The 133,981-nt window shown below is 36.5% G+C and overlaps 6 protein-coding genes and 1 long non-coding RNA gene across 13 annotated transcripts; 3 read left to right on the top strand and 4 right to left on the bottom strand.

The window, feature by feature from the left end:
• LOC109721067 (myosin-binding protein 2-like) lies at positions 7,220–11,920 on the top strand. Its single transcript, XM_020248485.1, has 3 exons — positions 7,220–8,835; positions 9,657–11,021; positions 11,265–11,920. The coding sequence occupies exons 1-2, from the start codon at positions 7,404–7,406 to the stop codon at positions 10,979–10,981; spliced, it is 2,757 nt and encodes a 918-aa protein (XP_020104074.1). The 5' UTR covers positions 7,220–7,403; the 3' UTR covers positions 10,982–11,021; positions 11,265–11,920.
• Positions 17,260–20,644, top strand: LOC109721611. 4 transcript variants are annotated; one of them, XR_002219241.1, is made up of 5 exons: positions 17,260–17,401; positions 18,283–18,483; positions 18,575–19,089; positions 19,379–19,480; positions 20,558–20,644. It is a non-coding gene; the product is annotated as an uncharacterized LOC109721611 (long non-coding RNA). The 4 variants fall into 4 exon arrangements; XR_002219239.1 differs by having other exon boundaries at positions 19,245–19,480; XR_002219240.1 differs by lacking the exon at positions 17,260–17,401 and adding an exon at positions 18,050–18,186 and having other exon boundaries at positions 19,245–19,480.
• On the bottom strand, positions 30,661–53,493 carry LOC109721180 (MADS-box transcription factor 23-like). The gene is made up of 7 exons (XM_020248630.1): positions 53,282–53,493; positions 51,673–51,751; positions 32,854–32,915; positions 31,298–31,397; positions 31,149–31,190; positions 30,961–31,044; positions 30,661–30,870 (listed from the first exon to the last, which is right to left on the bottom strand). Exons 1-7 carry the CDS (start codon positions 53,461–53,463, stop codon positions 30,733–30,735), a joined length of 687 nt encoding a protein of 228 aa, XP_020104219.1. The 5' UTR covers positions 53,464–53,493; the 3' UTR covers positions 30,661–30,732.
• On the top strand, positions 75,652–85,747 carry LOC109721006 (probable serine/threonine-protein kinase PBL21). Of its 2 annotated transcripts, none has more exons than XM_020248397.1 (6): positions 75,652–76,324; positions 76,415–76,675; positions 76,782–76,924; positions 78,486–78,565; positions 78,652–78,799; positions 85,154–85,747. In XM_020248397.1, exons 1-6 carry the CDS (start codon positions 75,766–75,768, stop codon positions 85,502–85,504), a joined length of 1,542 nt encoding a protein of 513 aa, XP_020103986.1. In that variant the 5' UTR covers positions 75,652–75,765; the 3' UTR covers positions 85,505–85,747. The 2 variants fall into 2 exon arrangements, with proteins under 2 accessions (XP_020103986.1, XP_020103984.1); XM_020248395.1 differs by having other exon boundaries at positions 75,654–76,324; positions 76,776–76,924.
• LOC109721065 (calmodulin-like) lies at positions 88,530–89,149 on the bottom strand. The gene is made up of 3 exons (XM_020248484.1): positions 89,083–89,149; positions 88,792–88,949; positions 88,530–88,691 (listed from the first exon to the last, which is right to left on the bottom strand). The coding sequence occupies exons 1-3, from the start codon at positions 89,147–89,149 to the stop codon at positions 88,530–88,532; spliced, it is 387 nt and encodes a 128-aa protein (XP_020104073.1).
• LOC109721064 lies at positions 89,613–93,303 on the bottom strand. The gene is made up of 7 exons (XM_020248483.1): positions 93,240–93,303; positions 92,620–92,624; positions 92,458–92,524; positions 92,146–92,247; positions 91,175–91,267; positions 90,611–90,721; positions 89,613–89,722 (listed from the first exon to the last, which is right to left on the bottom strand). Exons 1-7 carry the CDS (start codon positions 93,301–93,303, stop codon positions 89,613–89,615), a joined length of 552 nt encoding a protein of 183 aa, XP_020104072.1.
• Positions 110,097–121,316, bottom strand: LOC109721744. 3 transcript variants are annotated; one of them, XM_020249514.1, is made up of 9 exons: positions 121,156–121,316; positions 120,907–120,976; positions 118,633–118,700; positions 117,645–117,706; positions 111,686–111,767; positions 111,343–111,576; positions 110,702–110,830; positions 110,542–110,603; positions 110,097–110,441 (listed from the first exon to the last, which is right to left on the bottom strand). In XM_020249514.1, exons 1-9 carry the CDS (start codon positions 121,204–121,206, stop codon positions 110,321–110,323), a joined length of 879 nt encoding a protein of 292 aa, XP_020105103.1. In that variant the 5' UTR covers positions 121,207–121,316; the 3' UTR covers positions 110,097–110,320. The 3 variants fall into 3 exon arrangements, with proteins under 3 accessions (XP_020105103.1, XP_020105104.1, XP_020105105.1); XM_020249515.1 differs by lacking the exons at positions 117,645–117,706; positions 118,633–118,700; positions 120,907–120,976; positions 121,156–121,316 and adding exons at positions 112,174–112,361; positions 115,524–115,585; XM_020249516.1 differs by lacking the exons at positions 117,645–117,706; positions 118,633–118,700; positions 120,907–120,976; positions 121,156–121,316 and adding an exon at positions 115,524–115,646.

Below are 133,981 nucleotides of genomic sequence, written 5' to 3'. Positions count from 1 at the left end.
CGGCATTTGGAGTTGGAGGAGGAGCGCCTTGAGGCTGTTAAAACTCCAACTGCCAATGCTGCTGAGTCAAACTTTCGCAGGACATCTGGGTTCAAGCGAAAGAGGACTATTGGGCCTCAAAATAGTAGCGGATTCGCGCCTAAGAATGCGAAGAGCACTAAAAGAAAGAGAAGCAAACGAGGTAGCAAGAAGGACAAGTCAAAGATGACTTGTTTCAACTATAATCAGCTGGGACACTTCGCTCGTGATTGCACTGAGCCGAAGAAGGTACATCTCTATCCCGATTCTCGCTCTTTTGTTTCTTCTAACATGTTTGTTGCTGAATCTCTCCCTGTGTGGATTGTAGACTCAGGAGCAACAGACCACGTAGCGAGGGATCAGATGGGATTCGTCGAGTACCGTCGTGTGCCTGCTGGGAGTAGAAGAGTATACATGGGAAACGATTCAAGTGTCGATGTGTTAGGCGTTGGCACATACAAGTTGATCATGCAAGGTGATCGAACTTTGTACCTACATGATGTACTTTATGCTCCAGAAATTTGGCGGAACTTGTTTTCTATTATTGTTTTGCTACAGTTAGGCTTTTCTTTTCGTTTTGAGAGTGATGTACTAAAGATTCATCTTAGAACTATTTATTATGGGAGAGATTTTATGTCAAATGGTTTTATGGTTTTGGACATTGATTATAATATTAATAATAGTGATTCCTTTTCCCTGTTATCTTCTGTTGAGAATGATAACAATGTTTCAATTAAATGGCATGCACGTCTTGGTCATATTGGGCAGGATAGAATGACTAGATTAGTTAGAGACGGGTTTTTGAGCTCGCTCACTAAAGTCGACCTGCCCACATATGAACATTGTTTAGCGGGAAAAGCGACCCGAAAATCATTTAATAAAGCTTCTAGGGTAGAATTTTCTTTACAATTGATCCATTCCGACATTTGTGGCCCAATGAGTGTGAGGGCAAGACATGGTGCTTTTTACTTCATCACATTTATAGATGACCGTACGCGCTTCGGTCATGTTTATCTGATTTTCCATAAGTCTGAAGCATTGGATTGTTTTAGACGTTATATAAATGAGATTGAGAATCAGTTAAATATGAAAATTAAATGCTTAAGAACTGATCGAGGTCGCTAGTATCTATCTGAACAATTCAAGAAATTGTGTGATGAAAAGGGAATAATCAGACAGCTGATAATTTCTAGCACTCCGCAGCAAAATGGTGTAGCGGAGAGAAGAAATCGCACATTGCTTGACATGGTTAGGTCAATGATGGCGCAAGCAAATTTACCTGTCTCCTTTTGGGGAGACGCATTGTTAACTGCTGCCTACATTCTTAATCGTGTACCCTCCAAAACAGTATCTTCCACTCCTTATGAATTATGGACAAGCAGGAAACCAAATTTGGAGCACCTGCGCCCTTGGGGTTTGGCAACTTATGTACACAACACTTCTCACAAGTATGGGAAGTTGGGTCCTAGAGGAAGGAAGTGTATTTTTATAAGATACCCTGATCACTCTAAGGAATATGTGTTCATTGGAAAGCAGCCAGATGGAAGTTTGACTGAGATTGAGTCACGAGATGTTAAATTCCTCGAGGAGGATTTTCCTTATAGAAGTGAGGTTCGAAATGAAATTGAGTTCCATGAGATGGATGACTCTAGTATTGACGCTTCTATTCGCTCAGTTGAGGCAGAGGAGGCAACTCCGATACCTCCTGGGGATAGTGGAAGCGACTTACCTTTAGATGTGGAGCCTCAACTTCGTAGGAGCGCACGTGTGGGCGTTTCCCGTCGTCGTTTTGAGATTGAGGGGAAGGCTTTCATGGTTGCTGCACATGATGATGATGAGCCTAGATCTTTCCAAGAGACTCTCTCATTACCTACTTATAAGGAATGGTTGGATGCAATGATAGAGGAAATAGAATCGATGAAGTCAAATCATGTCTGGGACTTGGTTGACTTGCCACCAGGGCGCAAAACAATCGGGAATAAATTGGTTCTCAAGATTAAGCGCAAGGCAGACGGTTCAATCGATAGGTACAAGGCTCGCCTAGTAGCAAAGGGTTTTACCCAACGAGAAGGCGTTGATTACGAAGAAACTTTTTCTCCTGTTGTAAGGTTTGCTTCGATCCGTCTGATCTTGGCCATTGTCGCATATTTGGATTTGGAACTTTACCAAATGGACGTTAAAACTGCATTTCTCAATGGAGAACTGGATGAGGAGATCTATATGGATTAGCCTGCTGGCTTCTTTGTAAAGGGTGAGGAGCATAAAGTTTGTAAGCTCCGGCGATTCATTTATGGATTGAAGCAGTTCTCCAGACAGTGGTATATTCGATTTCATCGAGCCATCACTGAAGATGGGTTTACGATGATTGAAGAAGATCACTGTGTGTATGTTAAACGGTCCAAAGGATTTTTTCTAATCCTTTCCTTATATGTTAATGACATTCCTATTGCTAAAGGAGAGAGTCTGAACCTTATATAGTGCCCTAAAACTTCTGAAGAGAAAGATAAGATGAATCGGATTCCATATGCTAATACGGTCGGGAGCCTAATGTATGCTATGATGTGTACTCGGCCTGATGTATGCTAAGCTGTGGGGTTGGTTAGCCATTTTCAGTCCAATCTGGGATTGGACCACTCGAAGGCAGTGGCGCAGAAGAAAATAATCCTGGAACACATATCTACGAGTCGCGTGGTTGTAGATTCTCTAACTAAGCCTGTTGTTAGAGAATTTTTTTTGGCTCATGTTAAAGCTCTTGGACTCCGTAGGATTTGATTATGTAAACAGTCAATTATTTTTTTGTAATTTCTTGGTTATTTAATTACAAATTATTATTTTGGCAAAGATNCGGTTGGGTCCGCCAAAGGTAATTATGGAGTTAAAAGCGAGTGAGAGATGTCGCGGCTTTTCTTACTAACGAGCACACTCTCCCGGTTAGACGGACGCTGTATATAGTTTAAGCAAGTTGTTGTTATATCCTTTATATACGTGCACACGATTAGAATGGTTTATAATCAAGATGAGGTCATTAATGAGACCGCATACGAATAGTCGACCCACGATTCGTATGGCCTGTATATTAAGAGCCGGATGTGAGATCACCGTTTGACGCTTGAGATAGTGAGCAAATGGAGAACTCAGGCTAGACACTTCGGGAGTGACTGAGCTAAGATCTGTATGACATTGAGAAAGACATACGCTTATTGGGATTCTCTGTCATAGCATGTATTTCATACTACATGTGCTGGGCGACTAAATAGAGATAATGAGTGAATGGATCCCTACTTCCTCATTGTGTGAGTTCTTACGGACATTATTTTTGAGACGATGTCCTATATATGTTAGATGCCCTTAGTGACTTTTGACTATGTCATTAAGTGAAAGAATTGATGTTGCTACTTTGGCATGTTTCCTACGGCTATGAGTAATGCGACTTTACGGGGTATTGCTGTGAAAGCAATCAGTTCTCAACTTAGTGGCATGAGGGTTCAAGGAAGACTAGTTGAATTACATTCAGATACTTTGACTCATTGTCGACAGATTGTGTCGCTTCAATATAGTGAAACAATCATGAGTATAGTGTCATAATGTGCGCAATTGAGGTTAGCATGGCTCTTTGAGGGATTAGAGATGCTGAACCTGATGTAATTCAATGGTCTAGGGCATCACGAGTCTAATATTTTTTTCTTTTTTTGAGGGTTGATGTCTCTATGCTGGCCGGATGCGGTTTCTAGTATAGAGCTCCCGCAATGCAGGTTGACTCGGCGGTCGCACTATTCATTTTTCTGTATGAATAGAATTAATAGTGGTGTGATGTTGAGGAAGTGGTTACGATGGCATCGATCCCGTCATGTGCGAGTGGGAGATGTTGGCATTCGGTTAAATCGAATCGGGTACGCCCATAAGCGGATTCGATCCGACGGATATTATGTTATCTAATTGGATTAGGATTAATCTCGCTTTCTGTGTCGAACCACAAACACAGTATGTGTTCAACCCCAAGGGCGGCACTAGTACGTACTATCTCGCTACTGCAACACACAAATCCATACTTATAATCATACTCATGCACGTATACCCAGTGAGTAAGGTACAAGACAATGGAGCTATGCTAGTCGTTAGAGGGTCAAGAGAATTTCGATGAATATAATCAAGAACGGATATACCAAATCCAAATTTTAAATTGAGAATTATACGAAAGGCAAAGAATGTCTTTAATTAATTTGCAACAATTTATGATGGAGAAGTGTCAACTAATCATGATTCCCAATATATTTCAGCTGTTCAGGTCACAATCAATTATAATTAAGCATACGAACATCTATATATATATAGTCATATATAGAATCGGGTCATGGTTCTATAAATCATACTCATGCATCTATATATATGTAGTCTACCGGTCAATTAATTAATGAATTAGCAAGGAAACAACATACAACAGATATACTAGAAATAGTATATATGGTGCATTACAACATGCCAATAGGAGGTTGTTTCAAGGTTAACGTACGTACAAGAATTTAACATATTAAATTTAGTGGCGTAATTCCTAGTCACTTGCGATGGTAGGGTCCTCGCCATAGGGGAAGGAAGGGACAGGGACATGTCGATCAATATATATAGACAGTATCTATGAGGAAAACACCCAAAAGAACCCAACTAACTACTCACTGTAACTTCCAAGGGAAGAAAAATCTTACTTACTGTTGCCTTTTGGTCGACCGCATAAGTCATCCGGTTGACCGCCGCTCCATCTACAGTTGATTAATTCTTGGTAAACTGGTCATCCTGCAGTCTATGTTTCTAGGGTTGTTGCTTCAAGTCGACCGTCGCCTATGTATCACGAACACTTTTATAAGTCTTGCATGTAAGTGTCGGACACGTCCGCATTTGTGTCAGACACATATCCGATGTGGACACTTCTTGAACGCACATTCAATGCCGATTCATAGCGCATACAACTAAAAAAAATATATGCATATTTTTATTTTACTTTTTTTATGCATATATAATATAAGATGATAAATATTTTAGTTTTTAATGAATGTCTATAATTTGTTTTGACAATATAAATAAGTTATGTATAGTAGAAAATTTTTTGTTTTAATATATATGAACTATTAATTAAAATTTTACTAATTATATAACAATATTTTAACAAAATTAATATTTTATATATAATGAAAATATATTATTATATTAATAATATTATATTTTATTAGCGGCATTCATGTCGTGTTCGTATTCTAATTTTTTGAAAGCTGTCGAATCACAGTATTTGAGTTGTGTTATGTTTCGTGTCTCATGTCATTGTCCACGATGCCTAGACCGTCGCTAACCTTCGATAGACCATCTAGCACCTAAGACCAAGATTCTAAGCCCAAGATTTGTCGAGATGTGGTCGTTGTTGGTTGAAATAGCTAGGTTCAACATTCTACACTATAGCGAAGGCCAGGTTGCATCGACTTATGGTTGTGTCTGAGTAGGATTAATTACGTACGTACGTATCCCTACGACGAAATAAAACTGCATATTTATTTTCACAAAATTAGTTATCAAATGTTATATATATTCATCAAAAGTATCATAATTTTAAATATATTCTACTCTGTTATTAGACATGTTAAATTTGACTTTTTTCTACGAAATAATCATTTTAACCTTGGATAAATATTTTTAAATTATAGTTATTTATTTATTTTTAAATTCAATCGCCAACTAATGATAATAAAATAAAATGTAGAAATATATTTGCATATTTTGAAGCTTAAGAGGAATATATTTAATAATTAAAACTTTAGAGGGGTAAATTTGTAATTTTAAAATGTTGTAAGAATATATATGAGATTATTCCTAAAATTTAGACATTTACCTGCAAATAACAATCTAATTTCAACTTGGCCCCCAAGATTCATCAGAAAGAATTTAAAATCCTGAGTTTTCTTGATCAAGATTTAATCTGATGAACATTTTATGTTATTTAATTAGGAAGATAAATAACAACTTAGAGAGGCAAAAATGAAATAGTAGTTAGGATTTCTCATTTAATGAAATGTTTAGCCGAAATCTTAAAAAAAAAAAAGGTATACTATATCAAGAGAGATCACTGTGACGTTTACTAATGTAACATGTAGAAACCACAGTTAGCATTATTATTCTTATTTTTTAAATAAAATTTTTCTATGAATAATGCATAAGAGGATGATGAATTAATTGCTTGCAATGTAACAAAACTTTACAAGCATGTTTTTCTTTTTTTGGTTCGAAATGTACTGTAAGCTAATAAATCATGAAGATAATGGTCCATTTGGCTTACGGTTGTAATATTCTGATAGTATTTTATTTGTTATTAAAAAAATAAATTTATTATTATTTAATTTAAATTAAATTGTTACAAAAAGTGTTAGAAAAATAGTAAAACCATTATAAATTTATGAATGGTAGAAATACTACATTATTATGGGTTAGGAGACAATCTCATTTTTAAGTTTGATAAAAATAATTAGCAGTTCATTAATAAAAATATACTAGTTCTAAACAGTCTCAAAACTTAAATGACTTTATAATTTAGTAATAAATTTGAGATTCATAATATAAAATAGGAAAAACTTCAAAAACCCCTATTGTGGTTTCATATTTTTTTATTTTAGTATCATGTATTTTAAAGTGTATCAAGTTAGTACCCTATGGTTTCGCACTTTCTCACTTTTGTACCCTGTGGCTTAAAGTGTATCAAGTTAGGACTCTGTGGTTTTATTTTTGTATCAAGTTAGTACCTGTGGTTTATTTTTGTATTAAGTTAATACCTTATGGTTTTATTTTTCTCTTAATGAAATATTAAACCATATGGTATTAAAGTGAGAAAGTGCGAAACCTCAGGATAGTAACTTGATACACTTTAAGCTACAGGATACTAAAGTGAGAAAGTGCGAAACCACATGATACTAACTTGATACACTTTAAATCACAGGGTACTAAATTAAAATAAAATGAAATCATAAGAGGGGTATTTGAAGTTTTCCCAACTATAAAATATGTAATATTTTTAACATATTACAAATGTTTTGATTCAAATTCAAACGGTCCCTAAATTTTAACACATTACAATTGAGGGCTTTCATTTTCCTTGTTTTTTTTTATTTTTCTTTTATTTATTTTTAAAATAACAACTTTACTTCCGCTCCTACCTAAACCTGGTCCTTGTTGGTGGTGGGGGTGCACCTTCCAGAGTCTCTTTCTTCCTCCCTGTCCCAAAGGGCAAGCCAGAATGGATCGTCTCTCCCCATTCTCCTCTCCCTGACTTTCCCTTTTCCTCCGCTCCCCCCAAATCCCCCATCTCTGCCCCTGTAAATAGTGTAAATTCAAGAAGCAAGAGATCGTCGTCGATGATGGCTGCCAACAAATTCGCGACGATCCTGCACCGGCACACCAACCGGATGGCAGTCATCCTCGTGTACACCTTCCTGGAGTGGGTGCTGATCGCGCTCCTTCTGCTCAACGGATTCTTCGCCTACCTCATCGCCAGATTCGCCGACTTCTTCGGCCTCCCCCCCACCTGCGTCTTCTGCTCCCGCGTCGACCGCCTCTTCTCCTCCTCCTCCTCCTCCTCCTCCTCTTCCTCCTCCTCCTTTCGCGCCGCCATCTGCGACGGCCACGCCGCCGAGCTCTCCCGCCTCGGCTTCTGCGCCCACCACCGCCGCCTCGCCGACGCCGCCGACATGTGCGAGGACTGCTGCGCCGCCGCCGACCGCCTCTCCTGGATGCGCCGCAGCGAGGCCGGCGAGCCCGACCTGCGCTGCTCCTGCTGCGGCGTCCCGCTCGAGAGCGGCTTCTACTCCCCGCCCTACCTCCTCTCCAAGCCCTCCCCCCTCCCTTTGGACTCCCCCCCAGTCGACAACTCTGCTCTCGATCGCGAAAATTCCTCTACAAACGCCCGCTTTTCTGTCGAAGATGAACCCGAACCCGACGCCCAAAATTTTCTTGTTTTCGAATTCTCCGATGAATCATCCCCGTCCCCTTTAGCCGACGATTCGGCGAAAGCAATGACGGCGACGATTCGGTGCGAGGAAAATGCGACCGATGCGGACCGTTTGGTTGCACTAGAGGTGATCGACGAAATGACTGTGATGGAAAAACCCGCCGTCTTTAAAATCAGCGGCGGAGAAGATAGAGATATGGATCGCGACCGAGAAGAGCATGATGCGCTGGCGCTCGATATTGGAGTAGTTCTTGAGGAGAAGATGGTGCTGGACTCTTCTGTGGAGAGAGCTGACGGTTTTGAAGAGAGTACTTTGGTTCCTTCCTTTGGGGAGACTATTGTGCCATTCTCGGCCGATCGCGGATCTGTTATGCCACTGTTGGCACCGATAAGCGTTGAGGATAGTGTCGAGTTTAAGGTGGAAGCATTAGCAGCTGAAGAAGATATTCTCGAGCCACATGATCGTGTTGAACTTAAAGTGGAATCATCGACAGCTGAAGAAGAGATTGTCGAGCCACATGAGCTGATGAGTGTTGAGGATAGTGTCGAGTTTAAGGTGGAAGCATTAGAAGATGATGAAGAGATTGTCGAGCCACATGATTGTGTTGAACTGAAAGTGGAAGCATCGACAGCTGAAGAAGAGATTGTTGAGCTTGAGCTACATGATGGTGTTGACCTTGAAGTGGAATCATCAACAGCCGAACAAGAGATTGTCGAGCCACTAAACAGTGTTGAATTTAAAGAAGTATCGGCAGCTGAAGAAGAGATTGATGAGCCACAATATGTTGTTGAATTTAAAGAAGAAGAGATTGATGAGCCACAATATTATAGTCTACAAAGTAATGACCGAAGATAACTAGCTAGAAGGTGTGGCTTACGACCTCTCTAACCAAGGACTTTGAGTTGGACGAGTTGGAAAAGGAGCAGCGTATAGAGTGATGGTTAGCTATAAAGCGTTAATTGTAGATATAGTAGGTGAAACCGTAGAAGAAGTTTTCGACATGAATTACTTAGTTTTCCTAATAAACTTTATGATGTGTCGATTCGAATTATTCGTAATCTTATGTTATACTTACTGTTAATGGAAGGCCGAGCCGTTAGAGAAGAAGTCAACGACTAAGAAGAAGAAAATTAAGTCGTGATAAAACACCGAGCTGTTAGAGAACAAGCCGACAGTTACGAAGGAGAAATTTAAGTTGTTATATAACACCGAGTAGTTAGAGAAGAAGAAATTTAAGTTGTTGNCACCTAAATTCTGCACTTTTTTTTTTTTTTTTTTTTTTTTTTTTTTTTTTTTTTTTTTACCTCTGTATTGGAATAGTAAAATGTTTAGAGTGCTACTAAACTTTTAGGCCCTGGTTGGATGCATGAATATCTTGTTTGGTGTCTCTCCTTAATTTACTTAAAAAACTTGTACATTTGGTAGATGAAAAGTGTGATCAAATGTCAAGATTTAGATATTATATTCAGTCTTGAAGTCATTTTTTCAGATAAGATAAATCACCTTGTAGGTGAAATATGTTGTCTTATCAAATTATGGATACCAAGGCCTTTTAAGGAGTGAAAATCGAAATCCTTTCGAATAAGTTATCCTTGGATAATACATTCCAACGTCCAAAGAAGGCCTTAGGGTTAGATAGGGTTCTAAATTACGTTCTTTGATTTGAAATAGCAGCAATTGAATCTGAACTGGTATTGCCCAAGTTGGATCTTCCGTCTCCTGAACTTCATGACATCGAAGAGGAGAGAACACCGGAGTCATCCACTTATAATGAAAGCATTCCTGGTTTACACAGTAGGTTTCTCTTCGAGCGAAAAGAATCAGGGGCTGAGTCTTTAGATGGAAGTGTTGCCAGTGACATCGAGGGCACTGAGCCACTGACTATCGATTCCCTTAAATCTGCTCTTAAAGCCGAACGAAAGGCTCTGGGTGTATTATACGCGGAACTCGAGGAGGAGAGGAGTGCTGCAGCCGTGGCTGCCAACCAAACCATGGCGATGATAACTCGGCTCCAAGAGGAGAAGGCGGCAATGCAGATGGAGGCGTCGCACTATCAGAGGATGATGGATGAGCAATCTGAGTATGATCAAGAAGCCTTGCACGTTCTTAATGAGTTGTTGACGAAGAGAGATAAAGAGAAGCAAGGGTTAGAGAGGGAGCTCGAAGTTTATAGGCAGAGGGTTCTTCATTATGAGGCTAAGGAAAAAAAGAAATTGGCCAGACATAAGGCAAATGGGACTAACGGAGCTTCTTCACCTTCCTCAAGTGGTGAAGAGAGTGATGATTTCTCCTTCGATTACTTCGAAAGAAACGAGTCGTCATATAGTGTTAATGAAAAGAACCAGAATACTCCTACTGATGCTGTGCTAAGTTCGCCGAGAGAGATTGAGAGTGCGAAGCTTCTGATCAAACGCAAGGCATCCGTAGCTGATTTCGATGAAGAAAAGCTCTCTATACTGGAAAGACTTAGGGTTTTGGAGGACAGGCTCTTCGAATTGGAAGATGGTGAATCTTGTGAGGTAAACCACCATGAGTCGAATGATGAGGATTACAAGTCCCTATCTGATGTTTTACATGGTAGCTTAAATGGATATTCCGATAGTCTTGGTAACAGCGGGAAGCATCTGCACTCTGAGGGAAGGAATATGAATGCTGCTGGAAAGAGGCTTTTGCCTCTTTTTGATGCTGTTAGCATGGAAAATGAGGTTGCATTAGCGTCGATAAAAGAGGAGGCACAAGAAGCTGGTAATTCACCGAAACTTGCTTCCAATAGTGCAAAAGAGCAAGAGAGGCTTGTATTCGGCGAAGAGGTTGATGATGTGTATGAGAGACTACAAGCACTCGAGGCAGATAGAGAGTTTCTCAAGCATTGTATCAAGTCGTTGAAGAAAGGAGACAAAGGCATGGATCTTCTTAAAGAGATTCTGCATCATCTTCGCGAACTCCGAAGTGTTGAACTTAGGGGGAGGAATGACAGGGATTGAACTCTTTCTTTGCTATAACCCTAGTGTGCGCAGATGGAAGGTAGTTTGCACCCCGACTTTTACCCTTTTACGAATTTATATTTTTCATATTTTTGTCCATATATGTACAGGAGAAACAAAATCTTCTTAACTTGTTAGATTCCATAGTAGCTCTTATTGATGGATACTTCTAATTACTGAGGAACAACAAAATTTTCAACCCTAGTACATGGATAATTTGCAGTAGTAGCTTCGTAAACTTTTATCAGTAATTTTCTGAGTAAGTTTTGTCTGTTGTTGGCAGATAAAGCTTGGTTGATATGGAGTCCATTGGTGGTTTGGAGCCGTTGCGAACGATCCGAAGGTTTTGATCAAACACGGGTCCACATCGAAGAGGGTGTGAATCGATATATTGGCTGATTATGTTTTGTAATTTGGAGGAGTTTTAAATTTGCCAGGAGGGAAGGAGCCCCTGGTGCTCTCGAGTCTCATCTTTGTTGGTTGGTCATATCATATGTCGAGTGGAAGCAGACCATGGAAGGGGTCTGCTTCCAAAATGCCCTAGGTTTTGTGGGCTTTGTTCTTTTCTCTTCTTTTTTTTTTTTCCATTTTTTTCTTCTTTCATGGGTTTCCATTACTTTTCAATGGTTGCAGGATGGATGAACCTAAGAAGGGTTCTGGGTCATCCATTCATGATGTGAGTGTGGTAGAAATCATCATCATTCAGGGCTCATAAAGCTGGACAAAGTCACATATTCTTGTGCCAGCTCTAGAGCCAGGTATATACAGCAGTTTAAAAAGGGAAAGTAGGGCTGAGTGGAGCTTCTTTAGTTCTTTTATTTTTTTCTTCTTTGTTTGTGTTTCCTTCCTTCATAGAGAGGGAAAAGTGCTTGTTGTATGATGTTCTTTTGAATATGGTATTGAGTACATAATACAAAATGTTTGTTGAAGATTTTATCACATTGTTTAGTTCACAGAATCCAAATTATTTATGTAATGATAATGATGATTAGTGGGTAATTAGGGCAGTACTGTGACTTAATTTATGTAGCTGTTTATTCCTCTCAGGATTGGACTTGTTGGCTTTTTTGGCCTGTCCTTTTAGGTGGGGCCACATGTGAATAGAGTATAGAGTAGGGGTGTGGTGGCATCATTTCTCATTGCTTTTATTAAGGTTCACATGGACATCCTTTTCTGGGTTGGTTGGCAGGAGAATAAGCAATCAGAGAGGAGTCTCATGTAAACTCATGGGACACTAGTAATTTCTTTATCTTTAAGCATTACCAAACAAGTTATATGTACTTTATGGAGTGCTTGAATTCGCCCTACTTAAAATTCCTAAGCATCAAAAAACTAAAAAGAATTTTATTTGTAGTAACAAAGTTACTGAAATTTGCATAATTTCTGCATTTGATTTACATAGTAATCTCATAAATGATTATTATTATGAGTCTATATAAAAGATTACATATATTTATTTATTTGTAAAGTTTGGCTACTATATTATTATTATGTATATATAGAATTGAGACAGAATATTTTTAGAAATATTTGGAATTTTTTACTTTTAGATTTGTAACCCTTGGATAAAAAATTATAGAGTTGTAATGATAATACTTTTTCTAGAGTTTTTTTTTTTTTTTTTTTTTTTTTTTTTTTTTTTTTTTTTTTTTTTTGAGATAGGTAGCACGCTACCCGCTTCGTTATTTCATTTAAAAATAAATTTAGCTAGAAAAAATAATGGTAATACTTTTTCTAGAGTTAGTGATGGTTGGGGAACCAGTATTAATCCAAGGTAATGTTGGTAAAGGAGTTGATCCAAACAACTAGAAGTAAAAAACAAAGGCTAATATTTCTAAAAGCGATTCCAACTCACCTTATATATATATATATATTATATATATTATATATTATATATAGAGAGAGAGAGAGGGAGAGGAGAGAGAGAGAGAGAGATGATACGGTGATCAAAAGGTCTCAAAATTGACAATTTTAATATTAGATTGGTTGCTTTGTGCAATTTAACAGTATAAAACAATTTAAAAATATGATGAAATTTTTATAGAAAATTTTTTTTACTGTTGTATAGTTAAGATCAGTATCTCTGATCTTAAATTCAAATTTTTAATCATCATTTTTTATGAGATTTTTATTTTCACGTTCATTTTTAGACTACTCGTTTGATAGGTAAATGATGCCGAAAATTATAATTTAGTTTTCAAATACTTTTAATAGTGTAGATTAGGCTAATGGAGCCATCGTCGATTTGGAAGCCGCATCATTGAAATAATTGGTAGCACGAAGGCTTCCGTACTACGATAGTATACAGCCTAGCTTATATATAATATATATTATATATATATAGAAGAGAGAGAGACAGAGAGAGAGAGAGAGTTGGGCTAGATACTATTAATAGTAAAAGCTTTTTTGCTATTCAAGTTTTTAGCCTTTGGATAATTTTTTCATTATTTTTAACATTGGATTAACTATTATAATCCGAGTGGGACCACTCATCTAGGGGACCACTTAACTTAAGAAGCGACTAATATCATCCTAACCCTACAATTTTCATCAAGGGGTTAAAAACTTGATAGCAAAAAGGACTTTTGCTATCAATAGTATTCGGCCTAGCTCTATATATATATATAGAACTGGCTACTATACTATGTAGCACGGAGCGCTCCGTGCTACCAAGTGTTTCAATGATTGCCGGCTCCAAATCGACGATCGGCTCGTTAGACTTGATCTATACTATTGAAAGTATTTACAAACTAATTATAATTGTTCGATATCATTTGCCTATCAAACAAGAGTCTAAAAGTTGAACGGCTGAAAATAAAAATCTCATGAAAATGATGATAAAGATTTAAATTCAAGATCAGATATACTGATCTTACTCTAAGGCATGTTTGTTAACGTAAATAGACTTGGGGTGGAAGTGGACTTTGGTTGAAGTGAGTTGTGGGTGAAATAGTTCACTTATGCTGTTTGTTTTTAAACTGTGGCAAGTGCAGTTCTGGCAGTTCTGTTGTTTGTTTGGTAGGAAGTAGATGACGTAAAAAGTGTAGCTCTCCCACCCCGGATACTTACCTCAAAGTGATATTATTGTCTATTTTATAACTTATAGTGAATATATAATTATTAATAAATAAAAATTAATATAATTTATATTATATATGTATATATATTATATTATAAATAAATTTTAAAAATTATTTATTTGTTTGCATATAAATTATAATAATGCAACAAATAAAATTCTAAAGTTAAAAATTTTAACATTTAACAAAATTTATTTTTCATCATTTTTAAATATACCAAATTAAACAAAAATATATTAAGCATGACCTAATCAAATTTGATCATATTTTAGACATACAATCAAATAAAAAATTTAATTATTTCACAATGAATATATTTGGATGAAATGAAGAGGTACCCTACACATTAATCCATTCTTGCTTTTTTTCACTTCCCCGAAATGACTTCGCCCATGGAGGGCGAGTCAAGTTCCTTATTTTGGGTGAACTGAACTTTCGGGCGGTAATAAAATTACGGTGAACAAACAGCGGAATGGTTATTTTCACCGAAAATCACTTTCCCGTTCACTTCCACTCCATTCGTCGAAACAAACATGCCCTAAATAGTGAAAAGAATTTTCTATAAATTTTCATCGCATTTGGATTGTTTACACCTGTTAAACTCACAACACACCACATGGCCATTAAAATTGTCAATTTTGAGGATCTTTGATCACTAGTCAATGATGTCGAAAAAATTTGAATTTAGTTTCCAAATACTTTCAATAGTGTAGATCAAGTCTAACGGAGTCCGATCGTTCGATTGGAAGCTGCATCATCGAAACAACTTGGTAGCACGGAGCGCTCCGTGCTACGATAGCATAGTAGCCGCGACTTATAAGAGTTTTTTTTTTTTTTTTTTTTTTTTTTTTTTTTTTTTTTTTTTTTTTTGAGATAGGTAGCACGCTACCCGCTTCGTTTATTTCATTTAAAAATAAATTTAGCTAGACAAAAATAATGGTAATACTTTTTCTAGAGTTAGTGATGGTTGGGAACCAGTATTATCCAAGCGAATGTTGGGTAAAGGAGTTGATCCAAAATCTAGAAGTAAAAAACAAAGGCTAATATTTCTTAAAAGCGATTCCAACTCACCTTTATATATATATATATATATAATTATATATTATATATAGAGAGAGAGAGAGGGAGAGAGAGAGAGAGAGAGAGATGATACGGTGATCAAAAGGTCTCAAAATTGACAATTTTAATATTAGATTGGTTGCTTTGTGAATTTAACAGTATAAAACAATTTAAAAATATGATGAAATTTTTATAGAAATTTTTTTTACTTTGTATAGTTAAGATCAGTATCTCTGATCTTAATATTCAAATTTTTAATCATCATTTTTTATGAGATTTTTATTTTCACGTTCATTTTTAGGACTACTCGTTGATAGGTAAATGATGCCGAAAATTATGAATTTAGTTTTCAAATACTTTTAATAGTGTAGATTTAAGGCTAATGGAGCGCATCGTCGATTTGGAAGCCGCATCATTGAAAAATTGGTAGCACGAAGGCTTCCGTACTACGATAGTATACAGCCTAGCTATATATATAATATATATATATATATATAGAAGAGAGAGAGACAGAGAGAGAGAGAGAGTTGGCTAGATACTATTAATAGGTAAAAGCCTTTTTGCTATTCAAGTTTTTAGGCCTTTGGATTAATTTTTTCATTATTTTTAACCATTGGATTAACTATTATAATCCGAGTGGGACCACTCATCTAGGGGACCACTTAACTTAAGAAGGATAATATCATCCTAACCCTACAATTTTCATCAAGGGTTAAAAACTTGATAGCAAAAAGGATCTTTTGCTATCAATAGTATTCGCGCCTAGCTCTATATATTATATAGACTGGCTACTATACTATGTAGCACGGAGCGCTCCGTGCTACCAAGTTTTCAATGATGCCGGCTCCAAATCGACGATCGGCTCGTTAGACCTTGATCTATACTATTGAAAGTATTACAAACTAATTATAATTGTTCATATCATTTGCCTATCAAACAAAGTCTAAAAGTTGAACGGCTGAAAATAAAATCTCATGAAAATGATGATAAAGATTTAAATTCAAAGATCAGATATACTGATCTTACTCTAAGGCATGTTTGTTAACTAAATAGACTTGGGGTGGAGTGGACTTTGGGTTGAAGTGAGTTGTGGGTGAAATAGTTCACTTATGCTGTTTGTTTTTAAACTGTGGCAAGTGCAGTTCTGGCAGTTCTGTTGTTTGTTTGGTAGGAAGTTAGATTGACGTAAAAAGTGTAGCTCTCCACCCCGGTATACTTACCTCAAAGTGATATTATTGTCTATTTTATAACTTATAGTGAATAATATAATTATTATAAATAAAAATTATATAATTTTATATGTATATAATTATATATATTTATATTATAAATAAATTTTAAAAATTATATTATTTGTTTGCATATAAATTATAATAATGCAACAAATAAAATTCTAAGTTAAAAATTATTAACATTTAACAAATTTATTTTTCATCATTTTCTAAATATACAAATTAAACAAAAATATATTAAGCTATACCTAATCAAATTTGATCATATTTTAGACATACAATCAAATAAAAAATTTAATTATTTTCACAATTGAATATATTGGATGAAATGAAGAGTACCCTAACACATTAATCCATTCTTGCTTTTTTTCACTTCCCCGAAATTGACTTCGCCCATGGAGGGCGAGTCAAGTTCCTTATTTGGGTGAACTGAACTTTCGGGCGTAATAAAAATTACGGTGAACAAACAGCGGAAGTGGTTAGTTTTCACCGAAAATCACTTTCCCCGTCTCACTTCCACTCCATTCCTCGAAACAAACATGCCCTAAATAGTGAAAGAATTTTCTATAAAATTTTCATCGCATTTGGATTGTTTTACACCTGTTAAACTCACAACACACCACATGGCCATTAAAATTGTCAATTTTGAGGATCTTTTGATCACTAGTCAATTGATGTCGAAAAAATTTGAAATTTAGTTTCCAAATACTTTCAATAGTGTAGATCAAGTCTAACGGAGCGATCGTCGATTGGAAGCTCATCATCGAAACACTTGGTAGCACGGAGCGCTCCGTGCTACGATGAGCATAGTAGCCGCGACTTATATATATATATATATATATATATATATATATATATATATATATTCCTTTAAATTTACGAAAATATGATGTCATAATGAGTTCTCTTTGGAAATGTTTGACCACGCGTGCACTAGTGCAACATCGCCTCGGCCATGTCGAGCACCACCACATCGCCGGCGTCGTCCACTTCACTGCTGACGACAACGCCTACGTTCTCCAATTTTTCGAGGGGATCCGCCGCATCAAGTATGCATCCCCCATTTCCCCTCTTCCCTTCCAATTTAATTAATATGCATCCCTCATTTTCCCTCTTCCCCTCCAATTTAATTAATTTTTTTTTATCTAATTAGTGTATTTTCTCAATAGATATGTTTGGATGTATGTTTGGAGATGTTTGTTTGGATAAATTTGATCACCATGATTTAAGGACTTTGATATCATGTTAGTAGATTTTCATTAGTTCTGCATATATCTATCCTCTACAGAACCTGCAACGGTTGAAACCTCTCGTACATCTATATTAATTACAAGATTCGCATAGTTAATATTGTTCGAAACTAAGTTGGTATGTTCTTAAGTGGTGTACGTGAGGTTATTGTGTATAAACAGTTAATCAGTATTTTCCATGACATGCCAACATGGACATAATGCTCTTGTCATAGCATTTTGATTGTGAGCCTCTTGTGATACAATCATCTAGTTGGAACCTAGCAAATGTACATTAATTCTTTCTCTTTTTTTTCTCTCAGTTTGATTCTTGTTGGTTAGTTTTCTACTATTTGGAATAAGTTATTTTCAACTCTTGCTAGTCAAGTGGGTAGCTGTTTGAGTTAATTAAACTGATTCTGTTGAAACTCAAAAAGCTCCACTTGTTTTTTTTGTTTTGTTTTGGTTTGTTTTGTTTTGTTTAGGTCATCAATCAATTGATCAGTTGAGCGGTATTAGGTGACTTGATTGTCCAATTCTAGCAGTTTGGGCAATCAACTATGCGCGCTAGTTAACATAGCCTATCAGATCCTCTCTTTGTTGCAGTGAGATTTCCTTTTATTAGTACATTTTTTTTTTTGTATATACACGAGAAAGTTTATGTTTCTTATAAATCAGCTTTTAATATATACCTTTTGCAGGTTTCTATGGCCAGATTGAAAGAACTTCATAAGATCACAATTCGGCATCAAAATTATAATCAATTGCACTCGGAGATAAGTTCTCAAACTACTCATCATGTGCAACTAAGTTTAAATAGTCACTCACAATCTAATGAGAATCAATTGGGGCATTCTTCAATAGATATAATTGAGAGTTACAAAATGAAGCTGAACAAGCAGGTAAATTTAGTTTTTCATAAGTGATATACTTATATCAATTAGCTACATTTTATTCTAATGTCTCTATAGTTTTGTGTATTAACTGTTTTAGAAGAAAAGAGGGCTGGAGGACCTACTTTGTTAACTGAAATTTGGAATCTTCCCAAAGATGAGTGGATTATAGTAAATTTCAATAATAGATGGCAACCTATTGGAAAAGAAGGGCGTGTACTTGCTAGCTTTTTGGGGATTATGGCAGGAAATGCCAATTTAACACCCCTTCACATCCAAGATTGGCGTGCCTTTCCAAGAAAGGAGAACAAAAGACTATTCAAGTTGGTAGAGGTAAAAAGATTGTAAAATTAAAGCCATGTACATTTGATGCAAAGTTACTAAGTAATATTTGTGTTCTTTTTGTTGCAGTCAAAGTTTTTAATCCCTCCACGTGGTGAAAAATGGGTCCTAAGATCATTAGGGAAGAAATGGAAGGACTATAAATGTGAACTAAAGGGAGAATACTATTTCAAATATAAAAATATTGATGGTGTATTGGAGCATAAACCCGAACGAGTACCAAGAGATCAATAGACTTCTCTCGTCTCTTTTTGGAACTCGGATAAAGTAAAGGTATGAAAAAAATTATGGCTATTAGAATCAGATCTAAGTGTGTAATTGTTCATTTAGAATAAGATTGTTATCTCATAACATTTTCATATAATATTAGAAGCATAGTAAGAAAAATAGAGAAAATCGTTCAAAGCAAAAGATGCCTCACATTGCAGGATCCAAGAGTTTTGCATGCTTGATGGCCGAAAAGGTATTTCATGAACTTAACTTTGGTAAACGAGAATGTCAACTATAAGTTTGTTTTGTGACTATATATAATCATGTTGTACTAAATTAGTAAGTTTGTTAGGCTAAAGATGGAGTTGAACCATCACAGGCTCATATATTTATAGAAACTCATAAGCCACGCAAGGATAGAAGGCCAATTGATGAAGAATCAATTCAGAATATTGTAAGCTTTACATGTTTTTGATGGTTTTGGTCTATTATGAAATACTTTCTATCATAGTGTTGTTAGTTTCTTCCTGATTCATCTGGATATATAACAGATATATGCGCTAGTGCCAAGTAAAAAACTTATCAATTTCTTCATAGAATGATGATTGAGACTGTTACTACATTTATTTTTAGCATGTATTTTGTTTGGCTAGTTGCAAGTGCTTGTGCTTCCCCCAAATTAATCCTCTTCTTTTCCTATGGATGATTTCCAATATCAATGCACTTTCACTGTCAATGTGCTATGTTGCTTATATTAGTAATGCTACTTGTATTTTGGTTGGTTGGTTGCATGTATTCTTGTCATTGTTATAGTTATACGTATTTTGGTTGGTTGGTTGCATGCATTCTCGTCATAGTTGTATTTATATGTATTTTGTTTGGTTAATTGAATGTATTCTTGTCATAGTTATTTTTAATATCACCTACTATTTTATGTTTAATTAATGCTACTTTATTTTATGTTTAGAACTCTATGAAGCAAAAAATGAAAAAGCTATCAAATTCTATAGAGTATGACAACAAACGTGTTGCTTGGGAAGGTGATATATTCTCTCAAGTAATAGGGTTGGAGAGACATGGTCAAGTGCGTGGGCTTGGACTTGGTCCGACTCCTACTAGTTTGTGGGCTCCAAGCACTTCAAATTAAATAGCTTCTAGAGATTGTGAGAGAGTGAAACAATTGGGAAAAAAAATAAAAATGATGGAACGGTATCATGAGAATGAGATGAAGGTTATGACAGAAAATCAAGCTAGACTAGATTCTGAAATTGCACTGATGAGGTCAATCATTAATAGAAGGTTTCCTGAAGAGGTACTATCATCTGCTTCTACATCCCACGAGACGGTGAGAGTATTCATTAGCACATTCAAATTTATCTATATATCATATTCTTTTTTATCTATTTGTTTGAGAAAATTACTTCTTTTTTATGATTTTTAAAATACTTTTTCTCTATTTGTCTATTGTTTATTTTGTCTAAGTATAAAAGATATTGTTGTAAAATGTGTTTCTTATATGGTTGTAAAATAGGTTCTTGATCATTCAAGTACTCATTACGACAAAATTGCACAAAATGCAGGATGCTCTAGTTTTTTTTTTGGTACACCTCAATCTAGTGACATGGCAATCTATAATATCTTATAAATTCTAAATATATTTTCTTAGCATATTTGTTAATAATTTGTTGACCATTTATGTTTATATATTTTTTTTGCAGATTATTCTTCTTAAGCCAATGGATCGCACTTTAAGGATGAGTTTTCTTGATGTGTAGTTTGAACTTCTCTATTGGAGTGCATAGAACTTACCTTCTGCCTATAAAAGCTTTTAATTGCAGCTTAATCTTCTTGTAGTTCGAATTTTTTTTAGCTATATAATATTTGATTGACATTTGTTTTGTAATAAAAATTGATTTTGACATTTATTTGTACTCATAATACTTTTGAGATGTAATAGGCTTCTATATTCAGATTATTTGATTTTTCTTGAATGTCGGGTTCTTAGTTTTTATTGTATATGTATTATTTTTTGAAACTTTTGTAGTGATTAATTAAATATATGATTTTTAATGATGATTTAATGCCTTTTATGTTTAGTGGCAATTTATGTTATCTTTGTTGGCATTTATGATTATTGTTAAATATTTTATAGGCAGATATTTTGTTTTTAATGGCCTTTATAATTGCCGGGCAATTATTTTCCGCCAACATAATTGCCGCTAAGACTTAGCGACCCCTTTTATAATGGCAATTATTATAATTGCCGATAAAGAGAGAAGCGGCGATTATAATCGCCGCTAATTTATAAAATAATTGCCGCGAAAAGGTAATTTTGTTGTAGTGCATGTGCATGCCTACGTCCATCACCTTTTGTAGAAACTGTGTAAATAGCAGCTAATACATATGTAGTATATTTCAAGACAATCTATACACCTTCTTTCTTCCTAATTTAATTCATAGTATTGTCCAAGTACTGCATGCACATGCTCTTTAGAATACAAATATGCTAGTCATTCAATAAGTAGCAGTACTCTTATACATACATACATCACATATATTTTTTTTACTCCGCTATGAAATATATGACATAATATTTGAGACATTATCACACTAGACAACTGAATTATTCTTATTATATTATATATCATGCCTTGTGTTGATAAGTAACCTAATAGTTTTGATAAGTTTAGATTTATTTCTGTCAGGCTTATCTCTTAATATTTTATTGGTTAGACATAAAAGATAAGTTTAAATCTTGTTCAATTATTGCCATTAGGATTTTGATTTATGTCTATATATAGATCACTGTAAATGTGTGAAAAATAATCCACCATCGAAATTTAGTCCAAAAATATTTAATAAAGTTTTTAGTTTAATTCGCTGCAATACTTCTCTTCATCCTACAAGCGGTATCAGAGCCAGGTTGAAGAAGCCTTACAATGAATAACAGATCGTCGGCTTCATGATCGAGGACGTGGAACGTGCCGGCATTGCGCTCTCCATCGACATCGACATACATAATTGATCATGGCCCTATACGGGATGATTCAACCACAGCTTTTGAAGTTTACAGGAAAGAATTTTGATTACTGGAGTATTCAGATACAATACTTATTCTCATCGCAGGAGTTATGGGACATTGTGAAGGATGACTTCAAACATGTCATCGACAGTGAGTTCGAAACGCTCGCTGCTGCAAAGAAGGAAGCGCTCAAAGATTGCCGAAAGAAAGATAGAAAGGCATTATTCTTTCTATATTAGGCGGTGGATGAGTTGTTTTTGAGAGATTATCGAATGCCAACGCAACGAAAGAGACCTGGGACATACTTGAGAGTAGTTACCAAGGAGCAGATAAAGTAAAAAATGTACGAATCCATACTTTTAAAGGTGAATTTGAATCTTTACAGATGAACGAATATGAATCAATCGATGATTATTTTAGTTGGGTAGTATCCATATCAAATCAAATACAAATGAATAGAGAAGACTAGCCCGACAAATTAATTGTTGAAAAAATTATGAAATCAGTAACTAGCAAATATGATCACACCGTTTCTTCGATTGAGGCGGCCAAAGACATAAACAACATAACAGTAGAAGATTTGTTAGGATCATTCCAAATATACGCACATTGTATGAAACTGAGAGCGTAGTGCACAGTTGAACAAGCTCTCAAAACCCAACTGACAATCAGCGATAGAACTCAGGGAGAAAATAGAGGCGGCAGAGGATGCGGCCGTGGTGGCGAACACAGGCAAGGCCGCTGCAGAGGCCGAGGTCAAAATGAAACAGCAGTTGGTGATACAAATGGTTCAAATTCAAATAGAAGAACAAAAGGGAGAGATAATTACCACAATCAGCAAAGATATGACAAATCTCGAATTCAATATTATTATTGTAATAAATATGGGCACTATCAATCTGAATGTAGAAGAAAACAAGCGGATGAGCAGAATAATATTAATACAAATTTTGTTGAAAATAAGAATAAAATTTCAAATTTAAGGCTAAAAATAATGCACCTGTGCTTCTCATTTGCAATATTGTTGAAACATCAAAAAATAATATTTCTTATTTAGATTCAGGTTGTAGCAACCATATGTGTGGTAAAAGGGATATATTTATAAATTTAGATGATAAAGTAAATACAATAGCAAAATCGGGAGATGAAAGAAAAATTGTTGTTCAAGGAAAAGATGACATTTTAATTCGAGCATATAATGGTGATCATATTATAATAGCTGATGTTTATTATGTGCTTGGATTAGAATGTAATCTATTAAGTATTGGCTAATTTTAAGCAAAGGGTCATATTGTGCATACTGAAACGAAAATTTGCGAATGGAAGGATAAAGATAATAGATTAATTGTTAGAGTGTCAATGACTAGAAATTGCATGTTTCCTATGAGAATTGATAATGATACTTTATCTTGTTTCAATACAATTGTGTATGATGAATCTTGGTTCATGGCATTTACGGTTTGGTCAAAATTGACTAGCAAAAATATGGTGAAAGGGTTACCCTATATAAATTATTCAAACCAAATTTGTGAAGGTTGCATTTTCGGAAAGCAACATAGAAATCCGTTTCCCGAAGAAAAATTCGTCAGAGCCGCAAAGACTCTACAGTTGGTTCATACGGATTTATGTCGATGGATAGACGTTCCATTGAAAACAATAAATATTTTTGTTAGAATAATGCTCCAAACTTAATTAAAATGTAATTAGAGATAAGTTTAAGTCTTTTATTTGATTATAATTTGGATTTGTAGTTATCCAAAGTAAAAGTTAGATTAATCATATTTTATGACTTAACAGCTATAAATAGTTAGACATTGGTTAATTAGATGAATAAATTATAATAGACATGGCTGTATGGGTGTTGCCCATGATATAATTAATTACTTTTTATTAATAAAATATTAGTTTAGTTATCTTCTTTTCCTAATGTCTCTTTTCCATATTATTTTATTTTAGAATTTCAGATTCTGAATCATATAATCCATATCAGCACAAATACCAGTTTCAACAATTGATATCAGAAAATCACACTTCTAACAATTGGTATCAAAATAAATCACACTTTCATTAATTGGTATCAGAGCAAATCATGCTTCCAAACACCCTGGCTCATACAACATGTCTCAACCAGTAAGAAGCAGTAAGGGCATGTTTGTTTCACCGAAACTAGACTTTGGGTTGAAGTGGAGTTCGGTGAAAACTACTTCTTCCTCGCTGTTTGTTTTGTAGTTATGAAAGTGAAGTTTCATTAATTCTGCTATTTGTTAGATAGAAAGTGCATGATATAAAACTATAATTTATGTATAAATAGTAAATAATTTAATAAATAAAAATAATATAATTATCTTTTTATATAATTAAAATTGTAGTATCCTTTATATATATATATGGATGCCACATGCCCATGTCTATACATACATATATATATATATATATATATACATAATATATATATATATATATATATATATATATATCTATATATATATATATATATAATATATATGTAGTAGTAGATGGACATGTGGGATGCACGTGCCCATGCATGGTTATGCATCTCAATATTGAGGGAACAGCCTACACTCTCTAATATATTTTTCTTTCTCTTTTGTGTGGAGTGGAAGAGCTGAAGCGGAGGAGCAGCGTAGAGGTAGCGCGAAGTGGATTCGCACGTCGACGTCGCGCTGTGGAGCAGTTTCGAGCTACGGTTTGTTCCGCCGTAATCGCACGGAGTGCCGGGCGAGTGGGTGTGTTATCGCGCGTCCTCGAGAGTCGGCACAGTACGTAGCCGTCGCTGTCGTGGTGGGTGTGCCGTCAAATTGCTTATTATTTCACAAGCTTCTTCAAATTCGAGCTAGGTGTGTCCCTGCAGATTTTCAGCGTCGAACCGTTTGGCGTTTCGGCTATACTCGGTTAGGCAGCGGTCGATTTCGACGTGGTCGTGATCTCGGTTCGTATTGTTCGATTTGTTTCAGGACTTCGAAGACGGAATCCACGAAGCCTATTTTCGATTTGGTGACAGGTGTAGCTGGGTTGAATTAGTTCTCCTCTGGCTGCTGTGTTTCAGAAGCAGAATTTGAAGTTGGAGTTCTTCTGTTGCAGCCATTGTGTGCAGGAGCGATTCGAACTTCGAGCTGGACACCCTATGATTTTTCCCAGTTGGATTTGGAAGAATTTTTTTGGTGACTCACTCCCTGCGTGGTTAGCGATACGAGGTGGGTTTATATGCGGTTTATTCCTATGTACCGTAAATTGTCGACATTAGTAATGATTTTAGTTTCGGTAATCAGTTGTAGCTTTGATATTCATGTGCTATCCTGGATTAATCAGTATTGAGAAGCATTGATAGTAAGTCTTAAATGTACATTTGAGAGCTGGATTTGACTTAGGAAACACGATTGGGATCGTCATATCTTAAACTGGCCTGATTTAGCTCTAGGAGCCCAGTTATTACAATTGTTACTGTCGCCAGTAATTTCGAGAACGAGGTACTCCAGGTAGTTTAGAATATATCTCACTGTTTGGTTCGCGAGGGGATTTTACAAGGGTTCGTTCAGGCGACGTGTTCCGAGCTGTAGGGTGCCGTTGAGGTTGACGGTGGACCCGATCGCCTTTTGGCGTCTGATTGTGCGAGGCACGTTATTTGTTGGGTTGTTAGACACAGCTAGAGTCGATTTCTTGACTTGCTTTCAGAGCCTGTTTGAGCTCGACAGAGATACGCGTCAATACTCGGTTGGTTTAGCGCCCGAGTGCCACCTGCCGGAGTCAGGTTTGTGCTTTTCGTACTGTTGTGATCGCTCATGCCAGTTGGACTTGTCTCCTCACGGACTGCAGTTAGGTGTGATAGAGCCTGATGAGGTCGCAACCGGGGCAGGGACGGTGTATTCCATAGTCCGGGGGACAGGTATGCTTACAGTCCCGAATTGAATTGGGTCATTTGACATTTGCTACAGTTGGTTAGCGTAGAGCATGATAGTGTAGTGATTGATAGCGGTAGAGTGTACTTCCTGCTTTTCCTACTATCCTTGCTCCCTTCTGTAGACTTAGTGGGTGACCGATGTTGTTTTGGGCGGTACCCACTGAGGACTACTTGTTTTGTAGTAGTTCTCACGCCCAGTTGTTACTCTTGTTTTGCAGAGCCACAGGTTTCGGCTGCTGCGTCTTCCGCGGATCAGGATCGAGGCAAGGGCGTTGCGAGTTACAGCCCTACCCGACGAGCAGAGCTAGAGGCACCCGTACTGCAGGTAGATGTTTTGTTTCGAGTTTATGTACATAGTAGACTTAACTCGCCAGTGCGAGTAACTCTGTATTTTGGATTTGGACTATGTATATGAAACTCAGTTTGTTTAACTTCTGTTTTCTCTAGCAGCTCTCTACTACTGTTCGTAGTAGTGTTTGACTTACAGGTACAGCTGTCGCTTCGTATACAGGAAAATTTTTTTTGTATACGGCGGATTTGTCGACGTGCCCGGGGAACGAGACATCCGGGGCGTGACAAAAATTTAATTTAAAATAATTATATTATTTTTTATACATAAATTATAGTAATACGACAATAAAATTATAAAGTTAAAAAAGATTATTAATTAATTAATTAATTTTTATCATATTTTAATTATACAAATTAAATAAAGAACATATTAAAATTTAACTAATCAATTTTTATCATATTTTAAATATGTCAACTGAATAAAAGAGTAATTAGTATCATAATTAAATATATTTAATTAAATATAACTATCTTTTTCTAATATATTATTTTATTATTTTTTCTTCATATCTCTTCATCGTAATTGATTTCAACTCACGATGGGCCGAAGTCAATTACGCCGTTTTAGGTTAACTCGAGTTTCGATCATAACTGTCACACCCTAATAATTCCACATCGGATATGAATGGGGATATGATTGGGTATATAAGAGACTTAAATACTAGTAATAATAACTGTGCTTAATCATTTTGGCCCGGTGGTTGGGCCCAACGAGCTATTGTTACTAGTGGGCTGAGTCGTTACATTTGGTATCAGAGCCAATCACCAGCTGGAAATGTGTGGCGAGTCTTGGTTGAGCCAGGGTCTGAAAGACAAGGTGATAGGCTATGCCGGAGTCTTTATGATAAGATAACCGGCTATGCCAAGGTCTGGATGACAAGGCTAGTGAGACGAGTCTCACATCGCCTGGTGATCTTCGGCTGTGTGTGTGACTGGACTGACGTGACTGACGAGGACGTCAGGGCCTTAACGGGAGGAGTCTGTCACACCCCAATAATCCCACATCAGATATGAACTAGTAATAATAACCGGGTTTAAGAATTTTGGGCCGAAAGTTATCGTTTACGGTGAAAACGACTTTCATTCTCTTCACTTCCACCCCACTTTCATCCAAACAAACATACCCTAAATGTCTCAGCATTTGAGGTGATGCAAAAGCACTTCTCGTGACAAATCCTTTTTGTTTAGTTGCAATTGATGTCTGCAGCAATACTGAAGGTAAGAAAAATTAATTAAACTAGTGGTTAAATATGCAACTGTGTATAATGGACATTTCTATAATTCGTGCATGTCCATGCCGGACACACTACAACAGAATTAGGTTATAGGGACACATGTTTGGGACACTTTTGAGTAAGTGTTCCATTTATGTTAAAACTTAAAAAAATATTTACTAATGCCTAAATATAAAGCTCAATCCAATCAAAAATAAAAGATTACTCTACTCAACCCACCACACCCAGTCCATTTGGCCCGATTACAAACAGAAAAGAAAAAAAAAAAGAAAAATCAATTACCATCTTTTCTTCTCTCTTCACTCAATCCACTGAAATTCTAGACGAAGAGCTTTTCCTGTCGTCCTCCTCCGCCACCGCAGCGAACGAGATAGAGTTTCGGCGGTTGCTAAATGCTTAAATAAGTGTTGGTAAATTAACAGCACTTTTTTAGGTTATAGCGACACTCTTTAACTGTCACTATATACCTAGCAACCCCACATATAGCAATACTTTTTAAAAGTGTCGGTAATTTTAGCTAGCGGTACTTTTTTGACATGTATCTACATTTAAAAGTGTCGCTATAGACCGTTTTTGTTGTAGTGACGTGCGTGTTCTGTTGGGAATCCGGTACTCGCCTCGATATCGGATTTTGAGAATTCGCAACCCACTCCGATACCGACTGTTGTGGATCCGGTACCGATTGTTGGGATTCCGCAACGGAAGCGTCGAATTGGATTTTACCATAAACCCGTTTTCTCAGCAAATTAAAAGCTGATACGATCACAAAAGAGAGAAAAACCAAAATAGAAAATTTGCGGGTAAAATAAGATTCATTAAATAAGAGAAGATTACACCTGACTCCTTTTCTGCATAGAGTAGTTACAACCCGAGCCCTCTTTTTGAATCTCTCTTACCCTTTTCTTGTCTTCTATAAACCCACAAAGAAGACAAACTCTCCTTTTTCTCTCTCACATGCACTTGTGCACTAGGTGCATGCAACTCATGACGAAGTTTCTATTTGGTAGGGTCCACTAATGGCTTCAAGACACCTCATCGTACCCTCCTCAAGAATCTCAACTTGGCCATACTCTCTACTCCAAAAGCATCGCAAAGGGTGCTTTTACAATGCATCCTGTAAAACGTACGCGAATCCTAGTCTAATTAGGATTCCTACTCCAATAAATATTTAAATCTATATATCATTTATCTCTAATAGATTTAAATATTTATCATACTCTAATTAATATTTAAATATTAATTTATCTCCAACAGATTTAAATATTAATTCTTATCCAACTAGAATTAATCTACAAATCTAACCAAATCCTAACATGTTCGACACAGACACTGAGACACGTCATGAACACGCGTTAGAAATAGGTTCATAACGCATCCCATTAAAAAAATATTTCTATTTTTATTTTTTTATGCATATATGAAGTTTTTTTTTTTTAGAGATAGGTAGCATGCTACCCGCTTCGTTTATTTCATTTAGAAATAAACTTGGCTGGAAATGTAAATCAACTAGGATTCAAATTTAGGTCTCGGGTACCAACTACTAAGCCTTTTTGCCACTTGCGCTAGGGACGGTCGGTTATGCATATATGAAGTTAGATGAGATATATTTTTGGTTTTTTGATGAATACATATAAGTTTTTTTTTGACAAAATAAATAAATTATACATAGTTGAGAATTTTTTTACTTAAAATATATAAATTATCAATGAAAATTTTATTAATTACTTTTATTCGTATGAAAATATAAAAATATTTTAACAAAACTAATATTTTATATATAATAAAAATATATTATTATATTATTAGCAGTATCCAAATCGTGCTCGTGTCCTAATTTTTGAAAAGTTGCCAAGTCGCTATGTCCGAATTGTATCGTGTCTCGTGTTTTGTATTCGTATCCGTGACGTCTAGATATATATAGTATACATGTCGTGTTCATGTATCCATATCGTGTTCGTGTCCTAGTTTTTTAAAAGTTGTCGAGTCGCCATGTTCGAATCGTGTTGTCTCATGTTCTGTATTCGTGTCTGTTATATTATTAGCATTATCCATGTCGTGTTCATGTCCTAATTTTTTAAAAGTTGCCGAGTCACTATGTCCAAATCGTGTCGTGTCTCGTGTTCTGTATTCATATTCGTGACGTCCAGATATATAGTAGTTAAGCTGAAGCTTGATACGTATTTCAGTTAGAGCTTGAACTGAACCATTTTAATTTATGGGGTTTTGGATTCACATAATTGTAGTTCCATTGAATAATCAAGTTTAATAAAAATAAAAAATGATGATGGACTCGCCATAAATTAGCGTAATGCCGAGGAGATTCATTGTCCTAGTCTATGGCTAGAATTTCGTTTTTTTTCACAAAAAGATGACTTGGAATCATTTCAGAAGGTATTTATTTTAAGAATTTAAGCGCATGAATATCTACCGCATTTTTTTGGTACCTTCATAATGGATAGTAAAACTGTTAATTTTTTCTCCATAAACTTTATTTACAATCAAATCATCGGTTCAACAATCCAAACGACCCCTAATTAGTTCCCATACTTTGACTCCTATTTCCATTTTTATATTCAAAAGTTCGATTCTATCAATTCAGTCTCCGAAGGTTCACACCTATTTTTTTACCGACCGTCCCTAGAGCAAGCGGCAAAGGGCTAGGTGTTTGGTACCCGAGGTCTCAAGTTAATTCGAATCCTAATTGCTTCACATATCCAGCTAAGTTTATTTCTAAATGAAATAAACGAAGCGGGTAGAGTGCTACCTCTCTCTCTCAAAAAAAAAAAAAAATCTATTTTCAATAAGCACAACTTATAATGAAGTTGCTTACATGGCACCATTTTTAGATAGTACATACATACACGATTGCAATGCAATTTCTTATGATTGAAACCATAAAAATGAAATTGAAATGTGGGACAAGTTAGGAAAAAGATCTTTAATATAAGACACTTGCAACACATATAATATACCTCAAACCAATCTTATTATGCCATGTAGGATGATAAAAAAAAAAAAAAAAAAATCTAATAAGAGGTATTAATGTGGAAGCTTATTACTGGATGAGGTATTAATGTGGAAGCTTATTACTGGATGTCGCAAATCTTATGTGAAATAACTGTGATAGAGAAGACCTTTTTCAAACTATTAGGAAATCGCTCCAGCCGTAGAGTTCTTGATTATGTCCTATCTCCTTGCTGTTGGGGATGGCATAACTGAAGATGAACGAGTTCTTCTTCATCTTCTGCTACAGTAAAAACAAACGGAATAATCGAAGCTTTGGTGGTTCCACCACTTGATCCGCTTGCCTCCTGAACCTGCTAATTAATAAACTTCTCTGCTTAGGTATGGAAACTTAACTATTACATTGAAAATTTGGGTTTTTTTTTTTTTTATTTCCCCATTACCTTGTTGTTTAATTCAATATTTTCCTGATATACGAGGTTCGCCTTCTTGTGGAGTTCAATGTTCTCATTATGTACTAGATAACCCTGCAATGTAAATTGAAATTGTGTTACGCCCGCGAATATATTACATTGCATGCATTAATATTCCACGTAAATATGATAGAATGAACATTTATTTGTTGACGAACCTTTCGGTTGAGCTCTGCGATTTCATCTCGTAAAATTTTCTCCTAAAAGTAACCATAAAAGGATGAATTTTGTGGATGAAGGAATGCAAAAGAATTAGAAAAAATAAAATAAAACATATTTATACTAGAATGACCATTGTTTTGAGAACCTTCGTCTTTCTGATAGAGCACAAACTCATTTCAACTCGCTTCTCTAAACCTTGAAGATCTTTGACACTTAAGTCAGATAGCTCTTCTCCGATCAGTCGCCTGCAATGAAAAGTTAATGTTTCCAAAAACTATTTTGGATATAGAGTGACTCATTTATTTGTGGACTATGGTGTTTTTTTTGTGTTTGGTAATATATTTTTACATCATTTTTCTACAATATCTAGGAAACCATTTGCCTACTGTACTTAGGAATGGTAATGCGACGGGACAGTGACCAGGAGCCCCTCCAAGTATTTTGAGCCAGCCCCGTGGCGCGGGTCTATTTTGCTTACCTAAGGGAATAAAATCCTTTCCATTTCCTGGCTCATCGTGTTATCTTTTCTCATGGGAAAGATCATGAACACATAAATTCTATAAAATTTTAAATTATTTATATCCAAGAATTTAATTTAAAAAAGCAAATTTCAATTTGGATCATTTTTAATTTTACATGCCACCATATATACATGAAGATAGGTCTGGAATGAGAACTCTTATGATTTTTTTGAGAGATAGATAGCACACTATCCGTTTCGTTTATTTCATTTAGAAATAAACCCAGCTGAAAATGTGAATCAACTAGGATTCGAACTTGGGACCTCGGGTACCGACCACCAAGCCTTTTGCCGCTTACTCTAGGGACGGTCGGTAGAACTCTCATGATTAGGAGAGAAATTTCTGTTGTCATGTTGTATCCATTAGCAGGGAAAAAATTTCGGGTTCGCTGGTTCATGAGTGCGCGAGGAAATTGCTAGCTAACCAACAATAACGAGATAGGGAAGTATATATGTCTGCATACTCATAGAATCGCATAGAATATGCAATAATGAAAATTAGAAGTAATATCGAATTAACGAGATCATAGATTTTGTTCAGAATTGCAACTAAAATTGAAAACTACATAAAATACCAATTTTGACAGCCAGAGAAAAGCATGTTAATTAAATTAGTATAGTAGAGATATGAACTAGGTAAATGATTTGATGCTTGGAGCAAAAAGATGATAAATGAAGCTTCCTCTAAGGTGGAAATAACCTGAAAACAGATAAAATCATGGTGCACTATTTGAGATATTGTTGCCGATTTTAATGCAGAGATGCGAATGGAAAGATCAATAGTAATTCACCTGAATAGTATGACTAGATGAGATTTAGCAGCAACTGATTTAGGAGAGGAATTTCACTACAAGAAAAGGCGCTGGTAGAGGTAGTTGTGTAGAGGCGGGTTTATAGAACTACGTACCCCTGCCCTACTACGTTAGAGGCTCAAAGAAAGGATTATATGGTTCCAAGCAATTGAATCGCAAAACATGTGATGGCATTTTTCGCATAGCCTTTGAATATTAGAGCTGTTGGGAACATTGGATAGACATCTATGCCTTTCAAATGGTTGTAATTAACTCCAGATTATAAGATTTTTCAGATTGCGACACCTTTTTATATGAAAGTTGACTTTGATTATGATTCAATTGGATCAAAAGCGTGTATTTAAGGAATACAAGGTACAGAAATGGTACCTATTACTCTTGTGCAAGTCTTGTAATTGCTGCCTCAAGCTTGCTGCCTCCCTTTGCCAGAACTGTTGAAAGAAGAACAAAGAGTTCAGTTTACAGGGCAAGATTTTCATTAGTATCAGAAATTAATACAAATGTGTTGAATGTTTTACTCTACAAAAAACAAATTAATTGATAGAAATTAGTTATGAAATTTTATAGTTGCGCCACAGGACTTTGAAAAGAGCTTGCATTGACATTTAATTATCTGTACCAAAACCTATATGGAGCCAACTAAATGTGATCATGTAACAAGAGACAGTATAAGAAGGATTCATATGTGGTTTAGTTCTCTGTTATGTTTGATATGGTGGTTGGATGATTAATCAATGAGTTTGACTGTCCAGCCAGCGCGAACGAACCGGTTCCCCCGCCCGTAGTTGTAACCTACTAAGACGAGTGTAATTCATGGTAAGATAAATTGTTTATTTTTAACTTGAATACAGATTATAGGTTCATGCTATACAACAGCTCAAGAATCTGCTTTATTACCCACACTATTCGGTGTTAAGGAGAACCCTCAGATTAGAGAACAAATATAAAATGCTGATAAATAAAAGAGACACAAACAGAGCAAATAAAATTTAATTGATATGATTGCCAAGTTAAACATGGCTAAGCAGGGGCATACCCCCATCTGTTAGCATAAATTGAATCCTAAGTATATTAGTATTAGAAAAAGTCGGATTTGAAATTGACTCGGGTGTGAGGTCTATAGTAGATGTGTTAGAAAACCTAGTCAACTATGTAGACTCTATGTACTCGATCAATTGGCTCTAAGTATAATTTCCTTAGAGTCTGATATGCTCCAACCTTGGTATATGTTCCAGTGAGAAGTAGACCAGACTCAAGTAATATTATTGATGGCTCCGAACTAGATCCTAAGTATCTTTTAGACTAGTCGATATTAAATCTCTATTATTGAGAGTCAATTGGCTCTAAGTATCCTGTCTTAGAGTCCGATTATATCACCTTGGTTAGTTCCAAGGTGAGGATGTGACCACACCTCCAATCACTATGTATTGGTGGTCGAATTATCCCGAAGTGAGAGTGGCTAATTCCCCGAGAGTATATGTACCGAAGATTACGACGTTTCACTCTAGTTATATGTGCTAGAATGAAGGTCACTAAGTGCCTAAGATCATGTATTTAAGGGTATGATTTGAACACTAAGTATAACTGATTTAACTCGAATTCGGTGTAAGGATTTTCACTCTAAGTAATGTGCTAGAGCAAAAGGCTAACTAGACCCTAAGTATATGGGTTAGGACTAGTCGAGCACGGTTTGACTTCCACTCTAGGTATATGTGCTAGAGTAAAAGACTGACTAGACCCTAAGCATATGTGTTAGGGTTAGTCAGGCATGGTTTGACTTCCATTCTAGGTATATATGCTAGAGCAAAAGGCTGACTAGACCATAAGTATATGTGTTAGGGTTAGTCGGATGAACTCTAAGTATATATATTAGAGTCAGAATATCATTTGACTGAATTCTAAGTATATAACTTAGAACTCTGTTGATTTGGAGATATTTTGCCTTAGTTATATGTGCTAAGGTGATTGACTTAGCCCTAAGTATATGTATTAGGGGTAGTCGATATTTAATTTTTACTCTAGGTATATGTGCCAGAGTAAAAAAAGGTTCACGATGAGATTTGGGTATTGGTTCATGAGATTTGAGTATTGGCTCATGAGATTTGGTTCATGAATTTGGATATGGTTCATGAATTTGGTGTATGAACTTGGTTCATGAACTTGGATATGGTTCATGGATTTGGTATATGGATTTGGTTCATGAACTTGGATATGGTTCATGAATTCGGTGTATGGATTTGGTTCATGAACTTGGATATGGTTCATGGATTTGGCATATGGATTTGGTTCATGAACTTGGATATGGATCATGGGTTTGGTGTATGGATTTGGTTTATGAACTTGGATATGGTTCATGGGTTTGGTGTATGGATTTGATTCATGAACTTGGATATAGTTCATGGGCTCGGTGTATGGATTTGGTTCATGAACTTGGATATGGTTCATGAACTTGGTGTATGGATTTGGTTTATAGTTTAAAGAATTTGGGTTTAGTTTAACGACTTTTCGGTCATTCAGGTTTGGGTTTAGTTTAACGACTTTTCGGTCGTTTGAATATGGGTTTAGTTTAGCGACATTTCGGTCGTTTGAATTTGGGTTTAGTTTAACGACTTTTCGGTCGATTGAAATCGAGGTATTCATGAAACTGATTCATGAAATTAAATAATGCTAGGAGCCCATTTGTAAAGTCCACCAAGTTATTTGATGAAATTAATTCATGGTATGGACCATTTGTAAAGTCCACCAAGTTATTTGATGAAATTAATTCATGGTAGGGACCATTTGTAAAGTCCACCAAGTTATTTGATGAAATTAATTCATGATAGGGGCCATTTGGAGAGCCCATTGGTTCATAATATTAATTTATGGCAAAGAGAACCCATGAAACTAATTTATAGAATTAATTCGTGATAGGGAATACATTTGGAAAGCCCAAAAAACTAATTTATAGAATTAATTCATAATGAGGGGCCCATTTGGGAAACCCATGAATTTGGTTTGGATTGGAGGTATTTGGGTGACATAGGTTTGATAAATTTGGTTGGGTTTTATTTGTAGACTTTGGATTTTGGATTTTTATTTGTGAACTTTCGGTTTTGGATCTTTATTCGTGGACTTTGTGGACTTTGGGTTTTGGATCTTTATTTGTGGACTTTGTGGATTTTGGATTTTTGGGTTTTTATTTGTGGACTTTGTGGGTTTGGGTTTTTATTCATATGTTTTTATTGGCTTTGGGTTCAAATCTGAATGTGGGCTGAAATGGATTTCAGACTTTGCCTATTTTGGGCCTTGGACCCGAATCTATATGTAGGTTGAAGTATGCTGCGGGCTTTACATGTTCTGGGCCCGAACCTGTATATGGGCTGGACTTTTATTGATTTATATCTGCACATGGGCTGGATTTCGGGCTCCACATGTTTTGGGCCTTGGACCCGAATTTGTATGTAGACTGAGATTAGTCTTGGGCTTCACATGCTTTGGACCTTGAATCCGAATTTGCATATGGGCTCTGTATTATTTTTGATTGCTTATGAAATTGGGCCCGTAATGGATTAACCCATTGAATTAAATAACTCCGATTTAATTCCTTTATTCCTTTCTTTTTTTTTTTCTTTTTTTTTCTTTTTTTTTTTGCTCTCTTTTTTTTTACTAAGAGTGAGGGAATAATAATTTTTTTTTTTTTTTTGTTGACTGTCAGAGAGAGAGTCCAACTCTTCTCTTTTTTTCAATTTGTTTTTTTTTCTATATTTTTTTTTTCTTTTTTTTTTCGTTTCCTTTTTTTCCTTTTTTTTTTTTTGATCGTCAGAGGGAGAGGGAGGTCAACTCCTCTCTTCTTTTTTGATTTTTTTTTCTTTTCTGATTTTCTTCTCTTTTTTTGTTCTTCTTTCTTTTTTTTTTTTTCACTGACAGAGAGGGAGTGAAAAGAGTTGCAACCCAACTCTCTTTCTTTTTTTTTCTTTTTTTTTCAGTTCTCTTTCTTTCCTTTTTTTCTATTCTTTCTTCTTCTTTTTTTTTCGTTTTTTTTTTTTTTTTTTTTTTTTTTTTTTTTTTGCGGCAGAGAAAGACAGAGAGGGGAAAACCAATTCTCTCGTCTCTCTGTGTGTATGTAAACGAGAGAGAAGAGAGAGGGAGGGTACTTCCTTTTTTTTATTTCTTTTTTGTTCTCTTTTTTGTTTTCTTTGTGTTGTTTATTATTATTTTTGTATTTTGTTTATTTGGTCAAAATCTCGTCTCGAAATTTATGACGAATCAAAACCCGTCCATTATTATCATCATTCTTCATGTTATTTTTTTGTCGGTTTTGCGGAGTTTATCTTGTCGAGCCAACGCTTGAGATGCGCCACGATTTTTTATACCCATATCGAGCCTATCACAGAAGATGAGCCGCAATGCTTACGTATAAAACTCCGGTTCGACATTATTTTGAGCCGTGTCTGAGCCTATCGGCTAGATGCCCTACGATTTTTTTTGATATACCCATGTCAGAGCCATACTGAAGATGCCGCACGCTATGTAATTAAAACCTCCAGTTGTCGATCATTATATTTTGACTGTCGAGCCTATCCGAAGATGCGGCACCGGCTTGGAGATTACAATAATCGCATGGCGGAACTCATGATATTTGATGTTTAGATTTGCCAGCGTTCGAAACCTATACAGAAGGATGGTCGGGTCTTATCAAACAACAAAATATCACACCTACGCTATGGTACGCATGCGTATCTCCTTGTTGTATGTGAATTATTGTGCTTCGGCCTTGTCGAAAGTGTCGGTTGTTCGTGCCGTGTCGAGTCGTCGCCGATTCGCATTCGTGTCTGTGTCGGATTGGAGGAGGGGTGCACATGGCACCGCCCTCTGCCAGCAAGACCAATAAGGGCTCCCCTTTGGTGCCCGTTATCACAAGAGACGAGAAGAGGAGAGAATGAGAGACGAGAGGAGGAGAGGAGGAGAGTAGTAAAGGCTTTTTTTTTCTTCGCAGCCTTTTTTTTTCTTCTTTCTTTTTTTTTTTGCCTTTCTTGGTTCCCTCTTTTTTTTTGATGCCCGCCCGCCTTGTTTTTTTTTCAGGGGCCTCCTTATTTAAGCTCTAATGGCTATAGTGCCTTTTTTAAAACTATTCAAATTTTTTTGAAAAGGAATGGTACCTTGATTAAGGTATGAAATTTTTTTTTCTTTCCTTCCTTTTTTTTTTGAAGTGGGATATTTTTTCAAATTTTACATTTTTCCCTCTTTTTTTTCTTTTTTTTTTTATTATTTTTTTATTTCATTTTTTTTTTACTCGAACATTGACTTAAACCTGGATAATTTGTGTTAGTTTGGACTTGGTCTGTTGTCTATAATTGCAGTTACCATTAGAGGCCCGCCAAATCAAGTATCCTAAGGGATGGATTCTTTAAAAAGAGAAAAATGGAATAAGTATTTAAGTGCCTCTGCTCACCCATAATTCAGCCCAAGATGTGCTTTTATTGTATGAATTACTTGAAGAAAAGAATCTAGATACAAATCCTTACTTGCGGTCTTGGCTATCTCTAAATCTTTTATTTTCACCTTTATTTGAATTTTTTCTAGCTTTTCTCCAGATCTTTTCGACATTATTTTCTTGACTTGCCATGCCTTTCCTAAAGAGGTGTATCTATTTCTCCTTTGCATGTGAGCATACCACAAACGACCGTTCCTCATCTTTCTTTAATGTATTGTAGATTCTATGCATAAGTCATCTACCGATACATTAATGATAGCTAAAATATAGAAAACCTCCTTGTAAATTTTTATTTTTTCACTTCACCCCCTATTTTAAAAAAAAATTTATTTCCCCCCCTACGAATTTAGAGTTATCTTACACAAACATGAGCCATCAGCGAGGAGGAGGAGGAAGAGGCATCAAAGGACCCTGGTGACGCTACATGGTCAGAAGGAAGCTACGAGTCAGCGGTGAGAAAGAGAAGGCAAAAGCAGTGAAGGACCCTGGGTGGCGCTGCAAGGTCGAAAGGGAAGCCATGAGCCACCGGTGAGGAGCAGTACTGATGGACCGAAGATACCATCAAAGCTTGAGCCCAACCTAGAGAAACAATATTAGAGACAAATGTTTCTTGGACGAGTCGTCGGACATCATGGTTGTAAGGGAGAAGACACAGGAAACCACAATAGAATTGAAAAGGGGGAGAAAAAACGAGAGGACTAGAAAATGAAGTCGTCGGCGATCAAATGAGTGGCTTAGGTGGATAAGTTAGGTGGCATATGAAGAGCAACTTGCACGTACTAGTCCTTTGAATGAGCTGAAGCAGGGAACCGCCCTATTTATTGTAAAGAAAAGGGGTGAAAAAGGGTGATAATGCTTTACAAGAAATAAAGAACAACACAATTAGATTTTCTAGCTATCAGTTTGTGAGGGAATCACCTCAATATTATGCCTACCATTACTCCTCCTTACTCGAGCAAAAGTCCTCCTAGATCATTCTAGTCCTATAAAGAGGTCCTCCTAGATCATTCCAATCCTATCAGAGGTCATCCTGAATTACTCCAGGCTGGTAATGAAAGCACCTGCCAATCCATACAATGGAACTTGAGCAAGTTAGGATAAGGGTGAGATAAAACAATCGCTCATTGGGAGGTGCTTCCACTGTTTGGTGAGAGACCATTTAGCGGCTATGTGCAAGGATCCCATCCTATGTCTCCGGTGCCTAAGGATGGGGCATAGGGCTTAATAGTGCAAGGAGAGACTTCGATAGAGAAACTCCAAAATGTACATGGGTGCACTGTGTATGAGGACGCATTCTAGCTGCAAGAGCATATGTACCCTATACAGAGTAGTATTAAGCAGAGGGAACTACAGCAAAATGCGATGTTAACAGATATGGTGCAATCGACAAATCTAGGTTACTCTCTACTACAAATGATTGCCAATGTTCTGGCTAGTCATTTTAGCAGATATCGGCTGATTTTTTTTGTTGCAAAACATAGAGAGCGGGTATACCAATCTGATTTACTAACAATAATAACTCGTTGGACCCAAACCACAGATCCAAAATACTTAAGCCCAACTGTTAGCACTATGGTTCATGACTCCGTGGTGCCTTACATTTCTAATCACAGCTCTGTTCCAATTCGATATGGATGAGTGTCACAAACTTTTCCTGTTTAAGCCCTAATGTCTTTCTCAGCCTAATCACAGATATAATGCAAGATTACCAGGCGATGTAAGGCCTACCTTACACTTCCAACCGATGAACTGTCTCTGATACCAAATGTAACAAGCCAACTCACTAGCAACAATAACCATTGGCCTAAAATGCTTAAACCTAATATGCTGTATGGCCTCTTATATTCTTAATCAGAACCCCTTTCCTTATCCAATCTAGAACTCTTAGCTACCGTTTGGTTCGGGGTTAAGAAAAAACTAGTTATTCCAGGGATAGGGTTAAGTTCAGGGTTAAGCTGGGGTTAGAGTATTTTTGTGTTTGGTTGGGGGTTGGAGTTAGTCCAAGATAGTGAAAAATAGTGTTTGGTTAGAGTAGGTAGGATAAGAAGGATAGTGGGTTATTATGAATAGAAAATAATGTTTGGTTCGGATTTCGTGAGGTTAGGTGGGGTTAGTTAATCCGGAATAGCCCATTTGAGATGGGATTAGCTAACCCTACCCATTTTTGAAGGTGTTTAGAGATAGTATGAGGGTTAAGTGGTTATTCCACCCCTTAACCTCCAACCAAACAAAGACTTAGGGTATTACAACAAAACTTTATAATTCTTCTTCTGGCATGGGTGTATGGGGAAATCCTAATAAGGCAAAATGTCCCTGCGAGTAGATGGTGGCTAGGGGGGTGGCGCTCATTAGCATTTGAATGCTCGATGGTGGCTAGGTGGGTGGCGCTCATTAGCAGCATCAAAAAGTCCCTGTGAGCAGATGAAACAAGTAAAACCAAGATGGATCTGAGGGCATTTGGATGTTATTTGGTAGTCAATAACCACAGGGACATCCCTCAAAACTTGTCCATTAATTGTTCTTAGATATGAGTGTATTAATGTCCTGGTTCATCTAGATAGCTACAAAAGGGGGAAAGATAGCAACCATAGTGCTCCCCTGTCACCACCACCAGGCAAGCCTAGTGACGGGGGTGACTAGAACCATGAGTAGGTTGGAGATAGGCAACCAAATGGAAGAGACGAGGAGATGCGAGGTGTGATTGCTTTTCAACAAGATAACAATACTAAAAGATCGGCAAATTAATGTAGTAGGCAGAGGAAGACGAAAGAGAGGCCGCCATCATCAAATAGCATTGAAAGGACTTAGGGATGGTACTTGTAACATCTTTCAAGAGCTGTATGAGGGAAAACTATTCACAAGACCTATTAACTACTCCTATATTTGTCTTATTCCTAAAATAGGAGTTAAGCAAGCAAATGACTTTAGGCCTATTAGTTTACTTAACAAGATATAAAAAAAATTTAAGGTCCTCATCAACAAACTGGAGGAAGTTATGCAAGGAATTATGTCACCCTTCCAATCGGCTTTTTTAAATGGGAGGCTCTTATCATACTCTTTATTACAACAACTGAATTTGTTATGTGGGGATGTAAAGAAATGATGAAGGGATTGTGGTGAAAGTAGACTTTGAGAAGGCATATGATAAAATCAACCGAAATTTGTTTCAAAATCATGGATTGGTCGGGCTTGGTGAGAAATGATACGGGGGGATAGAGTAGTATATTTATAATATATACTAAGGCAGCTATCATGGTCGATGGAGAGGCTATGAGATGGATTAAAACGAAACGAGGGGAGCAACAAAGAGATCCACTATTTCCCTTCCTTTTCGTGTTGGTGGCAAAATGCTTAGCCATAATAATAATAAAAAAGAGCAGCTAGATCCAATCTACTTAAGGCGATTGGACTTATAGAAGATAGTGTGGTAACATTCATATAGTACACAGACTATATGATATTTTTCTGTAAGGCTAAAAGGAAGTATAGGAAAAACCTTCTATCTTTGAGTAGGTTTCTTGGGCCAAGATTAACAAAGCGAAGTAAAAAATATTCTACATGGATAGTAGAGAAAATAAGGCAAGGCAGCCGGTGGACATTTTTGCCTTCAAGGTTGGAAGGTTCCCAACTAAGTACATGGTCCTGCCTCTATCAAGTAGGACATTAAGGAAAGAGGATTGGATGGAGATTACTAACAAAGTTGAAAGGCGACTAGATGGCTGGCAAATAAAATTACTCTTTCGCGGGGGCAGGTTGACACTGGTGAATTCAATGTACAAATAAGATGCTTAGCGATGAGGGTTTTAGAGACAATCAGTCTTTGATGATTTGAAGACTAAGAATACCACTGAAAGTGAAGATTTTTGTAGATAGCCTTTAAGAAAAGAATACCCATGGTGGATAACTTAATTAAGAGAGGATGGTTGGGGAATTAGTGTTGTGTCTTTTGTGCTGTTGAGTGCGAGAAAGTTGACCATCTATTCATGAAATGTGTGTACAACAGATTTTTATTAGTGAAACTACTAGAGGGGGCATAAGAATCAAGGGTTAATGATGATGTAAGAATTTGTTGGACGATAATGGTGGAGAAGAAGTCCCAGTTTGTACGTAGCGAAGAGATTGAGTATTACGTCACCAATCTATGGTCGTGGATAATATAGTAGGAGAGAAACAACATAATTTTTAGCCTAAATTACAAAAAACTTCCCTATCAAAATCCGATTTTTCACTTTCCCTCCCTATCATTTAAAAACCTACACTTTGCCCACCTAAAAAATAATAAATATTCACTTTGGACCCCGCCGTCAGTGTTCCGTTAGGGTTCCGTCTATATCCATTATTATATATTTTTATACCGAAAATACCCTTCTACAGATAAAGGAGGGTTGAGGGAGGTGGGGAAGAGGGAGAGGGCATTTTGATCATTTTATCAATATTATTAACACCGTACCCCCCTGTGAACATTTTTCAATTTTTAGGGGGCAAAATGTAGGTTTTTAAATGACAGGAATAGAAAGTGAAAAATCGAATTTTGATATGAGGGTTTTTTTGTAATTTAGCCTAATTTTTATATATCATTGCTTTGACCCAATGGTGACAGTGGGTAGACTTTTGTGGCCGCTAAGAGGCTCTTTTTTTCTACTTTTTATCTTTTGCACTCGTTCTCTTTTTATTTTTTTCTTGTTCCTTGAGGCCTTGTTGCCTCACGCTTATAGCCAAGTTCATTTTTCCAATGAATAAAGCATGTAGCGTACTACCCATTTATTTATATATATATATATATATATATATATATATATATATATATATATAGAGAGAGAGAGAGAGAGAGAGAGAGAGAGAGAGAGAGAAAGAGAGAGAGAGAGAACTAGGCTAGAATACTATCAATAGCACCAAGCAATTGGTGCTTTTAGTTTTTTAGCCCTTGGATTAAAAAATGTGTGGGTAGGATGATGTGGGCCCCATAGGGTTGAGTGAGTGGTTGGTTGAATAGTATAATCTAACGGATAAAAATAATCAAAGGGTTAAATCTAGTGGTGGAAAACTTGATAGCACCAAATCCTTGGTGCTATCGATAGTATTCCAGCCGAACTCTCTCTCTCTCTCTCTCTCTCTCTCTATCTATATATATATATATATAGCTGTAGTACTTATCACTATTACAATTTTATCACTATCTCATAAAATTATATGGTACAGCTAAGAAACTTTCTGAGATACACATTATATTCTTAAAAATATTGGGAATGCATAAGAAACTTATATTTTCTTTCAAATTAGATAAGTTAATGAAAGAGATCCTTAACTATTTACTAGTTAATTTTTTTCATCATTTTTAAGGATTAAGTGAATATTTTAGTAATTACTCAGTTGTACTACACAATTTATGAAATAGTAAGAAAACTACAATAGTACTGAGTTAAGTGTTACAACTTTTAATTTTAAAAGTTGTAACCATAGGATACTAACTTGATACACTTTAAACTATAGGGTACTAACTTGATACACTTTAAACCACATGGTACTAAAGTGAGAACGTGCGAAACCACAGAGGCTAACTTGATACACTTTAAACCACGGGGTACTAAAGTGAGAAAGTGTGAAACCATAGGGGGGGTATTTGAAGATTACCCTAAAAATTTAAAAAGTTAAGATTAGTGGTAAAAAAAAAGTAGTAGCTTGGAACCAATGATTAGTGATGTCAACAGGTCAAATAAGAGCTAGATTTTTAAAAATATGAACACGAACCTAACTATCAATCTCAAAACTGCAGCCAAGTTCGACGAGTTTTAAACAATAAATAGAAGTTTTGGATTTGTTATGGAAAGTCATGATTAATATCTTATTATAGAAACATTTATGTATATATATCTTTGTAATTCATTATTGAATGAATAAGAAGAATTTAAATTCTCTTCTTCATGGTATCAGAGCAAAACCCTAATTCTAGGGTATAGCGATCTAGTGCTGTCCCTCACCGGATCTCATCAGCGTTGCTCGTTCTTTTTTTTTTTTCTCTACCACTACGTACTACTACAGTCATCGCTACAGTACGGTGCTACAGTATGGTACTATAGTAATGCTACAGTACATCACTATAGTACTGCTACAGTTCGGCGCTACAGTATCGGTGCTACTTAAGGTTCGTGCATCTGGTTTTTGTTTTGATCCTTAGGTGACATACCTAGGGTTGTTTTATTTGCCTCGCAGCGAGGTGTAGAGTGCAGCCCTGCGAGCTGCTTTGTGACTTGGTCTCGTTGTCCAAGGCGCCATGTCTGAAACTGTGCCTGCTAAGAGTGAGCCAAAATCTGTGATTGCCGATGTAATCCCGGTAATGACCAAAATCACAGAACACAAACTTAATGGCTCCAACTATCTGGAATGGGGCAAGACAATTCGTGTTTATCTACGAAGCATTGATAAGGATGATCACCTAACTAGCGATCCACCGAACGATGATACAAAGCAAGCTTGGCTGAGGGAAGATGCTCGGTTGTTCTTACAACTAAGGAACTCCATTCAAAGTGAGGTAATTAGTCTTATTAATCATTGTGTGTGAGATCCCTGGTGTTCAGCTCTGGAGGCTTGTCGACAGCTCTGTAGAGTGTCGGGACAGGTCTGAGTCGCGTTGGCGCCAAATAGACGCAAAACGGACTCCGTGCGACGCGAGGGCAGCTTTCAGCGAAGAAAATCTGCAAATAGCAGTTTTTCTGCTTGCCGTACCGGTACAGCCATCAAGGTGTACCGGTACACTGCACTGGGCCGCGCGCGGGTTGCTCTCGGGTTGGCTCCTGTACCGGTACGCGATCCCGTGTACCGGTACACCAGAGTAGGTGAGGGGCTTTTTAGTATTTTTACCTTGCCTCGTTTGTATCTCCCTCACTCCCCTCTATATAGTTTCGTGTAGGGAGAGAGAGAGAAGCCTTCTTGCTGCAATATNTCTGTATTTTGGATCCGAACTATGTATATGAAACTCTGTTTTATTTAGCTTCAGTTTTCTCTAGCAGCTCTCTACTACTGTTTGTAGTAGTGTTTGATTTACAGGTACAGCTATCGCTTCGTATACAGGGGAAATTCCTTTGTATACGGCGGATTTGTCGGCGTGCCCGGGGAAAGTGTAATCCGGGGCGTGACATTGTGAGTTTGTGAAAGAATTGATAGATTATTTAGATTTTTTTATACTCTGGCAAAAGGAACCTCTCTCGCATATATGATATTTGTAAAGTATTTTACCGATCTGAGAAGCAAGATAGGTCTCTCACAGCTTATTTATGGACTTTAAACGTGTTTATGAAGAGCTTAATGTTTTGTTACCCTTTAGTCCTGATGTAAAAGTGTAGCAGGTTCAACGCGAGTAAATAGCGGTTATGAGTTTTCTTGCTGGTTTACCCCCAGAATTTGAGACAGCTAAATCTCAAATTCTTTCTAGCTCTGTGATATCCACTTTGCATGATACTTTCACACGAGTACTTCGTACGGAGATTCCTCAATTTTCTCAATCTACTAATAGCGCGCTTGTGAGTCGCAATGATAATGGACGACATAATAGTAAAGGGGGCAATAGAGCGATTACTGCCAATAGAGGTAATCACTGTTATGGAGAGATTGCCTCTAATCGAGATTTTGGAGTTGTTTGCTATTACTGTCATGAACCTGATCATACAAAGCGCTTATGTTTGAAACTTCAAAATAAGAACCAACGATCTCAGATAGTCAACATGGTAACCGGGGAGCATACAACCCCATCCTCAGAGAAATCCCATTCTCAGAGAAAACTATTTTGGTGTCAGCTTAAAAATTTGCATAGTTCTCCCCATATCAGGCATCCTTAAAGTCCACCAGTTCCTCTGTCACTGCACTCGCCGAGTCAGGTAAATCCACATTATGCCTTGTGTCTTCCCACTACAAATGGGTCATTGATTCTGGTGCTACGGACCATATGACAGGTAACTCTAGTCTATTATCTGCCTTTCAGTCTCATATAACATTTTCTGCTATTGCTTTAGCTGATGGATCTACCTCTTGTGTCATGGATTCTGGCATTGCAAACCCAATGTCATCAATTTCTGTGTCATTTGTTTTATGTTTACCCCAATTTTCTTTCAATTTACTATCTGTTAGTAAACTCACCCAGGCTTTAAATTGTTGTGTCTCATTTTTTCCTGATCATTGTTAGTTTCAGGATCTTACGACGAAACAGATTATTGGTAGAGGACATGAGTCTGGAGGTCTCTATATCCTTGACAACCAAGTGCTAAGGTCTCTTGCTTGCTCCAGTAATTTAACTCTTTTTGAGGTCCATTGTCGGTTGGGACATCCTTCGTTATCCACCTTGAAGAAATTGTTTTCGCAGTTTCTACTTTTGTCCAGTCTAGAGTGTGAGTCATGTCAGTTTGCTAAGCATCATCGTTTACCTTCTGTGTCTAGAGTCAATAAACGGGCATCGTCCCCTTTTGAGTTAGTTCATTCTGATATTTAGGGTCTGTGTCCTACTATTTCCAAATCAGGATTTAAGTATTTTGTTATCTTTGTGGATGATTATTCTCGTGTTACTCCGTTATATTTAATGAAAAATCGTTCAGAACTATTCTCAATTTTTTGTACCTTAAGTACTGAAATCAAAACACAATTTAATGTTTTTGTGCGTATATTGCGAAGTGACAATACCAAAGAATATTTTTCAGAAAATTTTCACAGTTATATGACACAGAATGGCATCCTTCATCAATCCTCATGTGTTGACACTCCATCCCAAAATGGAGTTGCTGAAAGAAAAACCGACATCTCCTTGAGGTAGCTCGTGCCCTTCTTTTTCAAATGAAAGTTCCTAAACACTTTTGGGCTAATGCAGTTTCCACAGCTTGTTTTCTAATTAATCGCATGCCTTCGTCTGTCTTGGATGGTGATATTCCTTATACTATTTTGTTTCCATCTAAATATTTATTTCTTATTGAACCTCGTCTTTTTGGTAGCACGTGTTTTGTGCGAGATGTTCGTCCACAGGTAACTAAATTGGATCCAAAGTCCTTTAAGTGCGTCTTCCTTGGGTATTCTCATATGCGAAAGGGGTATCGGTGCTTCTTTCCAACTCTCGATCGATATATTGTGTCTGCAGATGTTACATTTTTTGAATCTACTCCATTCTTTCCTCTTTTATCTATTTATGAAAGTTAGGGGAGGAAGATGCTCTCCTTGTTCACACTATCAGACAAGTGTCCAGTCCTGCAACACTTATTCCTGCTCCATCGGCACCTGTTCGACCCCCTATTGTTCACGTCTATTCTAGGAGATTGGCGACTCCTGACTCAGATCCTCCACCAGCTTCTTCGTCGGAAGATCTAGTCACTACTATTACCGACCTTGCTTCTGACTCTGATTTTCCCATTGCTCTTCGCAAAGGCAAACGTATGTGTACTTACCCTATTTCATCATTTGTTTCTTATGACTGTTTGTCATCCTCTTCTCGTTGTTTCATTACCTCTCTTGAGTCAGTTTCTGTTCCTAAATTTGTTGTGGAAGATTTGTCTCATCCTAGCTGGTGTGCTGTAATGGAAGAGGAAATGATGGCTTTAGATGCTAATGGTACTTGGGAACTGGTACCCATACCTACGATAAGCGAGCTATTGGTTGCAAATGGGTATTTACTGTGAAAATGAATCCAGATGCTTCTGTAGCTCGCCTAAAAGCCCGCCTTGTTGCCAAAGGCTATGCTCAAACTTATGGGGTTGATTATTCCGACACTTTTTCTCCTGTGGCTAAACTTGCTTTTATTCGCTTATTTATTTCGTTGGCAACGACCTCTCATTGGGTTTTACACCAGCTGGACATTAAAAATGCTTTTCTCCATGGTGATCTTCAAGAAGAGGTATATATGAAGCAACCACCTGATTTTGTTGCTCAGGAGGAGTTAGGTCGAGTTTGTAGACTTCGGAAATCCTTATATGACTTGAAGCAAAGTCCTCGAGCTTGGTTTGGCAGATTCAGTGAAGTAGTTCAGGAGTTTTGCATGAAGAAGAGTAAGTGTGATCATTCTATGTTTTATAGACATTTTGAGACTGGTATAATTCTATTAGTAGTGTATGTGGATGCTATTGTCATCACTGGGAATGATACTACAGGAATCTCATCTCTCAAGCTTTTTCTTCAAACCCAATTTCAAACAAAGGACTTGGGGATGTTGAAGTATTTTTTGGGTATTGAAGTTACAAGATGTAAAAGAGGCATCTTCTTATCTCAAAGAAAATATGTGCTTGACTTATTAGCAGAAACAGAAAAATTAGGAGCTAAACCTTGCAGTGCACCAATGGCTCCTAATCTCCAACTTACAGCTAATGATGATGAATTGTTTGAAGATCCAAAGAGGTATAGAAGATTAGTTGGCAAATTGAACTATCTTACAATGACTCGACCAGATATTGCATACTCCGTTAGTGTGTTAAGTCAGTTTATGTCTTCTCCGACTGTTACTCATTGGAAAGCTTTGGAACAAATTTTGTGTTATCTGAAGGGAGCTCCAGGGCGTGGTATCTTCTACAAGAACCATGGACATTCAAATATTGAATGCTTTTCAGATGCAGATTGGGCGAGTTCAAAGGTTGATAGGAGATCGACTACAGGATATTGTGTTTTTGTTGGAGGTAACGTGGTGTCATGGAGAAGTAAGAAGTAGAGTGTTATCTCCCATTCTAGTGCTGAATCAGAATACAGGGCTATGGCACAATCTGTGTGTGAAGTAATATGGATATAACAATTATTGGATGAGGTTGGTCTTAATAATCCACAACCCATTAAATTATGGTGTGATAATCAAGTTGCTCTCCATATTGTTTCTAATCCTGTATTTCATGAGCGAACTAAACACATTGAGATTGATTGTCACTTTATTCGTGAAAAGATACAACAGAAGATCATTTCAACAGGGTATCAAGATTGGAGACCAGTTGGGGGATATCTTTACAAAAGCTTTGAATGGAGCTCGGGTTGACTATATTTGTAACAAGTTGGGCATGATTAATATCTATGCTCCAACTTGAGGGAGAGTGTTATGGAAAGTCATGATTAATATCTTATTATAGAAACATTTATGTATATATATCTTTATAATTCATTATTGAATGAATAAGAAGAATTTGAATTCTCTTCTTCAAGATTACTATCAATAATTTATATAGTATATTATGTTAGTATCAATGATTTAAAAACCAGATTGAACCGAGTGGTTTTACCGGTCAGACCGTAGCCCAGTCTATCAAGCAGTTTGGTTCAACCCTTTGAACTGAATAAGATTAAGAGCAATTTTGAACCGTTAGAGATAATAAACGTTTTAAAAATAATTACATTTTAACCATTAGAGATAATAAACATTTTAACATAATTTTAAGTGTAAAAATTAAAAGGCCAATTTGCATAAAAGATCCATTAGTTTTGAGCTTTTGCAAAAATAGGTGCCTTTTTGGATTTTGCAGATTCATGCCAAATTTTCAGAAAACTGACTAAAATACGCCGATTCCCTTTTCACTCTCCTCTTTTTTTTTTTCTCTCGTTCTTTTTTTCTTTCTCTCCGAAGAGGGCGGCGGAGGCGGAGGCAGAGGCAACTTGCGTGGCCTCTGTCCCGCTCGCCTTTCCCCTCGCCCTCGCCCTCGTCTGCGCACTCTCTCTTTGCTTTCCTCGTCTCCGACCCCGCTGAGACTGCACCTCGACTTTCCTTTTTTTTTTTTCTCTCCGACTCTCCTCTACCGCCTTCCTGACTTTTTACAATAGTAAAGAAGGCAGTGTCACGTTCTCTTCCTCTCCTTTTTTTTTCTCTCGTTCTTTTTTTTCCTCTTCAACCCCCATCTACCGGCTCCGTGACCCTCCACCCCATCTACCGCCTCCGCGACCCTCTACGATGGTAACGAAAATAGCACCGCATTCTCTTCCTCCACCTTCGCCAATGCAGGCACCGACGCCGGTGCTGGAGAAGAAGGACTCAAAGCAAGTGTGGGTAAGAGCTAGAAAATAAAAAATAAAAAGATAAAGAATAAAATATAAAGAAAAATAATTTTACCTATAAAAAAAAAATGAAGAACCAGAGAGAAAAGAAGAAAATGATGAATTTGCACTATTTTAGAGGAATGTTGCATTGTTTTAGAGGAACGTTGCACTATTTTAGAGAAAATTTACACTATTTGAGAAAAAAATATATACTTTTTTAAATGAAAGTTGCACTCTTTGAACGAAAAATACTTTATTTGGGCAAAAATTATACTATTTCTTCTCCTTCTCTTCCTCCTTTTCCTGACAAAATAGTGCAATTTTCGGCCAAATAGTGCAATTTTCGTTCAAAGAATGCAATTTTCATCCAAAAAATTATATTTTTTCTCTCAAAGAGGATAATTTTTTTCAAAAACAGTGCAACGTTTTTCTGAAATAGTGCAACATTATCCTAAAATAGTGCAAATTCATTATCTTCTTTTTTTCTCTCTGATTCTTTATTTTTCTTGTAGAAAAAACTATTTTTCTTTATGCTTTATTCTTTATTCTTTTTATTTTTTATTTTTTACATATTTTTTCTCGACTCCGCTCTCACCCACACTTGCTCCGAGTCCTCCTTCTCCGGCACCGGCGTCGGTACTTACGCCGGCGAAGGCGGAGAAAGAGGATGTGGTGCTATGCTCGTTACCATCATGGAAGGTCGTGGAGGCGGTAGAAGGGGGTTGGAGAGAAAAAAGAAAGAACGAGAGAGAAAAAAGGAGAGGAAGAGGATGTGATGTTACTCTCTTTACTGTTGTAAAGAGCCGGGGAGGCAATTGAGTGGGGTTGGAGAGAGAGAGAGAAAAAAAAAAAAAAAAAAAAAAAAAGTGGGTCGAGGCGCCGCCTCGGTGGGGTCGGGGCGAGGAAGCTAGAGGGAGGGTGCATGGGCGAGGGCGAGGGCGAGGGCATGCGGGACAAAGGCGAGGCGGGCCGTCTCCTTCTCCGCCTCCGCCTTCGGAGAGAAAGAAAAAAAAGAACAAGTGAAAAAAAAAGGAGAGAGAAAAGGGAATAAGGGTATTTTGGTCAGTTTTCTGAAAATCGGACCAGAATCTGTAAAATCCAAAATGACGGCCTACTTCTGCATAGGCTCAAAACTAATGGATTTTTTATGCAAATTGGCCAAATTAAAAAGCTTAAGATTATTGGTAAAAAACAGGTAATGGTTAGGAACCAATGGTTAGTGATGTCAACGGGTTAGATTTGGATCAGATTTTTCAAAAACCTGAACCAAATCCAACTGTCTATTCCAAAATCTATATCCGAACCCTACGGATTTCAAAAGTCCATATCCAAACCCAAAACTCACCAAAAATTCGATACCCAAACCCAAACTCAAAAATCCAAACCCGAAACAATTATTTCTCTTCACATATATATGTGAATAAAAGGAAAGATAGAGAAATTAAAAAAAAAGTAAACAAAGAGAGAATAGATTAGATAATATAGTGGGGATAAAATTACTTAATTATCCTAGAATCAAAAGACCAAAATATCTTTTTTTTGGGTACGTGATGACCGATATCTCTCTCAAGGTGACCTGTTATTGCAGGTTACAACTAAACAAAAATTAAATTTGAACAGATAAATAAGAATGAGTAAAGCGCATTGAAAAATAAAAAGTATAGATGTATTACTCTTCTTATTTATCTGTTAGCTATAATGCTAATAGTCTTACAGGAAACAAATTAATGTATACATACCTTAACTTCAGAAATTGTGCTCAACACCTGATGCTGCTCTCCCTTTGTATTGTTGTAGCGGTCAATTATTGACTTCATCCTGATAACAAGAGAGTAAATTCTTTTAATTTTCCATTAATGAAAATGTACTGAACTAATTGACCTTTTCACATGATGAACTAGTGTTCATTTTATAAACTCGTATTTCTGTTAGTTAAGACATCTTATTAATTGTGTCCGAAACCATTTGTTTTCTACTATTTCATAATCTTGTTCACACAAGTGTTGCAATTTCTCTCTATGGCATTCCTAGTTTTCTCCACCTATGCAATGCACATTTAAGGATATTGATTTCTTTCTCAAAACCATCTAACATAAGCCCTTCCATCAGTTCAATTATTTTGAGCGCAGTGATGAACAATCAAGATTCTAGGTTGTAACATGCAAAGCAAACTATCACCATCACTGGTAGCAACAAGCAACATGATTATTTTTAGATTATAAGTACTTCGATTCTAATATATATGTGTGAAGTAAACTTGATAAACTAATAGCTGATTTGCACTTTGTTAGTTTGAGTACGCTTTACTTTGTTATCCTATAGTTTTGTTTGCGCTACATCGTCAGAAACGGCCATTAAATAGAGTAATAGTTATGTAGTATGGTATAGTACAAATCATATATAGGATGATAAAATACTACAATTTTTGGTATTGTGGTATATGTAAATTATAGCACTTTTCTAACATCCCGTTGTTTACAAGATATAGAACTTTGCAAATTTATTTAACGGTATATCCTTATGGTAAAATAAAAATAAACCTACAGGATAGCACAGTGTAACTTTCTAGACAGTAAAGTGGCAAAGTACAAATGAGACAAAAGAGTCGATCAGGGCTAATCTCTTTTCTTTCTTCTTCTTCTTTTTTCTCTCTTTTTTTTCTCTTTTTTTTTCTTTTTTTGGAGAGACAAGGGGGACTAATTAAAGTTTACCCAAGTAAATTTAACTACTAGTTTAGGTTTATGAAGAAGTGGTACTAACCATTTACTCTCTAATAACCTAACCACATTATCTAATAATATAAATGATATTTGCTGATAGAGAATATTGAATCATTCATAGACTGATATCAAGGACACTTTCTCAGAAGGTTAATTAAGAAGGCACAAATAATTTAGAGTTGTTAATTTATTGTTCCTTTTGTTTTACTTTTAAAAATATTAAACTTGGTACTTCTACTGATTTGCATGTTTTTACTAACAGGTTTAAGTGGCAAACATGTTAGGCTGTCTACATATACCTGTTACATTCTATGAAAATTAATTAGTTTTCTCTCCATCCTTCTGCATCAATCTCTTGTGATAGGGGCCCTATATAGATAGATATATATATGTACATGCATCAATCTCTGGTTTCTCTCTCCATGCTTTACCGCCCTTAATATATATCAGCCTAAACTATTATATAAATGTCGGTATTCTAGCTTGTTCTATCCAAAATGTGTGATTATAATTCTTAATATCTTTTTAATTATTACTATATAGTCTGATGCTGATAATACCTAAACAAGCATATGAATCTTGCACTCAAATATGTGGGAGAGAGGGCCGGGGGAGGGGGTGCTGATACCTTGAGCTAGCAAATTCATGGAGGCGGCCGGTGCTGGAGAAGACGATGAGGCCGACCTCGGCATCGCAGAGGATAGAGAGCTCCTTCGCCTTCTTCAGAAGGCCGTTGCGCCGCTTTGAGAATGTCACCTGCCTGCTCGTCAAGTTGTCGATCTTGCGGATCACAATCTTCCCTCTCCCCATTCCTCTCTCTCTCTCTCTCTCTCTCTCTCTCTCTCTCTACTTATCCTCAGATCTAATCAAGATCTCAAAAGCTAGAACAAGAAAACAAAAGAACTTAGAAGAGAAGATTGATACTCAGAACCCAACAAGAAGCTGGTGAAGAAGGTTAGGGAGTGGAGAGAGACTACTTACCAATAATACATCCATTCTCCTCTAGAGAGAGATCAGAGAGAAAAAAAAACAACTTAGTCAAGGGGCGCAGGAAGAGCTATCTAGGGCTTTTCCCAACAACAGCAGTAGCTAAAGCCAATATCCTTTTTTTTTACTATAATAATAGAAAATCTTTTCTTTTAGTCTTTTTCTTTTCTTTTTGCCATATACGTACGAGGATTAGCTAGCGGGTGGGGTCCTGTTCCTCTGTGGCACTAAATCCCCTACATTGCACGCCGTTGAAACTAGATCGCCTTTCGTCGACACGTGGCATTTTCTTATTGGCCACATCGTATGTGTGAGAAACGTTCACCAATAGCACGACGCCACATGTACTAGTAGTATGATATTGTACGATCCTTGTAGCAGGGGATTCATGCACTTTTGTTGTTACTTTTCCCTGTCCCCTGAGAGCGTCCTCCGCCGTATGGGCAGTGACACGTGGCGGGCATCGGCAGGCAGTGGGACCCAGCCGCGTTGCTCTCCGAGGAAGCGCCACACTAAACAACGATAACACGTTGAACGCACGCAGATACCCACTTGTAATTAAGCCAGAAAAAACTTAGTGCCTTGTGATCGGGCTTTATTATTATTTATAAAAATAATTTTTAAAAATAATCTTGCCTTGCAATGTGGCGTCAAAAGGGCGAAATATACCCAATAAATAGTTCATTCACTATCTTTAATGTTGTTGTACGAGTAAGCGATGAATTATTTACCGTTGTTAACTGAAACAGTAAGAATCCGTTTGGCCTAGATTTTAAAAAATTAATTTATGAAAAAGTGATTTTAATTTTGAAAAGTAATTTTAGTTAAAAACTGCAGAGTGTTTGGCTAAGTTTAGATAAAAGTGATTTTTCTGAAGTGATTTTGAAAAGCGGTTTGATAAAAGTTTTTTTTTGACGTTTGCGTAAATTAATATTTTTATTAAATTTTATTTTAAAATAATTTAAAATCTAAATTTAAATTAAAATCAAAATTAAAATTTTTAAATTTCAAAATTATACAAAATTTAAAATTCGATATTTTAATTTAAAAAATTTAAAATTTAAAATTTGAAATTTAAAATTTAAAATTTAAAATATAAATTTACAAATATAAATAACTATGAAATTTAAAATATAAAATTTTAATATTTAAAAATATAAATATACATTAATAATTATGAAATTTACAATATGAATATTTAAAATTTAAATTTTAAAAATTAAAAATTTTAATTTTAAAATTTTGAAATTTATAATTTGAAGATTAAAACTTGTAATTTAAAATTTAAAATTTAAAATTTTTAAATTTTTAAATTTAAATTTGAAAATTTAAAATCTAAATTTTGAGATTTGAAATTTAAAATTAAAATTTAAAATTTAAAATTTAAAATTTGAAATCTATTTTTAAAATTTTAAAATTTAAAAGTTAAAATTTAAAAATTCAAAAATGAATCTAAAAATTAAATTTTAAATTTAAATTTAAATTTAAATTTAAACATTAAATTTAAAAAAAAAATAAAAATTTGATGCTTGAGTCCAAAATCAGAATCAGATTTCAAAAAGTAATTTTTTTCTGCTTCTAATGCTGGGCTTTCAAAATCAGTTTTCTGATTCTGAAAGGTAGAATCAGATTTTAAAAATGAAATTACCAAACGCTCTATTGAATCGAAAATTACTTTTCAACACAAAAAGCACTTTTTAAAAGTTAGGCCAAATACCCTAATAATTTACTGCTTTCGCGAAGTCGATAGATAATTTGCGATCTTTATAAAGAGTGTTAAATATTCACGGGGTTATTCGTGGCCCACATTAACTTTCTTCAAATATCATTTCCTCTCTCCATTTCACTCACTCTCTCCTTCCCTCCCGCTGCCTCGTGCGTCATCGTCCGCGATGCCCCTCTCTCTCTCTCTCTCTCTCTCTCTCTCTCTCTCTCTAGATGTTTAGAATAAAATAATCGGTGATAACTTGTTCATTGTAAAGATTTTCTTTTGTGATTTAAAGTTAGTTTTATTTTTTAGAAAAAACATCAAATATTATTTTTGTAGTTTATATTTTTTTATTTTAATACCATATAGTTTAAAGTGTATCAATTTAGTATCTCGTTGTTTCATTTTTCTCTTTTTATGATTCCCTCCACTAATTTTTTTTTCGTTAAATCAGTGACAAAGTTAAAACTAAAAGGTATTAAAGTGAATATTCAATAAATCTACGTGTGGGGTCCTAAATCTTTTTGTATATATTTTAACGAAATGTTAACTGAGAAGCTGACGAAAAAAAAAAAGCCACAGGATAATAAATTGATACACTTTAAACCACATGGTACTAAAGTGAAAAAGTACGAAATCACAGAGGTGATATTTAAAGTTTACCCAATTTTTTATGCGCGTACAAATTTTTGGCATTTAACTATACTTTGATAGAATAATATATTCACTTATAAAGTAATTTATTTTATTTTTGAAAAAGTTATTTCAAGATCAAGTATAGTATTTTTTTTCAAGACATTTGATAAAACTTTTCATCTAAGAAATATTACAAGTTTTTTGAGCAAATAAAACATGCACGCTAAATAAGACATTCATGCATCTAGCAGAATAAACAATATATATGCTGATATACGTAAAATTGTGCATTGTTTCTGGCATAGCGATATTCTCCATGCATTACATGTAACTGAAAGTTTTGGTCCCTAAACTATTTATATATTTCACTTTAGTCCCGTATAAAAAAAAATTAAATTTCACTTTAGTACCCTACTATAAATTTTTTTAAAAATTTCTGTCAAACGACTCGATCCTTTCACGTGAATGGACAATCAACATGACTATTAAGCACAATTTCTGGTTCATGAAATTTCCACAAAGCAAATTTCCGAACTTTTCAATTGTTGCCTTCCAAATTCTCTCAATTTAAGTCATAGCCGTCACACCGGCCTCTATAAAAATTTAATTTATTTAAATTTGAAACTTGTAAAAATATAAGATTTTTTGAAAATAAAAAGATACTCGATCGAATATCACTAAATGAGGGGATAATATAGAATAGTGCAGAAAAGGAGAAAAAGGTACAACTAGATATATTGAATTATAACGCGTAAGATGCTGTAAGTAAAAACACACTTTTATCTTGTTGTGACTAGATTGTGCCAAATCTATAGTTAGATCCGGCAATCTCGACCCATACCCGCGGGTGCTTGCGGGTTACCCGCAAATTTGCGGGTATGGATACCAACTTTTCCAATCCAAAAAATTACGGGCAAAACGGATGGGTACTCATTAAGCTGTGGGCATTTTGGATAACCCGCGGGTACCAACGGATACCCGCACATATAATTTTTAATTACAAAATATATTTTCTTAATTAAAAAATATATTTTTATTTATCCATTCTAAAAATTCTAACTCTAATTTCTTATTATGTTTTTTATATTACGAAATTTTTAAGCTCTAAGACTATAAATATTTTTATTGTATGTTATGATATTTTAAATAATGAGTTATGTTATATTTTTAAAACTTATCTATATGTATTTTGAATTTAAAATATAAATTTTTATAGATAAGTTTTAAAAATTCTAACTCTAATTTCTTATTATGTTTTTTATATTACGAAATTTTTAAGCTCTAAGACTATAAATATTTTTATTGTATGTTATGATATTTTAAATAATGAGTTATGTTATATTTTTAAAACTTATCTATATGTATTTTGAATTTAAAAAATATATGAGAAAAAAAAAAATAAATTGCGGGTAGCCCGCATACCCACCCACCCACCCACCCGTGAGCGGGTATGAATAATGATGTTGGCTATTCAAAAATTTGCGGATAAATTTTACCCATGCCCAAATAACCCGCGGGTACAATAACCGCTCGCGGGTTATCCAAAACGCCCATTTGCTAGGCCTATCTATAGCGGATGTTGGCTCAGCATTTAGTCTGCACTCCAGGTGATTAGGAAATTGTTTCAATGAGTTAATTAATTAATCGATTTAAATTATTTACCGTGATTTTACGTGACTACGTTCCAATATGCTGACGATCTGAGTCCAATTTCAAATGCAAACGATGAAGGCAACGCAGTTTCTTCTAACCTAAAAGCTACCCGTGGTTTGAATATTAACCGAATTTACACATCAAGTAAAAATATTATTTTTTTTCTTATATTTCATTTTCTGTTTACTTAATAGATTACGTATTTTAGTTTTACAATAGTATCTACTCACTATAAAATTCATGTTACTCTATTATATCAACTAAATAAATTTAAAAAGGATATGTCTCTGATCCCTTCTATTTTTTATAATATTGTACGATATTATATATTTTGAATTCTCACTTCCTCAGTATCTACCTGTTATAACGCGCAGACCACTACACTAGTATTCAAGAAGTGTATTATTCATTCTCACTGATATCATCTCTATCTAAGATTTAATTTTATCATATTTAATTATTTCACACAATCAACCTATCAAAATTCTTGAGCCTAGACACAAAGAAAAGTATTGATAATAAAATATTAAGATACCGTTCGTTTAATTATTCCACTTCTAAGCTTGAGAATTAATTTTTGATAGGCATGAGAAGTGGAGAATAGTTGGTTTCACATAATCATATCATTTAACATTACAACAAAGCAGGAAATCTTACGTTTGAGTCTTGCATGGCTCTCTGTTTTATTTAATTCAAGTCATACTCTGAGTCTATGAAATAGCCTCGTCCTAACACAAACGAAATATCTATTTACTATATACTAAAGTAGAACCCTTGGTAAAAAATTAACATGCGTTTTCTTAACTGCTTGACATGTGTCAAACTCATATATAGCAAATAGATAATTAAAAATAGAATTGGTGCTACGCAAGATAAATTATCAACATTTAAAAATCTCATCATTTTCAATATAATATCAAACTCTTTTCATTTCTATATTATCAGATTTTTAATTTGCTATCATAAATAGAGACTTGGAAACTAATTTGTTGCAATAATTATATTTTTTCAAGTAGAGCTAATCTATCTATTACTATATACTAAAGTAGAATCCTTAATAAACTCTATGTGAGAAGCTGACACGTGGCGCTCTATATGCTTGCCACCTATCTACTTTAGAGAATATTTCAAAGTTACCTATAATTATGTTGTGCGGATATTACTACTTTAGAAAAAATAAAATTAGAATTTTTTAAGGAAATAATATTCACGGATATTATGTTGAAAAAGAATTGGCGGGTGCGGATATTACTACTTTAGGAAAAATAAAATTACAATGAGAAAGAATGGGCGGGTGCGGATATTACTACTTTAGGTAGGAAAAATAAAATTAAATTTTTTCAGAAAATAATATCTTTTACTATATTATTAAAAGTCACCTATAATTATGTTGAGATATTTGATAAATTCACTGATATTATGTTGCGAAAGAATTGGCGGGTGCGGATATTACTACTCTAGGAAAAATAATCTACGTGTCAAGTTCAAATATAGATTTTCTACTTTAGAAAAAATAAAATTAGACTTTTCAAAGAAATAATACTTTAGGAAAAATAAAATTAAATTTTTTTTATGAAAATGAAGGAGATTTTATTTCAAAGTCACCTATAATTATGTTGAGATATTTGAGAATTTCACGGATATTACGTTACGAAAGAATTGGCGGGTGCGGATATTACTACTTTAGGAAAAATAAAATTAGATTTTTTTATGAAAATAATATTCACGGATATTACGTTCAGAAAGAATTGGCCACCTATAATTAAAGGAATTTCATTTCAAAGTCACTTATAATTATCCAAAATAAAATTAAATTTTGTAAGGAAATAATATCTTTTACTATATTATTAAAAATCACCTATAATGAAGGAAATTTTATTTAAAAGTCACCTATAATTATGAACACCAACATCTATATATTTTTGAAAGTGACAGTAGGGAAATAATATACGTGTGCTTACTCTAATTTGTGTCAAATATGAAAGTTTAGTTAATCTCATTATATACTTAAATATTAATGTCATTTGTAATTTTTCATATCAATTTTAGTTATCATTTTGTTTTGCACACCAATATGTAAATGTAAATTATTTTGCACACCAATTCATAGATAATAGAGCAGGGTTGAATTTTGCATTTTACTTGAGTATTTATTTTGGTCCAAAATTTTTTTTCTCTAGCTTATGTACTTTAATATGTACTATAATTAAGATTGATAATATATTTTTTTATTTGTTAGAAAAATATAATATTAATTAGAATATTTTTTTTATCATCACGTAATAACTTTTATTATTTTATATTATTATATTAGCCGTGCATCGCACGGGTGAAAAGCTAGTTATTACTATAAATGAAATGAAATGATACGTGAGAACCACATAATTTTATTAGGAAACACTATTAAATGTTTTGCCCATTTTTCAAAGGTTACCATTCATGTCATTTTATTCTATTCAATTTAAACATTCTATATATTCAGATCCAGTTAGATTTGGAAAAATAGAATTGGTGCTATGTAAGGTAAATTATCAATATTTAAAAGTCTTATCATTTTCAATATAACATCAAACTCTTTATATTCATATACTATCATATTTTTAATTTGCTATCATAAATAGAGCCTTAGAAACTGATTTGTTGCAATAATTATATCTGTTGTTTTATGGTTGCAAATTTTATTCACTTTTCAAGTAAAGCTAATTATTTCTATAAATGAAATGATATGTGGAAGTCACCGAATTTTATTAGAAAATACTATTAAATGTTTTGCCCATTTTTCAAAGGTTACCATTCATGTCATTTTATTTTGTTCAATTTATTGTATACTAAAGGTTACCATTTTTCAAACATTTTCTATATTCAGATCCAGTTAGGTTTGGAGAAATAAAACTATTTTGACTAATTATTTTAATGTTAAAGTCTAATATTCACAGATTAATATGTGTGTGTGTGTATATATATATACTAAAGGTCCCATATTTTAACAATATTCAGCACATTTTAGTTAAGTATCTATTGAGTAGTTTTTCTTAATTCTTAGATATTGATGCTTTAAAATAGAACATATTGTTTTTATTTTATTACTTAAATACGAAATAAGTACTAACTTTTTTTTCTGGATGTCTTATTGTTCTCAGAATATGGCACCTGGGTTTAATTCTATAAGTGACATCACACCTCTTGGAAACAAATGGAAGATCAAAGTTAGAGTGATTTGTTTGTATATTGTGCCTGAATTTCATCGTCCAGAGGTAATGAATAGCTTAGAGTTGGTTCTTTTTTATCAAAATGTAAGGAACAACTGTCATTTTCAAATTGAACATGTGTTTTCATGTAACATGAGTTCCTACTATCGCTACTTAGTTTTTCATTTTTATTTAGTTTTTCACTAACAAAATATATGATCCAAATATTTTGGGAAAAATTTACATGTAACATGAGTCCCTGCATGCATGTAAACTTGTTGTGTTGTGATATTTGGTGAAAACCAATATTTATATTGAAGGCATATTTATATTTTGTGTTATATGATGCACATCAAATGGGAGATGATGACTTGAGAGTGCTTATAACTTTTAGGACCATACAACTTTTATTTGCTGAAATATTATTTGTTTTGTTTTTAGTAAAAGATACTATATAATTGGTTTATTTTCTATTTTAGGGAGATGCGATGCATACAACGGTAAGAAGAGCTTTCTTGAACAAACTTAAAGGCTTTTTAACGGAAGGAAAAGTTTATGTGATCAACCAATTTGGAGTGGGGCAAAGCAGTGGCTCCTACAGGACCACTAAACATCCTTATAAAATTAATTTTTAATATTCTACAGTTGTACGTGAGGTGGAAGATGTTTTGACAATATCAAAATATGGATTTATATTTACTCCTTTTGATGAAATATTTGCTAAAGTCGCTGATGATAAATATTTAGTAGGTAAGAGTTGTTATATGTATCAAATAATTAATTTTTAAAATTTAATTTTTAATATGTGTATCTATTATATTGATTCTTATATTTTATTTTTCTAATTTATCAGATGTCATTGAGAAGCTTTTTGAAATTAGTAGAATGGAAAAAAGCTGAAAGGACGGTAAAGAAACAAAAAAAATAATGATTCTACTTAAGGTTGACAAGTAGGTGCTCATAATTATAAATATGTCTTTTGAATGTTTTTATGTTTTTGTTCATTTAACTGCTTATTATTATAAAGTAATAACTAGATTGACAGTTTTATCCAAAGCAAAAGTATATTGTATTTATCAATCTGATAACTTTATAATATGACACTCATATATACATCTTAAATAAAGATATTTTACGTTCTTGAAATTTTGTTGCTAATATAAATATAAATTTAAAAATTATATTTCTGATTAAATAAAAATAAAAAACAAGTAGGCACATATATGATATAAAATGATTTATTTTAGAAGTAGCATTTGTAGTACAATGGTCCTTTTAATTTATATATATACCTACCTATAGTATATATATACCTATGATATATACCGTATTATCATATTATATCTAAAAGTATAAAACTTATAGTAATATCGAGTATGTGTATATATTTTTTAAGTAGGATAGCAACTCTTATTCTTAATACTTAATGATGTGGTCCATAATTTTATTTCTCTAGCTTTTATACTTCAGTATGTATTATAATTAAGATTGATAGTATATTTATTTATTTGTTAAAATAATTATAATATTAGTTAAAATGTTTTCTTTTTATCATCACATAATAACTTTTGTTACTTTATATTATTACATTAGCCGTTCATCGCACGGTTGAATATTTGAAAAAATCTATTTTACATTACTTGATTGAGACGGTAGAAAATTTGACCCATCCCGAGTCCACCCTTTATCTGTTCCAAATAAGTATCTAAATAATATTATAATATTTACCTATTCATGGAATATTATGCAAGTGCATTTATTTTTTTTTAGTTCCATTTTAATTATAATAATAAGGACTCAATTATATTGAATTTAATTTAAAAAAGAATAAAATAATTATCGACTTGGAGGATTTGAGATGCAATTGGGAGATGAATGTTTTAGGCAGATTAGATCATATAATAAATATTTTATCCCATTACGAAAGCGGGGCGAATTTGGAATTGGTCGAGCCAGAGATGGGCCAATCAAATGAATAATAATAGTAATCCATCAACTGAAATTGATACTAATTCTCAACAAAAACATTTATTGATAAAAATATATACATATTGACCACCCCAGCTAAATAAATAAAATTGTTAAATATAACAAAATTATATTTGGATAATCAAATTTTAATTTCTTTCGATCAAGACACTGAAATTTAACTTGTAATTTAATTGGGCTGATATTTGAACTTTCATTAATTTTTGAAGTCGTTGGTCCAAACTACCAGTCCAAAATATTACTAGTTAGAGCTCCTATGACATGATAGAAGTTTATTTAAAAATAATATATTTTATATATATTATTCATCATATTGCTCTCTTAATATAAAAAAGAGATCCTAAAGCTATACAAAGTAATTCCGGAATAAGAATCCAGCAATACCAGGAATTGAAGTATACAAGGAAAATTTTCATCCCAAATCAAGCCCATATACCAAATAATATAATTATACATTATACCAATAATACATGACAACAAAATTAACTATAATGTCTTCTCTAGAATTCAATGTGATAGTTAACTCACCTATTGCTTTATCATTTTGTTTAAAATATTATAAAAAATTAAATAAAATGGTCAGATTGAAATAAAAATTAACTAGTGATTTAATCAAAAAAAAAAAAAAGAAGTTTGGTAACTTAAAACAAACGTCGGTTAAATCTTATCACACTCCTATTTTTCAATACTAAAACCCAACAAGAAACAAAAAAACTTAGATAGAGTGAGTGAGAGATACGTATCTCACTTGTAAATGTATAAATAGTAATTTTCTAAATAAACTGGTTCGAAATAAGAAACAAGTGTCAATCATCGCCCTATCATTCACTCGCACTTAATAAAAATGAAGGTAAATTTGTCTCCCACTGTGCTTTATTTATTCCTCTCCTAGCAAGAACAACTATGGTATGGTTGTCCACTTGTGTATTCAATACACAAGAACATTAATAAGTGTGGGGAATGGACCTTCTTAATTATATATATTTTGTTGTGAATCCACTTAAGGAAACGGAGAGCCCATTGGATCGAAGGAGCTAGAAGAGGTCATAGTGTCATGATCTAAACATGGAACAATCAACATCTTTTTTGTACTTGGTGAGGACAATTTATACGTGACAAGCATTACGTGACAAATAATTGCCATAAAAAGTAAGATACTGAAAAGTATTGTTTCTAATCATTAAAAAGAGCATGTTTTTCTACGCAAACATTTTTATTGAGCATATCCTTTTTATAAGTGAGGCTACTATGCTATCGAAAGCACGGAGCCTTCCGTGCTTCCAGCTCGTTTTCGATGTTGCGATTTTCGAATCGTGGATCGGCTCCGTTAAACTTGATCTAGAGTATTTGAAGTACCTAGAAAAATAAATTTTATGATTTTACGATATCATTTGCCTAGTGAACGAAGGGGCTCAAAATCAACGGCTGAAAATAAAAATCTTACAAAATGTAATAATATGACATTAAAATTTTAAATCAAAAATATTGATCTTGTTTTATATAGTATAAAGAATTTTCTATCAAAATTTCACGTGATTTGGATATTTATACATCGTTAAACTTGCAAACGGCTCACTACGGCCAATGAAATTTGTTGATTTTGAGCCCATTCGATCACTAGGCAAATGATATTGAAAAATAATAAATTATTTCTAAGTACTAACAATACTCTAGATCAAGTATACGAAGCCGATCGACGATTGAAGTCGCAACATCGAAAACGTCTGAAAGCACGAAAGGCTCGTACTCTCGAATAGCATAGTAGCCTCACTCCTTTTTATTTACCGAAAAGTTATCAGTATTAGTATCAAGATTATATATTAATGTCAAGATTAAAGAGTTTGTTCTCATCAAGATTTCATATATTCTAGGCTGCACTGCTGTTGAGTCTATCCATTTCTGTAATTCCACATTCCTACACATAGTGGACTTCTGCATCATCTAGCAGCCACTCACTTTCTAGAGTAGTTGGGAAGTTAATTTTCAAAGAAAGGGCTTTCAATAGAGGTCAGCTTCCTGGTTATACCTAGTTAGTTAATTCGGATCGGCAAAATTCGGTACGGATATAATTCGGATAAAATTCTCTTTTTAACTTTTAAATTCTTTTGAAAATACGGCTAAAAAGGATGTGGTAATTATTCGGATACGTAATTTATACGGATATTATACGTTTACAATTAAAAATTCGGAATCAAAATTCGGCTATATAATAAATATATAATAATTAATATATACATATATACTTTTTATGCTTTTTTATATAAATTAAATATATTCAAATTAATATAATATAATATATATTATAATATATAAGATTATGTATTTAGAATATTAATAAATAATTATAAATTTTATAATAAAAAACTTATATAATAAAATAAATGATATATATTTATAAATAAAATTTATATATATATATATAATATATTATATATATATATATATAATATTATATATATATAATATATATAGAGTTGATTGGGCTACTATTAGTAGCAAAATCTTATTGTTGCTACTAGTTTTTTAGCCTTTGGATCAACTCTTTTTATTATTTCTAACCATTGGATTAAATACTATAACCCATGTGAGACCACTCAACCCTAGGAGGACCACTCAACTCTAACCAACTAATATCATCCTAACCCTACAATTTTTTCATCCAAGGGTTAAAAACTCTTGATAGCAAAAGAACGTTTTATTATTAATAGTATTCCGCCTAATTCTATATATATATACTACTATAATTATATAATATATTAATGAGAGGAAGGTCCACCGTGGACATCCCTCTCATGCGGTCCACGAGGCCACAAAGTGGCCTCGTGGACCGCGCACAAGTATGCTCAAAAGCCCCGATTTTTTTTACTGTTTCTCTTCTTTTTTTTTCCACGGACGGCGCGAGAGGGCATCTGTCGTCGCGGCGGCTCTTGCTCCCGATGCCGGCAAGGGCAGCGAATGAGGAGGACAACCCGGACGAGTTCGGCGACAAGAGCGACGACGACGCGACCCTCGGCCGCGAATCCGCGACGACGAGCACGGCGACGACACGAGCAGCGAGCTTCGACCGCGAGTGCCCTTTTTTTAGTCGAATCATTCGCGAATTGCAAATAATTCGCAAACAAGTTTTTTTGAGAAAGATTTGGCCTTTTTTTCCGAACTTTTCGAAAAAATACGGAACGGGGTGTTTAATAAGTAATTTTTAAAATTCGCGTATCATTCGCGTTTTAATCGCGAATTAACTAAGGTTATACCTAGTACTAGCTCCAGAGAAGGTTCTTGGGATAAGTATCCTATTTGAAACTTCAGAATAAAAAAAACAAAAAACAAAAAATAGTAAGAAAAATTAAAAGACTTTTGTGTCAAAACTTCAGTGTTATCCAAAAATTTGATGCATTTATTAATGTTCAAATGTGGGAGGAAGAAAAGCTTGGTCTTTAAACATATAATTTCCATCAAATTTTTTCCATAGTACATATCCAAAATATTATGTAACATTGTCTGAAAAATATGCAATGTCAACAACAGTATACTTTCAAAGCTGTGAAAGTCAAAATAGTGTTCAAAAATCTTCTGATTGCATGCAGATGGATGGAAATAAGAAATCATGGCCTCTGCACATTCCTGGGTTCCAACACAGCTCTTCTAAGCCTTCTACATGTATCACACCATTATAAAGACAAAAATTACTATACATTTCATACTTCCCAATTTCAAAGAAAGTAAAGGTGATCAATAAGCATGTTTGCAATTTGACATCAGGAAAAATTACATAGATCCTTTGTAGCTTCATTCCTGATTTCTGTTTTTCGATAAGTTTTAAACTTCTAATGCTGCAGAAGAAAGTTAACATTACATAGAGCCTTTGTAGTTTCACTTCTGATTCTATTTTTCAGAAAAGCCTTAAATTCTAATGCAGCAGAAAGTTAAAATGAGATGTTGAGATTCTATTGTACTACGCCCTACAATACGTCCAAAAAGGTACATTTGACATGGTTATCTAAGCAAACAAGTAACTGCTTCTATGTTTTACGCAACTACTGCACACATTGAAAATACATCCCCATAGAATTTTTGGCTGGGTTTATGTATATCGATCTTGGCATGATTTCGATCCAGCCAAACCTCACATACAATTTTCCTGCAGCAGAGTACAAATATCACCTGCAAGTCTGATCCTACAGTTAGATTACTTTGATCTTGGCAGGGCCCTAAAGTGGATAGGCCTCTTTGATTGCTTGCTTTGCGAGTTGCATTACAACTGCAACTCCAAGTAAGCCTACAATTTGTGTTTGATTTGCTGTGTAGTTGTAGTAGTGCAACTACACTGCAAGGCCAGGTTTGATACTGTAGTGCAACTTCATTGTAAGTGAGTTTTTCACTAATTTTTTTAACTTCCTTTTTCCCGTAGTTAATTTTGCCTTAATCCAAGATAGAATTATTTAGTGTTTCATTCTATACCAAGACTAATTGAACCATAATACTGCAAAAGAGCCGAAAAATGTTTAACTCCTCGGTGTTGTAGAACCTGGAGATCTTGCTGACGGTGTTCCGAACAACATTGTCAGATTCAAAACATCATTAATCCGCTTAATACGATACCATTATTGGAACCAACATAGATGAAAAAAAACAAAAAGAATATAGAGCAATACTCGCAACTCTATCATCTACTAATGATTCTTTTTTTCTCTACTAGCCTTTATGATCTCTTTTGTTTTTATCACTAAAATTCAAAATAGAAAAAGAAAATCTTTTAAATCCATGGGAGTAGGATTATAATAATCCTTGTATGACCCTTTCTGGGTTCAAGAATTAGCATTTCTCAAACAAATAAATGAAGGACGAACAAACTCTAAAATTAAAATAAACCAAGTCCAGCCATAAAGATGGATAACAAAGTTTTCTTACCAAATAAACACCTCATAAGTAGAAACACAAAAGAAGGCAAAAGTTGCAGTAAATTATGGCTGCATATGCCCATTTTTCATTGTTTGATTCACCACTAACTCAAATTTCTTAACTTAACTTTCTCAAAATACGGCTGCCATTCAGGACTAAGTCAATTATGATGTAAAGTGAAAAGCCTCAGTTTCTAAACTATTAACTTGCCTTCGAACAAACAATGATAACCATGTTTTTAAAAGCACAGGGACTTAAAATACTTATAATTTTGAAAAAACTTCAAATATCACTGCTGTAATTTTGCGCCAGTAACATGTGATTTAAAATATTATCATATTTACTATCCCTACTCAAGATTTTCTGTTTTTCTTTTTTTTTTTTTTTTTTGATTTAAACATCGGTTCGCCTGTTTGGTAGGGGGGTACAAGCGGAGGGGACAAACGGGAGGCTAGTTCAGATGAGAACGCAAGCAGAGTACCCGGATTTTTTTTATCTTCCGTTATCCCTCAGTTAATTTATCCCTCCTCGTTAATTTTTTTATATCAGTAACAAAATTAGTAAAGTCAAAAATTCGATAAACCATAAAATACTAAAATAAATATCCGATAAATTAAATAGGATATTAAAGTGTTATATATATATATATAATATATATTATATATATATATTATATAATTATAATAAATATATATATTGATTTAACGAGAGTAAATGTAGTTCGCCACAAAAAAAAATAATAAAAATAAAAATTCATCAGGATACTAAAAAATATATTTTAAAGCAATATATCACTAAAATGAGACAAGCGAGATCCATGAGGGTTGCCTCATAATTTTTTATGCGTTAAATAGCTTCCAAGATCCATCGCAGCACAAGAAAGAAAACTAATAAGATACAGCTGAAAAGCAAAAAAAAAAAAAAAAAGAAAAAAAAAAAGAACCTACCATTTGCGGTTTTCATCAGATATCGCTGCGTTCTTGGGGAGCGAGGTAAGCGCGAGCACTGCTTGCTCGGTCTCGATTGGGTCCGACCTCAATATCTAAAGAATAAAGAAAGAAAAAAGAAAAAGGGAGCCATAATTAGATTAAGGAAGAGAAAGAAAAGGAAAAGGGTAGGTAGGAATAGCGAGACAGGAATAGACGAACGGGGTCGCGGAAGAGTGGTTTGGTGTCGTCCGGCGCGGGCCTGAAGGGGGGCTTCTGCTTCTTCGGATTCTTTTCGGCCGCTGCCGGGCATTCTCTATCGCCCGCCGGGCTCCCGACGGCGCGGCCTTTCTCCATTCCCCCGCAACTTCTCTTCCTTCCGATGCTTGTCTGGACTGCAGCTTCTTATCTGAGAGATCCAGAAACAGGCGCAGCCAGCGATGAAGAAGCTCGAGACGAGGAGTAGGCGTGAGAGAAAGAGAGAGAGAGAGGCGACCGAGATTCTGAAGCCCTAAATCGGGAAGAAAACTCAAGCGCGGACCTCCACAATGTTTTAATTGTGCCCTTAACAAATACCTATTTTTTAATAGCAATAATTGCCTATATACCTTCGAAACTTTGAAAATATCCCGTATATATTTTTTTTTCTTTTCTTTTAACTCTTGTATATTTCTCGCCGTTCCAAAATATCTATACAGTTATCACCCGTTAAATTAATTTGACTTAAATATGAATTAAATATCTATATTAATTAAAAAAATTTTGGTGATGATAAAATAATATATTTAAAAAGAGTAAAAATCAAAATAATTTTTGTGTCCCTAACTTAAACTTCGTTTGGGATTATGGGAAGATTGCGTTACGTACGGTTTGGGATTACGGGGAGATTACATTAAGTACGGTTTGTATGTAATATTGTGTTCTGCATATCGCGATGAGTCGATTATGATATATTTATTTTCTGCGATCCCACCGGAGAACGCAAAAGTACATCCCTATATGTTTTTTCATCAACTCTATTTTATTTAATAGTGTTTGATAGGTCTCAATACCAAACTTAAGCCTTTTAAAGATAAATAAGAAAATTCGGTGATAGTGGAAGGGTATATTTGAAAGGGCAAAATAATAATTTTATACAAATAATAGCTATTGCTAATAGTTCATTAATAGAATTTAACTCTAATAAGGGTATATTTGAAATAGATTGGAACATAAAGGATATTTTTAATATTAGTATTCTAAGAGCAATAAATTAGAAAGTCGAGAACTTTTTAAGAATATATAAGCAATTGCCCCTTTTTAATATTAAATTTAGAATAAAAAATTTAAATTTTAAAACAAATTATAATCCTCTATGATACATTGAGATAAATTGGGGTTACTAATAAGACAACATTGTTGATCACTCCGCCGCTCATAATTTTCTTTTTAATTCCGGGACAAAAATTGCTTGGATGATTAATAAATAATTAAAATAATTTTTTATTAATTTTTACTTTCTGAACTTAAGATCAAATTTATTTTCAAATTTTAATTTTAATATTTTTAAGATTCTATTATTTTATTTTGAATAAATTTATTTTTAAATTTTTAGAATAATATCTACTGTAGCCTTCAAAACTTCAAAAATATCAAATATATTTCTGATTGACCATAATGTCTTATTGATTTACAAATTTTTAAAAGATATGTATTTAATTAGACCTGACAAACGGGCGAGATGAGTAAATTGTGGGCAGATCATTACACCTGCAGATCATATGGCTATGAATAAAATTTATCTACAAATTTTTGGATAGCCAACATCTTTACCTATACCCACCGGCGAGCGAACAGATAGGTATGCTAGTTACCCGCAAGATTTTCTTTTCTTTCTTGTTTGCTCCTATATTTTCCAATGCAAAACACATATATACAATTTTTAAAAGTATAATTTAACTTGTTGTTTGAAATATCATAACAGATAATAAACAATATAAAATCTTAAAGCCCATAAATTATATAATATAAAATATTTTATCATACCAAATTTTTATAATACAAAATTAATAAAACTTTGTTGATTATATATAGAGTAAATATCATAAAGATAAACCACTAAAACTCAATCCACAACTATCGCAGATAAACAAAAAAAAAAAAGGCTGGAGAAGTCATAGGCGAAAACCGTAAATGAACACTTCATGTTCCGATTTAGGTCGGCCCGCTTGAGGATGGTAGAGTGGTGCGGTTGGAGAGACGACATAGTGCGAGAGATGGCTGCAACGAAAAAAAAAGACACGATATTAAATTAGGTTAGAGTTTCTTAAAAATAGGTAAATAAAAAATATTTTTTTAATTAAAAAATATATGGGATACCCGTGGGTATCTGCGGATTGTCTAAAATGCCCACCACTTGACTGGTACCATTCATTTTATCTATAATTTTTTGGATAGAAAAAATTAGTACCCATACCCGCAATTTTACGGATAACTTGCGGGTACTCGCAGGTACAGGTAGAGATTCTCAGGTTTGCCCTCAAACTTAGGATTTACTAATAAGATTTGAAATTTAGAAGGGTATTTTAGATAAAAAAAAAGGGCAAATTGAAGTTTTTTCTATTTCTAATACTAAAAGCCCACAAAACTGTTGAATTATGTGAAGCTACATTCCGACTCGATATCATGGTGGACTAATAAAATATTTAAGGTTTTTGGATGTTAAGTATTAGAATTTGAAGTTTGAGTACCGGTATTAAGAAGTATTAAGAAGTATTTCAGAAGTTTTTCAAAAGTTTCTCAATTTCCTATTTTTTGTATTGGGTACCGATACACAACTTTGAGTACTTGTCCTGAAATTATAGAGGTGTTTTAGTAACTGTACTCCAAGTTGAGTACCGTACTCAACTTTGTAACAGACTGGATAAGTTAGATTTGATTTCAATTTGATTTAATCTTATATCTTGAGATTAGGGATGATCTAAAAATATTTTGAAGAGAGTCTTTAAGAGGAGATAAACGACTATAAGTGAATAGGAATTCAGATGGACGGCGAAAAATGTTTCCTACTAAAATTGGGGTTTTAGGGTTATAAATTATTGTAATTTATATTTTAGAGTCTAGAGCCTCATTGTCGGAGGTTTCAGAAAAAGAGAGCTTCATCATAGATACCCCAGTTGAGAGAAAAAGCGGAAAGCTCTTGAGAGAGAGATTCTTGTAATCCAATCTGAAAAGAATCTGCAAGTAAATTAATATGTAATAAGGCTAAATTACAAAAACCCCTATCAAGATATGCTTTTTCACTTTTTCATTATCATTTAAAAAGCTACACTTTGCCCTTTTAAAAAAATAAAAAAATGCTCACTTCGGACCCTGACGTTAGTGTTCCGTTCGAGGTTCGTCTATAACCTATTATTATATTTTTTTATACCGAAAATACCCTTCTACCCTCTCTCAACAGCATCGCCTCCTCTTTACCAACGACGTTGTTGGCCGTGCCGCCTCGCTCTCCTCCGCCGCCTCGCCCTCGCCCTCGCCCTCGCCCTCCTCCGCTACCTCGCCTTCGCACATTCTTTTGTCCGCGCCCATGCCTATGCGCTCACCTCCTCCGCCGTGTCATCCTCGCCCACCCTCTATTCACGCCCACCCCAACCTCTTCCCACCGTCATCAAATGAAGGGGCAGCGGGAGTGCAAGAGGAGCAAAGAGAGCAGGTGGAGCCAGCAGAGTCGGAGTTGGGGTCGAGAGAGGCATAAAGGACAGAAGTAGAGTTAATATATGCTATGTGCACTCCAAAAAATTGAGTGTCTATTTTACACTCTATCGATCCAAGAGACTATGTCTTCACACTAGTCTTACAAATATTTTTTAGAAAATATTAAAAATCCAAAAAAAAAAGGCTAAACTCATGGATGGATGTAAGAATGTCACGCCCCAGCATGGAAACTCAACTGGACGTGTGCATAAATCCGCCACATGGATATAGTTTCTTCCTTATGTACATGACATTGGAATACAAAGTAGTTTTGAATATAATGTAGCAAAGCTAAGAAAATCAGAATTTCTAATTTTTAAATAACATTTAAAGTATGCAAAACATGTTATAGCATCCGAAAACCACAGATTACAACTATCTTTAGTTTTGGCCACAAATTTTCCATCTCCTATATAATACCATGCTAATAGCCTCAAAAGTGTAGAGAGTGCATCTATCTAGGTGAACCTATCTAGCACGGGTCCTCTATAATATGTTCCACCCATCCTAATGCTCTTAAAAAATAAATTCACCAGGGATCGAGAAATGATAAAGTTTTTAGTGGATACAACAAGCCGACAAGAGCAAACTAACTCTAACCAGTCAATAAGGGAGTAATAACATTATAAGGTCAAGAGATGACTAATAAGCAACAATCAATGTCATATAGCTGGATAAGCGGTATCTACAATGATAGTCAGTGAACAACATACAATGTTCTATGCATACATAGAATATACCAAGGTGTCAACAACTGGCCCAATCATCTATCCTGACTCACGCTCAATGATCTATCTAGAAACAAACCTAGATTATGCCAATACTCTGTCTAGGAAGAAACTCATGCAACTAATACTTAATTCCCTTACCTAGTAAGAGACCCGGCCGGACTAATTCGTTGAATTACGACCTCTCTTTCGGAGGAGCTCACCCTACTTCGGGGTGGCCAAACCATCGAGACGGCGAAGAGGACCATAGATTTTCTTGGTGAATCATCATGCTTGTAATTAAGGTGATAGTCGTAATCCAATGCAGCCAGGACATAAATCTGCACTAACTCGAGCAATAGTCCAAGTCTAATCCGAATCCTAATACTAGTACTTGGTTCACAATGCCCCTTTTTATCATTTATCTAACTAGCATGCTTCTTTACTATTCACATCCATATAATGACAAGAATAAGATATAAGCAAGCGATATAATAGTAAATAAGCATGCTATCAATATATAAGTGCTAAGATCGACTTGAGGTACAACTACAATAGGCTATAAATAGTTCATGTCAACCACAAAGGGGTTAAACAAGTTTAGGCACATTGTGGTGATGATGCTAAATCAAGTTCGGAGAGTATACCTACCTCAAGTTGCTAAGATGGCAATCACAACACGTTCACAGCTTCTCGATCCTTGTATGGAACTAAGAAGAGTGCAATCAGGTCACGCATTACACTTGGTGCTATTCATGAAGAAAGAATCAAATAAAACTAAAGTTTCGAATTTTTGGTGGCTGAGGTTCAAATAAATTCAAGTTTCGAATTTTTGGTGGCTGAGGTTCCGGAACTTGGGATTGAGGTTCCGTAACATATTGATAGCTCCATAGAAATAGAACTATACCGCACTATTTTATTAGATAGTTCCAAAACTAGGCCCCTAGATTGTACATTCAGTGGTAGAAACTTCGCGAATTTCGCAAAGTTGCAACTTCAATTCAATTAGAATCAACTTTAAACTTCTTAAGGTACTAAAAATGCACTAAGGTGAGGCATAAGGAGTAAGAAATAATGAAAAAGCCATGATAAATTTTGCAAAACTAGCATTTTATACCGAAATCAATATTTCCTCCACACATCAAGGAATGATGCCACGAAATATGCTCAAATTCTCATCTAGCTTGGGGATTGACACAAAATGACTCCAAAAAACTTAAGGTTTCCGACACATGTCCAAAATTAGGACAAAAACACCAACACAAGTCATAAAAAGCTTAAAAACCTAAAAACTTTAATGCCAAAATAAGAACCCTTCAAGCAACACCTAAAATTCATATAACTAATCTAAGAATCAACTACAATTCACCTAGTTCTTGGAAATCTCCCCACAAGGCCACTTAAAAGGCCAAGACCTCCTCCTAAAGGAAGCTCCATCCATTCGGTTCTGAGGTAGGAAAGCTTGAGAGAGAATGAGAGAGGACTAGAAAGAGAGAGAGGGAAAAGAAGAACCAAAAATTGGTGGACATAGTCCCTAGCATAATAGTTTGGGGATTGTCCGGATGGGCGCCATATGGCAAGCTGTACCCATCTCAACCACTAAAAGAAAATATTATTTTTATTGGATTAAAATATTCAAAAATTTATTTTTATTGGCTGGTTGAGATCAGCGCGGCTTGCCATATGGCGCGGATCCAACAATCCCCAAAATATTATGTTTGGGGATTATATCCACCAAATTTTTGTCCGAGAAAGAAAGAGGCTGGAGTTTCCCAAAAAAGGTATTTATAGATGGAGAATAATTGCAGATGGATTTCTTATTAAAACATAATTTGTTTCACAACTCCCAGACCAAGCACACAATCTATTGTTCGAGTTTTCAAACATGATTTTGATGTTTGAGAATACACTGAAGTTTTAGAATCTCAACTGAGGTTCTATAAAATTCGAAGCTCATCCAGATCACATATCCATGTACGGAGACATAATAACTAGATTCTAAAACCTAACACACAGATTGAAACTACTCAAAAGAAATAAATATAGTAGGTAGCATGCTATCTATCTCTCTCTCTAAAAAAAAAAAAGTATTACAAAGGTTTATAACTTATTTTTGAATGTACAAATACTAATTTTTAAAACTAAATAGAGCAGTATAACTAGTACACCTATAAATAGAGCGTAAACCTTATATTTCATCCATTTAAACTTCAATATACTTTCAATAATTTTATAGATTTTTTTAAACTAAAACTCTAATAAAAAGTTGGTAAAACTTGAATATTATGTCGACTCTATTTTAGCGTACATACAGCATCTTTCAACTTAGTACACCGACGATAGTTTTATAGTATAATCAACTGTCCCGATCAGGCCAACTAACCGAATTAGTCCGCTATTATCCACCTGCCACACTTCTCCATTTCTCTCTTGTTGGTAAATCAGAATTTTCACTCCAACACGCCTTTTAACCCTGAAAAGCAAAAGCGGCCAAAGGCAAAACAACACACCCCACCCACAAGCAAAGCTAACACAATAAAATTAAAGTGCCCCTACATTGTCGAGCTCATTAATCGCCCTTTAACGCTTTATTATATATTTATTTATTTATTTATATTTATGCTCGCATCCTGCTTCTTCGCTCTCTCTCTCTCTCTCTCTCTCTTTGGGCTTGAGCTGGGAGCCTCATGGGCTCCTCCTACAGCAGCAGCGGCGGCGGCGGTGGCGGCGGCTGCTACATTGCCCGCAGAGACGGCCGGAACCGGCGAAGGGGCGGCAGCTCTGACGGGATAATTCCTTGCAAGAAAATGGTGTCCAGTCTTGCCGCGTTGCGGCGGAGAGGGAGGCGCCAGACGGGCGGGAGTGACGACGGCCGCGGACGCTGCGACGCCGAGAACAGGTCGTGGCTGCTCGCCGACGCCGCGGCGGGGGACGGGGCCGCCGAGCTGCATTCCGTGCACTCCTCCTTCCGCCTCAGCTTCCGCGGCTCGCCCCCGCCCCCCGCGGCTGTGGAGGCTGCGGGCGGCGCCGCCGCCGCCGCCGGTGTCGCCTCGGCGGTGCTGCTGCTCGTCAGTCTGGAGGATGATGATGACAGGCAGGGGGCCGCTGCCCCGCCTCCGTCTGCGCCGGAGGCTCTGCAGTGGCAGAGATTGGATTTTCTCGAGAGGAGCATCTCTCCGATCGCCTCGCGGGCGGTGCGGTTCAGCTACGCCGAGATACATTCCGCCACTCATGGCCTCTCTGCAGGTCCAAATTCTTGATTTCGATTACTCCAACTACGGAAACTGTTAATATGTAATTATTGAATCAAGTGGAAACTGTGATATTATTTGTTAGGGAGGGAGCTGGGCAGGGGCCCACTGAGCAGAGTGTACAGGGGGAGGGTCGGAGTGCGGAGGAGGGCGGTGGCGATAAAGAGGGTGGAGGGGGAGGGCAGGGAGAGCACCAAGGCTTTCTGCCGGGAGCTGATGATCGCGAGCTCCCTCTGCAACCCCAATATCGTCCCCCTGATCGGCTTCTGCATCGATAAGGCCGGCCTCTTTCTTGTTTACAAGTTCGTTTCCGGCGGTAGCCTCGATCGCCATCTCCACCACTCTCGTACTAGTCCTCTCCTTTTGTAACCACGTTCTTTATCACTTAGAATTGCGAATGCTTAGTTAATTTTTTCGTCAAATTAGTGCTAATTAGTAGTATGTAGGGAAAGTGTTGCCTTGGACGGCGAGGTACAAGGTGGCGGTGGGGGCGGCGCGGGCTGTGGAGTACCTGCACTACGGCACCGAAAAGTGCGTGATCCACCGAGACATCAAGTCCTCCAACATTCTCCTCTCCTCCAAGAAAAGCCCCAAAGTGCGAGTTTTTTCTTCTCTTTTCGATCTCTCTCCTTTTGATTGCTTCTGATATTCATAGTGCATGTTAACAAGGAAAAAAAAGTTGCATATGTCATGATTAACTTGATATTAGCATCGTGACTTAGGGTCGCGTCGAGAACTTGCTGGTATGGCATAACACGACACTGGGCATGTCGTGTCGTGTTGATTTGGGCCGATCACAAAAATACTTGTGCCCCTACACACTATATATGATATAAAAATATTTATTTTCTTTGGCACCACTATATTCTAATTGTTTATTACATATCTTTATCAAATTATTGAGATTGTGACATCCTGATAGTCCCACATCGAATAATATGGGAGTGTGATGGGCTTATATGTGATTGACACACTTGCAAATAATTGAGTTTAAATATTTTGGGTTAGTGGTTTGGGCCCAAGTAACAAGTTATAAATGCTAGTTGGCTGGATAATTATAGTTGATATTAGAGTCAGTTTACTAGTCGGAAGTGTGTGAGGTGAGTCTTACATCGCCAGGTGATCTTGGGCTGTGTGTGCGAATGGATTGACAAGGGCGTCAAGACCTAAAACATAGGAAATCCATTGGTCTCACATTGGATATTGTGGAAGAGTATGATGGGCTTATATGTGATTGACATACTAGAACTAATAACTAGGCTTAAATATTTTGTATCAGTGGTTTAGGCCCAAAGAGTTATTAGTGCTAGTGGGTTGGGTTATTACAGAGAAAACCAGCTAATTTCAAACAAAAGAGGATGTTAAGCAGTACCATCGATACGGGAGTCGTATCATGCTGATATCTTGTTGGTACGGTGGGTACGGCCTATGCTAATGGGCGCTTAAAACCTTGTGTGATATTTGCTTTGGTCAGCGGACTAAGTGCAAATTGTTTTGGGCAAACAGTTCTGATTTTTCCTGAACTGCTATTTAGTTCTGGAATTTGGTACTTAGGTTGTTACTTGATTCATACCTAATTTTTTTAGTATCTTTGCTGAAAGCATTTTCCCTTCATAATTATGACCAATGGCAGTCCATAGCATGCGAGAGCTAGCACATTAAGCAACAAAATCTGAATTTTCACTAGTTATATCCGTATGGGTGGACGTGCATTGCTGGATGTTGGGGATATAAACATATTAGCTGAGATTAAGATATTTGGTAAGAATAGAAACTAACTTGTTTGAATACAAACTGTTGAGGATCTAATTACATTCCAAAGTCAAAGGATTATCTTTATAGCAGTGGACTTATCGAAATAATAGTTGTGAGTAGTGTACTCAACACCTAAAATCACACTTCTTTGTAAAATGCTTGCTTCGTACTTCTCTAAAATAGATGTCCATAGAACAATAGGATTACGCCATGATCAGTTTCTTTTACTACCCTAGTTATATAGTAATTTATACACTAAAATCAAGCCGTAGTTTTACGTCTCTAAGATTAAAGGGAGTGAGAAAGAAAGTTTGGAAATGATGGGTACTTGGACCACATAAATAGTATTTCATTAATAGATATTAAATCATCTGGTTGGACTGATTTAATTTTGTTAACAGCTATGTGATTTTGGATTCGCTACATGGGCTCGTGGGACTTCTCTGCCTTTCCTTTGCAAGTCTGTCAAAGGAACATTTGGGTAATATCAAAAGTAATTTAACACATAGCTTTTCTTTTGCAGTGATCCATTTGTTGAATATGTTCTTATTGTTGTTGCTTATTTAGCTATCTGGCTCCTGAGTATTTCCAACATGGGAAACTGTCGGATAAAACTGATGTTTATGCATTTGGGGTGGTTCTGTTGGAACTAATTACTGGGAGAAAGGCAATTGATCAGAGCAGGCCTCAAGGAGATGAAAACTTGGTCTTATGGGTAAGAACTGAAAATTACAGCTTAGCGCTCTCTTTCATTTCAAAATAGCCCTATATGATGCACATTTGGCTGAGTATGTGTTTCTGTTCTATTACTCTATTTTACTTTCTTTTCTCAAACAATGACTGGAGTCTTTGCAGCCAACACTTGAGACTGACTACAAGAGTAGTGTAACAATTGTTTAATTTGCCATTGCACTTAAAGGCGCTCAGCAACATAATAATCAACTCTTAAGTTCATCATGACAGTAGGTTCAATGCAAAGAGGGAAGTGTAGTTCTTAATTTTCTTTACCATTGTGATATAATTCTTTTACAGGGATGCCAACATGTTACATGTTAAAGTTTGCTAATATGATCTTGTGGATTTATAACTTAACATAAAAATTATTTTGTACTGGGGGGAACACTGTAGTTTGCATTTTATTTCCTCAGTTTGTAAGGTGAAGGAAGAAGTTGAGGTTAGCCCGGTGGAGTCAGACCATGTTGGAGCTGGTAGGTGACTTTTCTGAGCAAGTGGCAGAGCTTTTGCACTACCATCACAGGAAAAACTCAAAGAGCACAAAGCGCAGCCTGAGTGTGATAACAAAGTTGTAAAGCCACTTCCCCATTGCCTTATATGCTTCCATCAATGAACCCGGCCTCGTGAGCCTTACTGTCGGCCATAAGGTCTATATATGAAACAACCTTGGCCATTTCAGGCTTTGCAGAGTGTTGAGGTCGATGATGTGGAACGCGATCTGCACACTCAAAGTTCTTTTGGATGGCTTGATTGCCATTGAAGTGGAAGTAATTGATTGAGGAATGATGTCATTGAGGAATTGGAAGCCCATGGCGAGGCATTGGTGGAGACTTTCAAGTGCAGAGTCAGAGGATAAGTAGGTCGCCGTAAGCTAGGCCATAGTGATGAACAAAGTTGCTAGCTATGAGATTGTGGGAGAGCATAAGGTTGGTCTCTCTCCTGGTTGTTGGCAGCGATGGCCTTGATACTTTAGGAGAAGCTAATACATGGGGTCCCTGTCTATCTTGCTGTTATTACTGAGGTTCCTCTTTGCATTTTGTAGCTGTTATTGCTACAGTGCTACGGCGGTGGTCTTGATACAGACTTGACTAGGCCCAATCTAGTTGATCGGGTTAAACCAATTAAGTTCATCGTCTTTTAAATTATATTAGATTAGTTGATCGTATCTTTTAGTTAGTTAAATAAGGATTTTTAGCTATCTGCTTATTTGATTTTATTTGCATTTATTTTTAGCTTTGTATAATTGTATTTTTTAGTTAATATCTAGATAAAATTGTTTTAATTAGTTATTTAAGATAAGATTAAATCTGAAGTTGGTTATCCGTAGTTAAGGCTTAGGATAATATAAGTAAGACATAGAGCTTCATTTTGTGATGATGATACTAATAAATTAATAAAAGATGAATCGGAGTTTTGGTGCACAAGCAATTTTTATTTTTATTTTTTTTTCTGTCATGAATGCATCACTCTAGAGTGAGTCCGATTTCGAAGTGAGTTCGGTTTAGGAGTGAGTCTCGATGATCTTTTCTATTTTTTCTTTTTTTATTTTTCTAAATTTTCTTCTATTTTTCTTTAGTTTTGTAATTTTCATAATTCTTTTTTTATTTCAAAAATTCATAAAAAAATCAAAAAATATTCAAAATATATTTCAAAGTTTTTAGAAATTCAAAAGCTTTCTAAATAATTATAAATCATATTTTGAAGCGAACAAAAGGTAGGGTCTTGTACTCCATCTTGCATAAGGTCTCTTTGAAAGCAGAGGTTGAAGTCTTAGGATCAATACATGTCGAACCTCAATATTGAAGCAGTTTTTCTACTGCTTTCCACAGTCTAGGTTAGAGCAGTTTGGCGAAACAGACTCGCTGGCTCCCTCTCCTCAGGCATATGTGAAATATACAGCAAGCCAGGAAGGAAAGTCAATGTAAGCACCTTGCTTTCTTAGGAATCTCTTTTTAAGCCACATTACTGCACAGGCTAGTAGTTTAGGAATGTCTTTTACGGAGAGTTAGATACGGAAATGAACTGAGGACATATATGTCAATAGGCTAACCAATGGATCAAGTACGTAGTTCTAATACATCCAGGGACAAGCTACTACCCTAATTTGCAATAATTTGTCTTATATTGCAACTAATTACCTTATATTTTGTCTCTAGTAATGGATTCATCTTTTAATTATTTTCTTTTCAGGTTTGGTCTTTGGTCAACAAATTTGTCTTTAGTAATTGATTTCTTTTCAACATTTTGTTTCCAAGCTTGTCTTTAGCTCAACAAAGTTAAACTATTTTCAAGAGCAGAGGATTTTGTATTCTCGACCACGGATTAACTTGTTATTGGCATGATTTTTTCCGGCTTGGCCTTTGTGTGCGTAGAAACTTCATGTTGCTTAGAAACTGGCAGTTTGTCCGACTGCCCAACAGCACCCTTATGAGAATAGGGCATCTACTTGTGGGAATTGAAGCTTTGCATGATGTTTCCAATGATGATGCTGGAAGTTAGATTTTACCTCTCATCTTCCATGGTTTCCACTGCTGGATCTTGCTAGGGTTTCCAGCAGAGTTGTATGGTAAGTTTCAGGCATGTTTTAGTAAACCGATTCCCAATAGAGTGACACCCTTCTCTTCTTCACCTTCTTGTCTAATCCTACAATCTAAAACCTACTGGGACCTGAGCAGCTGTTTTCCAGCATGACACAATGACAATATAAGGTAGGATGTTGCATGACAACAGCATGATCAATACGCTTTTGCTGGCTCAGTGTCATGGTATAAGGGTCAGTGTAGCATGCCAGCAATAATGCTTCTGCGCGGGACGACGTGGCCATTTTTGTTTGCAACGTCTAACCGTCTGTCCCCAACCCAAACTGAACAAATGGTTGGGATCTAGATCATGTTGATCAGATGATCTCATAAAACTATAGAGTGGCCTAACCTATGTAACAAAACTGGACCTAGATCATGGTTGGGATCTGAACAAATGGTTGGGCTGGACTTTTGTCTAAAATTTTGATGTTGCTGTTTGAGCTACAACTTTCTCGCCTAGCAATAAGACCTGATCCTTTTGCATCCCTAGTTAATTTTAAGGGCTCTTGCTTATATGCCCCTCTACTATTAAAAAATTTTAAATTTACCCTTCTATTCGCAAAACACCCTTCTAAACCTCAAATCCCATTAGTAAAATCCTGGGGTTTGAGGGATATTTGAAGGAGTTTTTGGCAATCAATAAGGGCATTTTGGTCAACCAGGGGTATATTTGATATTTTTGAAGTTTTGAAGGGTATATTATACATCATCCCTTGATTTTAAGTAATTAACCAAGTAGAAAATAGTTCCTTACCTAAAAAAGAAAAAGGCAGCCCGGCGTAAGAAACTTCTATGCTGTCTAGACTTACTCCCTAATGAAGATTGGGTATAATTGTGATTAAAAGGGATTGCAGAGCAATCTTATACTTTAGCAGAAATCAATCCTGTGAAGATTATCCTTCGACTGATAAAGAATATCGCCCATCAATTGTAGATCAACTATTTAGCAAATGATTTTGACAATCATCTTATTGAATTTGACCAATGGAGTCAATCTAATGAGAAGAATTCATAGGAGAATTCATTGTGGAGAATGCATTTAAGTATTTTGGTTGGCAGCACAACTTTCTTTATGCAGATGAGCAGACCAGTCTAGCTTATGTCAAGAAGTATGCAGGTCTTCCCTTGAAGACATTATGAGGAAGATTTTAGGTGAGAAACAAGTTGAATGGGAATGATATGGTGTATTGGAGTTTGTTATTTTATATGAACTGAAGTTTTTGGCAATGAAATTGTTTAAAAGCAGAAGATAGAATATTGACTAGCAAAAAGCAAGACAATTCACAAGGTTTAAGTCAAAATCATGAGGAGGCATTACAAAGTGTGGGATATCTAAATCTAGTACGTCTCCAGGACATGGTGGGAACTTCTTTGCTCAATAAGGCATGAGAGGAATGGTCTGTTTAGAAAAAATAATCTTCTGTATTTTGTTATATGTGTTAACTGTTAAGATTTAACATCATCATATGTGAATAGTCCCACATCAAATAATTAATAAGAGAGTAAAGAATAGATATATACTTTCATTTTTTCATGTTTCCATTAGATATATCACATCATTGGGCTCATGTGGGCTTGGGCTGCGTCCAGAACTCCCTAACAAGTGGGTATAGGAGCTGATGTTTTGATGATTCTAGCTACTCATCTACTTGGTGTGGTGCGATTTGTTCTTTACGACAGGTTTGCGACGAGCGGTCATAGTAATGCTATATGATGGTTTAGTGAATTCAAAAGAATTGGGCCTGAGAAGCATGAGGTAACGCATGGGCTCAGATAAACGCGATATGATGGTTTGATGCACTCAAAAGAATTAGGCCCGCAAGTCTGGCATTTGGGCTCGGATGATTTCCCGAGTAGTGCTGGTTAAAAGCGCATGGACTCAGATGAGTGGGTTCGCGGTGACTCGTTTAAAACAAGAACGTGGAAAGGCGTGATGTAATAAAGAGCCGAAAAGCAGGTAACGCATGGACTCAGATAAACGCGAGATGATGGTTTGATGCACTCAAAAGAATTAGGCCCCCAAGTCTGGCATTTGGGCTCGGATGATTTCCTGAGTAGTGCTGGTTAAAAGCGTATGGACTCAGATGAGTGGGTTCGCGGTAACTCGTTTAAAACAAGAACGTGGAAGGGCGTGATGTAATAAAGAGCCGAAAAGTGACTCGGTGCAATGTTTAGAGAGTGCAATAAAAAAAAACAAAAAACGATGCAGTGCTTAGAGCCTTAGAGAGTTCAAAAAAAAAAAAAAGAGTTCAAAGGGGAGTTGATTGGTTCATATGTGAAGGGCAGAGATTGTTAAGAGTACACATGTGAATACACCCATCTCTGATAATTAATAAAAGAGTAAAGGGTTGATATATATGCTGATGGGCCTAGACCTAAAAAGGTTTATGCATACTAGTGGGCTCGAACCAGGTTTAAGCTTTTTAGATTGAATGTGTTCCATTAGATATGTCACATCCCTGTGTTCATGTGGGATTTAGTTTTGTCCTTTCTGTTGAAGAAAAGTGCTCTTAAAATGTGGAAGAGAAGCAAAATTCTTTAAGGTCCCATATTCTAGTGTTGTTGATTGTCTCAATTGTGCAAACGTCCTTTCTTGCATTTGCTTTGCTATCAGTCTTACAAGTCAATACTTGAATAATGTACAATTATCTTATTGGGTAGCCATTGGTTGTGCGCTCCAAGCTTGGCAAAACAATGAAGAACTATGCATCCTTTCTGATTAGTGATCTTAATTTACGGTCTGACGTTTCTGAAGTAGATTATGGAACCCTTTAGCCTGCATCTGAATTGGTGATCTAGCTAACTAGAGGGCAGTATTTTCTGCATCCCATAAGGGGATGCTTGGATTGATGGAATTGTAATGTGCTTGTAAATAAAGTACAGCAAGAGAGAAAATATTGGTCTGAGCTGCTGCCTAGTTATGGAATACTGTTTGGTTCTTTCCCCAAAAGGTGACTTTGGACCATTCCCAAGGGAAATTGTTGGCAAGGAATGCTAGAAATAGCTGGTGGATCTTTTCAGAAGTATTGTGGTTGGTGGAATAACCTATGTTTCTACTCTCACTAGAATGATGATTGCGTTAATCCAAACACTTCCTAAGTGAAATCAAAAGGTTTATCTCAAGTGTTCACAAAATGAAGGCTCCTTGCAAAATGGTCATGCTACTAGTCATGCCCAAAAAGTTGGAGAACTATAAAGGCCATCAAGTTATTTATCCTGTCAGGCAATTTGATTACCGCATCGTAGAATGTGTCTCCGCTTGTGTTTGTTGATTTTTTTAAAAAATAATCTGTTTGCTTTTCTTTTTGAGAATTCTGGAATGGTGGAGGATGTTGCAAGGGTCTGACATTCCCACTGAACAATGATTACCTCTCAGAAGAGAGAGGATTCCAGCCGCTGAAAGAAGCCCCTTTCACTGATAGTTGTCTTGATTTGGATTAGATGCTAAACTTGCAATGATTTCATTCAGAAAGAAGTTTCATCTTCTAGTACACCATTGTATGGAGAGTGTCAGTGTTTCTACAGCACCCAAGTTTTCACCATGTTTTACATTCTTTTTCTGTACTTGGAAAAAGTTTCACCTTTAATGTCATGAAACAGCATTACAACTTAAAAGATGATTCCCAATCTTCCACAAATAATACATTAAGGGCTAACCTACTTGCTTGACTAGCTCTGTAGTATGAATCGTCAGTTCTAATGTCATTTTTTTCCTTTTCACTACTATAGACTGATTTTTCCCTTATTGACAGGCTAGGCCGCTTTTGCAGCAAGGCGAAGGAGCCATGGAGAAATTGCTTGACCCAAGGATAAAGCTCGACTCAAATTCATCAAATGAGATGAGTCGGATGGTTCATGCGGCCACTGCTTGCTTAAGCTGTGAGGATTCCGGAAGACCAAGCATTGATCAAGTGATTGCAATATTGCAAGGTCAAGGCAATTGTGGTGGCGACTGGCCCATCTTTATGGGCCATGGTTGCTTTGTTGGATATGGTAGTACTAGGCTGCACGGTCTACTGGAGATGTCTGATGTGAAAAGTCACTTAGCCCTTGCTATGCTGGGGGTTTCTGACTCAGAAGATGATGATATATACAGCCGATGAATTCATTTCGCGAATCGCCATCGCACTAATATTGAGGAACTCCCTCATTTCCGTGTTAGTCTTGATTGTATCTCAGTGAAAAACAATTGATGTGTATACATGTAATATACAGCTTTTTTTTTGTGAAAAATGTGGACTTCTATGCAAGCCTTTCTTTTTGAATGATCATTTTGATAGTTTCTATATATTATGTTCTCCTAAGTATAATGGAAAATGTTGTAAAGTATTCAGTTTGTCTTTTAAGAGAGTTATTAACTTGCATTCTGGGGTCACAGTGAAATATGTAGTGAAATAATCTTGCTTCACTTAGGCAGTGTGTAATGTGAGAGCGAACAATCCGAGATCACGGACTTCTGTGTTTCTGTTGGATGCGTTCATCCAGGGCCTTGCATTGACTTACTGTTTAGTTGTGTTATCACACATACCGGTCCAGCGTTAGCCAAATTTAATGTAACATATCTGTGCTGTCAACTTGGTATGTATAACTTCAGGAGTAGAGCATTCTCATCAATTGATAAGCATCACTTGATGCTAAAGTTTTCTACATATAATTACAGTAGCTGACCCTTTTCTATAGTTAGGATGAATGGCAATGCTGTAATAAAGGTGTAACGACCCGATCCGCTAGCAACAATAACTCGTTAGACCCAAACCACTGGCCTAAAATGTTTAAGCCCAGTTATTATTATTAGCGTGTAGGTCTCATATATTCTAATCAGAATTAGTTTTCCACCCGATGTGGGACTATTGAGGCATTATAAACTTCCCCTGTTTAGACCCTGACATCCTCGTCGGGTCTAGACCAGATAACAGACAAACAGACCAGGACCAGAATTACTAGGCGATGTGAGATTCTAGTGGTGGCTCCTACGGGTTCAAGAGGTGACTCCCACCAAACCCGTTGGTGTAGCACTTTGCCCTGCATAGCACTTAGCTCTCACACTTTCGGCTAGTATTCGACTCTGATACCAATTGTAACGACCTGACCCGCTAGTAACAATAACTCGTTGGGCCCAAACCATCAACACAAAATGCTTAAGCCTAGTTACTATTACTAGCATGTAGGTCTCATATATTCTAATCAGAATTAGTTTCTCACCCGATGTGGAACTATTGGGGCGCTACAAGTTTCCCACTCAATATGGGACTATTGGGTCATTACCAAAGGAGAAAGAAATAATGCAGAGACACTCACGGTTAAGGCGGTTAGGGAACTTGATCGGCCAAGATGCATCTGGCTTAAGTGAAATCCAATGGATAGGACTGAGCAGCTCAAGACGGTGACGATTGCCCCCTTCTAATCCAATCTATGGATTGTATTCAAATCCCTCCTAAGTTTCACTCCCAAAGGGAGGTTTAAAAGAAAAATGAAGCAAAATAGAAAGGAACTTTTATCTCTTCAAGAGAACAAGTCATTCCTAATCTGCAGGGGTACCAACTTCACATTCAATGATACTTGATTTCGTGGAACTCTAGCACTATCTTGGACGCAAAGGCGTTGCTACAGAGTTTGCACATGTTCCTCTTTTTGCGATGAACATTTTCGTTATGGCTTTCAAGACTTTTAACCTTCAAATATTTCTTATTGCCCTTCTTGTTGCATTACAAGTAGAGTGTTGAATCCCCTTTAAAGATCTCCTCATGAGTGTCAGTTATATGAAGTACCAAGAAACGAAGAAGAAGAAGAACAATAATAATAATTAAAAGGAGGACAAGAAGAAAAAGAAAGAAAATGGATTTCCAGCAATCAAAACCATACCTTCAAAAGATGAGCCATAATTTCCAAAAATCTATAAAAACTAATCTTTTTCTAGTTTTCTCCAAAAATTCTATTAGCTAATGATTGCAGCTTATCGTCGTTGGGGCTATATCTGAGAAATTGGACAACATTCGCAAGTTGTTTATCATCGACTAATCCTACATAGAACAAATAAAATGTTTAAATAAATTTCAAGATTAATCCTACATAGAACAATAAGAGGATTTAAACTGAATTGAAGAAAGATTTTAGAAGATAAATTGAAGGGTGAATATAATGCATAATCCATATTGAGGTCGAAGAATAAAAGGCCTTTTCAAGTTCATCATTTTCGTTGTTCGTCATATACTTTGTCGTATTTGTCGCCGAAGAGTCCACAAATTCAAAATTAATTAATTCAGCAGAAAATTTTGGTTTATCTCAAAAGAATGATCAAGAATATGAAGATAAAAGGAGAATGGTGGTGGGGATGATCTAGCTACCTGGAGAAGGTATTAGAGAGAGATGGTTAAATGGGCTTTTCTTTCTTTTCGCGGTGAACCTTCGTTATGGCTTTCAAGACTCTTAACCTTGAAATATTTTTTATTGCCCTTATTTTTGCATTGCAAGCAGAGTATTGAATCCCCATTGAAGAGCTTCTCATGAGTGTCAGTTATCTGAAGTAGCAGGAAACAAAGAATAATAATAATAATAATAATAATAATAATAATAATAATAATAAGAGAAGAAGGAGGAGAAGAAGAAAAAGAAAGAAAATAGATTTCCAGCAAACAAAATCATATCTTTATAAGATGAGCCATAATTTCTAAAAATTTACAAAAACTAATATTTTTTCAATTTTCTCCACAAATTCTATTGGCTAATTATTGCAACTCTTCATCGGTGGGGCTATGTTCAAGAAATCAGATGACATTTGCAAGTTGTTTATCATCGATTAATTCTACATAGAACGAATAAAATGTTTAAATAAATTTCAAGATTAATCCAACATAGAACAATAAGAGGTTTTAAACAGAATTGAAGAAATATTTTAGAAGATAAATTGAAGGGTGCATATACTGCACCATCCATACCTAGGTCGAAAAATGCAAAGGCCTTTTCCAGTTCACCATGCTCGCCATCTGTCATATACTTCGCCATATTTGTCACCGATAATTTTATGAATTCTAAATTAATTAATTCAGCAGAAAATTGTCGTTTATCCCAAAAGAATGATTAAGAATATGAGTGTAAAAGGAGAATGGTGGTGGGGGATGATCCAGCTACCTAGAAGAGGGTATCAAAAGAGATCTCTTCTTTCTTTTTACGTTGAACATCTTCGCTATGGCTTTCAAGACTCTTAGCCTTGACATATTTTTTATTGCCCTTGTTGCATTGCAAGCAGAGTATTGAATCCCCCTTGAAGAGCTCCTCATGAGTTTTTGTTATCTGAAGTAGCAGGAAATGAAGAAGAAGAATAAGAACAAGAAGAAGAAGGAGGAGAAGAAGAAAAAGAAGGAAAATAGATTTTCTGTAATCAAAACCATACTTTCATAAGAGGAGCTATAAATTCCAAAAATTTAGAAAAACTAAACTTTTTCCAATTTTCTCCACCAATTCTATTGGCTAATGATTGTAGCTCGTCGTCGGTGGGGCTATGTCCGAGAAATCGGACAACATTCGCAAGTTGTTTATCATCGATTAATTCTACATAGAACAAATAAAATATTAAAACAAAATTTGAGATTAATCCTACAAAGAACAATAAGAGGTTTTAAATAGAATTGAAGAAATATTTTAGAAGATAAATTGAAGGGTGCATATACTACACCATCCGTACCGAGGTTGAAGAATGCAAAGGCCTTTTCGAGTTCATCATGCTCGTCGTTTGTCATATACTTCGCCATATTTGTCACCGATGAGTCCACAAATTCTAAAGTAATTAATTCAACAAAAAATTTTGGTATATCTCAAAAGTATGATCAACAATATGAGTGTAGAATGGTGGTGCGGGATGATCCAGCTTCCTGGAGGAGTGTATCAAAGAGAGATGGTTAAATAGGCTCTTCTTTCATTTTTGCGTTGAACATCTTCGTTATGGTTTTCAAGACAAGTAACATTGAAATATTTTTTATTGCCCTTCTTGTTGCATTGCAAGCAGAGCATTGAATCCCCTTGGAAGAGCTCCTCATAAGTGTTAGTTATCTGAAGTAGCAAGAATGAGGAAGAAGAAGAAGAAGAAGAATAAGGACAATAATAAGAAGATGAAGGAGGAGAAGAAGAAAAAGATAGAAAATGGATTTCCTTCAATCAAAACCATACCTTCATAATATGAGCCATACTTTTCAAAAGTATAGAAAAACTAATCTTTTACGTATTTTCTCCACCAATTATATTAGCTAATGATTGCAGCTTGTCGTCGATGGAGCTATGTCTGAGAAATCGGACAATATTCGCAAGTTGTTTATCATCGATTAAACCTACATAGAACAAATAAAATGTTTAAACAAATTTAAAGATTAATCCAACATATAATAATAAAAGGTTTTAAATAGAAATGAATAAATATTTTAGAAGATAAATTCATTGCATGTACTGCACCATCTGTATTGAGGTCGAAGAATGCAAAGGCCTTTTCGAGTTCATCATGTTCGTCGTTCGTCATATACTTCACCGTAGATCTCGCCGATGAATCACGAAATCTAAATTAATTAATTCAGCAGAAAATTTTGGTTTATCTCAAAAGAATGATTAAGAATATGAGGGTAAAAGGAGAATGATGGTGTGGGATGATCCAGCTACGTGGAGGCGGGTATCAGAGAGAGATGGTTAAATAGGTTCTTCGTTTTTTTGCGGTGAACATCTTCGTTGTGGCTTTCAAGACTCTTAACCTTGAAATATTTTTTATTGCCCTTGTCGTTGCATTGCAAATAGAGTATTGAATCCCCATTGAAAAGCTTCTCATGAGTGTCAGTTATTTGAAGTAGTAGGAAACAAAGAAGAAGAAGAACAACAACAATAATAATAAGGAGGAGGAGAATAAGAAAAAGAAAAAAAAATGGATTCCCAGCAATCAAAATCATATCTTCATAAGATAGAGCCATAATTTTCAAAAATTTTAAAAAACTAATCTTTTTTCAATTTTCTCCACAAATTCTTTTGGCTAATGATTGCAGCTCTTCATCGATTGGGCTATGTCTGGGAAATCAGGCAACATTCGCAAGTTGTTTATTATTGATTAATTCAACATAGAACAAAGAAAATATTTAAACAAATTTCAAAAATAATCTTACATAGAACAATAAGAGGTTTTAAACAAAATTGAAGAAATATTTTAGAAGATAAATTGAAGGGTGCATATATTGCACCATCCGTATGGAGGTCGAAGAGTGCAAAGGCCTTTTCGAGTTCATCATGCTCGTCCTTGGTCATATACTTCACCGTATTTGTCGCCGATAAGTCCACGAATTCTAAATAAACTAATTCAGCAGAAAATTTTGATTTATCTCAAAAGTATGATCAACAATATGAGTGTAAAAGTAGAAGTGTGGTGGGGGATGATATAGCTACCTGGAGGAGTGTCTCAGAGAGAGATGGTTAAATGGGCTCTTCTTTTATTTTTGTGTTGAACATCTTCGTTATAGTTTTCAAGACTATTAACCTTGAAATAATTTTTATTGCCCTTCTTGTTGCATTGCAAGCAGAGTATTGAATCCCCTCTTTGGAGAGCTCCTCATGAGTGTTAGTTATTTGAAGTAGCAGGAAACGAAGAAGTAGAAGAAGAAGAAGAAGAAGAAGAATAAGGACAATAATAAGAAAGAGGAGAAGAAGAAAAAGAAAGAAAATGGATTTCCTGCAATCAAAATCATATATGAAGATGAGTCATAATTTTCAAAAATTTAGAAAAACTAATCTTTTTCCAATTTCTCCACCAATTCTATTGGCTGATGATTGCAGCTCGTCGTCGGTGGGGCTATGTCTGAGAAATCGGACAATATTCACAAGTTGTTTATCATCGATTAAATCTACATAGAACAAATAAATGTTTAAACAAACTTAAAGATTAATCCTGCGTAGAACAATAAAAGGTTTAAACAGAATTGAATAAATATTTTTAGAAGATAAATTTATTGCATGTACTGCACCATCCGTATCGAGGTCGAAGAATGCAAAGGCCTTTTCGAGTTCATCATGCTCGTCGTTCGTCATACACTTCGTCGTATCTATCGCCGATGAGTCACGAAATTAATTTAGTAGAAAATTTTGGTTTATCTCAAAAGAATGATTAAGAATATGAGGGTAAAAGGAGAATGGTGGTGCGGGATGATCCAGCTACGTGGAGGAGGGTATCAGAGAGAGATGGTTAAATAAGCTCTTTTTTCTTTTTGCGGTGAACATCTTCGTTATGGCGTTCAAGACTCTTAACCTTGAAATATTTTTTATTGTCCTTCTCGTTACATTGCAAATAGAGTATTGAATCCCCATTGAAGAGCTTCTCATGAGTGTCAGTTATCTGAAGTAGCAGGAAACGAAGAAGAAGAAGAACGATAATAATAAGAAGAAAAAGAAGGAGGAGAAGAAGAAGCAAAAAGGAAAAAAAAAAAGGATTTCTAACAATCAAAATCATATCTTCATAAGATGAGATATAATTTTCAAAAATTTAGAAAAAAACTAATCTTTTTCTAATTTTCTCCACAAATTCTATTGGCTAATGATTGCAGCTCTTTGTCGGTTGGGCTATGTCCGGGAAATCGGACAACATTCGTATTATTGATTAATTCTACATAGAACAAGAAAATATTTAAACAAATTTCAAAAATAATCCTACATAGAACAATAAGAGGTTTTAAACAGAATTGAAGAAATATTTTAGAAGATAAATTGAAGGGTGCATATAACGCACCCTCCGTATGGAGGTCGAAGAATGCAAAGGTCTTTTCGAGTTCATCATGCTCGTCGTTGGTCATATACTTCACCGTATTTGTCGCCGATAAGTCCATGAATTCTAAATAAATTAATTCAGCAGAAAAATTTCGTTTATCTCAAAAGAATGATCAAGAATATGAGTGTAAAAGGAAAATGATGGTCGAGAATGATCCAGCTACCTAGAGGAGGGTATCAAAGAGAGATAGTTAAATGGGCTCTTTTTTTATTTTTTGATGAACATCATCGTTATGGTTTTCAAGACTCTTAACCTTGAAATATTTTTTATTACCTTTCATGTTGCATTGCAAGCAGAGTATTGAATCCCCCTTGAAGAGCTCCTCATGAGTGTCAGTTATCTGAAGTAGTAGGAAATAAAGAAGAAGCAGAATCAAAACAATAATAATGAGGAGGAGGAGAAAAAGAAAGAAAATGGATTTCCAGCAATCAATACCATACCTTCATAAGATGAGCAATACTTTTCAAAAATTTTGAAAAACTAATCATTTTCCAATTTTCTCCACAAATTCTATTAGCTAATGATTGCAGCTCATCGTTGGTAGGGCTATGTCTGAGAAATTGGACAACATTCGCATGTTGTTTATCATTGATTTATCCTACATAGAACAAATAAGAAGAAGAAGAAGAAGAAAGAGAAGAAGAAAAAGAAGAAGAAGAAGAAGAAAAATAAGAATAAGAACAATAATAAAAAGAAGAAGAGGGAGGTGAAGAAGAAGAAGGAGGAGAAGAAGACAAGGAAAGAAAATGGTTTTCCAGCAATCAAAACCATACCTTCATAAGATAAGCATAATTTCCAAAAATTTAGAAAAACTAAACTTTTTTCAATTTTTCTCCACTAATTCTATTAGCTAATGATTGTAGCTCGTCGTTGGTAGGGTCACGCCTGATAAATCGGACAACATTCGCTAGTTGTTTATCATTGATTAATCCTACATAGAACAAATAAAATGTTTAAACAAATTTAAACATAAATCCTACATAGAACATTAAGAGGTTTTAAACAGAATTGAAGAAATGTTTTAGGAGGTAGATTGAACGGTGCATGTATTGCACCATCCGTATCGAGGTCGAAGAATGCAAAGGCCTTTTTAAGTTCATCATGCTTGTCGTTCGTCATATACTTCACCGTATTTGTCGCCGATGAGTCACGAAATCTAAATTAATTAATTCAACAGAAAATTTTGGTTTATCTCAAAAGAATGATCAAGAATGTGAGGGTAAAAGGAAAATAGTGATGGGGGATGATGCAGCTACCTGGAGGAGGGTATCAGAGGGAGATGATAAAATAGGCTCTTATTTCTTTTTACGATGAATATCTTCATTATGGTTATCAAGAGTCTTAACTTTGAAATATATTTTATTGTCCTTTTTGTTGCGTTGCAAATAGAGTATTGAATCCCCTGTGAATAGTTCTTCATGAGTTTTAGTTATCTAAAGTAGCAGGTGTTGGGGTAAAAAAATTTTGAAATTTGAAATTCAATTTGGGAATATAGAAGGAAGGAAATAGAGAAAGGAAAGATTCAAAAAAAAGAAAAGAAAGAATCCAATATAATCCTAGCTTATTTGGATTCTTCAAAAAAAAAGTATTAAAAAAGAAGAAGGAAACAATTTTTTTTTTTCCTTTTGTTGATTCCTTCCTACTAGTGGACAGGGGGATTTCACCCCTCTCCTCCCTCCACGCGTTGGTAGCAAAAAAAAAAAAAAAAAAAAAAAAAAAAAAAAAAAAAAAAAAAAAAAAAAAAAAAAAAAAAAAAAAAAAAAAAAAAAAAAAAAAAAAAAAAAAAAAAAAAAAAAAAAAAAAAAAAAAAAAAAAAAAAAAAAAAAAAAAAAAAAAAAAAAAAAAAAAAAAAAAAAAAAAAAAAAAAAAAAAAAAAAAAAAAAAAAAAAAAAAAAAAAAAAAAAAAAAAAAAAAAAAAAAAAAAAAAAAAAAAAAAAAAAAAAAAAAAAAAAAAAAAAAAAAAAAAAAAAAAAAAAAAAAAAAAAAAAAAAAAAAAAAAAAAAAAAAAAAAAAAAAAAAAAAAAAAAAAAAAAAAAAAAAAAAAAAAAAAAAAAAAAAAAAAAAAAAAAAAAAAAAAAAAAAAAAAAAAAAAAAAAAAAAAAAAAAAAAAAAAAAAAAAAAAAAAAAAAAAAAAAAAAAAAAAAAAAAAAAAAAAAAAAAAAAAAAAAAAAAAAAAAAAAAAAAAAAAAAAAAAAAAAAAAAAAAAAAAAAAAAAAAAAAAAAGGAGAAAAGTGTTGAAGCACGATCACGATGACGACGGTTACGACGATTCTGACGACGATGACGACGACAACGACAACGGCGGCGGCGATCTTGGCGACTTCCCTAACGACAATCACGACGACTTCTACAACAATAGGAGAAATGCATGCATACGCATAGCGTAAGTGCGTTTTTTTGTCAATTTGATCAACCCGACCATCTTCGTGATAGGTTTCGAACCGACCAAATTTGATATTAAATCGTCACTTCCGCCTTGCGTATGCACCGCTAATCTCCAAACTGTGCGGCCATCTTCGTAATAGGCTTGACATGGTCAAAATGATTGATCGAACCGGATATTTTATTACGTAAACCGTGCGGCCATCTTCGTGATAGGCTCGACATGGTCAAAATAGGTGATCGAGCATCATTTATTTTGTTACGAAAACTGTGTGGCCATCTTCGCGATAAGCTCGACATGGTCGAAAGCGTAAACCGTGTAGCCATCTTCGTGATAGGCTCGATATGATCAAAATGGTTAATCGAGCGGCCATCTTCGTGATAGGCTCGACACGATTAAACTCCGCGTACTTGAACAAAACGTGATAAAATAAATGATAATAAAAAATGGTCAGGTTCTTTTCGATTCGCCATCTTTGTTCGATTCAATTGTATGGCTCGACGTGATCAATTTCGTTTATTTGGACAAAAACAATGAATATAAAAAAAAAAAGAAACAGCAAAAAAAAAAAAAAGAAAGAAAAAGAGGAGAGCAACCCTCCCTCTCTCTGTGTTTCTCAGTGTCGTACAGAGAGAGAGAGAGAGAGTTGGGTTGCAACTCAAACCCAACTCTCTCTCTCTCTCTCTCTCTCTCTCTCGCTCTCTCTCTCCACCGATTAACTATCATCTTCATCTTTGTGTTTTTTAAAAAAAATTAGAAACTTAAGTTTAGGACTCTTCTGAATTTTAACAAAATTACTAAGCCCTTTCCCGCTTGCCATCTGAACAAAATTAGGTTCAGATGGGTTTGCCACTAACTTATCTAGATTTATAATATTATATACTTTATATTTGAAATGACAAATTTATTATTAACTTATCAAACTACTTGAATTGCAAAGTTATTNACAAGCAATCTTAAAAGAAAGAAAAAAAGAAAAGAAAAGAATTTGAAGAATTGGACTTGCTTTATTTTGAAAATGGTTCAATCCATTACGGGCTCAACTTCATAAGCTGTCAAAAAAAAAAATAATGCAGAGCCCACATACAAATTCGAGCCCAAGGCCCAGACCATGTAAAGTGCAAGACTGATTTCAGTCCACATGCAAATTCGGGTCCAAAGCCCAAAACATGTAGTGCCCGAAATCCAGCCCACGTGCAAATTTTGAATGCAAAATCAATAAAAATCTAGCCCACATACGGATTCGGGCCCAGAACATGCAAAGCCCGCAGTCTAGCTCAACCCACATGCAGATTTGGGTCCAAAACCAATAAAAAAATTCATGTGAATGAATTTCTTAACCCAAAGTCCACAAATAAAATCCCCAAAATCCCAAAGTCCACAAATAAAATCCCAAAAATCCAAAAGTCCACAAATAAAATCCCAAAAATTTCAAAGTCCACAAATAAAATTCCAAAACCCGAAGTCTACAAATGAGACCCAAAATTCAAAGTCCACAAATAAAACCCAACCAAATCTACTAAATCTATGTCATCCAAATACCTCTAACCCAAACCGAGTTCTTGGGCTTTCTAAATGGGCCCCCTTTATTATGAATTAATTCCATAAATTAATGGGTTGCCAAACGGTCCCCTTTGTATGAATTAATTTCTTGGGCTTTTCAACTGGACTCGTTATCATAAATTAATTCTATGAATTAATTTTATGGGCCCTCCTTGTCATAAATTAATTTCATAAACTAATTGGCCTTCCCAATGGCTCATTATCATAAATTAATTTTTTTCAATGGGTTCTCTAAATGGCCCCTATCATGAATTAATTTTATCAATTAATTCAATGGACTTTACAAATGGGCTCCTAACATGAATTAATTTCATGAATCAGTTTCATGAACATCTCAATTTCAGTCGACCGTAAAGTCGTTAAACTAAACCCAAAACCTACGACCGCAAAGTCGCTAAACTAAACAACCCACATACTTAAACCAAATATCTGAACCGAGTACCAAATACTTGAACCCACCACCAAGTACTCTAATCCATACACCCTAAACCAAGTACTTGAACCTATACCAAGTACCTGAACCAAGTACCAAGTACTTGAACTAAGTACCAAGTACTCCAATCTATACACCCTAAACCAAATACCAAGTACTTGAACCTATACCTTTGAATCGAACCAAGTACCAAGTACTTGAACCAAATACTAAGTACTTGAACCAAATACCAAGTACTTGAACCCATACCAAGCATCACAAACCAAGTGCTTGAACTAAATACCAAATACTTNATCCAAACGATCGAAAAGTCGTTAAACTAAACCCAAATTCAAACGACGACCGAAAAGTCGCTAAACTAAACCCAAATCCAAACGACCGAAAAGTCGTTAAACTAAACCCAAATTCAAACGACGACCGAAACGTCGTTAAACTAAACCCAAATTCAAACGATCGAAACGTCGTTAAATTAAATCCAAATTCAAACGACCGAAAAGTCGTGAAACTAAACCCAAATTCAAACGACCGAAAAGTCGTGAAACTAAACCCAAATTCAAACGACCGAAAGTCGTGAAACTAAACCCAAATTCAAACGACCGAAACGTCGTTAAACTAAACCCAAATTCAAACGACCGAAAAGTCGTTAAACTAAACCCAAATTCAAACGACCGTAAAGTCGTTAAACTAAATCTAAATTCATACGACCGTAAAGTCGTTAAACTAATTTCAAATTCAAACGATCGAAACGTCATTAAACTAAACCCAAATACAAACGACCGAAACATCGTTAAACTAAACCCAAATTCAAACGACCGTAAAGTCGTTAAACTAAACCCAAAATCAAACGACCGTAAAGTCATTAAACTAAATCCAAGTTCATCATGAACCTTTTCTACTCTGGTTCATATACCTAGAGTGAAAATTAAATATCGACTACCTCTAATATATATACTTAGGGCTAAGTCAATCGCCTTAGCACATATAACTAAGGCAAAACATCTCCAAATCGACACAATTCTAAGCCATATACTTAGAATTCAGTCAAATGATATCAAGTTTTTTCAAACTCTGACACATATACTTAGAGTTCATCCGACTAACCCTAACCCATATACTTAGGGTCTAGTCAGTTTTTTGCTCTAGCACATATACCTAGAGTGGAAGTCAAACCATGGTCGACTAACCCTAGCCCATATACTTAGGGTCTAGTCAGCCTTTTGCTCTAGCACATATACCTAGAGTGAAAGTCAAACCATGCTCAACTAACCCTAACACATATACTTAGGGTCTAGTCAGTCTTTTGCTCTAGCACATATACCTAGAATGGAAGTCAAACCATGCTCGACTAGTCCTAACCCATATACTTCGGGTCTAGTCAGCCTTTTGCTCTAGCACATATATCTAGAGTGAAATCCATACCCGATCGAGCTCTAATACATATACTTGGAGCTCATACGAATCAAATCCGATGAACCCTAACGCAATACCTTAGGGCTTAGTTAGATCTTCACTCTAGCACATATAACTAGAGTGAAAATATATTAAACTCGGTTAATCCTGACCCATACACTCAGGAATTAGCCATTCTCTATTTTCGGATAATATCAAATCCAATCTACCTCAATACATATACTTGGGGTTTGGTCACATCTCCACCTTGGAATATACAACCAAGGTGAACTCGACCGCCATGTCATTAAACTGAGCACCAAACTTAAACCGACCGTCATGTCATTAAACTGAGCATCAAAACTTCAATCGACCTTCTAGTCGCTAAATTCATGTACAGTGGGGGTATGCCCCTGCTTAAGCCATGTACACGGCAAATCATATCAATAAAATTTTATTTGCCTGTTTTGTCTCTTTTATTATCAGCATTTATATTTGGTCTCTTAATCGAGGGTTCCTTAACACCGAAAGTGTGGGGTAATTAACAGCAGATTTTTGAGTTTGTTGGAAGCCATGAACCTATAATCCTGATTTCAAAATAAAATATAAATAAATTTTATCTCTACTATGAATGACCACTCGCTTCAGAAACAACCTACGGCAGGGCCGGTTCGTTCGCGGCAGACAGTAGGAAACGAAGAAGAAGAAGAAGAAGAAGAAGAAGAAGAAGAACAAATAATTATAAGAAGAAGGAGAAGAAGAAAAAGAAAGAAAATGGATTTCCAGCATGAAAATCATACCTTCATAACCGACCGTCCCTAGCACAAGTGGCAAAGAGCTTGGTGATTGGTACCTGAGGTCTCAAGTTCGAATCCTAATTGATTCACATTTCTAGCTAAGTTTATTTCTAAATGAAATAAACAAAGCGGGTAGTATGCTACCTATCTCTTAGAAAAAAAAGTCATACCTTCATAAGATGAGCCATAATCTCCAAAAATTTAGAAAAAATAATCTTTTTCCAATTTTCTCCACAAAATCTATTGGCTATTGATTGCAGCTCGTCGTTGGTGGGGCTATGAACGAGAAATCGGACAACATTCGTGTAAGGACTAAGATTTTGACAATACAACTAAACTCTCCGTTGACGATGTTTATGTGTGTAATTTAATTACATAAGCACTTGTCAAGTTTTAGGAGAAAATGAGCTAGAACGGAGAAGTTACGCGATCTTTAATTTTCACTTAAGTGAATAGTAACTCCGATTTTTCGGAGAAGCTACGGAGTAGAGTTGGCTTTCGGCATGTATCGGACTCCGTTCATAGCGATCCAATAGCTCGTTTCGAACGGCTCGACTATTCTGGACCCAATGGCACTGACGGAATTGGGTTCTGATGCACGGTTGTCAAGAAAAGGGGGTTTGATCGGTTTTACATATATAAATATGTGGCTATTTGGTGGACTCATTGAGGGTGGGTTTCGTCGTGAACCGGAGATCAAATCAGATGAAACGAAATACTAGATTCGATGCCCCGGTCATGCTGAATGCGCTGGCGTGATCCAATCGGAAATCCGACCGACGGATCTTTGGAAAAAGCGAGATGTTCGCTGAGAGGTCAAATGGGCAAAATGGTTAAATCGCGAAAATGTCCAATATTTTATGCGTCGTTTCGCGTGATTTCGAACGTTGGGGTACGTGCGCGCAAGTTACACACATTGGCAGGGGCTGGACTGTAAATATTATGCTTTAGAGGGGTTTTCGGCAAATAGAACATTTAGTATAAATATGGCAGCTAGGGTTTTCTTGACCCTTTTGCTACCCAAGTCCACCCAGCTACCCTAGCCGTCGCGGAACCTCTCTACCTTGCCTGTGTGCACGCCCTCCTTCCACCTTGCCTTCTTCTCGGTGTTGACCTCGGGGAAGCGTAAAAACCCCGAGATCTTTCGTCCCCTGGCCGAGACCTATCTCCGGCATCTCCCCAGCCGGCCCCGGCCATCCCCGTGGGCCGCCGGCGCCGCCCCTGCTCCCTGCGGGCACCCTCAGTCAGCCCAGACCGAGCACGGGTGGGCTCGAGGCCCGCGCGCCGCCGCCACTCCAGATCGGCCGCGCTGTCATCCCTCAGCCTCCGGCGACCTCCGGCTACCTCCCGCGCGCCTCCCCACCGTCCCCGTGCGCCGCTGGCCGCCGCTCTTCTACTCTGCGGCCGCCCAGAATTTGTGCGGGCTGAGGCCGAGCCACCTCGGCCACCGCACGACGCCGCCGTCCATCGTCGCGAGCTCAACCTCCTCCTCGACCTCCGGCGACGAACCATCGCCGCCCCGGGCTCCTCCGGCCGCCGCTTCACCGCCGGCGCCCTTGAACCCGAGAGGAACTTGACGGACTTGATCTCCGCCGCCGTGCCACCGGCCACCTTCCGCCGCCGGCCAGCGGGTGCCCCAGACCCCACCANACCGTGCGTCGCCGCCGCCCACAGTGGGGCGCACCACCACTCCCTCGGCCTCCGACGATGAATCGCCGTCGCCCCGAGCTCCTCCGGCCGTCGCCTTGCCGCTGGCGCCCTTGAACCCGAGAGTAGCTTGACGGATTGGATCGCAGCCGCCGCGCCTCCAGCCGCCTCTCGCCGCCGGCCAGCGCCTGCCCCGGACCTCTCCGACCGGCCGCACCATTCCCCGACCGGAGCGCCCGTCGTCCGGCCGCCGACGACCAACCCTAGCTCCCTCGGGTCTGGTAAGCAGTAAATTAGTCTGTAGCGCACTGTTTGAGGGTTCCGGTCACCTTTCTGGTGATCCGATGACTCCCGGACACCCCGGGAAGTGAGCACGATGATCTAGGATTCGTGCTGAACATCGTGCTCACCTCCGTCAGGGTTAAAGGTGCCTGGTTGGTGTATTAGACTCGATTTTGGCACTGTGCGCGCTGTTTCACAGATCTTCGCATCGCTCGTGCGCCCGCCTTAGTGGCCGGCAGTGCTCCGAAAGGTGAGCACGGCCTCCGGCACGCCGAGACCTATCAGCAGGTGTCTCAGCTGAACTGAAAGGTTATCGGATTGAACGGTCGGACCATAAAAGCCCGGAAATCGCATGAAATAACACGATCGGGAGGGCTTTTATGCATCTTGGTTCGTTGTGGCTGCTATTGACAGGATGTGTGGGTTGTGGGTAACCTCTGGACGGATTGTCCAAGGCCCAAGCCCTTGTGGAGATCGGAAATGCATTTTCGGTGCGTTTGTCGACAAAATCTGCCGACGGAATGCGATTTTAGTTTGGAATTCTTCCGACGGTGCCTCGTGAGCATTTGTTGAGTCGCTGAGCCTTCTTGGCTAGTCACTCACTGTGAGATCCCTGGTGTTTGACTATGGAGGTTTGTCGACAGCTCTAGAGAGTGTCGGGACAAGTCCGAGTCGCGTTGGCGTCAAATAGACGCAAAACGGACTTCGTGCGACGCGAGGGCAGCCTTCAGCGAAGAAATCTGCGAAATAGCAGATTTTCCTGCTTGCTGTATCGGTACAGCCAGCGAGGTGTACCGGTACACTATACTGGTTGAGCGCGTACTGCTCTCGGGTTGGCCTCCTGTACCGGTACACCAGGGTAGGTGAGAGGGTGTTTTGGTCTTTTCTCTCCCTCGTTTGTATCACCAGTCCTCCCTCTCTCTATTTAGCCTTGTGAGGACAGAGAGAGGGAGTTCCTCTGCTGCTACTTCCTCTCTCTCACTCTCAAACCGATCGTAGGCTAGGGTGGAGCTCGGGTGGAGTTTCGTCGCCGACGTGGTGCCGCGGAGCCGTTCGGGCGCACGTTGTGTCGTCTTGGTGCTGTGAGGAGCTCGGGCGAGCGTGGATTTCCGTCATCCTCGACATTGCGCCGACTCTTGAGGATCTATTGAGGTGAGTGTTCTGTGGAATTGCTCCGCATACCTCGGGTATCATTAATTCGAGCTTAAGTGCTGATTCGCAGGATCTTGTCGTCGACTGTTAGTATTTCAGCTTGTTCTCGACGTAGGAGCATCGGATTGCGACGAGACTTGATTCGTTGGATTCGGGACTTCGAGAGGAATCCACGAAGCCCTCACTTGCGAATTTTAGTAAAAGTTATCTTGGTCAAAATCCTTCTCTTCTCTGCTGCTGTGGATTTTGGACTGAATTGAGGATTTTTGGTGTTTTTAGTTTGGAGTTAGCTCGATTTCGAGACTTGGGTGTTTTTGGTCGATCCAGCAGGTTGTTTCGCCGCCGTGAGAGTTCCGTGCTGCCGAGGATTAGCGTGCGAGGTGGGTTACATCGGTTTTGACTCCTAAGTTCATAATCGTCGACATGTATAGATCTCGATTTTTGATAATCTATTCTAGCTCGAATTCATGGATTATTTGATAGATTGCAAATCTGAGTTTGGAGCATGTGGTAATAAATTAAGTAGGTTATACATGTTGGACTTGGAAATTGAATTAGGAGAAAACCTGCGATTTGGACCTGTCACCTGTTTAAACTGCCTGATTTAGCTCTAGGAGCCGTTATAAAATTGTACTGTCGCAGTATCCTCAAGACGAGTACTCCAGGTAGTTTAGAATACATTTACGCTCATGCTGGTATGCCGAGTGGATTTTTACAGGGTCGTTCAGGTTGTTCCGGACTGTTGGGTGCCGTCAGAGTTGACGGTGGACCCGTCTCGCCTTTTTGGCGTCAGATTGTGCCGAGGGCACGTTACCTGTTGGTTGTTAGACCAGTTTGAGTCGGTTACTTGATTTTGGCTATTGAGAGCCTGATTGAGCTCGACAGAGATACGCTGCATACTCGGTTGGGTAGCGCCCACGAGTGCCACTCCGGAGTCAGGCTTTGTGCTTTCGCGTTGGTATCGCTCATGCCAGTTGGACTTGCTCTCCACGAACCAGTCAGTGTGGATAGAGCCCGATAGTCGCAACGGGGTAGGGACGGGTGTATTTACAGTCCCAGGGACGGGTTTGTTTACAGTCCTGATTGAATTGGGTCAGATTTGACATTTCCTACAATTGGTTAGCGTAGAGTATGATAGTATAGTGATTGATAGCGGTAGAGTGTATTTCCTGCTTTTCCTACTATCCTTGCTCCCTTCTGTAGACTTAGTGGGTGACCGATGTTGGTTTGGGCGGTACCCACTGAGGACTTCCGACAGATTTGACATTTCCTACTACTTGTTTTTACAGTAGTTCTCACGCCCAGTTGTTACTCTTGTTTTGTAGAGCCACAGGTTTTGGCTGCTGCGCCTTCCGCAGATCTGGATCGAGGCAAGGGCGTCGCGAGCTAGAGCCCTACCCGACTCATAGAGCTAGAGGCACCCCTATTGCAGGTAGATGTTTTGTCTGAGTTTATGTACATAGCTTACTTAACTCGCCAGTGCGGGTAACTCTGTATTTTGGACTTGGTCTATGTATATGAAACTCAGTTGTTTAGCTTCTGTTTATTGAGTAGCTCTATACTACTGTTTGTAGTATTGTATATCTACAGGTACTTTTGACGCTTCGTATACAGAGGAAAGTCCTTTGTATACGGCGGATTTGTCGGCGTGCACGGGGAACGAGACATCCGGGGCGTGACACTCACGTCATTTCGAGGGTTCGGAAATGACGGGTGAGCGACGATGGGTTCCGGTGTCGAAATAGACACTTCCGGGAACCCGGATCGGAATAATTATCCGACGATAATCGTTTCGATGTGAGGCTATGTGTTTGCTGCCAAGAACCATGAATAATGGTGTTTTGTGGCAGCGGGTGAATAGCATGAGTCGGTACGTTCCGGGACAGTTCGTGAGTCCCGACGGAGTCCCGGTGCGGTTTCGGGACTTCCGGCGTGTTACGGTAATCGGTTTTGGGAAACCGATATTCATGGGTTTAGTTTGTGGGGTTGTAGATTCAGCATTTATTGTTAGTGGGTTGGACACTAACCCAGTGGACCCTCTGTAGGTCCGGTTGACATTCTTTTGCAATCAGGAGACAGGCGCGACATTTGTACAGGTGGGTACTTCGATCCGAAGTCGGTACAGTGGTGCACGCTCGGTGATATCCTTCTATCCCTGTTCTCCTGTTATTACTATTGCGTAGTATAGTATATTGAGCCTTGCACCCCTATTGTTTACATCTTACTCTACTCGCTGTTTGCATGATTAGTATCCTGAGTAGGAGTAGAGTAGTTATACCATGTTTCCTTGTTGCTCTACTTAGCTATTCTGCATATCCTGTATCATGTTTAGAGTAGAGCGGTTTCGTGATTTCTTGTGAGATCGGTGACCTAGTCGGTCGGTTCCTTGACTTCTGTCGTTCGATGACCTATCAGGTCGGTGTACCCTAAGGGGTAGGATTGTCGGCTTGTGGTTGACGGTAGTTCCAGATTATATTGATACACTCTTGAGACCTATTGGTCAGTTCTTGCATTTATAGTTTAGTTGACCCATTGAGCAGTATTTGCATATCTTTGAGAGGATGTTGAGTTGTTCCATCCTAATTGACCTGAGTGGTCAGTTCTTGTACTTCCTTATAGTTGGATGACCTTTTGGTCGGTTAGCCCCGTGGGGCGGTGATTGTCGGCTGGTTGCCGACGGTTGGCTATTGATCATATCCGCATTGATCGCCACAGCTCGAGTGCATTTCACGTACACCAGCGGGTTGATCCCCCGCAGGAGGGTGTTCTTTTCCGGAAAAATAGTTGCTTGTGTCAACCCGTGAGCCCAAGAGGGGTTATATGCTTACAGCCTGAGGTGTTGGGTACCAATATGGCTTGTTTCTGTTTAGAGCAGATGAGGCATGGGCCTGAGGTGTTGGATACCAATACGGCCGGTACAAATTAGGTATATTTGGTCTATACGTTCGGTTGACGCATATGTTTATAGTAGCAGTTGTTGCATGCATACTTACAGTTCTTTCTATATACTTGTCTTGCTACTATAGTTTAGCTGTATGTATACTTTCTGTTGTTCATTACAATAGCGATAGTTGTGCTTTCATTTATAGTTCTATCTCTTTCGTTCATTATTGTTGCTACTGTATCTAGTATTTCACTTACCCATATCGTTGTTTATCTCTTCCTGATTCGGTGAGTACTCCTCGCCTTCATCGGCTTGCGGTACTCACTGGGAGGGGAGACATGTTTACATGTTCTCACCTCCCCCACCATTTTTCAGGTATTGAAGGAGATGAGTATTGGGACGAGATGTGAGGTACGTTCGTAGCGGTCGATAGAGCTTCCGATCCAGATTATTCGGTTTAATTTCTACCCTTACTATTCTGTTGATATAATTTAGATAGTTTATATGGTTCAGTATTTTTATTACATTTGAAAATGCGGGTTTTCATGAATGTAATAAATGGATTTGTGGATTTTGTGAAATGGAAAGATTTTCCACCCCTCGTGGTAGCGTGTTTTAAAAGAAAAGAATTTTCTTATGAAAAACGGATTTCAAACAGCTTTCTCGTGGCTTTTGTAACTTAGTATTTCAAAACCCATTTCTGAGTTGGAAACGTTTTAACTGATAGTTGTGGATTTATAATCAGAACTCTGTATTTGAACCTGTGGTGAATGGTGTATGAATGTATGAATGTATGGATATTTTTATGTTCATTTAGTTGTGGTTGTATTCTGCTTTACATCTTGTACTTGTGCGACGCCGTGCAAATACAGGGGAGACTCTGTCCATGTGAACAGTGGAATTCCTGTATTTGTGGCGGATCTGGCATACTCTGGGGTCAGGTTTAAAAAAAAAAAAAATTTCGCTGTGTTTTAACCAAAAAAGGATCCCGGGGCGTGACAATTCGCATGTTGTTTATCATCAATTAATTCTACATAGAACAAATAAAATGTTTAAACAAATTTCAAATTAATCCTACATAGAACAATAAGCGGTATTAAACAGAATGGAACAAATATTTTAGAAGATAAATTGAAGTGTGCATATAATGCACCATCCGTATCAAGGTTGAAGAATGCAATGGCATTTTCGAGTTCATCATGCTCGTCGTTCGTCATATACTTCGCCGTATTTGTCGCCGATAAGTCCACGAATTCTAAATTAAATAATTCAGCAGAAAATTTTCATTTATCTCAAAAGGATGATCAAGAATATAAGTGCAAAAGGAGAATGATGGTGGGGGGTGATCTAGCTACCTAGAAGAGAGTATCAGAGAGAGATGGTTAAATAGGCTTTTCTTTTTTTTTTTGCGTTGAACATCTTCATTATGGTTTTCAAGACTTTTAACCTTGAAATATATTTTATTTTCCTTCTTGTTGCATTGCAAATAGAATATTGAACCCCCCTTGATGAGCTCCTCATGAGTGTCAGTTTTCTAAAGTAGCAGGAAACGAAAAAGAAGATGAAGAAGATGAAGAATAAGAACAATAATAATAAAAAGAAGAATGAGGAGAAGAAGATGAAAAAAAAGGATTTCCAACAATCAAAATCATACCTTCATAAGATGAGCCATAATTTTCAAAAATATAGAATTCTAATCTTTTTCCAATTTTCTCCACAAATTCTAATGGCTATTGATTGCAGGTCGTCATCGGTGGGGCTATGACTGAGAAATCGGACAACATTAGCAAGTTGTTTATCATCGATTAATTCTACATAGAACAAATAAAATGTTTAAACAAATTTCAAGATATATTTTATAAGATAAATTGAAGAAATATTTTGTAAGATAAATTGAAGGGTGCATGTACTGCACCATCCGTATCGAGGTCACAGAATGCAGAGGCTTTTTCGAGTTCATCATGCTCATCGTTCGTCATATACTTCGTCGTATTTGTCGTCGATAAGTCCACGAATTCTAAATTAATTAATTCAATAAAAATTTTCGTTTATCTCAAAAGAATGATCAAGAATATAAGTGTAAAAGGAGAATGGTGGTGGGTGGTGATCCAGCTACCTAGAAGAGGGTTTCAGAGAGAGATGGTTAAATAGGCTCTTCTTTCTTTTTGCGTTGAACATCGTCCTTATGGCTTTCAAGACTCTTTGTAAGGACTGAGAATTTCACTGTGTAGCCAAACTCTGTGTTGATGATGTTTTTGTGTATAATTTAATTACATAAACACTCGTCAAGTTTCAGGAGAAAACGAGTTAGGATAGAGAAGTTACACGACTTTTACTAATCACTTAAAGTGAATAGTAACTCTGGTTTTCCGGAGAGGCCAATTAATGGAGATGGCTTCTGATGCGTATTGGACTTCGTTTATAGTGATCCAATAGCTCGTTTTCGATGGTTCGATTGTCCTGAACCCAGTGGCTCTGACGGATTTTAGATCTGACGCACAATTTTCGAGAAAACTGGAGATACATGTTTTCTATATATTTGTATGCAGGTTTTGCATATTGATGAGAGGATCGGTTTTGTCGCGAATCTGCGACCAAACTAGGCAAAATAAAATTGAGAGTTTTATGCCCCTGTCGTGCTGATCGCATTAGTGTGATCCGTTCTCAAATCCGATGGACGGATCGCCGGATATCGTACGATTATCGAGGAGCATAGTTAGTTAATTCGGATTCGGCAAAAATTCGATACGGGTATAATTCGGATAAAATTTGTCATCTAATTTTTAAATTCGTTGAAAAATACGGCTAAAAAACGGATTTATCAATTATTCTGATACGTGATTTATATGGATATTATACGTTTACCAATTAAAAATTCGGGATAAAAAATTCGGCTATTAAATTAAATTTTTTTCTCTCAAGATTTATGCTATTAGCATAAATATTCATATCTTTTAAAAATATAAGAATAAATAGTTACAAAATTAAACTAATTAGGTAAAAATTTGAAAAGAAATTTTTTTTTTTTGGTCTTAGGCGAGGTGTTTGGAAAGATTTTTTTTTTTTTTGCATTTTACTGTGTTGGGCCAGCTGGCCCAACAGCGTGCATGCGGGAGCGCGTGCGCGGGCAGACGCGGGCATGCGCGGGCAGGCCCGAGCAGACGCGGGCAGGCGCGGGCCGGGCTTGATTCCCTTTTTTTGGGCCGAATAATTCGACTCGCCGTATAATACGCGAACATGTATTTTTAGTAAAAAAATTCCCTTTTTTCTGAATTTTTGGGAAAAATTTGAAAATGGCCGTTTAATTCAAGTTTTGAAAAATTCGCGAATAATTCGCGAATTAACTAACTATGATCATGACTTATAAGATGAATCTGTCACACTCCATGGAACAACATATATCTTTAGACGACTTGTTCAATGTGCTTGAAAATGATGATTATATCATTCAAGATTTTCAGAGAGCACTTGCGTTGAGAAATTCAATACCAGATTATTGAGCTAAAACTTGGTGGAATATATTTAAAAATAAGTATGATTTCATACTATCTTATAGTGATCTAGTATCGAAATTTAGGGATGTATATAATCATCATTACATTACAAGTGTTATAAGAATGACAAATATTTTGGCTCTATCTTCTAATCTTCGAAATAGTAGGCACACTGCTCTTGGCAGATCTGATGGAGGTCTATTTTACAAAAGGCAGCACTTGACATTGTGGAACGAATATCATATGATGTTGTTCCAGAACTATGGTGTAGAGTGTTTGACGGTGAAAATTAAGTTAGTTCGAATTATATTTGTATCCATGGAGGATATTTTTTGTTTTATGTTGTTGTTGTTGTTGTTATGTATTTTAATCAACACTATATAGTTGTAGCATGTGTAGTGTTTTCTTGTGTTAATGAAAATATGATGAAAATATGCATTTCATTTAATACTTAGAATTATAAATGGCATGACATAACTGTCTTTCATTGATGATGATGAAAGTACTTCATTTTTTTTATAAATGCTTAGTTAAGTGGGAGTTCTTAAATTTGGAGAAATCTTAAACTTTTTTTATTATCTAGAACTTATCTCTTTATATGGTGAATGTCAAGTTTGTGATGATATAATATTTGAATATAGAAAATAATTGGGAGCATGGTGAACTTTCGATTCTATTTCTTATATTATATCATGATTCACTTAGTATATTATATATAACATTAAGTGATATATGTGTTTTAGATAATTTTTGTAAGTGCTAGTATTTAATTTTACAATGTCTCTATATAGTTTTGAAATACCATGGCATCAAAGAATATGATAGCAGATCTTTATTTCGGAGAACATGTGATGTAAAAAAAATATGATGAAAAGAATGTAAATATAAAAGTTGAATGCATGTATGTGATTAAAAGATAATCATAGTACTTGTATGGATGTTTAGTTTAGAATCTTTCACTTTTGGCTATTGCTTGTCCTCGTGTAAGCCATTTGTGTATGTTTCCGCTTATGCATTCTCTATACTTGAATTATACATGTGTTGAGTCTTGGACGGACAGGAAAGATGCTGTCCGTTCGGCGTCTGTTCGACGTGCCTGAACCGGCCAAAGGGATCGGTCCCAAGGCATGATAATTTTTCTCAGGTTTTGGAGTATCACGTGTCATTTCCTCATTCATCCACGTAAGCCAAATTGACTACCACTGGGCGTAGCAATCTCATGTTCCAACAGAAACATACCAATAAAATAGAAATAGTTTCTTTCTTTGGTTAAACTTCAAATACCATCCCTATACTTTCGCGCTTTCTCATTTAGTATCCTATGATTTAAAATGTATCACTTTCGTACCCTGCGATTTTATTTTTTTCTTTTCGTTTTTGTTAAATCAATGATAAAGTTACAACCACGAGATACTAAAATAAAAATTCGTAAATATTTGATAAACCATAAATGGAGTATCAAAATTTTTTTTGTATATGATTTAATGAAGAGTTAACAAAAGCGTTGACGACAAGAAAAAATTAAAACGCAGGATACTAAAGTAATACATTTTAAACCACAAGGCACTAAAGTGTGAAAATACGAACCCACAAGAATAGTTTTTGAAGAAAAACCCTTTTTATATCTCAAATGAAATCAATTCATGGACCAATTTTGCAATTTTCAAGAAATAGTGATGATCTAAAATACAACCACAGGTCCACAAGAACAGTTTCTGACATTAGGCGAGGCAGTACAGTAACATAATTCACAACCACATGATAATAAACTAAAAATTAGCATATCATAAAATATTAATATCGCTCTGTGACTCAAAAACACATTATTTTATTATTCTGTTTAACTATAGATCCTTGTTGATAAACAAAAATGAAATCACACCACAGTAAAGCATAATGTTGCTTAATGTTTTTAAACCACAAGAGTGTAATATACAATTGGAACAGCACAGGACAAGATGAGAATGGAAACCAATAGATGTTGGAATTGTGTTGTTATTCTGGGTCCTTCAATTTCTACAACATTATACAAGATTTATATTTGGATCTTCTTCTTCATTTTTCTTTTCCTTTTTTTTTTTTTCTTTTTTGAGGAAATAAGCAGCAAGCGCATCAACTTAATATCCCTTCGCGAACCAAACCTCGATTATAGAGAGGGAACTCGAAGAGAAAAGCTACCTTGAACCATGAAGGCAAGTTTCCATACATAACAGGCGGCAGTGGAACAAGAGGACTGGGGGGGAAAAATAATTATTATTATTATTAGTTTACCATAAATTGCTTCATCTCAGAACTTGCAATGTTGTATTAGGGCAAGAGCAAATGTGGCTAACCTAGTTGTATTTTTGTAAATGCGATATTCCTCTAGGCTGCTATACCGTTTATCAGCTGATTCCTGCACCCAAAATGAGTTCAAAAAAGAGATTTAAGCAATTTTTGTACAAGTAATTGAAAAAAGATCACCACAGAAATATAGTATGGATGATAACATACCTCAAGAATCGGGATGCCGCTAACAAAAAGAAGCAAAAAGGTGAGGAATATAGGTCCAAAAACTACGAGCCATTCGGCACCATCAAGGACCGGAGTGGAGCCAACAAATATTCCCCACCAAAGGAGAATCTGAGTAGGCATTAAATGAGTGATTACAAATAGCAATATACTTCTAATAGTGTAACATGATTTATTTGATCTAGTTGAAACCATTTTATGTGCATAGAAACTAAAATGAAAGATAAAATGAATAAAAGCAGAGAAATGATTAGCTTAACTCGACAACAAGATAATCAAAGAAAAGTATCATAACCAAAGATTGACCATTATGGAACTCGTAGCATTGTAAATGGCAAGCATGCAGTGCCATTACTTGCAGCAGCAGGAATAGGCGAGCATTCGAATGGATTGCAACAATGACTTTTGCAATTACATCGAAGTAACATGAAATGAATGTGTTTTCAAATTGGAATTTGTCAAGTGGAGAACAATGAGGTCTAAGGCCACAAGAGAAATCGAGAAAAGTACAGCGATGGAACATGAAAAACAAGCTTACTTTTAGCTAAGCAGAAAAGCAGAATCACTTGTGCTATATAAAGAATTAAAATGGATAGCAAGAAACATATAGAAACACAACAAACCTCGCCGAAGTAGTTGGGATGACGAGTATATTTCCAAAGTCCCACATTACACCATTTTCCTTTGTTGGCAGGGGAGTTCTTGAAATTGAGCTTCTGCTGATCAGCAGCTGCTTCAATAGAGATCCCCACAAACCACATTATCCAGCCAATGATGTCTTGAGGCTTCACAGATGGATTCCTATCGCTAGCATTCACAATTGTGAGGGGCAAGCTGACAGTCCACACCCAGACAGCCTGCCATGAATAAGATCATGCTTTATTACACTTTTTTTACTGATATTTTCAATGATTTATACATTATTAGTTTTGCATGAATTATATTCAGTGCTGTGATTTCTGCAACCTGGAATAACCAGAAAGCTGCCAACTTCCCCAAATTTTTACGCATTTCATCGAAACGGCGGTCCTCACCCCACTGTAAAATCCTGTAGCGGACTACAAAAAGTAAGATCTAGAAAACCTTTTGGGTAAGAGAAAGCTAATAATTTAAGATAGATAACAACCTAGCAGATACAAGTAATAAATTATTTTTCTCCCTGTAAAGAAAAAAAAAAGAAAAGAAAATATCTTATTTATCTCCAATGGACAAAAGTGTCTTTCAATTAGAACCATCATAATGAATTGTCTTTCAACCGTCTTTTGAGGCAGCTTTGCCGCTCCATCAAGCAGCAGCCAGGTGTTTAGGAAACAAAACATCCAAATCTTTTGTTGTGATCAATAGTTTAAATGAGCTTTTGAACTGCAAAAGCGAAAGCTCCAAAATGACGCCTTTGTTTTTGCTCACCTACTAGAGGATTTTTAAGGCCTGTTTAGCTCTGCTTCTGTACTCACATTAGCAAGAAGGTGGGTGACATACTCCATTTGAAGCCCTTCTATTTTTGCCTTTGCTAGCCGCAGCAGCCCACAAACACAAAAATAGAGCACTGGAGTGGAGTGCCGACGCGATGTTTTTGGCGCTCTGCTTCACTGCACTTATATGTCCTACACTGGAATGGGCTGCGCTAGCACAAACAACATGGCTGAACAGGCCCTTAATGAGAAAGTTGTTAGCGCTTCTTCGGCCAAACAGCAGCTCTACAGGTTATAGAGGCCCAAAAGAAACAGAAAGCAGCCCAACATTACCACATATTTCATAGGCAGTTGTGCGCTGTATAAGGTCCAGGCATGGTTACGGTAACTAACTAGTATTTGAAGGCACTGCAATCTATAAGAAGCTCTATTATAACTCCCTACAGTAACAGTTCAGACATATTTTCAATTCTTCAAACCCTAGACGCAGCTTATAATTTCAGGCACAACGTCTAAATCCTTCATAGATATGATGATAGAAATAGGTATATCTTTACTAGCCGTCATCTTTAATTTATTTACTGTTAGAAAATTGACAATGAATTACCTTCCTAAAAGTAATTAGGATATCAGAACAGATCTAAATGTCCATAACAAAATAATAGTGAAAAAGAACAAGAACCCAATCAAAGAATCACAAAGGTTGTAACATGCAGCACATAACTTTGATCTTAAGTCAATAATTACCATGAGTAAAAGATTCTGATATCACTATTCATAAAAGGTAGTCTTCATATGTAGACCCCTTATGAATAAGGATACAGATATAATAGCCACCCTATTTAAACAATATAAATATCCAATCCCAAGGATTTAAGTGCCCATCAGCACGGCGCGTGTCATACCATGCCGACAAAATTTCACCACGATACAACCCCCATTTCAACGGCACAGCTCAAAACCCTCTTTTTTAAAAAAATTAGCAAGTATTTACATTAATAAAGTTCAAAAGATTTGATAAAGTTATATAATAAGCAAGCAAAATATATGTGCAGAAAACATACATTTACTGTCTGGGTAACCGTGTGGGTACGTATGCATTTTCGTGTATGGCATATGTGGGTACGTTCGCATTTTCGTGTATGGCACCAATTGACAAGGCACAGCACGCACCATGTCGTACGGTGCCGTTCAGCACAATCCAATTCCACGGTACTTAAATCCTTGTTCAAGCCATATCAATATTTGCTTTTATTTTACAAATTTAGATAGTTAAAGGATTATTCCACATGCATCTATCAAGTATTGTATCTAGATATCATTGGAATACACCTAATATGTATTATAGGTTGCAAAGTTTAGAAAGTACTTGAAGCATAAAGGTTCCGCTTGCATATTTTCAAGTTGCATATTTGCAAGAAATCCCAAAAAAAAAAAAAGCAGTACTCTAAAAGACGTGATATTCTTCTTCTTGATTTTTGAAAAAAAAAAATATTGTGGATAATGACAGCTTGTGTAATTGAAAGGCTTGATTCAGAAAGCTTTAGCTTAGACTAAGATCAAAGTGGAAGTTAGTCTGCAACACACCAAATTTGATATAAATCTCACCATTTCTTTTTTTTTTTTTTTTCCTCCTATAGGAAATAAGAAGTTCAGTAGAATTATATAGGTGTGTAGGGATGGTACTCTGTTGTTTTTCCACAAGAAAGAAAAAAGAAGTAAAATGTAGAGTGACTTTGGTATGAAAAAAATTGTGGATTTAACAAAAGTTCCAATTGAGCGATGCAGTTTTTCAGCAAGTTCTATGCATATTTTATGTGCCCCCACATAAAATTCATTTACACTACATATCTTACAGGTGGTACATTGCACTAGTAGTCCACCCCCCAGTGCAGTTTTCTTTTTGTCCCCAACCATTCAATTACAATCCCTAATTGTTATATTTTGAAATGCAATCACACCCATGGGTAGACTACTACTACCATTAGATAGCTACTGACACTGAAATGACATTTAGGCCCTTCCCTAATTGTTAAATTTTGAAATGCAATCGCACCCATGCTTAGGGCCATTTGACCTAGATTCTGAAAAAGTGATTTCTACATAAATGATTTTGGTTTGAAAAAGTGATTTTTGTTAAAAGCTACTATTACCATTACCTAGCTACTACATCGAAATGACATTTAGACCCTGAATGCTTAGACTATTACTACTGTTAGCTAGCTAATAGCTACTTACACTGAAATGACATTTAGGAATTTGATTTTTATTCCTCGCAAGGTCTTTGCATTCATGATTCGGTAGGATTATATATTTCACCTACGAGATGATTTATCTTATTCCCAAAAAAAATTGACTTGGAAGGCTGAATATGACATCCATTATGGACATGTGATCATACTCCTCATCTACCAAATACTATATACTTTTTTAAGTCAATTAAAGGGATATATTGAATAAGATGTTCATGCATCCAAACAGGGCTTTAGCTAGCTGATTAGTTGTAGAGAAAAAGTAAATAAAATATATAGAAGATTCTATTTCATGCAATGTATTTTATAAGGTTATCATATATCCTTTTTACACCTTACCTATAAAACTTGACCGATCTAAAATTTTGATAATTTCTTCATTTTTTTCTAAAAAAACCTAAAACCAAAACTAACATGGAACTATGAAAGACATTAGGACTCTTTCGGGTGCTGAAGCCTATTAGATAGGTTGTTGAAGCCTATTAGATAGCATGCAAAACTCAACTGACCAATAATAAATCCAATCAGCTTGTGTTGGATTGGACTCACCACCAAATATAATCTTTTGCAATTACTTCAACCAACCAATATCTAGAGTTAAAAACAATTTTCTTAAAATATTTGCAGGCAAGTCTGTCACCGATTCTCCACAACCAACAAACTTAACTGAGAGTTATTTGACTCAATTAAAAACTCCTCCAGATAACCACTTAATGCGGATAAAAAATATCATCAAACATCGAAATTGATTAGGAATTTTTAAGATCACATTAACTGAACTCGACCTCACCTAAAATCAGATTAAGCCTGTTTCTCTTGAGCAGATAATAAACAGAGTATTAACCAAAAAGTTAAAGTCAACATTGTGCAACCCAAAAGAGTCTAAATCAAGAGAACAGTATCAGTGAGAATATTTATCCCACAATCATCACTACCAAGAAAAAAGAAAAAGAACATTAACAAAAAAGGAAACACCACTTCCCAGCAGATACATAGTAAATATAACGGAAACTGTGGAACTTCATTCATTAAGAGAGGAGTAGAATCATTCTCAGAAACCAATACGATCAAAGTAGTCATCCAAAATTATGTGTTTAGAGTTAGAACAACACATATTACTACTACACTTGCTAAGCATACCTCATGAGTAAAAATACTCCCAGCCGAAGACCCCAAATTATTACAAGAATAGAAAGAACAACCTGAAAGATCAAGCTTCATGTTCAGGCATAAAACAGAAAGTCCTATATAAAGCCTTGCCAAATTTCAGTTATAAGAAGAACAAATTTAATGATACAAACCCATGCATCTCACATTTGAAGAGAAAGGGAAATATGAATTGCAATCCAATTTCTTTGAAATAAGCATGTTTAAATCTGTAATAATGCAGAGAATCCTAACTAAAGATGTTTAAATCCATAATCAGGGACGAGGCCATGCATAGGCCGACAATGGCCATGGCCCCCCCAGACTTTTTAAAATTACAAAAAGGTTTAGTCTTAAGTTGTTCAAAAAATTAAAATATTACAATTTTTAGGGACCAAACTGCAATTGTTTTGAACACTAAAGTTGCTTGTGGGCCACGCTTCATGCATGAGCAGCATGACGCATGCATCATGATGCCCACCCCCAGGCGCCGCCCGCCGCTCGCCCGACGCTCGCCAGTCGCCTCGGCGCCTCCTCCCACACCAGTGCACCACAATCTGTCAATCNATTATAATATTTAAATATAAATAATATGTATTAATATAGTACAATTAACAATTTTATAATAAAAATAATGTATTATAATATATAACATATTATATTTATATAATTTAGTTTTAATTTACTTTATAATTTTAATTAAGTTTGAAATTAAGCATTAGAATAGGACTATTCCACCAAAATGGTAGAATAGCAAATCTCAAGCTATTCCAGGATAACCGAGAATAGTAAGGTTTGACCGGGATAAAATATTCCGGTAAAATCTCACCTCGTTTGGCGGAATAGCGTGGATAACTTTCGTTATCCCCACTTATGCCCCAAACCAAACGGGGTGAATGCTTAGACTATTACTACCGTTAGCTAGCTAATAGCTAGCTAATAGCAACTTACACTGAAATGACATTTAGGAATTTGATTTTTATTTCTTGAAAGGTCTTTGCATTCATGATTCGGTAGGATTATATATTTCACCTACAAGATGATTTATCTTATTCCAAAAAAAAATTGACTTGAAGGCTGGATATGACATCCATTATGGACATGTGATCATACTCCTCATCTACCAAATACTATATACTTTTTTAAGTCAATTAAAGGGATATATTGAATAAGATGTTCATGCATCCAAACAGGGCTTTAGCTAGCTGATTAGTTGTAGAGAAAAAGTAAATAAAATATATAGAAGATTCTATTTCATGCAATGTATTTAAAAAGGTTATCATATATCCTTTTTATACCTTACCTATAAAACTTGACCGATCTAAGATTTTGATAATTTCTTCGTTTTTTTCTGAAAAAAACCTAAAACCAAAACTACGAAAGACGCTAGGACTCTCTTTCCGGTGCTGAAGCCTATTAGATAGGTTGTTGAAGCCTATTAGATAGCATGCAAAACACAACTGACCAATAATAAATCCAATCAGCTTGTGTTGGATTGGACTCACCACCAAATATAATCTTTTGCAATTACTTCAACCAACGAATATCTAGAGTTAAAAACAATTTTCTTAAAATATTTGCAGGCAAATCTGTCACCGATTCTCCACAACCAACAAACTTAACTGAGAGATATTTGACTCAATTAAAAACTCCCCCAGATAACCACTTAATGCGGATAAAAAATATCATCAAACATCCAAATTGATTAGGAATTTTTAAGATCACATAAACTGAACTTGACGTCACCTAAAATCAGATTAAGCCTGTTTCTCTCGAGCAGATAATAAACAGAGTATTAAAAAAAAAAAGTTAAAAGTCATAATTGTGCAACCCAAAAGAGTCTAAATCAAGAGAACAGTATCAGTAAGAATATTTATCCCACAATCATCACTACCATGCATCGTCTTACAAGAAAAAAGGAAAAAGAACATTAACAAAAAAGGAAACACCACTTCCCAGCAAATACATAGTAAATATAACGGAAACTGTGGAACTTCATTCATTAAGAGAGGAGTAGAATCATACTCAAAAACCAATACGATCAAAGTAGTCATCCAAAATTATGTGCTTAAGAGTTAGAACAACACATATTACTACTACACTTACTAAGCATACCTCATGAGTAAAAATACTCCCAGCCGAAGACCCCAAATTATTACAAGAATAGAAAGAACAACCTGAAAGATCAAGCTTCATGTTCAGGCATAAAACAGAAAGTCCTATATAAAGCCTTGCCAAATTTCAGTTATAAGAAGACCAAATTTAATGATACAAACCCATGCATCTCACATTTGAAGAGAAAGGGAAATATGAATTGCAATCGCAATTTCCTTGAAATAAGCATGTTTAAATCTGTAATAATGCAGAGAATCCTAACTAAAGATGTTTAAATCCATAATAATGCAGAGAATCCTAACTAAAGATTTTCTGCTTACGTTATTTACTCTAAATACTGTTAATTTGATTACCTTTCTTTCCTCAGTTCTATATACTCCCCACTTGTCTGCGTCCAGTTGATGTTGTACTATAGTTTTTCACTTTTCCTTATCTGCATCACTGATGAGACTCTCCTATGCATTAGAGGAAAAACCTACTTCGTGAACTCTGCTTCATTGCCCTTCCTACCTTTTAAGTTCTAAAGGATTGGGTTTTGAGTGAGTAGAAGAGCTATCTACCATGCTTCTCTAAGCTAAAGCTTTGAAGAATTAAACATTGTCCTCGCTGCCAGCTTCAATTACTGGAGATTTTAAGGAGCAGGTCTTTTTGTTACATCTCGACAGTCAATTTATGACAGCATTAAACCTTGTCCAGACTCGTAACTTCATGAAGGCAAATTCTTCGGTATGTATAGATCTTCTCTTTCATGTCTCAACTTTTCAACTTTTATCTGCCTCTGAACCATGTTCTTACTGAATCATCTTCCTATGTGAATTCTCCCTCTCTCACTCTCAAAAAAAAATTTAATAAAATAAAATAATTTTAAAAAAATATCTAGAAAACATGTTATTACATGTACTAAGCTTCTGAGTACTAGAGAAATTATTCACCAAGTTTTTGCCACAATTAGAAAAGTTAAAGTATATACATAAATTAAGATATTTACCTGACGAAAATGCCATGATCCTTTTACAACGAGTGTTAATACAGCAAGTATGATAAAATTTGTACTACCTGCCAGAGCATAGAAAGTGGATGAACAAATCATATACACTATAATGATTTCAATGTACAAATAAAGGAATGACAGATCGATACATAACACAAATTTTGACTACTACATTATCACGTTCAGCTGGCTCTTCATATAATGAATAGGCAACAAAATAAACCGAAGAGAGAAATTACACAACAGTTGCTGATGTCGAATACTAACTCCATCTTACACACGTCAAGGCAAACACACAATTTTTGCGATGGAGCGTGTGACCAAATGGCAGAGTGATTGAAGCCTCTATATCTAATGTGTTTGCTTGGAAAAAAAAGAGAAAAACTTAACTTTTTTTTTCTTTTTTTTCTTTTTTTTGAGCATGCCATTCTGCATCTGGCCAGGGCTCGCCATAAGCTAGGCAACGATGATACGAACAAGTCAATCGGCCAAGTCAATCACGTAGAATTTACATTTTAAGGAAACAGCAATAATACCAACCTAGGCCTCATGGTTAAGATTTCTTAATTTATACCACGTTTCATGAACGTTTCATGAGCTTAAAACAGAATGAAACAATTCAAATTACAGGACCACTTTCTTATACTAAATTCTATAACTCAGAAACAGGGTTTACAATCGAAACAATTGAAACAAGCTTCCGAATCCAAATGTGCAGAGATAAGTAGGAGAAAGATGAAACTTATGGAGCATTAGTTAAAGCAGCAACCTACACGAACTGAGGGGGCGTAAGATTGGCCCCTGTGCCATGTTAAGCAGTAAACCTGTTTGATAGAAAGCAGCCTAGTAAAGGATTTCTGATCTTGAGGATGCTAGAGATTTCCTCTCACTTGCTATTTATCATTTTGATCTAAAAGATCATTCTCTGTCCCACTTGCTACCGCAAACATGATAAACTACAGAATTTTCGCCTTCTCTTGGAACAGTTTAACTATAACACAGAAATTAAACTACTCTGGCAATTGTGTACATGCATTAATTAGACTTTTCTGAATTCAGTTAGATCTAAACTTTTAATCCCAAACGTAAACTTGAATTTTCCGATGTAAAGCACATGTAGCCAATGTTTGGCATTTATATTTTAGAATAAGTCAGACGAAAAATCACCAGGATCTGCATATAGTATACTGGCAAAGGAGTTTTTCACATCAATAAATGCAATTAAATCGAAGTGAATCAGTAAATCAAAGAGAACAACGCATTCATGTAGCAAGCACCTATCGACAATTATGGTCTCTTTTCCCTATGTTACAACAAAGGTTCAAAAAGTAAATAAATATATAAATAAATAAATTCGGGGTATGAACCACTATACCTCTGGTAGAGAGGACAAAAATTTTACTATAATCAAAAGAATAGTACAAAGAGAAAGCTTTCTCTAGAAAATTCTAGTCCCAGATACACACAATGCTCTACTTATCCTGATATCTCAGAAAAAATAGTGTAAATCACATGGATAATCGACATAAAAGGCACGTAGAATTAATACGTAAGGTAAACAAAGTAAACTTAAGCCACTAAATAAAATACGGGAATGTAATGCTCGAATTCACAACCTTGCAGAACAAAAACGAACTTAAAATTAGGAACAATTGCTTATGTACTCCTAAAAAGTTCTAGATTTTTTTTATTTACCCCTCTTAGAAGGCGGGCTAATATTAAAAATAACATTTTAACGTTCCAAGTTATTTCAAATAAGCCCCTAAAATTAAATTCCGTTAGTGAAAATTAGAAACAGCCGTTATTTCTGTAATATTACTATTTTGGCCTTTCAAATATACCCTTCTACCGTTACTAGTTTTTTCTATTTACCCGTAAGTTAGGGCAAAGAAAGTATTTTGACTTTTTGCCTTTCCAAATATACTCTTTTACTATCACCATTTTTTGTTATTTGCTGTTAAATTGGGGGCAAAAGAGATATTTTGAGTTCCTTTTAATTCTGGTAGATACTTAATGGGGGTTTAACGACTTAACAGATGTTAACAGCGGGGTTATATTTGAATAACGGAAATATACGAGGGGTATATTTGAAAAAGAAAAAAATAGAGGAATATAATAAAATATTTCAGAACTTTTGAGGGGCATATTAGATATTAGATGTTATCCCTTCAAATTCACTCTCCTACCATACCATGTTACTAATATTACCCAAAAGAGCAGTAAAGGGCTCAGAAATACATTTACCATAAGCATCAGAAAAGAGAAAATTACCTGCAAAATCAGTAACTTTGTCGAATCTGAGAAGCGCAGTGATGATGAAGAAAAACAGCTGGTACCCTACCTGCCAAATTGCCAAACCGAAAGATGAAGCATTTGAAAGAGATGGGGTTTTGATGCAAAAAGTACGACGATCTAAAAAGCTAGTAAAATAAGCAATTCGATCCGATTTTAATTTTTGAATACGTTGGCTATTCAGTTTGTAAGTCTCAAAATTAGAGAGAGAGAAGAGAGAGTAAATACGGTGACTATGGCTGTGAGGGCTAAGAAATGGGAGTCGAGTACCGTCCCCATTTGTCTCAGAGAGAGAATGATTAGGGGCGCGTGTGTTAGAGAGAGAGAGAGAGAGAGAGAGAGAGAGAGACGAGGAGCTTTGCTTAGCTTGTGGATTATTAATAGAATTTTAAAAAATATTATAACTATTAAAAATAATTTGTTTAAAAAAATTATTTATAAAATTAGTTTCACGCGGCACATTTTAAATAAGATAAATTATTCATCAATTTTTTCAAAATATTAAAATAATTTTTAGTGAAGTTCAGACGTAAAATATATATATATATAAATTTGAAAAAATTATTTATTATTTTTTAAGAATAGTAAATTATACATGATCTGAGTTTAATTTCATAAATAAAATATCAATTTCTTATTCCTGGAGTTAAAAAATTGCTCAAATATCCATAATTTATCAAATACCCGTTGTGGATCGGTGATTTTGGTGCTCGGACACAGAAGATGCCGCGGCCACACTTGCCAGTGAGAGATTTATTAGAGAGATTATTACCTGCACCGCGTCCTCCGCATCATCCTTGGACCACCTAAAGTTATCTCTTTCTCTCTCCTCAGCGGCTATGGAAAAATAATAATAATAATAATGAGCAATTGCCTATATATTTCTAAAACGTTTCCGGTTATTTATCATTCTTAGAAGGTTAAAATTAAAAGGGTCAATTTCATTCGTGCCCCTCTAAACTTCAAAAATATCAGAGATGCCTCTATAAATTTGATTATATTACAAATACCTCTGCAAATACTTATTATTTTTCAAATATTATACCCTTACCCTTCCTATTCATCTCTTTATTAGAGAATAACAAAATATTTAGATTATCATAAATATGATCAAAATGTCCATTTTGCCCTTAACTTCTAAAATTTTTTACAAAAACATTTTAGCATGATAATATTTATTTTAAAATATTAAAATAAACTGTATGGTTTGTAAAATAAGATACTAAAATAAAATACTTTATATCATTTTTTTTTTTAATTCGAGATGCCGAGGCACAGGAATTTGTGCTAGTTCGAATAACTTAGTTCACATCATGCATATATATATTTAAGTTATATTTTGAATAAACTATTTAACCTAATTTTAATGAGCCAATTGATACTTTAAACAATTTTTTGCTAAATTTTTTTCAAAATTTTTGATTTTTTTTATTTTTTAGCTTAACTTGTCAAGATTATATATATTTTTTTAACTGACAAAAAATTTATTTCTAAATATAGGTTATTTATAAATTTAAAAGAGTGTTTATAAAACTATAAATGATTTTATAGTCAATTANATTTTAAATTTTATAGTATTTATTGGAAAATTTTCTCTTTTTGAAAGTTTTTATTGGAAATGTGATTAAATAATAGTTAAAACTTATTTGTTGTTTGTTTTAAGGTTGAAACGGGGATAACAGTAATGGTAGAATTTTATAAATTAATTGATATTTTAGTAAATATTAAAATATTTGTGAGAAAATTTAATATTTATTGGATGTAAATCTCTATTCAAAAATAGTTATATATATATATATATATATATATATATATATATAGGGGCATTCATGATATTAGACATATTTGGAAAGGTAGTAATGAAAATTTTCCAAATTAAAAATACTATTTTTACGTTCCAATCTATTTCAAATATACCCCTAAAGTTAAATTCGGTTAATGAACGGTTAACAATATATTAAATTATTGTTTTGCCCTTTCAAATGTACATTTCTACCATCACTGACTATTTTTATTTGCCCTTAAGTTAGGGGCACAAAAAATATTTTTGACTTTTGATCTTTTCAAATATGCCTCTCTATCGTCACCAATATTTTTTATTTATCCTTAAGTCAAAAGCAGCAGTTTTGATTTTTTTATTAACTCTAATAGATATTTAACTCATGTTTAATCCGAGTTAACTTAACAAGTACTAACTGCAAGAGTATTTTGAAATAACGAAGGGCATTTGAGGGATATATTAGAAAGAATAAAAAAATAAAGGTTAATAAGGTATTTTTGAAGTTGTGAGGGGTATGTAGGCAATTATCTCTCGTAATAATGACAGAAGGAACATGTAATATATTTTTGTATTTTTTAAAAAAATTAAAAATATATTATTCTATTCGAATTACTACTGGATGTGTCATTCATTGAAAAAAAAAAAAAAAAATTTCTCACTTTTTCTTACTTCTAGTAAAATATCTTGCGCATAATTTTAAAACGGGACGGCGATCTCCCACATTAGTTATTTTAAATAGAACGCATATTTAATCAATCCTATTAAACATTGCTCTATTTTAAAATAGGGAAAACTTTACAGAGAAAAAAATTAGTGAAATGGATAATAAAAAGAGAAAAATAAAATCACAGAATGCTAACTTGATATACTTTAAATCATAAGATACTAAAGTGAGAAAGTGTAAAACCACAAGGGCCGGCTAACTTAATACAGTTTAAACTATAGAATACTAAAGTGAGAAAGTGTGAAACTATAGGGGATATTTGAAGTTTACCCTTTTAAAGAAATACCAGCTGAAGATACATATGGGGGGTCCATGGGTGGCGTGGTGCACTATTTCTCTCCATTCTTTAAAACATGTTGAATTCATTGTATGCCACATGTTCAAGAACTTAATAAAATGAGAAAGAATATTCAATACTCTTATACAAAGAAAGGTTTTGAGGCTCTATCTTTGCCAGCGTGTTATGTATTTGCACCACAATTTTGTTGATTGAGCAACCTATAGTTATGATTACTTCAATAATAAAAGAATAAACTTCAAATATCATCATGTGGTTTTGTATTTTCTTACTTTAGTACCTTATAATTTAAAGTGTATCAATTAGTACTTTTTGGTTTCATTTTTTCTTTTCGTTAGCTCTCCCGTTAATATTTCGTTAAATTACATGCAAAAAACTTCAAATATTCCACCTAGGTTTAACGAATATTCATTTTAGTACCTTTTAGTTTTGACTGTATTACTGATTTAACGAAAAAAATTAGTGGAGAAAATAATAAAAAGCAAAAAAATAAAACCACGGGGTACTAAATTGATACAATTTAAAGTGCGGAGTAATAAAATAAAAAAGTACGAAACCACGTAAGTGGTATTTAAAATTTATTCATAATAAAAACTATATATATATGATTTTATATTTATATCTTATCTACCAACAAATTTGTAAAGAGCAAAGCTATTCATGAAACCCAGAAAAAGGTGCATATCATACATTTCATCTATGGTATGAATTTTTTACCATCTAGACTAAATCACATCCATGGGTTATATAATTTATATCCCAAAGATAAGTGTATGGGCAAAATTTTTTTAATTTGTAAGATGGATAAACATCAATTTGCCCCTATGGTTTAACGGAATATGACTTTATCACCCTGTAATTTAAAATATATACTTATTGTTAGTTATATTTTTATTTTACTATAAAAAATTATTATTAAATAGAAAAGTACAATAATACTATTTACAAATTATAAGACTATCATACTCCGGGATTCTTTTTTATAAAGCAATTTGAAAAAATGGCCAAAATTTAAAGCCAACTGATCAGCGAAAAATGCCTAGTTTTTTTTTGAAACCTTGACTCAAGGGATGACAAACCCGCCACAAATGCAGGACCCCACTATCCATACGGATAGAGTCTCTCCTTTATTTGCATGGCGTCATATATAGTACAAGTCGCAACCAAAACATCCACTCACAACGACAATGCACGGTATACAAATAGATTACAAAAGCCCATTCATTTCACAGCACATACAAGTACATCTATCATTTGAAATCATTTCCCACCTGAAAACTTATTTTAAAACACTAGAATTACAAAAAACCAAAAAATAAAATAAAAATTATTTTCCAGACGAAAACCTTTTTTTTTTTTTTTAAAAGTAAGCTACCACGAGGAATAGATAACCATTTCTATAAATTCATGATATTCCCAGAACACTTTATTTAGAATCTCAAGATGAAATCATATTCGAATCAAACCAAACTGAACCACAATAGTCTAATTATTCATCAAAAGAAAAGGGATAAGTCTAGAGCCAAAAGTGTCACCAGGCCAGGATCTCTATAGCTCGCTTGCTACGCGCCTCATGCCTCGTCCCGACTCGTACCTCCAAGATCACCTAAAATTGGGGAGGGAGCGAGAAACCAATAAGGGTCTTCCAGTGGATACCGCAAGCCGACGAAGGTGAGTACACTCACTGGTAACCAAAAGTATAGCTATGAAAGGTAATACAGTAGCAATTTAAAATAGGAAACAAGATATATGTGCAACTATCGCTACTGTAAATAAATGGTATCAACCGGACGATCAGTCCAAAATACTCAATCCAAATCCGTCGTGTCGGTCTAAAGACCTTAGGCAGGTGCCACGACTGTTCTAATAGGCATGTAACCCTAGCAGTAGGCCGTCGGGCCATGGGTCGATAGTACAACTTGTGGTAGCCAAACTGCTGGTGTACGTGAATGCTCACGAGCAATGGCGATTGATGCAATATGCTCAATAGCCAGCCGTCGGCAAGTAACCAACAATCAAACCCCTCAGGATATACCGACCGAATAGGTCATCGAACAACAGAAGTCACAGAAATCGACCAACTAGGTCACAACTGGTATAATATCATGCACAGGTATAGTCAACAACCGCCCTACTTCTAGATCACGATCAAAGTATAGGAAATGACTAAGTAGAGCAATAAGAATCAGAGTCACATAGTGTCAGACTCAACAACAACGAATAATGCAAGAAGTATAAAGAGTGAGTGGAGAGAACATCATCAAGCGTGCATCACTAGACAAACTTCGGATCAAAGTACCCACCTCTAACACTGTTGCGTCTGCCCCTAAGATGCGCAAGATAGTCAACCGAACCTACGAAGGGTCCACAGAGTCAGAATCTGACTCAATCGACTCAAAATACGACACTCACAAGCCCCAAAATTTTTCCACGAAATCGATTTCCCAAAAACTGATCTCCGTAACTTGCCAAAAGTCCCGAAAATCACACCGGGACGTCGTCGGGACCCACGAAGTGTCCCAAAATGCATCGACTCGTGTTACGAGTCATCCGCAAACCAGAAACACACCAATTTGGGTGTCCTGGCAGCAAATACTAATTCTCACGTTGAAACAATTATTGTCGAATAATCGTTCCGATCCGGGTTCTCGAAAAGGTCAAATTTGACACCGGAACCCTCCACCGCTCACCCATCGTCTCCAAACACTCAAGATGATGTAGGTGGCCAAGTAACAAGGCTCAGCGGCAAAGCCTTCCAATAGCGTCGGGTGAAACCCAAACCGAAATCGCGTTCTGCCGACGGATTTCACCGAAAAATGCACCAAACCGAGATTCGGTCTCCGCAGAAGGTTCTGGACCTTAGACGATCAGTCCAGAGGTCACCTATCACGATTACACGCTGCCCACAGCAGCCACCAAGTGACAAATTGCACAAAAACCCCTACCACAAACTGTAATTGCCAAATTACATGCATATAGAGGAAGTTTAGGGCTGTGTACCACTTTCTGAGCACTTATGAGGTCAACCGAGGCATAGGCTGACAGGTCTCGTCGAGGCGAAGGCCGTGCTCACAGTCTGGAGCACAGGAAACAACTGTGGAGTGCATGGGAACAAGCTAGACCTCAGCGAGAAAAGCGCCCTGGGAGCGACGAAGGTAAAACCGATGATCCAGGCCTCACCAACAGCAAACTGGGTGAGCATAATAATCAGCGCTGTCCTGGTGTTACCGTGCTCACCTCCGAAGGCGTCAGAGTGGTCCCGGATCACCAGAACAGTAAAGGAGATCAAGAATAAGCCCTAACTGGGCTTGCTGGGAGCAAGAAGACTCAAGCCCGGTCGCTGATGGGTCGGCGGCACGCACAGGCAGAGGGTGTCGCCGATAAGGGAAGGTCGGCGCGTGCGCTAGCCGACGACGGTGGCGGTGCGTGATCAACATGCAATCGCACGGGTGAACTCAGGCTCGCGGTTTCTTCTCCGGCCACGGCGAAGGTCGAGACTGCCGGGGAAGGGCCTCGAGCCTCCTCCGGGACCGAGAGGGAGGGGAAGAGACGATGGATGGTGGCAGCGGTGGCGGTGTAGCGCCACGCGGCCGCACGTGCCCTAAGTAGCTCCGACACTGCAACATTTTGGGCTGCTGGTTTGGGCTCAAAGAGTTATTACTGCTAGCGAGTTGAATTGAATCGTTACAAAACAGCACCTAAAAGAACCCTAAGATGGTACCCATGCCTCTTTAGAATGCGGATTTACAGCTTAAGAATAAGAATGAGCAATCTTGTAAAAATATCATGGGATGAGATTTGAGGAATTTATGAGGTGTCCGTAAATATCCCATTCCAAAAATATTCTGAAGAATTGGGACTTTTCCAGAGATTGAATACAGCTACTAATTCATTCTCTATTTTGCGACAATTTTTGTGAAAACATTTTAGTTGCTTCTCTTTTATAAAAGTTTCATTTTTTAAAAATATATTCTAAACAATGGCTCGACACTACCACCGGCCCTCCCCCTCCTCTCGTCCTAGCTACCTGCTCTGACATACCGGCCGGGTTCATCCCTCTAGCCTTCGCTCACACTTTTGCCAACCTTCCCATCGATGTTCCACCCCTTCGCCTGCCCCACCGAATCTTCCTCCACGATCTGTTGGTCGGGCACGTGTTAGACCCAATTTCTCCTACAAAGATGCCATCTTGTCCTCTTCTGGGACCCTACCTCACCACAGAGCTTTACCCAGAATCTCCGCCTTTAACCCTCACCCTTTCTTACCTATTCACCCTACCAAATTTCTTCTAAACCCTTCTCTTCAAGGACGTTGTTTTAGGTGCTTCGAAAGGGGCCACTTTGCGGTCCACTGCAGGGAGTCGTGCCGTTGCCTTCTTTGTATGAGCATCGGCCACTCGGCAGTTCACTATAGGTCTCACCAAGCTTCTCGTCGTCGGCCACTGCAACCAGGGGCATCAATCGCGAGGCCTCCTCCAGAGGCGACTCCCCGTGCCACCACAGTGCGACCAACTACGGCAGCAGCTGTTATTCAACATAACATGAATTTGGGGCACTCTAGTGCTGGTCGTGCTTTGGCGGCAACTTCTCGTCGTTTTCTTCTAGAGCGGGGTCCCTCCGGCAATCGGCCTTCCTCTGCGGTAGTTTTCCTCCCCCCCAAGCTCCCTCCAGCAGGGCAACCACTTCTCTCGAGTTGCGCGGCGCATGTTGATATACCAGACCCGCATCCTGATAACATCAATGAGACTCTAGCTCGTGGCCTGGCTGCCAGGTTTGAGATTCCAGCTCGGAGTTCAGGGTGGCTACTTTCTTGTCTGCGGCAAGGGCAGTCCTCTTCCCCAACTGGGTGGCTCGGGAATCGGCCATCGGCTAAAGCCCAATAAGGATCGACGATTTTCACTTTCATTTTTCTAACTGGGTAGAGGTGGGGGAGAGAGAGGAGGCTTTCTTCGACATAAAGCTTGGATCCATCTTCACAACTGGCCCATCCTATTTTGAAAACAAAGAGGATGTCATGGCAGCGGTCAGCGGGTTTGGAGAGCTCTGGGAAGTTGATGCTGCCAGCAAACAGTGCTCTAATGTCTCCTTCTTTCGACTCAGAATTCATTGCTAGAATGCGTAAATCATCCCCGAAGCGCTCGACATCATAGTGGAGGACAGATGGTTCTTTGTTCCCATCAAGGTTGAATCCTTTGAGGAGGCCAACCCCATTCTTCTCGAGAAGGACCTCGATGAGCACCTAGGCCTCGACACCTTAGATGCACAAGAAGGGTTCATCTGGCGGACCGGGTTTAATTCAGTCCCTGCCTATCAGGAGCAGGAGTCCTCCCCAGTCCCCTGGCAAAGACCTACCCATGGCAGGCGATAGAGAGCTTTGGAGTGGTGTCGACCATCTACAGAGTCCGTACGTCGTCGGAAGCTTTGAAGGCCAGTCGGAGGAGTTTTTTCAAATTCAACCTGCATCTTCTGTACGAGCGGACTGACACGGATAGGTCTTTTCATGTCAGTGGGGGGGAGGACTCACGTGACCCGCGTCCTATACCTCCGCCAGGTCAAGGAAAGGTCTTGTCTCATGCTGATCCGGTCACGGACTCTACCCCCACTCATGCCAAGAGCCTACTTCTTGGGCCGAGGACCATGGACGCTGCTTGGGTCGAATTTACAGTGGCACCCAACAAGCCTGTCCTTCCATGTGGGCCTTTGGCTGATTCTGTAGGCCCAGAACTTCCAACTGGGCCATTTGCTAACCCTGTTGCTGGGATTGAGCGTCCTACTAGGCCTTCGACTAAATTCACAGGCTCTACCAGCGAATCGCTCGTACTACTGGACCCCAAGGCTGCCAATCCCCCTCCCACCACCAAGACTAGTGGAATGTTGGACCTGGATTATACTCATCACTCAGCCTCGATTCCGAACGTCGAGCAGCCTTCCGTGGATCTGGATCTGAACCTGGGCATACTCCCTAGGCCCCTCAGTCTACCACGCTTGACCACCGAAAAACTCCTCAAATACAGGCGTAGTCTTCGTCTGGCGGCTAAAAACAAAGGCAGCAGGAAGTCTTCTCTGCAAAATGCTCAAGCACTAATGTGCAAGAAGGTCAAATGGTGAATCTCGCATCCAAGGTCACCTAGGCAACCCACGCCTCTTCTTCTTCATCTTCCTCCTCGGCGGACCAACCTCCTTTTCAAAAAGCCACCAGTGAGCAGCGGCCAATACCCTCCGAATTGCAGGCTGGGAAGACTAGTGAGCCGGTACCAAAGAGAGATCATGCGCTTCCCCTTACTTCCGAAGAGATTCAACTTATCAAGATCGTATGTGGAATTTCTGATGCAGATGGTGGTGAGCCTTCCTCTCGGGACTATGCGGCTGGAAACATTAGGCCGATCACGACGGGGGCGTAGCTAGGCCTTCCTTGCAAAGCTACTGGGTTAATCTTATGCTTTTTTTTTGCTAGAAATAGAAGTTTCCGTTTCTTAACGTGGAATGTACGAGGCCTTAATGATCCATCCAAGTGTATGGTCGTCAAATCTTTCATCAGACAGTGCAAATGTTGTGTGGTATGCCTATAGGAAACAAAACTATCCTCTACTTCTCTTATTAAGTTTCAATCCTTTTGCGTGTATTACCTTCATGACTTCCAAACGCTTGATGCGGATGGGACTAGAGGGGGGCTGTTAACAGCGTGGAATTTGTCTCTTTTTGACTATGTTCAGGATTGGAATGGCTTATTTTCACTCACTGTACTGCTAAAGAGGAAAGTTGATGAAAGGTCTTTTATGATTTCTAACATTTATGGATCAACGGCGGCTCACCTAAAGGCCGATTTCTTCCAAGAGCTTCGGTCCATCAAAGATTTTTCTACTAGAGTGTGGACTATGCTTGGTGATTTTAACGTCCTTCTCTCAGTCGAGGATAAAAATGGATCCACCGCTAATGTTGCAGACATATTAAACTTTAGAGAGGTCATGCACGACTTAGGCTTGGTCGACCTTCCTATTTTGAACAAATATTTCACCTAGACTAATGGCAGGGGTGCCCCAACGCTGGAGCGACTGGACCGTGCTTTCATTTCTAGCAACTGGCTGCTTGCTTTTCCACGCTCCACCTTACGAGCCCTTCCGCGACCTCATTCCGATCATACGCCTCTAGTCCTTTCGGCTTACAGGTACAGTCCGTCGCGCAACTTGTTCAAATTCGAGAGCTTATGACTTCGACACCCTGCTATCAATGAAGTGGTATCCTCGGCGTGGAACTCTGTATTATCTGGTATGGACCTTGTGAATCAATTCTCTCTGAAAATCAATGCGGTCCAGTCAGCCCTGCGATCTTGAAGCTCAGGTCTCTCTTCAAGGCTTCGAGAGCAAGCTAACCGTTGTCTGCTGTGGATCGCCTGGCTCAACAAGGCGGAAGAAGGCAGGATCTAACTAATCTTGAACGCAGCCTGAGACCAAGGCTTAAGGTTAGATACGAAGAACTTTGCCTGCAAGAGGAGATAAAGTGGAAGCAGAGATCCAGAGTTCACTAGCTTAAAGTTGGAGATGCCAATACCAAATTTTTCCATTTCGAGGCTAGCGGTCGCAGGAGCATCAACTTCATTTCCCGACTCTCGAACGGCTCCTCCATGCTTTCCTCGCGTAAGCCTATAGTGGACTACCTCTTCTCTTTTTTCTTCAATCAACTGGGAATAGATCATGGGTCTAATGCCAATATTAACTTTCAAGAGACATACAAAGATGAAATCCTTGATCTCTCAAGCCTTCAAGAGCCATTTACTGTTACAGAAGTGAAAAGAGCCGTATTCTCGAGTGCTCCGGAGAAAGTTCCTTGCCCCGATGGGTTTTCGATGTTATTCTACCAGCGATTTTGGAGCCTCCTAAAAAACGATATTATGGGAGTTTTTAGTAGCTTCTACAATGGAACGGCGACTCTGGACGAGATCAACAGCAACTGACTCTGCCTTCTCCCGAAGAAAAACGAGGCTTTACTAGCTAAGGATTATCGCCCAATCAGCCTAGTACACTTTCATGAAAGGGATTGTTTCGTGCTGTAGTGCTTTTCCTTAGCTATACTAACTCTGCACCCTTTCATGCGTCCACTTCCTTTTCAATAGGCAACGAGAAGGCTACGTCTTTCTGGAATGCTAGATGGGCAGGAGAATTCAGTCTCCGGAACCAATTCCCTAATCTCTACACCATCTCACGACACAAACACCTCTCAGTCTATAAGTGGATTCAGCGCTTCGCTCACAATGAAACACTGGGTTTCCAAACTTCGCGGTGTCTATGGGAATAGCAGGAAGAGCTTCCGTGACTCAAATTGCTGATCCAGAATACCTCCCTAGCTCAGACCAATGACTTCACCATTTGGCGTTGGAACGACGATGGGAAGTTTCAGGTACGTCGCGCCTACAATTTTCTTATCTTTGATGGAGTAGATGCTTGCAGAATTTCTGTCCTCTGGAGACTCAAGATCCCACTGAGAGTTAAAGTCTTCATGTGGCTCGCGGCGAGAAATAGTATGTTGACAGATGACACCTTGTCTAAAAAGGGATGGCACGGTCCGTCGATTTGCGCTCTTTGCTCGACGTATGGAGAAAATCTAGAACACATCCTGTTCACCTGCAGCTATGCGAGGTCTGTGTGGACTCACCTCCTTCAAACAATTTCGACCGCCCAACAATTGATGCTTACACTACCAGGGGAATTATATGATCGACGACTTAATGCAAGGTTATCGGTGAAAGGGCAGCATAAGAAATTGTTTGATCTATGTTTTGCTGCAACATGTTGGGAATTATGGAAGGATCGAAACAAGCAAATATTCGACGACCAACCTACTCGATTTGACGAAACTGTTGGAAGAGTTCAGAGCTTGGTCAATCTTTGGAAATCTGCATTAGGAGGATGAAGGGTACAAGTGGGGTTTTTTTTGGTGATGCAACCATGACTTTATTTAATTTGTTATGAATGGTCTGGTTGTGGCCATTAGTGTTTTGACGAATTTTGTTGTTTCGTGCTGTAGCTAGCCTCTTATGTATGTTGGGACTATAGGCGCTCAGCCATCGCCGCTGTTGTAAACATTCCTTTACAAATAGGGTATATCTCTGTTTCCTCAAAAAAAAAAAAAAAGAAAAAAAAATTTTGGTCCTTTTCTATTCCTGATAATCAATTCAATATCTAATCAATAAGATATACCTCCGATCTAGATCTATTTCATCGCTTCAACAAGTTTACTAATCTTTAACTATTTAATTTGACGGTACAATGGAGCCACATGGCGTGCGGAGAGAAACCGAATCCACGTGTCACCCGGCTGAAGAGGTGGGGCTGGGGTAAAAAAAAAAAAAAATGGCTGAAGAAAAAAAATAAAGAAAAACAGTTGTAAACCCCTCTACTCTCTCCCTCCCTCAACCCTATCTCTCTCTCCCCCTATCTCTCTCTCCCTTTCTCTCTCTACCTGTCTGTAACGTTTCTCCTCTCTCTCTCCTACAACTGGCATTTCTCTTTACCTACCTAACGATTCCTCTCTCTCAACCCTTCTCCCCCCTCTCTCTCTCTCTCTCTCTCTCTCTCTCTCTCTCTCTGACGATTCCTCTTTCTCTCTCTCACTAGCTCTTTCTCTCAACCCTTCTCCCCTCTATCTCACTAACTCCCTCTTTCTCCAAATGGCTCCCCCCACTCGCTCTTTATTATGCCTCTTCCCTCTCCTCTCTCTCCCCCATCAAAACCCCTCTCCCATCAAAATCCCTCATTTGCAAGGGAATCGGGTTTCGGCTGCGGCGACGACAGCGGCAATCACGGCAGCGGCGACGGTTGGGGCTTCGGCGGTGGCGGCGACAGCAGCAATCACGGCGGCGGCGATGGTTGGGCGGTCACGGCGACGACGACGAGTTGGGCAGCGACGGAGAGCGTCGTTGTCGGCGTCGGAGTCGTCGTCGTAGAGAGGAGGTGGCGATGAGGAGGAAGGAGGGAGACGATGAGGGGGTTTGGGTTTTTTAGAATGTAGAAATGTAGCATGTTTTTTTATTATTATTATTAACTGGGCCCAAATGAAGCCCATCGAAGAATTTTCGACTGGGTTTTTATAAATTACAATTACAGCTTTTAAATAAAATTTTTAAGTAATTTTTCAGTTTATCAGGGTATTATGTAAATTTTTTAGGATAATAACAGCCTAATCTGAGTCATGGTTTACTCGGGATTCTCTGCACCGAGCTTGGAAAAGTTACGGTTTGGGCAATAACACTTCCAGGC

The sequence above is a fragment of the Ananas comosus genome, linkage group 15 (assembly GCF_001540865.1).
Source record: "Ananas comosus cultivar F153 linkage group 15, ASM154086v1, whole genome shotgun sequence".
Classification (NCBI taxonomy): Eukaryota; Viridiplantae; Streptophyta; class Magnoliopsida; order Poales; family Bromeliaceae; genus Ananas; species Ananas comosus.
This window is presented reverse-complemented; position numbering and strand designations above follow the sequence as displayed.

Coding starts and splice junctions, on each gene's coding strand:
- LOC109721064 (XM_020248483.1), bottom strand. CDS start 93,303: ATGACGAACGACAAGCATGATGAACTTAAAAAGGCCTTTGCATTCTTC. Junction 91,268..92,145: donor CTTCGACCTCCATACGGAGG/GTGCGTTATATG, acceptor TGTTCTATGTAG/ATTTAATCGATGATAAACAA. Junction 90,722..91,174: donor ATCATCAGCCAATAGAATTG/GTGGAGAAATTG, acceptor CTGCTGAATTAG/TTTATTTAGAATTCGTGGAC.
- LOC109721067 (XM_020248485.1), top strand. CDS start 7,404: ATGATGGCTGCCAACAAATTCGCGACGATCCTGCACCGGCACACCAAC. Junction 8,836..9,656: donor ACAATATTATAGTCTACAAA/GTAATGACCGAA, acceptor ATTACGTTCTTT/GATTTGAAATAGCAGCAATT.
- LOC109721180 (XM_020248630.1), bottom strand. CDS start 53,463: ATGGGGAGAGGGAAGATTGTGATCCGCAAGATCGACAACTTGACGAGC. Junction 32,916..51,672: donor GCACAATTTCTGAAGTTAAG/GTATGTATACAT, acceptor TTCTTTCAACAG/TTCTGGCAAAGGGAGGCAGC. Junction 30,871..30,960: donor ATATTGAATTAAACAACAAG/GTAATGGGGAAA, acceptor ATTAATTAGCAG/GTTCAGGAGGCAAGCGGATC.
- LOC109721744 (XM_020249514.1), bottom strand. CDS start 121,206: ATGGGGACGGTACTCGACTCCCATTTCTTAGCCCTCACAGCCATAGTC. Junction 120,977..121,155: donor CCCTCACAGCCATAGTCACC/GTATTTACTCTC, acceptor GCAATTTGGCAG/GTAGGGTACCAGCTGTTTTT. Junction 118,701..120,906: donor CAAAGTTACTGATTTTGCAG/GTAATTTTCTCT, acceptor ATGCTCTGGCAG/GTAGTACAAATTTTATCATA.
- LOC109721065 (XM_020248484.1), bottom strand. CDS start 89,149: ATGGCGAAGTATATGACAAACGACGAGCATGATGAACTCGAAAAGGCC. Junction 88,950..89,082: donor CTTTGCATTCTTCAACCTCG/GTACGGATGGTG, acceptor TGTTCTATGTAG/AATTAATCGATGATAAACAA. Junction 88,692..88,791: donor TTATAGCTCCTCTTATGAAA/GTATGGTTTTGA, acceptor CTGCTACTTCAG/ATAACAAAAACTCATGAGGA.
- LOC109721006 (XM_020248395.1), top strand. CDS start 75,766: ATGGGCTCCTCCTACAGCAGCAGCGGCGGCGGCGGTGGCGGCGGCTGC. Junction 76,325..76,414: donor CACTCATGGCCTCTCTGCAG/GTCCAAATTCTT, acceptor ATTATTTGTTAG/GGAGGGAGCTGGGCAGGGGC. Junction 76,925..78,485: donor CCTCCAAGAAAAGCCCCAAA/GTGCGAGTTTTT, acceptor TTTTGTTAACAG/CTATGTGATTTTGGATTCGC.